Below are 113,458 nucleotides of genomic sequence, written 5' to 3'. Positions count from 1 at the left end.
TCTCATTTCTGTCGGCTGTAGAGTAAAAGCTTCGCGTATATGGTAACTGTTTCTGAATGCTTATGTCCTCTGGGAAATAGCTGCTAAAGCCGCGGCGCGAATAAGAGTATTCTTATACATTCTATGAATGTATTTTATTAATGCTGATTTAATTAATTTAATTTAATAATTTTATTTATTTTTTAAAATGTGAAGATGATATGCAAATAAACTAAAATAGTGCAAACATAAAAAAAAGTTAATAAATACAATGTACAACTAATGGTGTAAAAAGCTAGTTGTTGGTTTCCAATAAAAAATTTTTTTTTAATGATAATTGTATTTAATTTATATTTAGGCCTATTGATCTACATCTGTAAGACAAATGGAACCTTTAAAAAGAAATATATATTTGTTATCACCGGGTGGTTTAGAATTTGTTTTGTACGTGCGTGTGGTGTTTAGGCCTATAGGCCCCTATAGAATTATTATTATAATAATTTTCATAATAATATCACCCGGGAAGTTCAGAACTTGTTTGCTGGTGTTTATTTGTTTGTTTGTTTGTTTTATTAGTTTCTCCACACATTTTAAAATAAAAGATAAAAATTACAAATTGCAAAAAGAAAATTACAATAAACAAGAAAAACATAAAAAATGTGCGGATGGAGGTCAAAATAAGTTGCGGACAACTTTAAGTCGTGACCACCAGTTAAAAAAAATAAATAATGAAGGTCTATTATATAGACTACTGTATGCAAAAGCAAAATAAAAGAAATAAGAACTGATTGATTGCAAATATTTATTTATTCAAAATGAGTATGTAAGAAAAATATGAAATAAAGGTAAGTGAAACCTGAGACAACAATCAAAACTTAAGCCTACAGTGGAGAGAGAGAAGGGACTCGGACAAATCCCGTTACGCTATGGCCAAACGTCATACACAATTATCTCACGTTTAGAAAAGATTGGAAATTGCTGAGATGTAGGCATATATGCCTAAACAGTTACTTTGTTTTTGTTATTGTATTTTAAATATTTTAATAATTACATGTTAAAATTGTTATATATAAAGTTAACACTTCTCTTGAAATAATATCATGTGCACAGTACGGATTTAAATTACAATTTTAAAAGAGTAACTCCATGTTAATTATTGAATTATAGGCCTAATTAGCCAACATGAGTTAGAAGATCCAGGCCTGAAAAATTTAAATGTTTTAAAAGGAAAAAATGCTAATTTATAAAGATAATGATATTATTCATGTTTCAAAAGGTAACCTGTTATCATTGGAATGTGTATAAAAAACAAGGGAAAAACAATTTTTATACGCCCTCTTTTCCGTTGCATCATGGGATAGTACTGTACTCCATCTTGCTGCTTCCTCAATTTCTCCCTCTACGCAGTGTATGAGAGTGTAGGCCTGTGGAATTTAAATTGATTATTGCAACATTCTAACACAGATATGTATTTTGACACTTAAATATTAGTTATTCTGGCGTTGTCCAACTATTAAATCGTTTCAATAGAGTTCAATGGTGATCTCATTTATCTATCTCGCTGCTGCTGCGAAGAACCTGGCAAACGCCACTCACTGGCATCATCTCTCTCGTATCCTGGTGGTGGTGTAATAGTGGGTGTACATAGAGGAAGGTCCGAGTTTTTGGGCCTAGCCTAGGCCTAACTAATGTCTGCACTATAATGTAATTCTGGAGATAACCTTTATTTAAAGTTGTACTTGATGTGTCAAGAAAAGTTGCATATTTAACTGAAAGTGCATTTATTTGACACTTTTTAATCATTGATTGTTGTATTGTTAATGTTAAGTCATTGTCAATATTTTTGATTGTCATAAAATAAAAAGGAATACAAACATTGCACCATCATGTAAATGATTCCAAGGAGGTGTCATTTTTGCCATTTCTACTAGGCCTACTAAATGCAGCGTCATTGTTTTGGCTGAATTGTACAAACTGTATGGAACCTAATCCAATTATTCCAGGGTTGAGGAACTTAAGAGCTAAAGTCTGGAGATTACGATAATGATTGTGTAAAAGAATATTTTGCTATTTTGAGCATTGCCTTGTTCGTGGATATTATAACGAAATGTCATAATGGCAACCGCAATCGAGCCAGAGAGTGAAAATCTTGTACAGGCTCCAAGTAAATGGAAAGGACAATTTGTAGATGGCCTAAAGAAGGTATGTAATTTTGTATTTAAGATAAGAATTATAAACATTAAAATTAATGACAAATAAATGTATTAATACTGCTGTACCTTAACCACAGTTTATTTTCAGATACATACCGTACAGGAGCACATCTTAATTTTTCACAGATCACAGCCAATCACATGAAACATGTATAACGTGATTGATGATCTGATTCCAGGTTGATTAGGAATAATAAAGATTGTTGCACCCTATTGTAATAATCACTATCATGCATTGCGAATGAATGTAACATTATTTGATATTTTGATCAGCATATTTTTCCCATTTCTATTTAATCGGGGCTATACTGTACCTTCCTTTGAAGGCCTTTTTTAACTAAGCAAATTTATTCGCACAAATCCCAATGTTTCGCAGAGAACAAAATTTGCACTACTAAAAACTGTACTGTACAACAACACTACTTTACTGTACAAGTGCGATAGCTGCGAATTTAATTTATAACGCGCATGTGGCAAGTTTTTTTATTTACATTAGTGCTCATGAACGTCATTACTTATTTCCTGGGCTCTGATTGCTTGCGTAATTTTTCGCAAAATGTAGAAACTACCAATTTCGTGGAAGCGAAAAACTTAAATAACTAGAGAATTTATTGCAGAAAAGGATTAGGAAGATGGAAAGATATTTATGCATGTGTATAAGCTAATGCTTTCGATTTGCGCAACCTACTGTAATGGAATACAGACTTTAAGTCTGGTTGGCTACTGACAACAGTATGTGGATGCTGTATAGCTACTGTACCTACTCACATGAATAAAAATCTATACTTTTAAAACTAAATTGAGAAGGGAGCTTGGCTCTACAGTAGGTGTATGCAAATAATTTGATGACTAATCACATGTAGATCATACATGTTTGTGCTACAGTACGTCCCTCATACAATAGTTGGGCACCAAGCTTAACAACTTATTAAATGGAGGCATGTATTGCAGATAGCCTATTGTACCTGTACAGTACACCATGGAGGTACTTCCATGAGTACACACACACAAGTTGTGTTTCAGTAAACGCTGCTACAGTACCGTATGTTAAAATCATTCTACCCTTTCTACTGTATGTATGGTCTTTGTTTTCATGCCGAAATTGAATAATAAAATAAAATAAAATCGTCATGACATGTTGCATTAAATCAAACTATAACTCAAGTACTCTAGTATTCTAATGGTATAAAACATAGTGTCTGTTGCATACAGGAAGGTAAAATATGATGTGGAGTTTTGAGTCTTATTACTGCACGTACCTAGATCATCTGAAATAGGCAACATAGTTTTGTTCCAAATTGGTATTCAGAAGGTTTAAAATTGTACTGTTTCTCTACAGTATTAAAACTACAGTATGTTTGCAGTGCACTGTAGGAAAGGGTACTTGTAGGAATAATACATTACTAATAGAATGTGTGGGAAGTTTGAATGTAATCATTATTATTGGTAATTGTGCAATTGTTTTATAGCTGAAGAAAAAATATTAGCTCTTTGTGCATTGAGGTAAACATATTAGTGTATAAGAATAGACGCTTTGAATTTGTATTATTGTAGTACTGTATACAGTACATTTTACTTCAAAATAGCATGCTTGCTTACTGTACATACTGTACTGTAGCTTACCAACACTACTGTATGTGTAATAAATATTGGTATTATGATCACAGAATTAGGTAAAAATGTAGGTTTAAATTATATTTGTTGTGCATAAATTGTTATTATATAATAGTTAATACTACTTTGTTTAATAATCGGTACAATCTCAATCTAGGTACTACTATCGATACCGTGTAACTAATAGTCCCTGGATTCTTGAGAAGGAAATTCTGCAAATGATAATTCAATTGTATTGAACACTATGAATGCATTGTCAATTTAAGCTGACCTTGATTTATTAACCATTTTCAAAAGCCTATTGTAGTTTCTAGACCTAATTTAAACATATCAAAAAGAGCTATTTAATAATCAAAATGATTTAATTTTACATAATTTGGTATTGTGATATGATATTTCTGGCCTAATTTGTTAGTCAATTTGTTATTACTTCAACCAGTAGTCCCATAGCAGACATAAACTGAATAGCTGTGTTTTACACAAAACATTACATTTTCTTCCATAATGGTATTGAATGAATTTATGAAATTAACAATTTGTTGAGGTTTCTTGAAGTTTAGTGACGCAGTTGCAGATTTTTTAAAGGGGCAGCCCAGAGAAATTGTAATTTTAAGTGAGCTGAATTGAATGTAATGCTCTACTGTAACTTTTGCATTGTATTTGCCAGAACTGCAAGATGTTGGTTCTTTTGGTTTATAGTGGTGTTTAGATCTGCAAGACAATTACAGTTTAGTTTTTTGGAACCAAATAAAATCATTAATAACACATATGCATGCGCATAATTTTATTCATAATGTTTCAGTTTCATTATGTAAATTCTTATGAGTCGTAAAAATTCAATAACAACTAGTGACCAATAAGAAGACGTTACATGTGTCAGATTGTGCATTCAGCATTAGTGACTTATGTTTTTACGACACGGGTACGCGAATATGGAGTAAAAATATTGGCGCATACACTACAATAGTCACATGGAATAATAGAGAAAGCAAAATATATGCAAATTTATTTGCTGGAACGGAGCAGGTGTGAAAGGCGCTAAATTACAGATTCCCATAACATTAACAGTCTTCTGATAATTGAAGACATCCAAAGTTGTTGGAAGGTCGATGGTAAATATTTGAATAGCTATTTGGATTGAATCTTCTTTTTCCTTTAATTTCTACTTCAATGTATGAGTATGTCATTGTCACATTCCCAATAAAAACAAATTTGAAATTTACATTATTAATAAAATACAGGGTTCGTACGCGTCCTTAAATTCCTTGAAAGTCATGGAAAAATAAATCTCTTTTTTCAAGTACTGGAAAGTCCTTGAAATTGGCATTTGTCCTTGAATGTCCTGAAAATTGTTAAAATACAATAAAGTTATATGAATTCTTTTTAATAAAGTTTTGAAAACACTGAACAATAAAAGTATTAAGTATGAAAGTACATGGAAGATAACAACGTTTGTACGTGCCGACTTTTCCGCCGCCGATAAATGCTCGTACATGAAATAGGCTTTCTTATCAGGTTGGTTGTTGACTGCAGAACGCCACTGGCCAGTGATGTTCAGATGACAATCACCTTGAAAAAACTTTGCCCAACTATTCTTTTGTTCCCCCACAGTACATTATTGCATAATAGCTATTACTATTGAAATAAATACTTGGCCCTTTTTGTGTTCCGATTTTGTTTAAAAATTAATTTAACGAATGTAATATTGTAAACATGCATAGCATTTTAGCATTACACTTTAATTAGTGACTATACTCGCATTCTATTTATAGCCTCTGATAAGCTATAAATAGAATGCGAGTATAGTGACCTCTCTCAGCGAGGCTCTCTCACACCGCAAGCGCGTATATTAGCGGTCTCTATATGGCTGCCGATGAGTTTTTTATCGTGCGTTTCTCGTCAGTGGAAATCTATCCAACATGCCGCGTACATGCTTTTTTCAAGAGTCCTGGCTTTTTGATAGCAAATTTTCCCCGTGGATTAACCGTGCGTCAATAAAAACGGAGGCAAAGTGTAAACTATGTAGAAAAACATTAGATATCTCCAACATGGGACGGTCGGCGTTAATATCTCATCAAAACGGAAAAAAGCATAAACAACAAATGGAGTTGAGGTTTAACAATACGACGCAAGAAGTTAATCAATTTTTTAGTAAGTCCAACCCAACAACATCCACCAGTAAATCTAATAGTACCATCACCAGTATTATTGAACAACAAGACATACCAGGAACTAGTGTTGATAATAGTATACCGAAACGTACGAACCCAAGTGGCCCGGCGACGATGCAGTATTTCAGTAGTAGTGAGGAGATTCGTAAAGCAGAAATATTGTGGGCCTTATTCATGACTAACCGGCACTATTCGAACAAGTCGATGGATGAAATAAATGAAGTATTCCAGGCGATGTTTCCAGATAGTGGAATAGCTGCAAAATTTAGTTGTGGTGAAAAAAAGTCTGCTTATGTTGTTAATTATTTAGCGCCATATTTTAGGTAAGTTTTGTTTGATATCGATTGATATAGGCCTACAATTTAGATTAAATAAATAATTGTAATAGGCATTTCTGTATTGAGTAATAGCCTGGTGAGTATGAAAAACAAATGTTTTTAGTCTAAGTTTTGTTCATTTTAGGTCATTACTTCTGAAACGTGTTACGGATGAGTCAGATTACGTTCTACTATTTGATGAAAGTCTAAACAAAGGTACACAACTAAAGCAAATGGATATCCATGTCCGATTTTGGGCTAACAACCACGTGGAAACTAGATTCTTTGATAGTACATTCATGGGTCATGCTACTGCTGAGAAAGTCGTCACCGATTTTAAGATATGTGCAGACAAACTAAATCTCGCAAAATTACTTCAAATCGGTATGGATGGTCCAAACGTCAATTGGAAGTTTTATAAACTTCTCTCTGCCGATATAAAGACGAATTACAATACATCAGTTCTCAACATTGGGTCGTGTGGCCTTCATGTAATGCACAATGGGTTTCAAAGTGGTGTGCAGTCAATTGATTGGAAGGTCTACGACATACTGTCTAGTTTACAAATACTGTTCAAAGACACCCCTGCTCGTCGGGAAGATTTTGAGAACGCTACTGGCACACATGTGTTTGGCCTTAAGTTTTGTAAACACAGATGGGTGGAGAATGCTGCAGTTGCGAAGCGGTTTCTCAGTGTTTTTCCGCACCTTAAAACGTACATCAAGCAGGTGACCGAAAAGAAAATAAATGACCCAAAAACAAAGTCGTATGACACTCTGAAGGCTGCTTCAGTAGACTTATTTACGGTGCCCAGAATGCACTTTTTTGTGATGGTGGCCACACAAATGGAAACGTTTCTTAAAAAATATCAAACAGATCAACCAATGATACCGTTTCTTGAGAAAGATCTAGTGGCATGTTTGAGAGGGCTATTGAGATTGGTCATTAAACCAGACGTCCTTTCCGGGCTCGTGAATGGCCAAAGTTTCACTAACTTTAATATAGATGAAACGAAAAACCATTTACTTGCTAACAAAGTAGACTGTGGAATATTAGCTTCAGAGCATATAAAGGAGTTGATCAAGAAAAAGAAGGTGTCCGAGTTACAAGAACTCAGGTTTAAAAATGAGTGCAAGTGTTAAGAAAGTGCTATCTAAATGCCCACTTGGTTTCAGAATCGTTCAAAAAGCGAAATTTCTCGATCCAAGAAATTTTTGTTTAAGTGGTAATGCGCGATCTCTTAATGTTGGTAGACTAAAGGCTGTATTAAAAATATTAGCAGACAACCAAAAAATCAACCATGACATGTGTGATGAAATTGTTAATCAGGCAAACGAATTCTATGATTTTGTTGTGTTAAATAATTTATCAGATTTCACTGAATACGATCCTAAATGTAGAATTGACGAATTTTACTATGACCGCCTTAGCAAAACCACTAAGTATCACGCATTCTGGGGGGTAGTAAAATTGATTCTAATGCTTTCCCATGGCCAGGCGACTGTTGAGAGAGGTTTTAGTGTAAACAAGGAGGTAGCGGCTGTCAATATGTCAGAGAGTACATATGTTTCGAAGCGCGTTGTATGCGGTCACATAGCTTCAGTTGGTGGTGTTTTGTCTGTAAAGATAACGCCCCAATTAATTACTTCTGTGAGTGGGGCTAGGCAATGCTATAATCTCCATCTTGATAATGAAAAACGTAAAGCGGCAGAATCTTCAAAGGCTATTAAGAGAAAATCGACGATCGATGAGTTAGATAACTTAAAGAAAGCCAAAAAAAGATGTATTGCTGATATTATGGGTTTAGAAAAATCGTCTGCAAAGTTTTCCGATCAAGCTGAAAGTAAAGGTAGTCTTACCCTCATTGCCAAAGCTAATAGCTTGCGTAGAACCGCTTCTGAAAAAAAAGAGCAATTAGCTCAACTAGAGGAAGACATTAGACATAAATTAGAGGAAATCAAAAATAGCTAGGCTATTGTGTAGATTAAATTAGCAGAAATTGCTAAGTTGTAAAAAATAAACAATGTAAAAATCGTAAAGATCGTTTTGAATAAAGTTCAGAGTGAATTAGAATATGGTTTGATTTCTTTTATTTATACCTTCTAAAAAAAACATACGATATACAGAAACGGCATTTAAACTCCGAATTCCGAACGAATTGTAGAACGTCATCCTATAGTAGTATCAAATTACCAAATATCGTCGACAGTGCAGTGACTATGGAAACATCAGCCTTTGTTCAATACACGCCGTGACTACCCTCGATAGGCGCGGAAGTCTGGCGCGGTTCCACAAAGGCTTTACCAGGGAGTTGTTACAACTCTTTACGCTTTACTACCGTTACGTGTCATTTTACTCGATTTCCCACGCCTATGTTTTCAGTACTGTATGTTTTTTTAGTGGCTACAGTTAGTACTTGAATTTCTGAAAAACATCGTAACTACGAATTCATTTTTTTTTTATTAATCTGTTGAACTTAATATTTAGGTATAATAATGTCCTTGAAATTTTAAAATGTTGACATTGAATGTCCTTGAAATGTCCTGGAATTTTACTAGCTCACAGGTGTACGAACCCTGAAAATAGCATTACCATATTTTAAGTTCTGTCATCAAAGATATATTATAAATACTGCCATATTATACAATATTACATAGCCTATGTAAATACGCTAACGTGATTGGTTGAAACTGCATCACATGACTACCGCTGCGAGGATCGTAAATCATATATATTCTCGAGAACGATGATATTGACTGTGTAATTTTCGCGTAATTATCGTGTCTCCTGTCATTAAACATATAGATTCTCGAGTACGATGATATTGACTGTGTAATTTTCGTGTGCCAACACTCGCGTTGCCGATAAATAAACAAAAGTCATCAACTCGATCTTGAACTCGGGTGGAATTGTCACTCCATCGCAAGACAACGCTTCAACCGTTGCGCCACGGAAGTTGCTTGAAGAAATTAATCTTCTAAACTATTTAAACTATGCATACATAGCGCCCTCATTTGTTATAAGTTCACCCTAAATGTGATGAAACACCGTTTGTGATTGGTCAATACTCACGGTAGTAACCTAGTAACTAGTACGCGCTGAACATCCGGTGATTCAGCTCCTCGAAGATCGAGAAGAAGACGAATTGTTTATTCGGCCTACCTGATTATAATATTATTATTTTTAATAGGCTTATTGATGGAAATTCTTCTGTTAGTTTAAACGACCTAGGCCTAAGTGAATATTTTGTTGCCAAGGAATCATTAATTAGTAATTATCTGTATATTATTCTTCGCAAGGTACAGTAAGGTGTCTAGGCAGGCTTGTTTAAATACAATACAAATACTATAGGAGGCCTAGCCTAGCTTCACCCAACCCAGCAGACTTGTTCTTGGCTATATAATATAACAGATATTGCCTTTTATATCGGTTAAATATAAGATTTGACATCCCCTCGGGAATGATATTAAGTTCGAGGGGAATATATATTTCCCTCAGCTGGCGCTTCGGGAAATATATATTCCCTCGAACTTAATATCATTCCCTCGGGGATGTCAAATCTTATATTTAACCTCTAAGCAGTCAATATCTGTATAGTATTATATGTCCATACTGCGTTGAAACACCGGTTCTCATCAGATCACTGAAGTTAAGCAATGTTGGGCCTGGTTACGTTCTGGATGGGAGACCGTCTAGAAATAGCGGCTACTGATACAGTACACCAGAGAGTGATGGTGTAATGATAATATTGGACTTTGATAGGCGTGGGCTCGAGGTTATCTGTACCATACCTGTACTAATTGCATCCTAAAGGCAAGATGCTTTACTCTTATTGCCTCATCCTTCGGATGGGATGTAAAGCCGTTGGTCCCGTGTACTTAACTGCACGTTAAAGAACTTGGTACACTATTTGAAAAGAGTAGGAAATCGTCTCCCGTTGTACTGATCTGGTAGGCGCTGGCTGCCGTGGGTCCGTGGAGGGCCTAATCTGAATTTCCTCAGTTTCCAGTTAAGCTTGAGGACCATACATTAACATTTAACATTTACTGAGAAGGTACCTTGTACAGAAGGAAATGCCCAAACTTTAGTGTGTGCATGAAGACCATTGGCATTAGAAAACAAAAATAACCACTCACTACTTAATACTACTGTAGCCTGGCTTTCGTGTACCTCTAGAACACTGAGCTTGTGCTGATGGCTGGGGTTGGATTATAGCTTAAGTAAGCGGGTATACCAACAAGTTACACTACAGTAATAATAATAATAATAATGTATTTAGCTAACTATGGAGTAGCTTTTGTGTGTCAGGGAGTTGAGAAATTGTGTTTATACTTAAATAATATAAAGTAGAAAATTATGTTAGAGTACTGTACTGTAGGACAAACAACTGACCAACATGTATGCATAACACAAGTTCCCAATCTTGTCGATTCTGAACTGAACGGTCTTCACAAGCAAAAAATGCAGTAGATCAGTAGTATTGTATTGTACAGTCGACTCCGCCTAAGTCGAATTTGTGTAAGTCAAAAAATTGCGGAAGTCCCAATTCTTTCCTATACATTACTGTGTAATTTTGATTTGTAAGTCAAATTTTTCTAAGTCTAAATTCATCTAAGTCGACGTCTTTTTGCGGTCCGAATACACACATTCTTTAGTGATTTATATCGTATAAGTCGAAGTTACAAATCACGCGGCAACAACGCGCTAAAAAAGCGATGAAACGTACAGTACGTAATTTGATAAACAAACGACAGAGGTGATAATGTGGGACCATATCGGTTCTCTCAAGCAGGTTGTATAGTATAGGTGGCGTCCTACAACTCGCGCTAGTATAATTATACTGTATGAGTGTTTTTAGAGTTGAGAACTTGAGCGGCGTTTTGTGGGTACCAATTTTGTGCTAGACAGATGGCAATAAACAATGGATACCGATTTCGAATAAGAACCGAAATGTATTTATTATACGTTTTCATACGGCTTAAAGTGGAGCTACACTCAGACTTTCTCAGCTTATATTATGTTTAAGTATGTTTAATTGAAAGTGATTACATAAAAAAAACAAGGAAAATACAGAAGTAGTTTCCAAAAACTCATTTCTAAAAAATCGGTCAGAAAATAGTGTTTTTTAATACATTACACTTTTTCAGTAACTTAGGGGTTATTAGTTTACAATACGTCGCGAAACGCGTTACACTTAGCAACTGACGCGTTTTAGTCGCCGGTGAACGCATGGGTGAAATGTCTCCCCTTTGGTAAATTATGTGTCGAAAAATGGGGAATACATTTTATACGATTTGTTTAGGCCTAAGTAATATTTCCGATAAAAATGTCAGTATAATCAGGGAGCAACTCCCTGGTATAATTTACATGTATTGTAACCTCATGATTTGCACTGTACAACAACAGCATAATAATTAAGCTAGGCCTAGCTAAGCCATCTGCTCAGCCTAGCTAGCCTTGAATTTTTTGTCTAGGCCTATATGCATTCATGGGTTTGAAAATTCTTGGTCGTTTCGCCCCATTTATCATTCCTGGGTTTTCTCGCACATTAGAATTGTGAAACACAAAATCCTATACAGAACAAGAGTAGTAAAGCGATGTGGAAGCTTAGGCCTGACTGAAAAGCAACTATTCAGGCACCCTATCATGGCCCATATGATGGGTAGGCCGAGGTTGGGTGACAGCAGAACAAACTTCACTGCTGAGTGTCAGCCTAGCAGCTGGAGCCCAAGCAGCATCGGTACATACCTACACTCTAGTAGGCCTAGGCCTAGCTTTATTGAATATATAGCCACATCTTTCTCAAATCTCGTTAGATTTGACATTTTAGTAATAAGTCTCATAATCACATTATTACACTGTGAAACATGATAGGGTCACATTCAGAATGTTTTAATATACTTTTTGCCCGTCAAAAATAACATCGCGACAAAATAACAGATCGCCAGCTGCAGTAGTGTGATTGTGAAAAATGTCACGTGATCATACTCCCTAGCAAAATAAAAAACCCAATTGGACCCGAACGGGGGAAAGTGTCTATTTACGCAAAATTGCGCAATGTATACGCGATAACTATACCAGAAATGGAAAGATCTGGAAAAATTACATAAAACTACATTTAAAATTTTTTTTTTTGTGAAGAAATTAATTTTTTAGGATTATTCAAATATACCCCCTTTTTGCATGTAAAAGAATAGGAAATTACAAGGTATCCCCCCAAAACGCAAAAAGGCGTGATTTTCAAGAAACTCGTACTCATTGAAAAAAAATTCAAAAAAATATGAAGTATGGGGGATGATATTTTTAAATAATAGTTGAAATGTATGAAAAATAGTAATTTTCTGGGTGGAGCTCCACTTTAAACCATAAAGAAAATACAGTTTATCATTGCCGATAAAAGAGGCTTAGCATTTATTATGCCTAGCTAGCTAAGCAAACTCAATTCAAGAAGGCTCATTGTGTGGGCCGCGATCGCGCGTAGTGTAGTGTAGGCCTAGGCCTAGCATTTTTTTTACAAATCTGTAAGTCGAAGTTTGCATAACTCGTATTTTTATACCGGTCCCGACTTAGGCGGAGTCGACTGTAGTTTTATTTTTAAAAGCTTTTTGAATTCATTTTAATTTTTAATTGTTAGCTACATAGAACCGCCCTGTCTAGATTCGGCTTATTCATACACATTTATTTAAAATTGATGGTACGAACGTAATTTACATACAGACTATAATCAAATGCAAGGAAGTAGATGTGGAAGAAAACCTATTTAAAGCTTGGTTCACACACAGACACAATGCAGCAATGTACAGTAACGCAACACAATTGGGTTGACCAATCACAAGCGACAGTTTAAATGATCCATTTCATTTATTAACAGTGGGCTTGCATTGCGTCCAAGTGGGAACCAAGCTTACAGTAAAGGGTGTACTGTTACAATATACCATGAGTTGAAGCCTATGCTCGCGCTAACCGCTCGCCAATTCGCCAATGGCGACTGGAGTCTCCATTTGGCGAAAATAATTATTGCCTCGTTCGCCAAATTGGCGAAAATACATTTCCAAGCCTAGGCCTAGCCTGGTCGGCGTGACTTCTATGGGAGCGAGAATTCGCCACACTTCAGTACTTTCTGACTCGGGTACACTTTTTACCACCACAGCATTTTATATGACGACGTCACGATCGCCGTGTTCATTTTTTTAGTTCTGTTTAAACATGCGCAGAGCGTGCCTCGATGACGTTTTAATGACACACAGTTAATGTGATTGGTTCGTGGCCGGTCGTCGTCGACGTGATGATGGGCGAATAAAAGGGGAAGTCCCTATTCTTCGACGTAGAAAATGAACTTCAAGAAGAAAATGTAAACAGAAACATGTGGACGAATACTTCCGTAAACGAGGCTGTTCTGTTATTTAAAAAGGGGAATTTTAAATTTAACAAAGTATTTACCTCAATAGTATAATGTTAACATGTTTAATTTTATTTCCCTTTCGATTATTCTAACCGAAAGTTGCGCTTTAAATTGAATAGCTAAGAAACAACGTACTATACTACACAACGGCAACCCTGGCCAAAGCGCGTTTGCGTTTCGGCCCATAGAATGGGTTATGGCCGCTGCATAGCAAATTCAAAGCTTCTTAAATTTCTGCGGTACATTTCTTTCTAACGTACTTGTTTTATATAATAGATTGATAAATATTCCACTTATTAAATAATTTAATAAATCGGTAAAGTTGACATTTCGAAGCAAATATTCCATGATGAGAGGCGACATTTTTCGACATGCCTCGTGTGCGGCGAAGACTAGTTCAGAAAATGGAACAGTCCACTGCGGGGGTTATCCAATCATTAATTAACGCGCTAATACATGCATACCATGCACATTGCCTGGGCGACGGTAATTTAGTAATAAGCGGAGAACTGAATCCCCCGTAAGGAAAATGGTAAACACTGATATTTATGGTAGGGATTATTTTTTTCAGTGGTTGGTCTTGTTGGTTTCTTCGCACCAGGTCCACGCAAAGTCAAATAAAACGATGTGGTTTATCAAACAGAAATATAAATTAGCTTTAATTCAATACTAAATTAGCCAGATTTTGATAATGAGAAAGACTCAAAAATTGAATTTTTATCGTTAAAATTGACATATGAGGCGGATGTACATAATAATAATAACCGATTTACATATCAAAATAAAGAGTATTTAAAGCCTGATAACATGCAACAAAAATTACTCCACCACCTATTAAGGACCTCGTGCGATCGGGTGCGAAAATGGGTAGGTGTTTTCCAAAGTTATTTTTAGCGCGCAGATTTCGGCTCGCCGGCTTTTGTACCTCATTTTTAACTCGCGTTTTCTATTAAAATATTTAATAAACATAGATTAAAAATATATAAAAATAATCCCTTAAACAAGATCTTTCCAGGCATATAATTTTTATTCTCATGGGTACATAAGACATAGTATATTTTTAACTTCAAAGACACGTCACTTTTTGAAATTTCACGAACGTGATAAAATCGCGGTAACGAAAATCAGCTTCATTGGGATACCTAATAATAATATAAATGTAAAAGAAGTAAAATAACAAACAAATACATGCATTATTTATTTAATAAACATTTTTGCGAATTTTTATGGTTTTTTAAAGTTGGCTAAAGGATTTTCAATTTGGCTAATGTTTTTCAAAACTTTTTGCCATTTTGGCGAACGAAAATTTGACCTTAGCGCGAGCGTAGGAAGCCATACATTTTTGATATGTTAAATTGTTACAGTACATACTTTTTACTGGGTAAACATAACAGATCAATTGTGGTCCACCTCTCATATAACCAATTACATTATGAATCAACTTGTAAGAATAGAAATGACATCATTCAGTAAGAATAGACTACTATAAAAGGAAAACTTTCCACTGACATTGACAATGACCACTTTTGATTTAATTGTGAACCAATTTTTTTTTGTACAAAATGTTCAGTAATTGATAAATAAATTATAAAATGATTGATTGTTGCATAAATTGCATAGATCCCCATGTTTGGCACCAGGTGTACAGTAACTTTGAATTGGTTTCTGTTTAAGGTACACCCTTTTAATACATGATCACTGACAGTATAGTTACAGTACAGTACAAGTCACCAAATCTTACTGTACTGTTAGTAATCACATGGACTTCCTTTACTTGGTGAGTTGCCATAGTCGAAAGAGAAATGCAGAAAGCATTCTCATTCATGTGGCTCAGTAAGTTTATACCGAGTGATAGCATTTGCACTGGTTTGAGGTTAAACTGTCTAGTAAGTTTCAGTGGTGGGCAAGAAGAATTAACGATGTGGTTCAGAAAGTCCTCTAATCAGAAGTTATGGTAAAACGAACAGTACTACTTGGTCAAAAAGTACAGATGCGATTACGGATACAGTAGGTACAGAAAGTACAGTACCAAACAGTGTGTAGACTAAATCCCTTCGAATTAAATTTAAACTAAAAGGACCTTGGTCTATACTGTATCTCTGTCTCTCTACAGTATGTATAACATTAACACCCAATGCAAGTTATATATATTCATGGTATAAAGTAGATGTTTGTCAATCAATTTCTATCATTTTTGGTTCATTGTGTTTTAACTTTCCAAAATGTACAACAATACACAAATTAAGAATTACGTAAATTTGTTGGTGGTGTCATTTGAACATATCATGGGCTAATGACTCACTGCTGAGTCAAAACCTTTCCAACAAGGATCCAATCATTTGGAATTGTGCCAAAAAATTTCCAAAATTTTACTGTGATGTACAATGAGTAAGACTAAGCCAAGATTTAATCTGAAATATTATACAATGAATCACTCCTAAATTTTAAGATAGAGAAATGTCAAAATGTAATGAGATCAAATTTGAAAGATATATTGAATATGTTTTGTTGTACAGTAGATGTAATGAAGAGAAAATTAAGTTTTTGTTGTATGTCAATAGATGAGCAACAAAATACAATTGTTTCGCTATACTGTAGTACTAATCACAGAATCAAGGGCCCAGGTTGCTAAGCAACCCTCATTAATATTCACCTTTTTGAATGGATTAGATGTACTACTGTAGTTCGTAGTACTACGAGTGGAATAAAAACATTTAACAACAATTTAGAGTCACATACTATTATCTCTACAAATTATTGCTATTTATAATTTTACAAATAACCTGAATATATTATTTTGTTAGAAGATAAATTGTGCTCTGTAATAGTAATAGACTTAAAGCCTCATTCGCACTAGGAGAATGGTAAATTTAACCAACGTAAACCTTACCCAAGGTAAATTTGACCATTTCACGCAGCAAGTTTTAATATGGTTTTACCAAAATATCTGTGATGTTAAAGAATATGAACTTGCATGGTGAATGCTATGTGATAACCTGAGTTGAGACATAGATTTTACTTTTACCTGGCGTGGTTACTTTTTCCGAGATCATGGTCATTTCTACTGGGCAGGCAGTGGTCAGTAAAAATAACCATTGGACTTTGTTAATTTACTATACTAGGGAATTGTACTGTAGTCAGTGTTGGATTGGATTTTTTCTGGTCAATTTAACCGGCGACTTGGTTAATTTTACCAAATTAAAGTCCAGTGCAATCGAGGCATTTGTCTGTTTAGTGTTAAATGGAGTAACAGAAAATACCAAGACTGTATTATTATTATTATTCATTGGGATGATAATTGATATAAATTGTAAAACTAGATTTGAACTCGTCACTATGGACGAGTTAGGTTATCCGCACGACAGATGCCACGTGCACGTCATACGTTAGAATATTTCACACAGAAAAACTATTATGCCATTGTGACCATTGTGTGTGATGATAATTGATATATAAATTGAAAAACTAGATTTGAACTCGTCGCTATGGACGAGTTAGGTTATCCGCACGACAGATGCCACGTGCACGTCATACGTTAGAATATTACGCACAGAAAAACTATTATGCCATTGTAAACCTGAAGAAAAGAAAATGTTTTTCAAAATAATACTGTAAGTATCTATCTAAAAAGGTGAATATTATATGTAACTTTATGTGTTATTTAATTTCTGAACAAAGATTTTTAAAAAAGGGTTATACTGTAGCCTAATTATTAATTAATTAATTCTGTAACTTTTTTTTATTTTATAGAAAACAAAATAATTTGTAATTGACCCTTCCTTCTATAGTATTATATGGTATGGTGAAAAGGTTACTTGAAAAGTGTTGATCCTATACTATTAGACGACTGATAATTAAAAGTTAATGAATTGTTTTAGGAAATCAGATAGCAAACATATTAATTAGTATGCAAAGATAATTAAACAAGATAAAGTTCTTTTCAGCTGAATATTAATCACCGACAGTTCAATTTTAAATAACCAAACATTTTATAAACCAGTCTACATTATCTTATACTGTGTTTTAGAAGTGCACCCTCTATAATGTTTACAATTGTTTTTAGTAAGTAACTGTCAATCCTTTATGATTCAACAAGTGTTCATCTCCAGATATTAGTTAAATATACTTTTTTTAATATATAGACTTTCAGTCTGTCTTGTTCCTAATGTCCTGCGCCAACATTGTCCTTGCCAGACAACTTTTGACATTGATTTTTTTTAAATAAAGGGAATGTTGTGCCAGTGGAACCAGACCTACATTTAGTAGTACAGCAAAAAATGCAACGAAGACTTGTTGAATATAAAGCATGGCTTAATTCAAGGTATTGAGAATTGAGGTATACCTCAATACTAAAACTGCAAGATCTTTACTTGAATTTCAGGACAGAAGTTGTGGGCTATGTTTACACTTAAGCCACAAATGGTTTAGCATTATTTACAAATATTTACAAAACATCTGCGGCTAATATTGATGAGGCCCTCAACATTTAAAAAGGAGAATGATAGAAACATGAAAACGAGTCCCTGGATATAATATACAGCCCAGATGTGGATGCGTAAAGCGCAGTGAGCTGGTCCATGAATGTTAAACGATTCAAAGTGACACCGCAGTCATGCATGCATAAAATGTATAGCGCTCCAATCCAACGTATGTAAATAATGGAACTCTGCGGTTACCTACAGTATTATACAGTATGTGTGGCTTGACTGAAGTTTAGCAATAGCATACCGTTTACTGTAGTTTACATAGCCTCTGATTATTTTTTTCTAGGCTGTCTGCCGATTCCTTTCAATTTCAACTTCAAGTTTCAGTCAGAAATCATGTAAACATTTCATTTGTTCATCAATGACTTCATCGTGTCATAACCCATTCCCAAAATCGATGATTTATAAACTGAATGTTTGTAAAATATATGTTTTACTGTACTGTACAAACATGACCAAATGTTAGTTTTCAAGTTAAAGAATCTGATCCTGCCTGCTATGCCTATTTATGAATTTGAGCTTGAGTATTCATAAATAGATCATAGAGTGACAGTGAAAGACATCCCCTTCGCATATTACTATTTATGATCTGTCAGCCACAGAAAGTATTATAATAGAATTTTATTGGAAATTGTTATTAAATACACTGCAAGTTATTATTTAATCAAATGAACTTCAGTCCAGGGTTTATGTATCAGCAACCCTGGTACAATGAATATTCATATTGTTACTGGCCCCTGGGAATCAATTTGACCTGGTGAACTTTGTATCAAGGTCTAAAATGTATTGGGTTTTACAAAATTATATATACTCAATTGGTGACAATAACTACTTTTCAACGTTTATTTTATGGATTGTATACACAGATTAGTCTGCTTTTCTTGGAAATTCTCAACTTCAGATAAAGATTTGCTCAATGCATTTCTACTATTGAGACCTCTTCAATGTTTTGACCAAAAATTGGATCTGAAAAAAATAAGAATATTTACCTGAAAAAACTATAATATAAAGTAAAATGAGTCAAATTGGCTGGCAGTGCAGTGTCAGTCAATAAGGTTTTGGTTAATAATTTAACCATTTATTTTGTCTTTGTACATGGAAGTGATTAACTTTTAATACTAAAATTACAAAATGATAATAATACTGATTTTATTAATCTAATAATTGTTCATGTTTTTGGGGGACAATACATCTTTTAACTATTCAAGTAGCCAAGTCAATCAAACAAAATGATTGAGCTTGCCTTGCTAAGATAGGAACTTCAGTCCTTTGATCTTATGATTGGCTGTGACAAATTCAGGCAACAGTTCGCTGTTACGCACAGCCGTTATTTTTCATGAAATTGTAAAGTTATAACTCATTGATTAATTTACAATTACATTTTTTGAATAAATAAGTAAGTACCAATACACGGTTTAACAAAAATTGAGGAAGCCAATTGGCAAACCGAAAATTAGTAAAACATTTAGGAGGCATGGAACTAATCGTGTCGCAACCACAGAAGAAACTTTGATCTAACAAATTCTTGTTACTACTAATACTACTACAGTACATTCTGCAAAATCTATTCTCGCATTTGTATGTGTCGGCTTATATACGCATATTGGTATTCATATTTCTATCTTCCAAATCTGGGAAGAATTCCTTGAGTTTTTTGTTCAGCGGAATTAGTAGTTGTTTGTAGAAATTGTGCGACCAATCAGAGCTCAGGAAATGAGGTATGATATTTTCATGAGCACTCAGCTAAGCTGGGGAAAAATTGTTAAAAGTATAGCACGCTTTTTTTCTCTTTTTGATGTTGGATTTGTCCAGTGGAAAACAGACTTTAAAGGTAGAAGTCACTTGAAGTGCATCATTGTAATTACTGTATTAGATGCTGATGCCAGAGATCTTTAAATAGCGCCCTCTATGTTTGTGTATCATAAAAAATGAAAGCGCCCTATATGATTTAACCACATTTTATAAAGTCTCCAGATACTTAATTTTTCCAATTTGGAATCTGCATTTGTAAACTCTACCAGGAGAGGATCCAGGATTTTGATGTAGAGGAGCCCACAGACTAAGTATTTGAGCCACAATCCATTTATTTAAGGCAAGCCAAATGATCACTGTAATTTCCATTATATTGGATAATAAAAGGAATCTGTATGTGTTATATAAAGCACATAAACATAAACACAACATAAAAGGCACAATATAAACTACTGTACTAATCTCTGAGGCACTTAACTTGTCCACAATTGTTGGGAAGGCATGCATAGCACCACTAATTAATGGAAGTAATTGTGCTGAACTGGGACACCCACCTAAAATCAAAATCTTCATGCAGTTGGAAGAGAACACCAACCTAAAATGTCTTCCACCCCAAGTCTAAAGCTTAGGCTAATAAACACAGCACCCACCCCAAGACAACTATTTTTGCCCACCTACCCGTAGCTTTTTGACAATCGTCCCTTAAACTAACAACATCCATGCAGCATATTAAAAACCAAATCCAAAGTTTTAAATATTTTTCATTTTTTTATGCCAATTTAAACTTAAAAGGATAACTTTCAGTGTATACTATGCTGGATTGCGCACATGTGTATGAACCCATACAACTTCCATCTCTCTGTAGAGTCTATTCGTGTTGTGCCATTGAAAAAACATTGCTCATTCTTCACCAGGGACAGTGGATGCAATTAGTCTACTCTCTCAAAAGATGTATGGGTTTGGATGTCCGTTGACTCCTTGTCCAGGAACACTTGTTTTATCACCAAAAAGAACCAGAAACCTACACCAGGATGTTGTATTCAATTATATATTTTAATTTTAAGTCGTTAGTAAATTAATCACTATCAGATATGTGATAATCCCTATGACACAGGGGCTTTTTGTGAACCAGTTCACCAGGGTACCCTTACTCCTCTTGAAAGATGAACTAGGTTCTATAAATTGCACACAGGCAAACTGCGTACTGGACTTACGGTTTATAGTCCTTATACCAAAAGAGTTGTTCCACCACTAGTGGAATCGGCCTCAAACCATGTTGATATTGTTGAGTCTTTAGGTACGGTAAACGGCGCCCCTGCCTTAAATGTTTGACCATTTTACCTGCGCAGTTCCCCCGACTTAACTGCTTTGCCACCCAGCTCGCAGATAATTTGAAATCGGTAAATAGAAAAAGATATATTTTTTTATCAGCCACATAAATTTCATGCCAAAAGCTATACAGATTATCGTAATGGCATAAAAATATTCATTTAAATAATTTTAATTATTAAAATAATTGTTAATATAATGTTTAATTTACAAAATAAATACCATTGGTATGTACTCTATGGACTGCAAAATATTAATAAAATCCTATTATGGATAAGTTCTAAATTTAATATAAAAACGGTGGTCTTCCGTACAAAAACCATTGCATTACTGTATGCATTTTTATGTTCCAATTTCAACTGCCACGCAACAACTTCAGACATGTTAATTCACCATTCCTTTGTTCTGCTTTTGCTTTTTTGCTTTAAATGTTATCCTTTAGATAGAAATTGCAAACAGTTTAGATAATATTCATTTTCTCCTTTTGCTCGAGAAAATAGAGTAAAAAAAAGATTTGCTAGTAAGGTTAATTCTTAAGTATGATAATTACATGTATAGTCAGACAGTTGATTGTGCACAATGAAACCTGCTTCATATTCCATAGCGCAATCAGCCATCTTAAACGCAGCCTTGAAATTATGCAAATTAGCAGCTGGATATTCATGAGATTGTTCCAGGACAGCCAGCCAGCCAGCTATCTCTTCAGTCTTCCCGGGGCAGTGTTGTTAATGCTCTCTCGGAGCTTACTGATGAGCTAGGCAAAAATTAGCAGTGGAGGAGGAGATTCTTTGTTCATTGTGACCTATGACCCTTTATGATGTTTTCAGGCATTGTTTTGTGGGTATAGGCTAACACAAAAGACACTTGATCAATTACTCAGCTGTAAGCATAGCAAAGTACTCTACAGTCGCATTCATTCCAGCTGGCCTGGGTATCGCCATTGCTAATTATTCATCTCGGTAAGCATCCACTTATATCGTAACTACTATAGAGAAAGTACAATAATTTCTAATGAGATGTTATTTATTTTCATTATTACATTAACCGTTGACCTGTTTGTAGTTGATAAATAATGTTTCGGATTGCAGCTGGAGCTGCTTCGCATACATTTTAATGTTAGGTTTATGACCTTGTACGATAGTCGCCATTATACACTAGACGACAGCGAATCGTGCATCGCATTGCAAGAAATTAATTCATAATCTAATGTGAATATTTTTGCAAGGTTAGTAGCATTCCTTATCTAGTAGTATTATATACTGTACATGAATACGGCGAGTTGGTGAAATCAAGATGGAAATTCCCGACGCATTTAAAATAAAATCTAAAGAAAATTATGTTTATTGCTTGGCAGCCATGTTGAATATTTTTCTTTGCAATGTAAAATATTGTTATTAAAGAAAATGGCTTTTTTGTTACTGAATCCCATGCTGTACTTTCATTTCTTTGTTTATCTCAACTTGCCTATTGATTATTGTTGGTTTTTGATCTTTTGTTCTCATCATCTCATCTGACCTCTAAATTAACGTTTCTCCTATTCAAAATGTCGAGTCCTGATTTAGAGGTCTTTTGTCAGACCACAATTAAATGTTAATTACGTTTACATTTTTATGATAATGCTATAGTAGCAAGTGATCGCATAAACTATTTTGTTTGACACTATAGGTCATACATTATTCTGCATTCGTAATTTTGGTATTCATTAACGATGATAAATAAATATAAATACAATGCCATCCTTAAATCTTTGCATTGCTAACCAAATCATCTGAATCATAATGATGCAAATATAATCTACAGTTGGTTGTTTTATAAAAAATTATAAAAGTATTGTACGAAAATTATACTTGCAGAAATTTAATAGTTTGACATTGCATACAATTATGGTTGTTTTATTGTATTGTATTATTGTGTTAAATGTGTAATAATAATACTAACATATACCAGCGCTGCATATACAATAATATACTAACAAGATTTCAAAATTATTTATACTTAAAAATCTTAATAAAAAAAGGGTTATTTTTTGTTCTCCAATCATTATATACTATTATAGAATAAACTGTTTTTCTCAAGAATTATGTGGATTTTTTTTAATCATTTGTAACTCTACTGTATGTATATAGTGGCTATTCTGTGCATTACAATTTGATAGCCTCTAGAGTAATATATGTACATTGCAGGACATACAATTACTTGTGGTGATTCCTTGCATAATTTATTATAATATGTGCATTTGATCAAACTTTGATCTTGATTGTACGTCCTACATTCAATGTTGCAGTTAGAATGAATGAAATAAGCATGATGCTAATTATAGCCACACACGATATGAAAATGGTGAAATTCAGTATTTTAATTGTGGTGTAATTCGTCTAAACCTTGTCTTTACAGTCTTTATTACTGTACATACTTTACTCTTAGAAGCTCTGGTACTGTACATTGGTATTTTCACCACATTTGCATTTATTAAACTGTCTAAATAAGCACTTCCAAACTTTTATTTAAATTTTAATATAATAGTGTACTGTAGTGCCTGATTTTTGTTTGTTTGTATCATCAGTCATCAGTGGTGCGTAGTCTTCTGGGATAAGTTTTACCAAGCACCATCACGCATACACTACAGTGTTCTGGTATATACTCAATAACATACAAAACACCATTGTGCATACAGGTGTTTCTGCGCTCAAATTTGTATGAAGCACCACTGTGCATAGTCTTCTGGGATAGGTTGTACCAAACACCATCACGCATCCAGTGTTCTGGTGTACGCAATAGATTGTACCAAACACCATTACGCATACCTAAACACCATTGCGCATACAGTGGTATACTCGATCGCTTAAGTAGCGAACACCATTTCGCATACCTAAATACTAGAACGCATACTGTACAGTGTTCAGTATACTCAATAGATTGTACCAAACACCAGTTACGCATACAGTACCTACAGTACAGTAAGCACCATCACGCATGTACAGTGTTCTGGTGTACTCAATAGATTGTACCAAGCACCAGTTACGCATACAGTACCTACAGTGAGCACCATCACGCATGTACAGTGTTCTGGTGTACTCAATAGATTGTACCAAGCACCATTACAACATATTAAGATGTTTAGTTATAACTAGCCTCTTTGGTTTCCCTTTTTTAATATATTTTTCTATTTTAATTGTAGGTCCAAAAACAAGTGCATATATCTTTGGATATAACAAATGATGCATTGGTTTATGTTGAGTCCTTAGTCATCAAGTTATTGACTATACTTCTGGCTAATGAACCACACAATGTACTGGAAGTAAATGAACACATTCAGAAGACTTTTCCAAACCCAATTGATAAATGGGCAATAGAAGAGGCAAATATAGCAATTGAAAAGGGAAAGAAAAAATCTACAGTTTTAGCACCACTTGACAGGACACATACACAACTTAAGGTAGTGTGGTTTTCTTTAATGTTATTTCTGTAGAACCAGTGGTGTACAACACAAAGGCCTGAGGCCCTGGTTTAAGCAAAAACAATGTAATCCATCACAAACTGAACAAATACTGTACTTTGCAAAATGCAGAGAGCAAGGACATATTAAATCAAATTGTATAATATGAATATTGAAAATAATGATTCAAATTTGAACAAGCTTTTGTGACATCATAAAAAAAATGGACGATATTTATAAAATTGTAAACTTTATTATACTATATAATAATAATATTTCACTTATATTTTTCAAATTAAATAATTAAATAAAATTATAAAATGCATTTCAAAATTATGAAACTTGAGTAGAGTACTCAGTGGCTAAACCCAGGAGCCACAGAGCTTAAGGGCTCCCCAGAGTATGAGCAGCCCAGATGCAACTATACTATGCTAAACCAGCTCCCTGTGTTATGCCACTGAATGACACAACTATGATTTCCCAAGTAAAAATGCGATTTTTAAACAATGAGTATTCAATATTGCTTGGTTCGATCAACATTGCTTTCCAATTCATTTACTTCTTCATAAACAAAATCTGTTAACAGATTATGTCAGATATTGATTTTGTGGCAGATGAACACGATAATGCTCATAAGTAAAATCAAATCAAAGAAGCGATTTAGTTGGTCATAATGTGGTTTTATGTAGGATATTTTCCATATAGTATGGTACATAATAATCAGTGAAGACGCCTACAGGACATTGGCAGAACATGATGTAGGTGGCTGTTCTTAGAACTGTACAATTTTTAGCCCATTAAAAAGGTTTTTGACTTCTTACAAAATTTAGAAATTTTTTTGCCAATACAGTAGAATTTAAAAAAACAAAAGAAAAAAAAAACAGTGTATTGTACCAAAGAAGGGGGATAATTCAAAAAACATTTTTACTACATTAGGATTTAATACAAATTCCTATTTCATTTACTGTAGTTGCTGACCAATGTACAGTAAACATTTCAAAAGTCAATATTTTGCTAAAATTATGTTATTTTTTTTGTTCGTAGTTGTTGATGGAAAAATGTTCATGGAAAAATGTTCATAATACCCAAAATATATAAATAACTAATATAGGCCTATATGCTCAGACAAATAATTAGATAACTCAAGGTCAACGGTGGTCAGTCAATTAACCGTTATTTTGCATTGCAGTTAAATGTTGCTCAGCGATAACTGGGTAAATAGAATTCTCAAGGGGGAATTTGTAACCATTATTTTGAGAATGTCATTTAAGCATAAACCAGATCGATTTTATTTTGAAAAAAAAAAATCAGACATTTTAAGCTTTCAGACATAAAATGAAATTTTATTTTATTTTAGGAAACGCTTGGATATAAAATAGACCAGCAAGTGACTTTGTACATAATTGCAATTTTAGAATACATAGCAGCTGATATCTTGAAGGTAATGTAATTAATAATCAATTAATAATCAATACTTATCAATAATATATCAATTGATATTAATACACTTTCAGTATTCTTCATTTCACCATTAAAGAAAGAACAGGCTTTTTAATAACTTACGGTACAGTATGGTAAGCAGAATTCAATTTTGGTTCCCTTCTGTGCATTTACTGTACAAGAAAAAATACTAAATTAGACCAAAGAAGCCTATTAGTATTATTCAAGTCAAGTTAATTTTTTTTTCAAACAAATTTGAAGGGAGATCTTTCTAATTTTATTTCAAGATTAAATAAAAATTGAAAAGGTCATATGTGTTTTTTTTTCAAGATGGAAAGGAACAAACAATTTAGCATCGGAGCAGTACCATCATCAATTATTATTTATCATTAAAAAAAAAAATGAAAAAAAAAAAACAAGATCTTCAGTATGTTTTGGAACCCATCCTTTCTTAATTGTCCAAGATGAAATTAAAAATTAAAACAAAGTACCAATACCCAGTTATCAATATCAGTTATAGGAACTTAACAATATGTATCATTGAAAATAATAGCTCCTCCTATTCTAATTAAAATTGCTGCGGAAATTGATTGTTTCATTAATTAATTCCAGCAATTTATTTCATATTATGGGAAATTATGAATAAAAAAGAATTATTAAATTAGTATTATTTAATTTGAAATCAGACTTTTTTATTCTACAGTACATTTAACTTTAAATCAAGTGTATGGGATTTTCTTTGTTTATCTTTTATGCCTGAATTGGTGTCTAACAAAGAGAGCATTGGGTTGCTGCCATGTGGCTTTGACAACTTTTATTTGACCTTTTGTTGCATAAGATTCAATTATGTCATGCAGGCATAGGCCATTCACTATTCCTTTTTGTTCCCATTCTTCTTTCCAATAAACTGTCAAATAGTGAAATGCTTTGTTCAATGTGTCTGTGCCTCATTCTAGGTTTGTTGAATGAACAATGTTAAAATAGTTCTTTGTAGAAAAAAAAATAATGCCCCTGGATCTATTGAAATATTACCATGCAAGATAAATTATTTACAGATTAAAGATGTCCCCAACTATTACAAAAAAATTTTTTTTTTTTGGAACTATATGAATATTTGTTTAAATCAACCTAATGTTTATGATATTTATATACGCTTTTTTTACAAAATTTGACAAAATTTTATAGTTAGACATAAAATTGCATTAAGAAAAATACGCATCGGGAGGTAGCGTAGCCTACTATACTGATCAACAAAGTGTAAAAAAAAATGATTGTTAATTGACTATTTCATATTATTTGCTTACAGCTTACTGGGAATTATGTAAAAAACATTAGGCGTCTGGATATCACAGACCAAGATGTTAAAGTGGCCATGTACGCAGATAAGGTAAGTTATAGTCATTGTGCCTAGCGTGTTTTTTGGGCCTAAAACAGTGTACATTGACACATCTTACAGCCTGGCCTACAGGATCCTTTTTGGGAGTAAGAATGGAATGGAAAATTCAATCAAATCAGACAAAAAGATAGCCCTACAGTACTGTCTAAATGTAAATTTTCCCAAAATAATATGTTTTCTAATTTAAAATGTGTGAACTAAAAGTAGATTTCAAAGGTACGTATAAGAAGTAAAAATGTAATCTCCGTCTATCTTTATTTAGAGATTAATACAAAAATTATTTTTAAAAACCTTCAATATACAGTAATTCATACGATGAGACTAAATACTTTATTTTACTAGGAGGAAAAAATACCCTTCAATTTTATGTGGAGATATATTACTACTGTATTATGCTTGACCTGTTAAAGAATTTAGCCACAGCAATAAAACTGTTACTAACTTTTTATCCTATTTTCTAAATGGATTTTTCTTATGTTATAATCCCTTTTTTCTATATTCAGATAGCCAATTTAATATTAGTCATTTACTATTGTAGTTCTATGAACTTTTAAGATTATCGTTTTATTAGATTTTTTTCGGTAATTCAATAATAAGACAACATTTAGCTAGGGAACCTAATTAATTTGTTAATTTTATATTCGAGGTAAATAGTGTTTCTATACCTAGGTTTCATAACAAAATAATACAATCATACAAATTTTGATTCAACTTTATTTAACCATGGAGGCCCAGATCAAGACTGATTATTGCTCATTGCTTGCATCTGATCACTTTGCCCTCTTCCACCAAATAAATCATTTCCACGGCCCTAAATTTAGTATCATCAATTATGTTAAATGTATAAATTGAGGCGAGACTCCTTATCGACTACAATTTTGTTTTAAATACAAGTTATTGTTTTGTCCAGGCTTTCAACTATTACGCTGACTAAATTTAAAAAACCTCGGTCATCTTTCTACAGTACAACAAATACAAACAAGCGTACGGTACTTAAAAAGTGCAGTATTAAACAAGTAAAACAACTTGTTACATGTTGTTTGTGTTTGCGCGCGAGTGATGGGAACTAACAGCTTGGTTGGTTTTTGAAAATTGATCCAAATAAACATGATGACAGACTAGGGACTTTGATACAAATTTAGAAAGCGAAAAGGAACTTGACAATTAACTGTGGCAGGAAATGACTTCAGGAGTTACATACAATATTGCAGCGTCAAGTTTTCTCCGTTATTGCCAAGTTAGTCGGGGCTAAGCTTAGCATCGGGACAGACTGAATAGGAATGGAAAGTGTGCAAGAAACCTGTGTTAGCCTAAATTGTCCATATACTTATAGCGAGGACATTGGGCCAAATGGCTACTACCAGCCAGTTATTACGTTTGATGTGGAGGTTACCTTAAGATGGGTCAATGGAGGATGGGTTGCTTTCTCAGACACGCAGGTTGGTTTGCATAATGTGCAATCTTGGGTTGCATGTTGAAAATATTTTTCTGTGATCTTATTTTCTTATTAAATGGAATCGTAGATCACACGATTACGATAGTTTTTTAAATGATGTATTCTCTATTAATCTGAATTTTCAGTAAATATTATAAATTCTAAAATTTAATTTAATTTTTTTTTTTTTAATAAATCAAGTGAAGTTTTTAATATACAGTATGTGGATACAACAATGCAATGAATCAGTTTGCAGTTTGTTGTTGACAGTGTGACTTTACAAACGAAATAGCAATAGAATATATTATTAGTAGTTAGAAGAAAAGTGTTGACTAACTTTTAAAATTCCATAAATATGTATTTAACTTCTTTCTAGTTATAGTTTTAAACAATAGGGAGTTTTCGCAACCTTATGAATATGATAATGAAAACGGATATGTCACACATTTGTGAATGTTTTGAGCTGATCCCCATTTCATATTTGTAAAGCGTATTCGTGTTGACGAATATCACCAGTCATATTTGTGACCACAAAACGAGTATAGTTTTATATCTATTTTGCATGTTTTGCATTTGAATAAAAAATGATTCATGATTATAATGTAATTATACTTTTATTGAAAGTAATTTACTATTAAAGTAATTTACTAAAATGTCAGGTCAATTTTGATAAATAGCAGTTTTTAAAGTCCTCACTCGCTTTGATGTTACGCTAGGCTTAGGCAGCCAAGCAACACGTACCTGCGCTTCGCTCAAATTTACCGCAATCATATTTTGGACGGCGCCCTTAATATTTCACAAAACAGATTTTTACTGGCTTACCAAAAACGAAAACGTGTGCGTGACGTATCCGTTTTCGTAGGATTGGGAAAACTACCTATTGATTTTAAATAAAAACTGTTGATTTTCTACTATGACTGTATTATTATCTTTAACATACCGTACTTAAATACAGTATTTCAGGCCTCGAATTTGGGGATTTTAGGGGCAAGGCCATTTGGCCTCCGGTTTTCATTGATTTTAGGGGCACCAAGGCCAAATGGGAGGGCACCAAGGCCATTTGTTTTAAATCAAAGGGGCACCAAGGCCAAAATTAAAAAATATTTTAATAACTAGGCCAAAATTTAAAAATAGCTTGTTTCCGGTTGAGGGTGGAATTTTTTTCAAAAAAAAAAATTCTACCCGCAAAATGTTTTGGGATTTCCCCCTATTCATCAGATCGCGGAGTAGTAGTAGGACTGTCTTCTACAATACATCTGTTTGTATTTCATATAAATATTACGTGTATTTACGATCCATATAAATAATAAATAGGTACGATGTTCAGCGTTTATAGTTTACCGTCCTGTGTTGAATGTTTCGTTTAGTTTCAAATAATGCGATAAAAAGGCATGTGAAGCCAACCAATTAAGGCCCGGAACAGGTATAAAAACCCTTACAACAGCAAGCTACTCAGCCTTACTTAGCTAGCAGCCGACGGAGAAAACATGATACAAAAACAATTTGTTTGTAGGCCTTACCTACAACTATTCATACAGAGTGTTAACCACGGTAAAAATCAAGTCAATTACATTATGTAGTAGAATATAAATTATAGTTATTTTCCGAGTTTCGATTTCTGAAGCTTTTTTGTTAGTACAGTATAACCCATATTTATAAGAATTCAAAACACGGACGGACACCGACCCCTTTCTCTCTCTGTTTAGCCTTCGGCACGTGTATTCTGGACTATACCATTTCCTTGAATTCGGTAAAAACGCGTTTGGTAATTTAGTGTACGACGTTGTTAAACAAGATTTTTCGATGATCTGTCTGCTGGATTATTGAGATGGGTGCGATAAAATATAAATATGATATACTTCCAACGATCTTCGGGTTGAGGTGCAGGTTTAACTTTGGTGCTAAAGGTAAACAAACACCCCTAATTTTACACGTATAATGGACTACACCATGCAGGAACGCACATGGTATTTTCTTCTCAGAGGGTGCGTGTACGTCAAAAGGAATTGTTTTTCCAACGATCCGCTGATCCTCCGCGCGTACTCGCTCTCACACGACGTTATTGTGTGTGAAATTTCTTATCAGAGGGTGCGTGTGCGTCAAATAGAATTGTTTTCCCAATGCATTGAATTGCGTGTGTTCGACCGGATCGGCGGCGGGAGGATAGGCTAGGCTAGCTAGGAGTCGAGTGCGTGTAATATTTTTTTCATCGAAGGCGGCTAGCTCGATTATTGTGCGACTTTAATACTTTCAGTAACCTCCGATCGAGGAACGTTTTTAGCTTGATTATTAACAGTTTACACCCCTGTATTTTAATGTACTATCTATACCATGATTTACCACGCACGGCGGCCGGGATGATATTGTTTTAGTTACCCTATTACAATGTTCGATGTTTTGTTTACTGTTTGCGGGACTGTTTGTGTATTAATAAATGCGTTTAGGGAAATCCCCTTGCAACGAAGAGAGGCGATAGTTTTGCGTCTCGTCCGAGTCGTGTAAACAAATCTTCTTGACATTATTTTCTATCTAATTCAGTGGTTTTTATTGTGGTAAAACTCGGGAAGGGCGCTCGCGGCCAACGCAAAAAAAAGGGCAGGCCAGTAGTGGCCGTGGGTGTTATTCATTTTCGAGGGCATTGAGGCCAACTGGGAGGGCACCGACGGCACTGGCCGCGGTGGCCGCGGTAAAATTTGAGGCCTGGTATTTGAGAAACATTTTAAGATAATTGCCTATTGTTTTTTAACTTTAAATACCTTGTGAACAATGTGAGTGAAGGTTTCCATACTGACATGGATTGTGGGATACCATGTCTAAATGGTGTGGACAGTGCTGCCATTGGATTGTTTAACACTATGCCTCATTTATATGTTTTGTGGAGTACAGTACCACTACCAGTATTGACATTGATGCCATGTGGATTGTGGAATACCATGCCTCTTGCAGTATACAGTATGGCATTGATGCTATACAGTAGATTGAGGGATGCCATGACTCTACCAATATTAACATTGATGCCAAGTGGATTGTGTAATACCATGCCTCTTGCAGTATACAGTATGGCATTGATGCTATCGATTGTGGGATGCCATGACTCTACCGATATTGACATTGATGCCATGTGGATTGTGGAACACCATGCCTCTTGCAGTATACAGTATGGCATTGATGCTATACAGTAGACTGAGGGATGCCATGACTCTACCAATATTAACATTGATGCCAAGTGGATTGTGTAATACCATGCCTGTTGCAGTATACAGTATGGCATTGATGCTATACAGTAGACTGAGGGATGCCATGACTCTACCAATATTAACATTGATGCCAAGTGGATTGTGGAATACCATGCCTCTTGCAGTATACAGTATGGCATTGATGCTATAGATTGTGGGATGTCATGTCTCTACCAGTATCGACATTGATGCCATGTGGATTGTGGAATACCATGCCTCTTGCAGTATACAGTATGGCATTGATGCTATGTATTTTGGGATGCCATGTCTCTAGCGGTATTGGCATTGATGTCACATGGATTGTTAGATGCCATGACTACGGTATTGGCATTGATGCTATAATGGATTGTTAGATGCCATGACTCTAGCGGTATTGGCATTGATGCTATAATGGATTGTTAGATACCATGACTCCAGTAGTATTGGCATTGATTTTACATGGATTGTGAAATACCATGTCTAGCGGTATTGGCATTGATACCATGTGGATTGTGGAATACTCTGTTGCTTACAGTATTGAAATTGATGCCGTAGGTTGCGATATATGTCATGCCTCTTTCTGTATTATTAACCATTATCTTAAGTTATAGTTTATTTTTATTTGTTTGTATTAGGGCCAAAGGCCAATATACTTTGAACCAATAAATTCCCTGAAAAGGGAAAGAAGAAGAGTATTAAAGTCACATGTATTGTGGAATATCATGCCTTTTACAGGATTGATGTCACATGGATTATCACGTAGTATCATTGTATTGATGCCACATTTTAATGTATTTCAACTGACATGGATTAGGATAACAACAACCTTTTTCTACAATTAATTATTTTAGTAAAACATTTTTATTGGAAAATAGTAGTTGCACAAACTGACATATTTTAAACAATACAATGATAGAAGAAACTGGACAAGTTAAATGGTGGTGTAAAATGCTACAGTATGTTCAGTTAAAGACCCCTTCCCTGCAATTTTGGACGTTTTTTGGAAAATAATACATATATATCACTTTAAAAACATTAAACCATGTCATTCCTTGTCTTAAATGTACGTTTTATGGTAAATTATGATAAAAAGTGAGAAACAATGCACTACCTAAGTAGCTCGCGGCGATCGACCTCTCGTGGACGGTCTCAGGCCTAGCCTAGCTAGGCTTAGTTTTGTAGGCCTAGCTGGTAAACATCGGTAACGTACGAACATCGTACGCTAGCTATATACCTAGCCTGACGTTGTATAGTTGCTGCATTAATTGTCTTTCTATTTTTGCCAGACTCCGTTGATACAAATTGGGGAAAACCCGGTATTTTCGCTGAAAAGTTAGGAGTCTTCCATTTGTTTTGGCTTCACGATCGATCGAAAAGTGGGCGAATTACAGGTGAAAAACAAAAATATCAATCCGCGCGCAATGCATTTTGGGATTTATAGCGGGCCGCTATAATTATTAAAATCGATTTATTTTTCACATTTTTAACCGTTTAAAGACAAAAAAAGTTATCACAATAGGACCATATAGTATTATTTTTACATTAAATATAGTTTGTGATCTTAAATTAGATCTAAAAAACGTAGGGAATGGCGCTTTAATAAATGAATGAGTATTTGGTATACATACAACAATAATCATGTGTACTGTACGTATCAATGCTGTATTTCTAAATGTTTCGTGTTAAACGCTGATTATTGAAGTACAGGAAGTGAGACATAACACCGCAACTGCAAAATAAACCCACCGGAAAAAACATCTAAAAATGACAATTCCAATAACGAAATCGCCAAAGATGCAAGCTGTCGTTATTTGGTTATATTTGATGTTTTATTTTTGTTCACATCGTCCTATTTCAGCCATCACATCCCGTTAAGTTTACCCTGCCCTAAAAAAACAGGTATTACTCCATAGAGACATTGAACAAGTAAACATCCAAATAATAAATAATAAAATAAAATTACAATAAAAACACATTTTCAGTTGGAAATTTTTAACAGTTGTGCTTTGCCTCTAAAAATATATGAAAAATGTCTTAATAGGCTATGATTACATGATCATCACATCAGCTGAAGAAACTGCTAGTAATGTATGCATTCTTTACAGTACACGGACAGCTAAATGTCCCATCCAAGGGTAAAGTCAATGACGATCCTTAGGACATAAATAAGCAAGCATATTCCAGGCATTTATTGTTTTATTATTTTGGCATCAAAGATAGTAAACAAGTTTTTTTTTTTAAATATTTTAGGTTTTGATGGATATGTTTCATCATGATGAAGAAGAACTCTCGGTATCTACATTGGAGGATGAAACACCAGTGCGCTGTGATTCGTCTACCTATGATGAAATTGTAAAAGACTTGGTGCTTGAAGAAACGCAATATATCCGAGACCTCAATCTTATAATAAAGGTTTTTCGGGGTTTTATAAGCAAGGAATCAAAGGTGGCTAAAGAGGTTTGTATAATTTCAAATTAATAATAATAATAATAATTTCAAATTCCATTATTAAACTGATTGTTTTCTTGCATTACCCATTGATGACCTCTCCTCGATTGAACATTTCTTGATCCATGTGAAAACCTGCTTATGAATGATGACAATCCAAACAATCGCATTGGATGGTCAGGTTTCATTATTTATTTCCTAATATGTTAAGGCAAAAATAGGTTACCTATACCCTGAATATAACTTATAGTTTATACACCTAACCCAAAGTTATCACTCTCATTAAAAAGAAAAAAATTAGCATGATGGGTTTTGAACCCTCTTTTTTCAAAGGGAAAGCAAACACTACCCATTCTTTTAGAATATGCCACCTTTATGGTCTCTTATCCTTAATCCTTAGTCAAATTATATATTATAATTATTATTAATTACTTTTTTTTATGACTAAAACATGTTAATCTATTTAATCTTTGTAGGAGGTTGAAGCAATTTTTGCCAACATACTTGATGTTCATGAATGTTCAATGACATTATTAGGATACTTAGAAGATGCATTGGAAATGGTTGATGAAAACAACCCTAACCCATCCATCGGCGACTGCTTTGAAGAATTAGCAGAGGTAGTGTAACCTGTCCATTAACTACCGTGCCTAACTATTTTTATGATTGAGTGCCCTAGCGGTGGTGACAGTGGAACATAGGGTTGATGTTTAATCACTCCATGGTTCTGGTGGTAGAACAAATCTTCTATAAACCGTATGTCAAGTGTACTGTTAGAACCCTGTAAATCTTTCGAGACAAGTAGGTGGTTACCTCGGTGTACTACACACAGCCACTGTCACACATACTTCTTAACCATCTTAGTTCCAAATTCCCGAGAGAGAGCCATTTCCCCTCAACTGAATTCTTTTCAGAACAGCATTTTTATAGTACTCCAGGGAGTTGACATTTTTAAAACAGTAATTTCATCATTTTATCATAAATGTATGAAAATATGTTTCTAAAAACAAATATTCCTTATTAAATTTCCTGTAAAATTATGTATAAAGTATATGTGTATGATTTAAAGTGTATGATTTATTTTTATTTATGAAATGTATCTATTAAAAAAAAAAAAAATTTTAAATAAAATTTCTAAGAAATTGCTTAAAAAAAATCGTATAAAAACGATAATAAAATGATATTTAGAAAACCCCAAGAAACAAATATTTATAATACATACCTATAAATATACATTTACTTGGAACAAAAGTAATAATAGGAGAGTTAGATACGAGTTATTTTATTCAAATAAACCGCCATCGTACAATTTTAGCCTAGGCCCAATCAAACCATCCTATCACCATCGTAATAGTCTGAGCATGCCCACTACAAGCAAGTTGCTCAGGCGAGTAAATTCTGACAACGTGCTGCTTGGGCCTACAAACAATCCTTCTCGCGTTGCACATTTTTCAACAAAGGAGTCAGTGTTTCCGGTTGTCTGACTAGATACGGGAAACGTGTAGTCCACAAACAACATGATTTTGATTAATTAATCAGTTTTTAATTAATGTTTCCAAAAGATTTTCCTATAGCGAAAATTTTTTCGTTGACATTTTTCGAAAGAAAATTTTACGCTTGATCGAATAAAAGCTATCCCAGAATCCTCAGACAAGTAGAAGTTAGTGATTATCGCCCTCAAACACAGAAGGTACGTTTGGTGTGTGACGCCGACTATGGGTTTTCAACGCATGTCCCATGGAGTGTCTAACGCCGCCCGTGGGACTAAGAGGGTTAAAGTAGGCCTCCTAGTTCTGTAATTTATTGTGGGACTTGCGAAAATGAAGATGAAGAAGATCTCGCAGCACAAACTCCGATGATGGATCTCCATTTCTTCCTATCTTAGGGCCTGTTTCTGCTGCAACTGCTCAAAATACGGTATAAAAATACGGTATAAAATACGGTATTTTTTATACCGTATTTTTTAGTACCCCGTTTCTGCTAACAATACTTCTTGGGTGGTCGTGTTAAATTTCATCTTTTTACCCAAATTGCCATTCATTTATTTGATCGATAATTAAAAGTCGCAATAAAGGAAGTTTTACGTCTCACTTTCAACAGCCTAGCCCTAGTGATAGAGATGTTGTGAGAGCACAGAAAACATCGTAATGGGGACAATTAATTCGTTCCCTCCCCGAGTTATTGTATTTTGCAATGTTGTACTGCTTTCGCAGGCTCTTCAGCTTTGAGTTTACTTGCTTTGGAGACAAGTCTATTCCATACTCCTGCTTTATTTTTTTAGAAATGTCTTTATAAATGTGGTTGTCCCTTTTATTACCTTTTAGTTGGCCAGACATTTTAGCTTCCCCACACAATTTTATTTAGTAAAACTGTGACGTCTTCGCTCCACATTTTCGCCGAATATATATATACACGTGTGTAAAACAGCTGACAGCGACAGAAAAAAAAATTTCGAATGTCGACCTTTTGTCATGTAAAAAAAAAATACGGTATTTTTTATTGGCAGCAGAAACGGGTACAAAAAATACGGTATAAATTTGTAAATACCGTATTTTATCCACAAATTTTGTGGGGAGAATACGGTATACAATATACGGTATATTTTTTATGAGCGCAGTTTCTGCTGCCAAAAATATACCGTATATATACGGTATTAAAAAAATACCGTATAATATACGGTATTTAGTTGGCAGCAGAAACAGGGCCTTACATACATTTCCGTATTTAAAGTGTTAGCCTGTATCCTTTTGCAGCTAATTCATGTTAACAGTTGTTTTGCAGTTGACCTTTTGTCCAGACACTACTTAGCAGCAAACTGTAGTTTTCTCTGTGTTAGTTCCCATGCACTCTGCAAAGGCTTTTCATTATAAATAAACTTTCTTATTTTAACAAGTATGTTTAGGTATTCAAAACTTCCCTTCGTGGGCGCTGGAATTAGGCTTGATGGAAGTCCTTGGAATTAGTTTTATGGTGGGTGGAAGAATTTGAATGTGGGTGTCCCTGCCCACCTCCGCCAAGCACAATTATGCTTGGTGACTGTTTCAATTCTTTGAACTTCATACATATTTACTTATTTTTCTTTTACAGGCTGCTGAGTTTGAGGTTTACTCATCTTATGCTAGGGATATTATGAGCAAAGAGTGTAGAGAAACATTAAGCCGGTTGCTGGCAAAACCACACATGCTAATGTACTTTGAAGTAAGTATTATACGTTCAGGTCGTTTACCTCAATGATATTATTTAACAAATAACAATAGCAATATTGATTGATTGGTGAATAAAGAAAATAATATGAATATGAGTAAAATATTATCATCTGTCCTTAGTAATTTGAAGGACGCATTTGCAATCTAACAAATCTTAAACTGGAAGGAACAATGTCAGAGGTCCCAACTTGGGAAAGTCCATTCGCAGGAGATTTTGTCGTGAACCACATTCAATTCGTCGAAAGTCAACGCGCGGGGAATCGAAAATCAACACGCGTGTCGTTTACGTCTCTTAATTAATTAACTAAATATGTTACATATACAGTATATACAATATTTACACATAAGTTGGCTTAATTTTTACATAGGTTCAGTGGCGGATCTAGCGGGGGGCGTGTGGGGCGTACGCTTAAATTAAATAGATTATAAAAACACGTATCATTTTCATAGTGAAAATAGTACGTCGGAGCACATCGTCAGCTTGATCGCATTTCACCAAGCATGTACGTCGACATCCTTTGTGTACTATCAATCTCTAGCGTAGTTACCAACGATCATTCACAGTTATGTGTAAAACTAAAAGGAGCAAGTTGATAAAAGCCACGTGGTGAGCTTGGTCGCGTTTTACTAAGCAGGTCGGCATCCTTTGTGATCGTCACTCCCGTATTGTAGAGTAGCGGTACGTACCTCCGACGATCAATAGAGTTTATGAAGTCACATGGTCAGTGCTACACTACGCGCCCATTTATTAAATACAATAAAAACAAAGGCTAGGACTGTAGTGCCTATGAAAATTATCCCGTTATGCCTATATTTTATTAAAACATACTATTAAAATATTAACAATGCTGCATGCAGAATTTCATGACCCTTGTAGTGTTTTATTTGCTTTTCCGTCGATGATTCTCATAAACAAATCGCGATGACAAAAGGGGTGTTTTGTTTTTTTCAAATCACTAAATATAATGTATAATGATGATCGAGCCGGACCGCTAATTTTTAAACGATCGTTTAAACCAGGTCGTTGAATATGCCGTGATTTTAATTGTCAAAAACATGATCGTCAGTCGATGGCTCGGAGTTTCGATAAATCTCGCGTCGCATGTGTTGCGTGGTGGTGGAAAACACTCTCAGCAAGTTTGCTTCATTAATATGCATGAGACTCTGTGACGACCCGCTTTAACGTGACGTCATTTTACTTTAGCTGCATGGATGATGGATGCGAAGAAGTAGTCACCGCGATCGACCCGGCGCGCGTGTAAGAAAATAATACCGGCCTAGGCTAGGACAAGTTTATGCTTATATAAAAGCTGAAAAACATCGTCGCGTTGTAAAAATTTAGATGTAAAGTACAGGCAAGTTGTTATCTTGCTTTGGTACCCTAGGTAAGTATCAGCTGCATGTTCCACATGTCGTAATTTGCGAGCTTTAGAGTGTTTGGTAAATGACATTATGAATTGTTTGTAAATCGTTTTAAACGACTTACAATGCGCTAGAACGCCAAAATTTCCAGGGGCCTTCAGCCCCTAGACCCCGACCGGGGGCCCTTGGCGGCCCCCTGGCCCCCAGCCAATGTTTGCTCGCTTCGCTCGCAAAGCTACGCCCCCCCTATTTCTAAATCCTGGATCCGCCCCTGTAGGTTTATCCATCAGTATTTTTACATTCTTATTTTTTTTATGGACACATCCTCAGTACAAAGAATTTAAAAAATATATACTGTATTTTAACTAAAATTCAGTATATAAAATAATTTAACTTAATTACATAGGCACAGGCCTAGCCTAGGGCTTCTACTAGGCCCTAGCTAGCTACCATTTTAAACGCCCCCCCCCCCAAAAAAAAAATAATAATAATAAGAAATAACTATTCCGAATCCGTCTTATGCTACATTACGCGAGTTATCATATTATTTCAGATGAAAAACATTGAGTTTTATATTGTTTTATCCATACGTAATTACACTGTCATTAAAGATATAACATTAAAATGTAGGCCGTTTATGAGCTATTTCGCTGATTTCTTATCGCTGGGAAATTCCCCACCATCGACATCGATCGAGGAGTAGACCTAGGCTAGAATAGAGGCCTAGCGTGCATGCCGGAACGGGTGGATTATTTCTATATAAATAACAAGTTTGAACAAAAGAGCTTACAACAATCTTAGGTAATTTTTTATTAAACGTAGGCCTACTTGCTTGGCGAATCCATATGCTTGTATTATCGGATCGTACAGTAAAACCAAATAAAACACCGCCTCAACAACCTCGTGCGATGTGCGATCTGTTGTTCTTTGCAGCGGATCAACATTGGTAGAGTCCATTAATTATGAGGGTGTTTAAAAATGTAATAACTATTAAAAACGTGTCTCAACCACTGTGTAATCAAAGCGTTTATTAGTTAAAACTTGGATCCTCCCAAAATTGATAATCGCGTATTCCGGTGACCACGTGATTGATTCACGGTTGGTTGCACGCTTCTTTTTTTTCTACGTCCGGCGTGTAGTACCCGTGCATGTTTATATTATTGTTACGGTTTAACAAAGGCATTGCATACAAATAAAAATACAATAATAGACCACGGAGACTGCATGAATAGACATTGTTTCAACATCCTGCCTCACTTTTGTCTAGTTATTTATTGATTATTGTTGACCTGGGCTGAGCCTGGGTGTAACCGTAAATCAATTTGGCCAAAAATATGGGGAAATTTGAAAATGCGGTAAAAAAAATCAAAATGCGGTAGAAAACGTCGAGATAACGGTAGCGCGGTAGATGGGTACTAAAAGCGGTAGACTACCGCGAGTAGCGGTAGACTTGGGACCCCTGCAATGTATAAAGTGCATTAAACTGTGCTTTGCTAGTAAATAAAAAATGTAAAAAAACGGGTCCTGCAGAAGATTCAGGAAAACAATAGAACAGTTTATTCCCAGTCTATTGTTATTGTTAAACCCTTTAAAAAAACTTCACTAGATAATCCAATTGACTGATCATCTGAACAGTAGCTTAGTGCAGACACCCTTTAATTTTAATGGGCACCAAGCTTAAAAAAATGATTGCACAATGAGCAGAAGATCTAGAAATTTTTCCTTGTAATTGCTACTATCGCCGAAATGCATCGATAGTGATTATATCAGAACAAGGCTGGAATTTTTGTCTGCAAAGCTGACGGATCATCTGAACTACCACTTTCATGGGTCAAATTACATATTGTGCACATACTGTACCCTTGTGTCCTAGTGTGAATCAAGCTTAAAGAAATAATTGCACTTCAGGGACATAGTTATGTTTTTTGGGAAAATTTGAAAGAGTACCTACTGTATGTATAGTAGTACAGTATATAAATCTAAAATGACAATGCTGTGGGTATCAGTGGCTGAATGTCAATGGAGATATAAAATAAGCTAAAAGCTAAATCAAAACCATAAAGTATTAAACTGCCAGAAATAAATTTCTCAGTGAAATTGGAATAAAAGAAAGTATACAAAGGAGGAAACACTTTTTTAATAGAAGGTAGACATTCAAATTAAATTCACTTAAATACACATACAGTAGGCTAGCCCTACCACACAGTGCATCATAACTGAAGAAATGTGGGCATTTCCATTTTCATGGAACGTTCACTTGAACTAGAGACTGATTACAATGTAATAAAGGACAAACAAAATCATATCATCTTGATTCTAATAAATGGGTCTGAAATATCATTGTTTTATTATTAAAGTGGAGCTGTGGCTTGGTGGTTATGATGCTTGGCTACAAATCTAAGGGTCCTGGGTTCAAGTCCTGTCATATGTCAGGGTTTTTTTCTCATGACAATTTACAACTCCACTCCCAAAGACTTAATAATAAGTCTTTGTTTATGTAGAGCATCTTGTGTATATGTTTGTCTTGTGAAATTATTAAATAGTTTATCCTGTAATTGGCGGGTTACTCGCTGTTGGATGAGTATGAAATAAATAAATAAATAAATAAAATACCATTGTTTTGGTTGTAAAATGTTTAAATTTCGGCCTAGAAATAAATACGTCTTATACATTGATTACATAAAAAATACTAATATTTCAGTCTCTGTTATGGCTGCGTCTTATACACAGGTAGGTGCGACTTGTACACCAAAATATATGGTAGAATAAAGTTTCCTAATTTATCAACAATATCAAAGAATTAATAGAAATTGTCTGTGTTTTTCAAACGATCCTTATTGTGGCCTCTGAATCATGATTATAATTGTATCAAACTTGACACCCACCTTTATTTGACTCATCAACAGAAATCATATTGGTGTGAAATACAACACTTCAATAGTCATCTTTGAACTAGATTTGCTATCATGTTCAATTTATAACAAAAACCTTTGACACTTATAAACTTTTTATACTACCTAGATATACTATAAGTACTAGATCATCAACTCCATTTATCACAGTTCAAAAAGTCATTCTTCATTGAGAGGGGACCACACAATATGGCGGCTGCAATTGATCACACTAGTTACACATTCACACACTACACTGGAGTTTGCAAGCATATTCTAAAGGATCATCATAGGCAAAAATGTTCTAGATAATTTACTAAGACATTATTTCATTGCAATTAGAACAATATAGTTATTTATATAAACAAATCACTGTCCTTTAATAACAAAGATATGTTTTCTGATTATATGTGTTCTTGTATATCATCAATTTTTTTTCTTTTTTTAAAAAAATTGTATCAGTTGTGTCTCTTTTTGTTTTTTTTGTATAGTTTTTTTAATCATGTACTGTAAATGATAACTTGTGTAAATAGTTTTATAGTAAGTAACGGTCAAAAACTATTGTTATTATAGAGTTAAGTGTAAATGGCTGCCCTGCGTTAACCGCTCAGCCATTTTACTTGATCATCTTGGTCTATTGGCAAACTTCTGGTAAGCTGATACCTTCCTGGGAATGGACACCTTTTTTTTGTATACAGGAGATACATAAGCATGAATGGTTGCATTGCATACCTCTAATAACCTATCCAAGAGGAAAACCCCTTTTTTAAACTCAAGGGCAGTTTCTACTGTACTTGTAAAGTATCTCATGGTTGTTGACAATCTATTAATCAAGTGTATGAGTCACATTCATTTATGAATATTTTATTGATTATGAGTACAGTAGGTTGTAGTATTCTGTTTACAATGTGGGCTGATAATTAGTCTATCATAAAGACATGTGTCGCAATGTGGGCATTATTATTTTAAAAACAATGATTTTCTCAAATTGTTTCAATAATGAGTAAATTCATAGCATTAGTTTACTCAACCATACGTGAAAATATTATTAGTATAATCAAGAGTTGATATGTTTGTATCACGGTACGATGTTTTTTTCAATATAATTCTGTGTGTAGCAGTTAGTTGACAATCACAAGTGATGGATTATGGAAATGGTCAAACTGTTATTGGTCAACTCGCTTGTGTTGAGCTTACTTCCTTGTGAAGTATCTTACAGTATTTTTTCCAGTTTTTAAAAATGAACTGATTTCCAATTATTTGTTCAATGCAAAAAATAGTATCGTCAGTGTATAAGAGTTACAGAAAACATTTAGCTGTAAAATATTTCGGACGTTCCAACCATTTCCGAGATATTTTGTGATGAATTTTAAATCTGTTAAAACACATTTGTAAACCTTACGAAATTGTGAGTTGGAATGTCTGATATTTTGTCAATATTAATTATCTAAATTTATGTTTTTCCAGACAATCAACCATGGTTTCAAAGATGCTGTAGCATATGTGTTACCTAAGCTGCTACTGGAACCAATTTATCACTGTTATCATTACTTTGATACATTAAAGGTATGCCTCTAAATAATTCTATATGCATGATTCTACTTTTATTGTGATTTTTTTAAAGAGTAAATTTTGTTTGTTACTTTTTTAAATTTGTAAGTGTGTAGATTATTCTTTTGATGTCCGTATGTTATTGTTGGTCTGGTTAAATGCAAATTTTTACTATGATACTGATGCTTATTATATACATATTTTGAATCAAGATTTTTTTTTTTTTGTAAATATGACACCTGGTTTTAATAGACAAAGATGAATGCAGTTGTCTGGAGTTAATAAAATACTACAATATAGTGAACTAATTACCAATACACTGATAATTTTCAATTTCCAAATGAATCTATTATTTGTCATTGTATCGTGTCATCTCTAATGGTATACTTTCTCATCCAGTTTTGAGAAAAACATTCAAAGGGTATAGAGAGCTTTTGATATGGACTGACCAACGACCAAATGGTAATTCATTGTGCAAGAATAATGGGATGTGTGTACTCTCTCCTCACCTCGACATAGCTTTGATGGTTCTAGGTCCCTCATTGATTGACCTGACCTACGTTGTTCGCTGGTCCCCAGTCGTAGCAAATCGAAAGCTCCCTAATGTCATGTATATTTTATAATTATTTTGACCGAAATGGTCCGTTTGAAAAGTAACTTTCAACATTTGAATCATTGCATTTACATTCGAGTGGCCTATCAGATAAGGCACCACAGCATATAGCCATAAAATTGATGGTGGTCAGAGAACATTTTCTTGGATAAGCACTTAAAACTGGAGGTCCGATGTATAAATTGTTCATGAAGAGTTGGGGTTTCCCCGATGTTCTGATCCATCTGGACCTCTGTCGTTGTGTGACTGACTACTCAACACAAAGGACTCTTAGGAAAGATGAAAGTTGTTGTATGTGGCCAAGTTACGCTGCAAGACACTGGCTATTCTTCTCCTCATTCACATTTATATTTAACCATTTTTCTGACCTCAACTTAAACTTAGCTAAAGTGGTTTAGGTGTATAAGGCTAGCCCTTCAAGTGACTACATTTACCACTCAACATTAGCACCACAAGGTAGACAATTCAAAGCAGCAACGGAACTCAGTATGTTGTGGACATGATAAAAGACTGCAAGAACAGAAGAGTACTGTAGTTAATGTAGATTACTAAATGTCTTTTTAAACTTGTACTGTAATGTAACAAATTTAAATAAAATGTTGTTAACTTCAATGTCTAATTAGGAATGTTAAGTGAAACCTATTTTAATCATAACACGGAATATTGAATTACTGGAATTTAAAAAATATTAAATTCATACATTCTACCAACTTTGAAGTACTGTATATTAGGATGTTTCTTTTTTCTTTTTGTTTATTTTTCTTTTTTTTGTGTCTTTTTTCTTCATATGGTTTATTGTATTTGCATTATTTTTCATTGGTCTGTAGAACTAGTGTGTATTTTAGTAGTACTAATTGTATTGTTTTGTCTGTGTACTTTGTTATGTATTGCTATTTATGTTTTTGGGCGTTTTCTGGGTGAATAGTTCAAAATCCCTTTGACACTACCACTGTCAATTTACTATGCCTCAATTATTTCCCTAAATAATACAGTAGGCTATGTATATGTCTCGCACTCATCAAGAAACCTCATTGGTAGCCAATCGATTTTGAGATGTTAAACGAAATAGACGAAGAGTTAACAGACAGTGAAGGGTGTTGAATGTACTTACCTTAAATATTTCAATTTTTTGACAAAGCGAATACACCTAACCTAGCCCTAGGCTACTACACAGTAGACGCGAGATCAATGCAGGCACATCTTAATGTATCAATCATTTTATTGGCTTTGAAGTCAACTGGCAAAGACTTTTTAAGTTTTTAGTGTTTAAAATACCCTTTATCCAAGTCTTTGTAAGACTTAAACAAGCTTTCTATCATATACTGTAAGAATTTTTTTTATGGAAAACCAGATTAGAAATATCATGAAAAAATTTCTCAGTATCATCAATATCAAGCCTATAGTGATAATTCCTAAATTTGATTTATTAAATCCATTTTATTAGAGTTTTCTACATAAAAAAAAAAAGGGATTTTGTTTCCAGCAAATTTATTTTAATACCTATTTAGTATTATTTTAAATTTATTGTTTTCTTTATATTAATTTAGTACTATCTGTTTATAAAAGTGACTCTATTTATACTATACTAAAATTCATACTTGAAAGAGAACAGAATGTAGTGAATACATTTTTTAAATGCAATGCTATTTGTGTTTAAAATTGGATTTTCAGTATGTCTGCTTGAGAAAAAGTAGATATATTAAAGATATTAAAATTGTTCTTATTTTAATATATTTGAATAATTTTTTATTTACTGTATGAATTTTAATAACAAGTATCATGTTTAGCTTCCTGCAATAAAAATGTGATGTCATTTTAACAATTGATTCATATTTTTTTATTATTGCGTACAACAGCAAATTTACCTTATTTATACCAGATTAATAAAGTTGTCTGAAAAATAATTTAGAAGTTGTCACAATATGCATGAAAATGTACTTTGCTGCCATGACCTTTAACCCCTTTTTAACGTATGTGTCCATTATTTTACACCACCCGAGTATTCGTCTGTGCCATATTATTTGTAGTCCTGTGCTTTAAGTTGGACTGTATACCGTATTTATTTGAATAAATTCTTTTTCTTGATTTAAGCATTCTACTGGATTAACCTGTCGCTTAAAAGAATTTCTTTCTTCAAAATGCCCGGGCATTTATTTCATCTTATATCTAGCAACTAAAATCACAGTGCTATCTTGAAATTATGTAATAAGTGTACGAAAATTTTATGTAACTGCAGACAATTTGAAAGTATTCACCAACTGATTATCGATCTTCCTCGAATAAACCACCTTCCAAAACACCCCATGGGTATTGATTCAAATTTATACGGTAGATCCCTGTATGTGTGGTAGTAGTATTTTTTACCATTTCTTTCGTCTCTTTCAGTTGTTGCTGAAAACTTCTCCCAACGAGGAAGACAAAGAAAGCCTTAAACAGGTACCAAATGCAGACAACCCTTAACTTACTTAGGCCCACCTAAAACTGCACTCAAATATCTGAGGGTGATCCCTTCCAGTCGGGGTGCAATCAATTGTGGATAAATTTATACGTTTGACATTGCGCAATTTTAGTCGCCCTCGGATTCAGCACGTCCTCTGATTGTGGCCACCCTCTTATTGAGTGTAGTACTCAACCTATGTGCACTAATTCATTCCATTGTCTGACACACCTGAAATGTGACAAATCTGAAGGAAACTAACAAAAATCAATTATTAATAATCATGTTTAATAGCTAACTCATATCACTTCACTCTTGTTTTCACAAATGGACTGCCTCATTTTCCTGCGGACTTTTTAAATAAACTGGGAGAAAAAAAATTAAACTAAAAGCATTTCCTAAGACTACAGGGTCTGTCATCAAAAAAATAATCTCTCTCCGTGTTTTGAGGCTTTTCGTGTCCCCTCTTTTTTATCTTGGTGTTTTTTTTTTTTGTTTTTTTTTTTAAATATATTATTTTTTATTCTGTATTTATTTGTTTAAGTATGCATTTTTAGCATGTTGGTATGTGCTTGCTGTTTTCTATTTTTTCTTTATGTTAGAATGCTGTGGTTTGTATCACCTATTATTTTTAATATGCTTTTTGTTTACCTCATTTTCAACTGTCATTATCATTTATTATATGCTTGGTGTTTGAACACGAATTGGCCAATTTTGTCATAGTCAGTACTTGTGCTAATAAAAGGGCTATTATTAACCAGGTACTATGGCTTTAGAATTTAACATAATATTTCTTTATAACAAATAACTAATTTGTCATTATCAAGTAATTATCTAATAGAGGTCCTAATATGTATATTGTTGATAGCTACACCTAAATATATGCACTAATGTATTATTACTAATAATAGTTTATGGACTTAGACCTAAACAAAAGTGTCTGTTTGCTGTCCAAAAATCCTACAAGTCCAAAAGGTATCCTCCTTTTACGGTTCTACTCTATTAATGTTTTTTCATTTTCAAAACTTTGTTATAATTTCACTATAGCTTCAATTTCTATGTCTTAGAAGTTTTAAGAACGTGGGGAAAGAAAATTGTCCCTCCTTTTAAAAATGTACTTTGTGTACTTTACTTAACATAACAGCAAACAAACCTTTTTTTTAAGTCAGTAATGAATATTGTTTATTATATAACACCTAAATAAATTCCTGTCATTTGATTGGACGATTGTGGGTCACATGGCGTGCAATAGTACGCACTATTAAACATTCATTATTTGTATATTATGACTTCTAATAGTAGTCCATAGGAATAAATGCCTAAATGCTTGGTATTAGACTATTTGGGTTTGAACAGATTCTGATTCTAAACATGCCTAAAGTTAATTGCTAGCCATACCTGATAATTCTATAATAAACCTGCTTAGAATAAAACTGTATGCTACTAACAGTAGCCAAAAATACATCGCATGTTTGATCTTAAGAGATGGAAACAAACTTGGTATATATAGCATGGTCAATTTACGCAACATTTTAAATCTTCATTGTATAAATATTAGTCGGGAGTTATTGCCTACCGGTAGGTATAACTACCCCTTTGCAACAATGTTTTATTTAATGCTGATTTTGTTCTTGCATGATTTTTGTTGACAAATTTGTATCTTTTCAGTTAATCAACTGCCATATAATAACACTATGCACCAAGATTTCTAAGCCAAAATGTAATTTATGCTATAAGGCGCTAGCTAAATATTAGACGCGGTATAATTATCACATGCTATATAGACATTAACATAGAAAAATGATTAGGATGCACTAATGCTAAATATAACCTATTAAGGGTATATTTATGTAATTAGGTAGGTTTTGATGAACAATGCAACAAAACCACACTGGTAAAAGCTTATGCAACTAAAACCTATAAATGCTGTCAATAAGAAAAATTGAATCATACAAATATTATAGAATGAGAATTTGAGCAATGCAAAACTTACATAATCAACAATTTTCAATTGTTTTTGTTTAGCACTTTAATCATATTATTGTTTCACCTTGCTAACCTCTGATTTTAACTTCTGCTAAGACAACAGATTTTTATTTGAGTCAAAGAGGTTACATAATTAATTAGAGAGTCATCTAGCCAACAGTGTATGATGCGAACAAGCAGTGAGTTCTTCAAACTGGTGCATCTGATTGGGTAATGTCGTATGGCCCTTTCAATGATGATGGTTTTTTTTAGCTGACTCTCTAGTTAATTATTATTACGTCTTTGAGTTAACTAAATTAATATTGTGATAGCTTCTGTGGCTACCCCAATTGTAGAGTTTGGGGTTAGTCACCGAAGCTTATTAGTTTACTATCTACCGCATAAAGTTTATACGGTAGGAAGGATTTTTTTATACAAAATGAATTTCTTTGATTGAGTAAATTAAAACCTAAACAAATTAAATGGTCCTAAATTCTTTCCAAAAAACACTTTTTCAAAGAATATTTGTAAAAACCGAACATTAAAGGGAAAGGGTGTCCATGGTTGGCTTGTTAAATGTACTTGTTGTTTGTCAAAACTTGATAACAGAATGTTAACTTGTTTGATGGCAACTTGATTGATTCTGATGTTTTAAATTTAATGTTGATGTTGTGTTTTCAGGCATCTGGGGCACTAATGGCGGTTCAAACTGAACTTGAGAGGATATGTGTTGGCGGTTTACCAAAGAGGCGATCAGGGTATGTCAGTGTCATTTCTTTCGAAAATATGAAATACTTATTAAACGACATTCTTTTAAAATCAGATTGAAAATGAAGTTACTACTTAATTTACATCAATTCTTCAGTTTTGGTACCACACACTTAATAATGCATATGGGGAGGAGGAGGGTGTTAGGTGTTTCTTTTTCATTACCAAAATGCTCTGTTACCCAAAATCTCCCAGCTTAGGTCTGTTGCAGAAGCAATAAGAGGAAGTTCTTTCTTTTTGTTTGCAAACTTTTGATATTTGTGAAAACTTGAATAAAACTTAACTTAGTTGTATTGAAGTTGTGTTCCACATCATGTCTCTGTAAATAATAATTTACTTGGAAGCTACAATTTTGAAAAAGTCTAAAAGTAGTTAAAATAAAAATAAAAGAAAAGTTATTTTAACTCTATATTGTGATTGATCTTTCAAGCTCTTTAACACTAACTTGGGTAATACAGTATATTTAGTAGATTTATTTTGCTACTAAAACAAACTTGTGTGTTTATGTGTGTATGAAAACTCTTGCTGACAAATTGTTGCTATGAGTCTGTATATGATCCATTTTGTGTTTGTCTGATTCAGATTTTGTACAATTAGAATCCATGAATTTTGCTTCTTGCGTTCTTCTAATAACAATGTCTTTTTTTTGACAACAGGGGTTCGTTTATGAGACTACAGAGGAGAAGTGCAGCTAAGCAAGAAAGTGTAAAAAGGATGAACAATATTCAAAAGAGCATTGAGGGGTTTGAAGGCAAAGACATATGTAGTGTGTGTAATGAATTTATTATGGAGGGGAATCTAGGGAGGGTAGGCAAAAGGGTAAGTAATTATTTATATATACCATAATAACTTTTTCTTGCACTATTTAAGTTAATATGTAGATCCATAAAAATATATTTTGCTAAATAATATACCCCTACCCATTTGGATATCCATTTGGAGTTGGTTCATCATTTACATCTTCCTGTGACATAAAGCATGCACTTATTATTCTTGGCATTGGCGAATAAACACTAGTAACTTCAGGTTTGTGATATACCATGTGATTCCTTAAAAGAAAATACATTGGACATTGCTATTAATTATCACACATTCCTGTGAAACAAACGAGGGGAAGTATCTTTTAATACTATGGCCAACCCTTTTAGGGTGGAAGCTGTTGTGTCCTGAAGCTGTCCGTTTAATAGGAGTCGTACTGTAAAGTAAAGTTTTAGTAAAGATTCTCAACTTTGTATTCTTGATCTATTTCTTTCAACTTCAAGATGACGGAAAGACATGTTTATCTATTTGATGCGATGATGGTTTGTGTGAAATTAAATACAAGAAGGTCTGTGACGAGTACACCGGCAGAGTATCGTTTTAAAGAATGCTATGTCATTAGGAAAATTAATGTTGTCGATAAAGAGGACACTGAAGGTATGTGTAGTTTCCATTCTGCTGAAGCAGATTGTAAAATAGCAGTTATTTAAAAAGTGGCATTACAGAACGTTTTTTCTTAATGTTTAAATGTATAATACATTTAGGCATTTTTATATCATATAAAAAAAGGTGCTAATTCCATAACATTACACTCATTTTATTACATATTTTTAACTAGTTTTAATGAATTCTAGTCATCGGAAATTAATAACATTCTTACCAAAGTTGGTTATTGAGGTACTCCCAATATGGCTTTAGCAATCAGCCAATTGTATATGAGTCAAAATATGCTAAGGTGTTACATAAAATGCCATTTTAATTTGTATTTATAAAAAATATTATATACTATACACTAATATGTGTAGGGAATTAATAGATAGTTTAACATGCAACGGTATAACTTACACAGTTTCATTTCACTCCACCCACTATTTTTTTTTTAAATTTCAAATTTGTTGTGATAATGGCCTATTCTCACACCATGAATTTGTAACATTTTGAGTGTCACTTCATAATCCAATTTATATTTGATAATTGTGAAGTATAATAAAAAATATTGATTGGGATATTGGAAGTACATGTATAAACAATAAATAAAATCAATATATTGACACCACAATATTTTATTTTTGTATAATAAATTAATATCTTTGCTTGTGCTGACGTGCGTTACTGTGTCCGTCAACAATCAAGTTTGACTAGGCCTAGGCTGGGTTAGGCCTAGAACAACGGCAATACGAAAACCAAAATGTTAAACAATTCAAGGATATGTTTACTCTATATAATGCATCAGATTTTAAATGTTATGTAATTTAATTGTATATAAATCCCGATTTAAAAAAAATGTCACCATTGTCTGTCAAAAACTAACGCACGCAATGTTTTCCTGTCATTACCGCCGAGAATGAGCAAACAGACGATACTACATGGCAGCCTACAAATATAGCTCCCGCGATGGCTTCCCGCTGCAAAAATTCTTCACAGAATGTAAACTTGCGTCGCTAAACAACGAAAACTAGTTTCTGTCAAAAATATAACGCACGCAAGATATAACGCACGTAAGTACTTAACATTATTAGAAATCATAAATAAATACATTTAGAACATAAATACATAGTTTAGGCTTTATATATTTAATTCTAATGGTATTTTAGGCCTAATAATTACCTCGGTACGGCTATTAGGGCGAACTGTCTCAAGCGACAGCGATAGGCACACGCCTAGGCTAATTTGCTCAGTGTTTTGACTGACCTTTCTAAATCGTGCGTTATATTTGACAGATATTTCTTCCGTGCGTTAGGCCTTGACATATTTATTGGTTAGATTTTAGTTAATTTTAATATCATGGAATGTTCTTTTCAAGTTTTAATACATGTAATTCCTAGGTTTTATAACTAGGCCTAAGCCTATACTTCAAACAAGTAGCAATCGCTGGTATTCCGTCTCCGGAGGAGCGCTGGCGAACACGTGCGTTATATTTGACGGACGGCGGCCGTGTATATAAGGATTTGGCAGATCGTGTATTTCATTTCAATTACAAATAGCGTATTTTAATAGCTTTTATACTTCATAAAAAAAAAAATTTAATGGAATTAAACAATTTAGTTTCATTTTGTGTGTTGATGATTAGCATGGTAAAATAATTTTGAAGTATAAAATTTATTCCAATATAATTATAAATAAATAGATACTATAAATATTAATACCTATAATAAAAATATAGTTAAGTAACTAACAGGCTATTTAATTAGTATTAACTCAATAATAATTAAGTATACTAAATTAAAACAAATAGAAATAAAACAAATTAAAATATAAAAGAATAAATCAAATGTAGGCCTACTAACATAAATAAAAATATTTAAAGAAATATTAAATAAATAAAACATATAGATTTACTAATATAATAAATAAAAATATTAATAAAATAAATACAAAATTAATATTTTTTTCTGTACTTGCTGTATTTTCAGAATGGTTTTAAAAATAAAAGTAAAAATAGAAGAGATAAATAAGGGCTCACCAACCCCGAAAACTAATTCAAGAGGTGCCGTCCATTCAAAATTGTATAGAGAAAGATGTTCTATTTATGCATCATGCACGTTTTCATGTTGACTGTATAATAATTAGGCAATTAAGATAATTGTTTCAGATTAATTTTCAATTTAAATATTTCAAACCATTTTGATGACATTAGTTGTGTTTTTATACATGCAAGTATTGTATACCGGTAGTTGAATTTGCCAAGTGAAAATTACTGTATGTCGGAGATTACATAACGGTATTTGGATTTTATTAAAATATTGGTAATTTTTAATAAATAGCCAACCTTCACACCTAAAGTGTACTCTTATCATTTTTTTTCTCAAACTACATGCCCAATAGTGTTTTCCAGACAACACACACACCCACACCCACAGCTTCGTCTGTCAAACTAACACACGCAAGCGTAGTGTCTGTCAAACTAACACACGCAAGTACACCTCAAATAATGTCATTATTTTCAAAGATATGCCATTTGATATTATTTTTCCTCATAAAACATTTTGCCATTATGACTTTCTGCCATTCTATCAAGAATAGTTAATAACCAAAGGATTTACAGTGATTAAAGTACAATTAAAACGGCATAATAAATTTTCACCAATTGCATGCTAATTTTTTAAAGACAAAAACACTTTTATGTGATTATTGAGAAATTTTTTTTCCGCATTTATACTTTGAAATGTAGTATATTAAACATAATTAAATAAATTATAAGACATAGTTATGATAATTTTATTATTTGTTCAAGAAAAACAACAACATTTTGTCCGTCAAAACTAACACACGCAATTGCTACACCAATTAAATTAAAATACATTTTTTGAAGTTCATGTTCAGTGACTTATCTTTTTTTTAGTATTGCCTGAAAGATATGTTTTTACTCAACAATTTCAGGTTATAAAAAAAAAAAAAGGTTAAAGATGAAAAATTGACCTCTGTGTTACAGTTTTATAACACTTTAGCATATTTTGAGTCATATGCCAGTTTGTAACGTGTCATTTATTTCTATCTCTTAGATGTGAAAAACTGCTTTCAAATTGTTTCACGAGATCAGTCACCTCCTGTCATGTTCTTTGCAAAGACAGCTGAAGAAAAGAGCAATTGGATGGAGGCATTAACAACATTATCTTACAGAGGGACTCTTGATAGGATGTTGGATGCAATATTGGCTGAAGAAGAGAAGAACCAACCTTTACGGTTGCCTTCAGTTGACCAATACAGGTAGAATAATTTATGAATTTAGTAGCCCTTCGTGAACACTATTGAAAATGACCTCAAAGTTAACATAATTTCCCGAGTTGACAATACTGCTGTACATATTTCATTATATTCAAAAAGATTCTGGATTGGATTTTTGATTCAGCTGACCTTTTCTAATTTTCATAGATTTTATAATCTTCCTCATTGTTAATAAAAATTGTACCATGAAAACTCCCACAGATCTAATAGTAGGATGTCAGTTTCTCTATACCAATAAATTGATATATTATTTATACTAATACAGTGCTTACTTTGCATACAAAACTATGTTTTACATGCAATTTTCTGTTTTAAATATAAACACCTTAAAACTTCAAACTTATGTTCATTTTATATCGATAGTTATAATAGAGAGCATTTGTATGTATGTTCTTATCCAATATTTTTCTATTGCCTGCATCAATACACGTGGTGTATCAAAATTGCCACAATTGTCGTGGGAGGGAAAATACATTTGAAAATGTTTCACCTTCTTGGATCCAATTGTGGCCTAAATACGTCTTCCATCCAGTCCCGCATTTTATTGGTTAAATTTTAACACTAAATATCTAAATGTATGTTTGTTCATAGGTTTGCTCATAAGGATACAAAATTCAACATAGTGTTTGAGGAAGGACAGAAATCGCAATCAGGTGTGCCTGTTATCAAGGGTGGTACATTATTAAAACTGATTGAACGATTGACCTATCATACGTACGCTGACCCATCTTTTGTACGCACCTTCCTGACGACGTATCGATCATTCTGTCAACCTCATATATTAATGGATCTACTCATTGAGAGATATCCTTTTGCAGTTTTAGGATTAAAAAAAGTGCAACATTTATTTATTATTTGCATTTGAAAAAGTGTAAATTTGAAAAAAATATTAATTTAAATTATTTATTGCCTTAACATAAAATTCACGTTTAAAATTCAAGATCCTGTAAGTCCAGACCAAGACAAAGGGAGTACAGACAGGGAGAAGAATCATATGCGTGAAGATCTGAAACGGTTCAGGAAAGAATATGCACAACCTATACAACTCAGGTAACAAGTTGAATTCAAATATTATTATATAAATTATATACACTATAAATTATACATAAGGTTTAAAATGTTTTCAGGTTTTTGGCCAATCAACTAGATAATCGTGATTGCTATGTAAGCCCCTGTTTCACAGTTTTACTGTGCCGGTATAGTTTTTCAATCTGAAAGGACCATGCAGGCAAATAATGTTATCAGCAAGATCATCTGATTGCTTAGTAATATTACTTGGAATATTTACCGTCAGCACATGTGTGTGTGAATGACTGTAGTTATATTTTACCACCTTGTGTTTGTTTAATGTGATGTTTAAGTGTAACACTGTACAGTCAAATCTATTGAGCAAACGGTATCCGTGAAGGATTTTTCTGTTGTTTTTGTTATGTAGTATAAACTGTCTCTCTTTCCCAATATTGGACACGTTTGGGCTAATATGTCTGGTTTCCTAGAAAGTTTAGTATTCGAAATGTGTTAAACTGCAAAAATGAATTTGGGACCTTTAGGTTTTGTGAGAGTTTCCAGTTTTTGGAGAGTTCGGTATTGAAAGTGTCTGTATTCCAATAGTATGTGAATAGATCTTTGGTGATCTGACTGTTACTTCATTCTGGTATGAATTTCCAGTGAGAAAAGGGCTGTAGAAAAAGTTTAAAAAATGAAAGTAATAATGCCATTTACTTTGATTGTGATTATATTTTTACTTAATAAAGCTTTATTTTTGTATTTGTGGAAATAAACTTTATATTTTTTCTCCTCAAACCCAGAGTGCTGAATGTATTCCGTCACTGGGTAGATCATCATTACTATGACTTTGAACGAGATCCTTCACTTCAAGAGAGGCATGCAGAGTTTATAAAGGATATAAAGGAGAAGGCAATGCGCAAGTGGGTTGAATCAATAAAGAAGATTGTGGAACGTAGAATGGAGGTATTCATGTTTAATAAATAAAAAATAGCCCATCATCCTACGAATAACAAAATTATATTTATTTATTATCTATTACAACACACCAATAAAGTATATCTTTGCCATTTCATTGATTTATTCTGTATCACATGGCATTGGTTTTTTCATTAAAGGTAAAGTTCTATTCAATGGTCAGCTCATCAAAATGATGTTATACAATAGGCTTGTGAATAATGCGTGACCAGAAACCAACCTATAGAGAGTGCGCCGTCTATGCTCTGCCAAGCTTTACCATTTGATTCAAAATGGAAGCAGCAAATTTAAAACTAAACAAAATGATTGGATGAGTGGTTTTTATACTTTGAATGTAGCGAATATTTCGGAGTGTAATTTTTTTTATTGAAATGTTGAATTAGTTTTTTTTTCTCCTGTAGCCAAATGACTTGCCTCGTGAGATTACATTTGATAGGGAACCTCCTCCAATTGAATGGCATCTTACTCGCAATTCTGATGAATTTGGACTCATGCAGGTAAATACTAACTTTTAGCTTTTGAATATTCAACATAAAATAATGCCATTCATTCTTAGTATCTATAGCTCACAAAAACCAGCCCCAATATTTTATATTTGTGTGTGCTCTTAAGTTGTACTAAGTCTAGTCTAAATATGTATGTATTTTGAATTAAGTGTCAAATTAAGTATGTCAGGTAAGGTTAAATTTCTCCAGAGATGCTATATTATTATGTCACAGCAACAACACCTTTCTACTGTGTTTTGAAATATTTAAGTATTTTCTATTTTTATTTGCTTGATTGTTTCTATACACTATGTACTTATCTTACAGTTGCACCCCATTGAGATAGCTCGGCAGTTAACGCTGCTTGAGTCTGACCTCTATCGAGCTGTCAGACCATCAGAACTTGTAGGTACTGTTTGGATGAAGAAAGATAAAGAAGTTACATCTCCCAACCTCTTGAAGATGATTAGGCACTCTAACATGGTAAGTTATTTACCAAGCCTCGTCTTTCACTTGGTGTCCATTTCTTTGTTTTGTAGTTATGTGTCCATTTTTGTCATCTTATCTACAATGATGCAAAGCTCTTTTTTCTAGTCTGGTGGATACAGACCTAAAGTCATCTGGGGATAATTTGTATTCTCTAGATCATTAATAATTCTATGGAATGTATTTTGTATCAACTTGTATTGGAAGATTGCCACAATCTCATGGTGTAATTCCACTAAAATATTTTATTCATTAACAAAGAGTAAAATAAAGGATCTGCCTAGTGAATGTAAATTACCAAAAATGACTTCTTATTATAGAGCTTTTTCATCATCACATGTCCAAATATTTTTCAAATCCACTCCCAAAACCAAAGACTTTGTTTATGTAGATCATCTTATGTATATGTTTGTCATGTAACTGGGATTTTTACCTTTAAGAAGGATAGTGAATAAATTTGCTTATATAGTTCAGTAATTCTTTATACATACGATATGATACAATACGATACGATAAAACTTTGTCATAACGGCAAAAATATATAGTTATGAGATATGGGTCCTTAACTACACTCGAGTTAGTGTAATTGTACATAGTGTAATTGTACAGTATACTATATTTCAAATAATTCATATCTTAATTATAACATTGTTTTTTTTCTATGTTAGTTTATCTATTGGATAGAACACTGTATCGTGGAAGCAGAAAATTTTGAAGAAAGAGTTGCTGTAGTGAGCAGAATTATTGAAATTCTTCAGGTAAGAAATCTAGTCTAAAGGATAAGGGATCATGTCAAAATGATTCTATCGTAACCATAAATTATGACATATGATATGGAGTTCATGGCAGCAATATTAATTAATAATATTCTGGACAGCAATTTTACCTCGTGTGATGCTTTATTGCTTGTCAGATCCGTAAGATTATACAAAAATATGTACACAGCCGAGTGGTAACGTTAAAGGGAAGCAGAAAACGAAAATATAGAATCTATGTTATTTCTTATGACCATTTACACAAAATGAGTGGTTGGGATGGATACACTGTTTTATTCCTACCATTACCGCTCGTCTGTATTAATTGGTATTTAGACAATCTTGGCTAAGTTGACGGCTCTCTCGGGTAAAATCAATTATTGGTGGCGACAATTGTATGCTGCATAGTCCGTGGGGAGGTCTTTAGTTATCCAATGAGAAGCATTCTATATTTAATTCACAGATTGCAATCTTCTATTAGTAACCCACACTCTAATAGTAACCCACCTATGTTGTGTTTTGAGTTCATAAAATAAAGTTAGAGTTCAACCAAATTTGTTTATTCATACTGTTTTATTTATTTGTTGCTGACCGGAAAAGTTTGGGGGGGGGGGGGGTTATTATTTTCAGGTGTCTAATTTAAGAATAGTAACCCACTACTCTAATAATAGTAAACCCCTTCTAATAGTAACCCACCCTAAAAAACAATCAAAGAATAGAAACCCAGGGTTACAATTAGAAGATTTATGGTATGCATATCGTGGGCATTTATTTGAGGAAAACATTTTTAAAATTTTTATTTTAAAGGTCTTGCAAGAGTTGAATAATTTCAATGGAGTTATGGAAATAGCCAGTGCAATGTCATCAGCACCTATCCATCGTTTGGAGCATACAATCAGGGTAAGAGACACTTTTATTTTTATTTAAAAAGAAAAGGACATAAAACAAAAATATTCCAATTAGGAAGCTTAGCTGTATAAATGTGACCATGCCCATGTACGACTATACTCAAATGAGATTTATGCTGAATATAGGAAGTTGATCAACGATGATGAAGCTTCAAATAGATTTTTAGTGTTGAAAGTTTCAGTTTTAGATTTATTTCACACAAAATATAATACAATACTGTACATACATTTAAAAAAAAAATATAAATGTTTAAAAAAAATGTATGTGTCGTAATTTATTTAAAAATGTCCACTGTCAATTATGTACTACATACTCATTACTTAAAAAGTAAGCTGCTTTTAAACCATTTATATGAACACCAATGATCTTGTGTTTATAAGATTCCATTTATAATCTTAATTTGGCTTTCATAATATAAGGTCATAAATTAAAAAAAAAACACACAATAAGATAAAGAAAAGTTTGTTTTATCATTTTCCTATGACACTCTAACCTGGCTAAAGGTCATGGAATGTCATGGAGATTAACTCTGTACATTAACTGTGGTAGAGAAAATGTTTTCAGTGGATTTAACAATTGGTTAAATTTGACTATAATATTTCAAACCATCTTTTAATAAAAAGGAGTTAACACCAAAGAAAAAGCAAATATTGGAGGAGGCACAAGAGCTGACTACAAACCATTACAAGAAATACACAGAAAGACTGCGTTCAATAAATCCGCCATGTGTGCCTTTCTTTGGTAATTATTAGATTATATATAGAGTTTTCTTTATTTTAAGTCAGTCTCCTGTTAAGCCACCATCTCACCTGACTGTTTTGAATATCAAAAAATGCATGTCAAAACTGTATAAATTTATATATGAAATGCTGAAAAAATTCATTTTATGCCTTTACCACCATGCGTAGAAAACGCCTGGCATGACCAGACCGATGCCTGAAATTTTTTTCCAATAACGAAGTCTATTTACCAAGTTATTTTAATGTACAAGTATGAATTCTTGTATAGCTCTATTCCAACAACTAAATCATTGCTCACAGAGGTTAGACTTTCCAACTACACTTCTCTCATAAAGGTAACATCATGTCAGTGCAGCCAATAATGTATTCTTTCCACGACGGGAATATGCAATTTAAAAACAAAAAACTTAAGCTCTGTCTACACTATCAAACTTTATTTTATGTGCCCATATAGGGACACAATGATGTTAAATTTGGGCCCATCCCACTTTCTTTTTTTCAAACTAGTTTGATAGTGTACATTTTTTTTTTGTGCTTATAGGAATGTATTTAACGAACATTCTAAAGACAGAGGAGGGTAACCCAGACTTTCTGCCAGACTCTTTTGATCTAATCAACTTTAGTAAGAGACGGCGAGTTGCTGAGATCACAGCTGAGATTCAGCAGTACCAGAACCAACCGTACTGTCTCATAGCTGAGAAAAAAATCAGGGTAATGCTTTAATTGTTTTTATATAGATTCGCTAGAGCTAAATAAAGTTAAAATTTGAGAGATTTTTTATAACCTTTAAAATGAGGGCTTGTTTAATTTTTATACCTGTATCCTTTCAAGTGTTATTATTGAAATTATACAAATCACATTCTAGCTTCATTTTGAGAAAATCAATTGTATCCTGCCGACCAACATTACAAGACTTGCCATTTTCTATTCTGGGCTTTTGTTGAGGTGCCATGTGTCAAGTGGTAAACATGTTTATATTAAATGTATATATTATATTGTTTTGCAGCAATTTTTTGAGAATTTAAATCCACTAAGGAATAAGACAGAGGCAGAATTTGAACAATATATATATGAGAAATCACTAGAAATTGAACCCAGGAATACAAATAATAGGCTTCCAAAACATGTAAGTAAAATTAAGGTAATAATAGTAATATCTATCTTAATTAATAAGATTTGTTAAGCGCACATATCCACTTTAGCATAACAAATGTTAAATGTAAATACATTCTGACAATTTCAGCCAAGAAAGACAACATATCCTCTGAAATCACCTGGCATAAAGCCCAGTAGAGTGCATATAGATGGTCAAAAGACAACACCAACAACGGGGAAAAACCAGTCCATGCAAGTAAGTGTTCAACCTCCTAACATTGTTATCACTGGGCCAGGAGTAATAAAGATTGTATTCTTAATCACAAGGGTGATATCAATTACTTATCAGTTAGCTTATAAACATGATTTTGCATTGCCGTTGGATGCAAACAGATCACAATACCATGCACGTCTATATAATGCAACATTTATATAGCGCTAATGTCATGAAGATCAGACTTAGATGTTACACCTTTTCAACAACATTCTTCTCCCCTAAGGGTCACATCGTGTCATCGGCAGCCAACTATGTCTGTCCACGACAGTGTGTGTGAACTAGTACACCGGGGTAACCCCTACTCGTCTCGAAAGATGTACTAGGTTTTTTAATGTGCACACGAGCAATATGCATACACTGGACCTACAGTTTATAGTCCCTTATCCGCGAAGACTTGTTCTACCACCAGAATCATGGAGCGAGTGAGCCTCGAACCCTTGCCAATGTTATGGCTATGGATTACGATTCCACTGTCTTAACCGCTCGGCCACTCACACAACTTCTCAATAGGGTATAACTGTATAAGTTTTTTTACAAAAGCCTACCTCTTCTGCTTTCTTCATTGTCACCTTTGTGGTAATGTATTCGCCAAAGTAAAGCCTGGTAAAAGTACTGGCCCTGATGGAATTGGAAATCGTGTTATTAAATACTGCAACCAAGAGTTGGCACCGATATATACCAAACTTTTTAATGAGAGTTTAGCAAGTGGTACAGTGCCCAATCAATGGAAAACGGCCTGTATCTCACCTATTCCTAAATAAAAAATAGCCAATAGCCAATAGCTATCACATCCAATGTTGGTAAGTGCCTAGAAAAGATTGTACTTAGGCAGTTGCTTGATCAGACCAAATTGTTTCTCGATCCTCTCCAATTTGCCTATCAGAGTAATAGAAGTGTTGAAGATGCTGTGCTCTTCCACTTACATAATATTTACCAACATTTAGATGTGCCTAAATCATATGTAAGATGTTTGTATATAGATTTTTCTAGTGCTTTTAATACCGTTGAACCTGGTTCATTAGTACGCAAACTTAAAGAAATGAACGTAAACGACACATTGACTTCATGGATATATAATTTCTTAACAAAAAGGTTCCAGTATGTTAAACTAAACGGTATTTTATCTGATAAAAGAACTGTTAGCATTGGCACGCCACAAGGGTCTGTTATCTCCCCAATGTTGTTTTCACTGTTCACCAGCAGTTTCAGAGCCAATTCAAATGAATGTTGTATAGTAAAATATGCAGATGACACAGTCATCACTGGATACATTACTGGCAATGATGAAACAAGCTATAGACAACTAGGATGTGATTTTTATCACTGGTGCTGCAATAACAACCTGAAACTAAACATAAAGAAAACAAAAGAAATGCAAATTGATTTTAGGAAAATTAAAGAACCCTTAGAACCTCTGATTATAAATGAAAATGAGATTAAAGTAGTAAATGAGTACAAATATCTGGGTTGTATAATTGACAATAAGCTAAATTGGATAAATAATGTAAATAAAGCCACATGCAAAGCCAACCAAAGGATGTTTATTTTAAGAAAAATGAAGTACCTACAAATTGACAAAACTATACTTAAATTGTTTTATAACTCTGTAATTCTCAGTGTAATACTTTTTTGTAATGTTTGTTTTTATGGTAATACAATGCAAAAAGATAAAATTAAACTTAATCGAATAGGAAATAGAGCAATTAGACTAGTAGGAGAGCACTTACCTGATGTTGAATCCTTGTATAAAGAAAATGTGTTAAAAAAAGTAAAAAGTATCATTGATGATGAAACACATCCTCTTCACAAACAATTTGCTCTCATGAATTCTGGCATAAGACTACGTGCACTTAATACCAAAACAAAACGGTTTAGGTGCTCGTTTGTACCTAATGCTATACACTTATATAACTCCAGAGTACAAAGGTAAAATGTAACCGATAATTTTTATCTAATTTTAACAATTTTTAGCCTCTTAACTTTTTGTGTGTTTTTTTGTAAATTGTATTTTATATTTTTGTATTTTGCCAGTTTTCAAATCACATTTCTGTTTTTTAAATGGACAATAAAGTATATATGACTATGACTTGCTATGACTTGTATTTATAATAACTTGTTTTCATTGTTTTATTACAGAGAATATATAATGAAACAACTAATTTATCATGTCCAAGAGGACAGCGAGATACACCGTCATCACCTCACACACCAACATCTCCAACGTCTGTGGCTTTTGATCCTTCAAGCGTACATGCTTTTGTTGACATTCCAGGTCAGTTGATTTTAATGTGTTGCATGTACAATAGATAGATTAAATATTGATGACATTTAAATTTCTTATAAATTGATTCATGTCTGTCACAACAACGGCTTTTTCAGATATGTAAATTATTTGAACCAACAGTGATTTGTACAACTCTCAATAATATGTAAAAGTAAATTTAATAATAACGTTTGGCAAAACAATTCGTTTCTTCCTATTTCCCCCCCCCCCCCTCCAAAAAAAAGAACCCAATCCAATTCTCAATCAATATTCAATCCCTAACAGTATCCCTATTCCGAACACAATTTCTATAACTCCCCAAACTTCCCAGTCCTTCCAGAAAAAATGTCAACAATTAGTAGTACATTTACAGGAATACCCCAGAATGAATAATTAAACAAGTAATCAAAGTCCACAATATCGTAACTTCTTGTCCTCTTCCTACGTCTCCGATGCTGTAAATAAATTATAAAAGATAAAAGTAAAAATGTTTCTGCAACTATTGAACAACTCCCATGTCTCTGCTCCCATTCTGCTGTTATCACCAACCAACCTGCAACTAAGTTACTGCAATTAATGTTGCTGGCAAATAAATAGTGAGATAAAAGTTAAAATGTTTCCTGATACCAATCTGCTCCTCCTACCAATTATTTCTTTCTCCTATTTCCTCATACAATTACTCTCCAATAATTTCAACAAAGGTCTCAATACTTCCAAGTATCATGCAACTACTGTGCTATTTTCACCAGTTATTCTTTTCTTCAATTTCCATATACAATTTATTACAATTAATCTCCAATAATCTCAACAGTTTTCTATCATTTCAAGTACAGTCTTATAGTATTACTTCCAACTCACTATTTCTTTTACCTTGTGTATATCACTTTATTTCCTTTATGCTTCAACTGTACATCATCGTACACATTCAATCACTTAGATATTTGATAAAATGCGATTGATTATTACTATATATACGGCTTTACCACGTTAAAACACCGGTTCTCGTTAAATCACCAAAGTTAAGCAACGTTGGGCCTGGTTAGAACTTGGATGGGAGACCATCTGGGAATATCGAGTGCTGTATATGGAGCTGGGGTCCCGTTAGGCATTTGAAATCAGCACTGCTGACTCTTATGGCAGCCCCTGCATCTAGTATCTACCTCAGACGTATTGGCTCATGCCTTTCCTCTGGTAAAGGTGGGCACTGGATGAGAGAAGCCCTTGATCGATGTTACGACCCAATCAAGGTGCTTTAAACAGTCCTGGCCTTGTTTGTATCAAACCTGTTAGCGGCGGTAATTATTGCTGTTGATTTCGATTTAATAAAATATAAACAAAATAAATTAAAAAATAAAATACATAAATTTATTTAATGAAACAAAGTAGATAATACACCTATTTTTTATTTATTTCACACAGCTTCAGTAAACAGTAGAAGCCAAGTTGGACACACGCTAAACACTGAACATATTCCACCGCCGATTCCACCAAGACCATCAAGGAATCAGCCATTGCCACCATTACCCCCAAAACCCACCTCCAACAGACAACCGCCAGCTGTGCCCCCGAAGACTTCAAACACAAATGGAATTCCACAATTGCCCCCAAAGACATATATACATTCAAGAGGGACAGTTAAAAAGCTGCCCCAACCTATTCAACCAGCCAATCAGAATTTCAGAAATCTTCCTTCATCTCCTGAAACAGAACAATCAAACATTCCAAACGAACCTTCCTCCGCCAACAGAGGCTGGCAAACGTCATTTTGCGCACAACCGGAAACGCACGAGAACTTTCCAATGAATTTATTGGCTGGCATGCCACAAATGTCGCACAGTCAATATCACGTGCATCATTCACCTTCAGCACACAGGTCACCCTCAGGGACACATATGTCCATACAAATGACTGGACATTATAACAATGAGGGTAGTGACAGAAGAGGATATTTCCACGGACCTCCAACAGATAATGATAGAACTCCTGGTCCAGGTGTTTGACCATACTACGCATACTGATAACCTACTTTAAATAAAGTTTGCAGACGTTCCTATAAGAATGTGTAATTTACTATTATATTTAACGACGTAGCAACTTCAAGCTTGGACCCAGCTACATTGTCGTTTCTTGTGTTATATGCAAATAAATTTTCACGCTATCAACACAATTTTGTGACGCAAGCTGTTTTGGTACAGTAGCGAACTGCAGCACTGTTATCTTGCAACCTTTATTCAATCTACTGAGCTACCAGCAAACGAGCGAGGAATGGAAACGATTGTGTTGAATGATCCTGAATATTATTGCTGCTATTAGACAGAATGAGGATACTAACTAATTGGTTGTGAAATTGCGAAAGATTCTTATATAACAGTTTAATTTAATTTTTTTTTTTTTGCTCTTGTGCAATAATGTAACACAAATTACCCAATCATTACCTAGAATAGAGAAAGAACAAAAAGATAGACCATGGAAATCACTCGCATTTTTTATATAAATAATAATAAAATAGTTCATATTTATTCACTACTTTAATAATTATTATATTTGTAAAATTAATTTAAACATGATATGCGAGGCAGTTCTTGGTTGTAACATAATAGACACAACGATCTCTGGAAAACCTATGTTCCTAATCGATTCTTAGTAAAAAAAAATTTAAATATATTGTTGATTGATCTGTGTTCTTAAGATAAAACATTACATTCCCAACATTTCTTTTAACAATTCTTACTTAATTCCTTCCAGTAGGGACTGTTCTATACAAATATGTGACTATTTTTTTATTAGATGTATGATATATATGCAGATTTGTAATCGCTGCATGTTATGGTATATTGATACGATTCAATTGCAGAGTCGATTGGTATTTCAAGATCATGCAAAGTAATAATAAGCAAATAATGCTGAAAATTGTTTTAATGTTTATATTGAGAATTATACTGAACTCTCTTTTTGTAAACTCACAGGTGAACTAGGTCAAAACTGAAATCATGAGGTTAACTTTAATTTTTCTTGTTTTCAATTTACACGGTACTACAAATATATCCAGTGATTATTTTTGGTAGAATAGCTTACGCTTTTTGTGCATGGCTGGTAATATTTGACTTTGATATTTTCAAAGCTACTGTAAAACACTTGAATCTTAAAACCATAAACACTGAAAAAGAAGAATGTAATAAATATAATGAAACCAAATGAATTATAGTCATTAAAGTATGAACTAAACAAAATATGGTGGTGAATATTGTGGTGCCTAATTTTGACACTTTTTCTGGAGTTCAGTTTAAATGTAATGTAGATATGTTGGTATTCATGCTTTGCTTTCAATTCCAAGTCTTTGGTCAAAATCCTATTCCTCTTCCAAGTGTTGTAATATGAGAATTTCTATTTAACCGTATAATACATCTATTCAATTCAATCTAGGGGTTGTTACAAGTATTAAACAAAATAACTAAAATATATTAAACAAGATAACATATCTGCATTTGAGACAGTCTATTGAATGCCAAATGTGTATTTGGACAACCATTTTGTCTTCACTTGACAGTCAAAGCCTATGGAATGCCAAACATGCATTTGAAGGCCTATTTTCACTTCACATCATGTGTACGTATAATGTTGGTTTTTTCCACTGTTAATCAACAAGAAATCTGAAACTATTTATTGGAGTTGTGTTAGTCAGTATGACTGACTGTGGATGGTTAGAAGAGTAAAGTTTACTGATATGCAGTAGGAAACTATATGACACCTGTTTTAAAAGAACATAAGCCAAACAAATTTGTTATATTGCCAAAGCACAAAGTGAAAAGAAAATAGCTTAACTCATAATACAGCCCTAGTCTATTACGAACCTATACCTGGATAAACAAACAATAAACTCTCTCTCTAAAGAGAAGAAAATACAATTATGAAAAAACTTTTATATAACACCCACTATTGGATAATGAATTAGTCCATCAAATAGCTCTTATTCTGCTAACACCGCCTATAGCCTTCTCTTTAAGCTTCCCCCTTAGAAAGGCAGTTTTCTTTGAAATTGCATGTCTGATTGATTTTTATATATTTTGTCCCAGTAGTAGGTTTTTTTTTTTTTTTCATTAACACAAAATTGGCAAAACTATAAGAAGAAAAAAATTATCCTACTGAGCCTAATCTGAATCTGTATTGATTCTGTGCTTGGACAACATAACAATTGCTAATCATGCCGAAATATTTTATTAGAAATTAATATTTAGCCATACAGTGTGCTTGTTAATGTGAGGTATGGACATTGAAGCATTACAGAGCAGTAATTATTTTACTTTAGGTGAATTTTTCTTAATACTATCAATACATTTGGTTTTCATTTTATAGTAAACTCCTATTACAGTATTATTAATTTGTTATTATCCCTACAATATAGCTATTGTATTAAACTGTCTTGTGAAGACAAATGCATTTATATTTCACTCTTAAGTTATTGTTATTTTTAACGGTGTTGGTCTTTAAATTGATCACGGAACAGTATTTATTGTTGCAAAGATTTAATTATATTCTATATCAAAATTACAGTATGCACCGTTGCAGGTGTAAAAGCAAACAAGGAGCAAAATATGTAACACTGTGATCAACGCTATTTAGGGCACACCCTTTTTAAGGCACTTTCACACCTGCTCTGCACCCGGCAAATAACATTGGGTCTCAATGTTTCATGACGCATCTTGCGCCAATCTTTTTACTTGATTTGCATGTGGCGCGTCTTGAAAACAAAAATTTGTTAATTCTGTACATGCAATCCGACTGGAGCCGCAGCCGGATGGGAGCAGGTGTAAAGGTTTCTTAATGGGGAAATGTTGAGTTCCAAAGGTGAAGAGGGTTCTGTAATCAAATAAATTTCAAAAGACAACAATTCCTGTGAAACGCAAGTTTTTTTTAAGAGTACACTAGGACGATAACGATAAATAGATACATACATTTTTCTTACATAAAAAAAAAGAAATTAGAAATGTTTTTATACTAGAACCAAAGGATAACATTTATGTTGTCTTTGATGAAAATAATATTTTAAAATCCAATCAAATGACATCATGATCAATAAGAATAAAAAATATTATTGCTTATACTAATCATGACATTCTTTGATTGAATGCAGCATAAATGGTATGGTTAATATCCTATATTAGTTTTAGGGTGAAAACTGTTTTGTTTTATGTAAGAAAAATATATATATATTTATATCTAATTATCGTCAAGTTATTTTTCTAGTGTAATGTTATGCTAACGTCCAAAGGAACAGGGTACTGTTTCCCAACATACTGCCAACTTCACCACAAAAACTTCAGACATTGTTAGTTTTTTTTTAATTAGCATGTTACCTGTTTGTAGTATTCTATGCAATCTGTGAAATACATTACTTCAGCAATTTCCATATAAATACTGCAGTAATTTTAGCACTTAACTTTATGTATTGTTTCAATGTTTGTCCTCAAATTAACATTTTTTTTAAGCCTGTTATTGTGCTGTAACCTCATGTCCATAGCCATAATGTTTAACTTACCCTTTTTTAATGGTAACCTCTATTGCAAGTCCACAACATTTTTTACTGATGCTCAAACTTATGTAGCCACTAAATCTTTACGTACAAACCACTTTTTTTATTTTTAGTATCCCATTTATTGGATTACGATTTTTTGACCTGAAAACAGTTTATTGTTATTTTATATTTTGATCTTTATTACCAAATTACTGCAGACATTTTGTCATAGAAACTTAGTTTTTACCTCAAATAATCATGATTAAGAGTTCTCTTATGTATTATTATTTTAATTATTGTTTATAATATATATCTTGAAGGTAATCAACTATTACTGCATTATATGTTGTATCCTATAGATTGCTTTGCATTGTGGGTTTCTAAATCCAAATTATACTTTTAGTTTCCATTAATACGATTTTGGACCTGTCACTCGCTCCTTTATAAATCACATCAAGGGAATTTCTCTTTCATTAAAACCTAGGGCTAATGCAGTCTACCATTTGAATTCTGGTATTGCACCATGGAATAAGATTGATATGTTGTAAAGGCCGAATCAGTAGTGTGAACCTAACCTTAAGATTGTCAAAAGACATCAAATAAATATGATCAAGAGGGTGTAATTATAGAAAAACTGTACCTCATTCACACTGAATTTTATTCGGTAAAACTAATCTAGTGACCTGTCAGGCAATGCTTTTTATAACTTCCTTTCTGTCAACTTACCTCAATTATACCTTGCTCAGAAAGAATGACTGAGCTAGTCTAATCCATATACTGAAGTCACTAGAAGTAGTATTGTCACCATACCACATTGTGCCCTCAATTGTTGATCAATCAAACAGACAATTCCATATTACTAGAAGCTGTTGCCACCGGTTTAAACTGGTTTCAACTTGTTCAATCTAATAAATAGCCACTTGACTTCTCTCCAACCATGGACCTATAATTTATATTACATCTAATGTATAGGTCCATGCTCTAACCAAGGCTATGTTGTTTGATAATCTTGCTCCAACAAGGGCTTGCTTCCCTCTCTGCGCCATTATGTCAGTGGCTACGGCCTAGGTAAGTTTTACCGAAAAATGTACAGTGTGAAGAAGGCACCTAATTTTTGGAAGATGGTATTTTTTGAGTGATTAAAACATTGGTAAAGATCAACGTTTCAACTAAAGCAATAATTCAAAATGTTTGTAATAATACAATGCAGTGCTCATAGTTTAAATGTTAAGTTCTGTATAGAAAATTAAATTTGTGGTAATAAGTTGACTATAAATCAATCACAAAGGAAGAATACAACAATATAGAAATATTTTTAATGAATTTGTACAGTTAGTTCCCTGCTTGCATACTGTAGCAGTTTTATCCTCTAATTTGTGATATAGATTATTTGTACACATTAAATCACTGATGAACTAAGTATTAACACCTAAAACATGTAAGGTGTATTTTCGAATATTATTGACTTTTCTTTGTTATTGTCTTGACCTTGCTTTGTTTTATACTTTGTTATACTGTACATTTAAAATTTGTTATATTTAGTTCGTTTTCAGTTTCAGTTAAAAAAATCAGTATTATCGGATTTCTATTTTGAAATTGAATTACCATTTTATTAAATGTGTTAGGCCTTGTCTAATGAAAACAAATTCAAATACTATTATTATTACTACTACTACCACTACGACTGGCTCAAATTTTTAACAATATTATACTGTGCATTAATCAATTTTAATCTGTACACTATCATTCCTACGATAGAATGCTCTTTACACAACTATACATCACCAGGCAATTACTGTATTTGAACATGTTGGTGTGCATAGTATGTGTACTGTTGGTCGCCATGGCCAGTACACATACTATGCCTAGGCCTTGTATACTGTATGTAATGGTGTACTCTATGCTCAGTACACATTGTAGACTAGAGTGAACTGTATGCTGTCATGACCAGCACATGTACTGTATGCTGCTATGCCCAGTACATGTACTGTACAGTATGCTGCTATGCCCAGTACATGTACTGTATGCTGTACTGTTGGTCGCCATGGCCAGTACACATACTATGCCTAAGGCCTTGTATACTGTATGTAATGGTGTACTCTATGCTCAGTACACATTGTAGAGTGAACTGTATGCTGTCATGACCAGCACATGTACTGTATGCTGTCATGACCAGTACATGTACTGTACGCTGTACTGTTGGTCACCATGGCCAGTACACATACTATGCCTAAGGCCTTGTATACTGTATGTAATGATGTACTGTATGTAATGGTGTACTGTATGCTGTTATGACTACTACATGTGTACTGCCATACCCAGTATGTGTATGCTGTTATGACTACTACATGTGTACTGCCATGCCCAGTATGTGTACTGTATGCTGTTATGACTACTACATGTGTACTGCCATCCCCAGTATGTGTACTGTATGCTGTTATGACTACTACATGTGTACTGCCATGCCCAGTATGTGTACTGTAAGCTGTTATGACTACTACATGTGTACTGCCATGCCCAGTATGTGTACTATATGCTGTTATGACTACTACATGTGTACTGCCATGCCCAGTATGTGTACTGTAAGCTGTTATGACTACTACATGTGTACTGCCATGCCCAGTATGTGTACTGTATGCTGTTATGACTACTACATGTGTACTGCCATGTATGCCATGCTACTCCACTGTATGCCATCATGTAGCTTATTCTATGTCCATTTAATGTAATGTATGCAACCATGCCCATTTCATGTACTGTACTATATGCAACCATGCCCATTCCATGTACTGTATGCCTCATTTCACATACTCTACACAACCATACCCATTTATCTACTGTACTGCACTGTACTGTGTGCAACCATGTCCATTTAATGTAATGTATGCATCCATGCCCATTTCATGTACTGTATGCCTCATTTCACATACTCTACACAACCATACCCATTTATCTACTGTACTGCACTGTACTGTGTGCAACCATGTCCATTTAATGTAATGTATGCATCCATGCCCATTTCATGTACTGCTTGCAACCATGCCCATTTCATGTACTGTATGCAACTATATCCATTTCATTCACTGTATGCAACCATGCCTATTTAATGTTCTGGTACTGTTATGCACATTGTATGTACTGTAGGCAACCTGTCCAATTCCATGTACTGTATGCAACCTTGTTCATTTCATATACTGTATGCAATCCTGTTCATTTCATGTACTGAATGCCACAGTTCCCAATTTCACCAGACTCATTTCATGTACTGCATGCAACTGTTACAGTACTGTACAAGTACTTATGCCAACCATGTCCACTTCATGTAATGTACAATGCAAAATGTGTAAAGACATGCCCAGTATATGGACAATCTAATACCAATCCAGTACATGGCTGTTTACAGTACATGTACTGTTTACTTTAAGTACAGTATAGAAATCTGTATAATGCACAGTATGGATGTTTAACAGTTTGAACTAATTACTGTAATATGTCAAACAGTGTAAGTGCAGCATGTCTGTACACGTTGTAGTACAGTATTATGTTTGCCTGCTGGGGATCCTATGCTAATCGAATACTGTATAGTAGTAGTAATATCACATGTCTTTATAAAACTACATTATATGTGTCTTTTGGTTAATAATTTCTTTTGGGTATCTACAGCTTTAACATTTAGCTTTTTTGTCACATGCTATGCAGTTCTTAGGTTTAGATTTCAATGTGTACCACTATTTTGATTTGAAAGAAAATAAGAAACGAAATTTAACCATGAGTTATCAGCGGTGCTTAGGAAGTCTGCTTTATGTATCTATTTCCTACAACTTGCTTAGTTTGGTATCAATATAAACATTCCCTTATATATAAATACTGTAGCATACACAACCCTTACACAGTACCTTTTCACATGGCCTTAGATTCATAAGAACGTTGTATTCTCCATTACTTAACAATAACAATATTTTTATTATATATGTATTTACGACCAGACAAAATAATATTATTTTTGATAGTTTTACTATAGAATGCGAAGTTGGTTACATGCTGAACCACGGGTGCCCAAGTATAATAATTATTATTGTATTATTATTATTGTATTGCAAACCACAGTATATTCTCAAACAATCCATTTGTGCAGTGTACATTTTCAAGTGCTTAAAATTATGATTATACATTTAAAACGGGAAAAAATGATGTGAGTTAGAAAACGTTTATAAATCACATGCATGGGACGATGTCTAAAATGATGACAATATCATAGTGACATGTTAATCTGTGACACCAGAATAATTGCCACAGTTTGACAGAATAGGTTTTATCCTATGTGTTGTAATTTCAGTATCAACGTACAGTATAGTATGTGATATGTCTAGCTACTAGTTTATTGAACTGGGATAATTACTATTTGTAATGAGATAGGGTCATTCGTGTTTATTAATTAAAAATATTAACACAATTTATTTATAGAATGTTATTTTTTGTACTTGTCTTACGGCTGCTGCTCACTTGGATTACATTCATTTTAGAATTATAAGATAACCATTATTATGCTGTCTTGTGATAAAATATGTTTTTTTTAAATCCAATTAAATGACGTCATGAACAATAAAATCGTTTATCGTCACGATAGTATTGGTCTTACTAATCATGACGTCATTTGATTGGACGTGTGAAATTATTCTTTTCATCAAAGGCAGCATAAATTGTTATCCGTAGTTATAGAATGAAACGTTTCTAACTTCGTTTGTAAGAAAAATGCATATTTATCAACTGTCAAATTATCAAAGCGTTGATTGGTTGTTCCCATTGCATTACAAAGATCTTCATTTATGTACAGGTGCTATAGACCAATTTGTGTATCTGGTATTCAATATTTTCCTAATGTATGCTAATGACAGACTATTACGTCAGAATGACCAATGAACACATGTCGTTTCGACAGTTAATTCTAATATTGGCATCAATGGAAGATAATGAATAAACATGCTTGGTATTCTACAAAAGACCAATTACAGGCTGTTTCTGATTTATCCTAACTTCAGAAAATAAATTAATATTTCTTCCATCCCTAATAATCAGATTCTATGATTTATTATTATTTACACGTATTTTTTTTCAGCTCGTGATATATATAGGATTTCTCTTTTCGCCATCTGGATTGATGGTAAGATGATGAAAACAATTATGAAGCACGCAGGCGGTTACTGAAGCATCATTGAAGCTGTGACATTCGAAAGGCCCGCCTAGAGGTTACTGAAGCATCATTGAAGCTGTGACATTTGAAAAGCCCGCCTGGAGGTTACTGAAGCATCATTATAGCTGTGACATTCGACAGGCCCGCCTAGAGGTTACTGAAGCATCATTGAAGCTGTGACATTCGAAAGGCTCGCCTAGAGGTTACTGAAGCATCATTGAAGCTGTGACATTCGAAAAGGCCCTCCTAGAGGTTCAATTATCAAGTACCATTTTGTACAACAAACGGTGTGCAGTAGAGTCGGTGTGCAGTACTGGTCTTAAGGATCTTTCACACCTGTTCCGGCACGGTTTAGTCCGGCGCCGGTTCCAATCAAGTTCGCATCCGGCGTCAGGTTCATCTAGGTCGTGCCCACAGATGGTTCTCGAATGCACAGTAATTCCAGCGAGAAAAAACTGGAGATTTCAAATGTACGTACCGCAGGACTATAATACATTGCATTCACAGAAACGAATAAATAGACACAATGATTTATGTAGTCAACTAAAATTAGAACCCTTGAATCCTTGCGATTCAAATGGCGATCAAAAGTGGTTAATACCTATTTACAGTATTGTACAGCATTGCAATACTTTTTATGTTTATTCTCCAATGGTCCATAAATTTACCTACTTGTGTTAAACCATGAAGGTAAGCCTACAGTATACCTCTATGGTTAAACCAAATAATTTGGAATGTTCCATTCATCACAAATCAATACATTTGTATAAACGTATATTAAATCTATCGAAATAGTATTTTTTTAAGAAAATCAGTCTGTCTTCAACATTATGATGCTGTACCTCGAGCTGTTCAACCGGTTTTCAGCTATTAACAAAAAGTATCGTAGAAGGAGATAGGAAAATGCGAGGCATCCTTGTATTATTGTGAACGGGTATCTTTGAAGATAGACATCCATTCGTTTTAATTTTCAATAACTAATTATCTAACTCAATTTAATTAGTAAACAGGGTTACATCAGGTGGTTAAAATCAGTACGGAAAGTACGAACCAACTTCGAGTAAAGATTCTAAAAGTAACGCGCGATTTACCGAATTTTGACCTTACGTAAATTTATATATATAGATACCACACCTTAGAATTGGGCCTCATAAGCCCTTTTATGAAGAAGAATCACATAAAAGTAAAATCTTTTAAATTGATGCTTTTACAGACATGTTTCTCGCATACCGTTCACGAATTTAGCATACTCGAAGTTCAATATATTGAGCTCCAAAAGAGCAACTATAATAGAGGGTTAAAAACTCAGTGGAATGCGTCCTCTTTTAATGCATCTATTATTGAAATGCACGTTTAATTTAAATATATTTTGTCAATTAAAATGCTGGAACATGTTACTGCTAATAATGTGCTGTTTTCAATTATCAACCGACCCAAATCTCACTACCTAGGCTAAGACTAAGAGGAATATTATTTAGATCATTGAGGTATAAACCTACAGTACATGTAATATGACGATGAATTTGTCGATTTGTATTTTTAAAAGTTACCGAAATGTACAGTATCAACAGTAACATTTTTGTTGTTTTGACATTGACAAATATATTAAAATTGAACGTAATTTTCACCAATAAATGCATTAAATATACGCATTATACTGAGTTTCTTTTGACGCTCCAAAGAAACAACATTGAACATGGAGTATGCGACTCCACTTCGCCTTCCTTTCTTTCTTTATATTCGTTCGAAGTGAATCCCTCATACGATTGAATTTAGCCTTAACCTGATCACCTATTATATTAATATATAAATATACAATGCACAAATAAAACAAACTAGGTCTAGGGCAGGCTCCTTTCTACTCTGCTCACTCTATCTAGGTCTAACTAGCTAGTAGGGTGCATATTATTTATTTTATTTTTAATTCCTAGATTGATTATTATTATTTATTGACAAGAGAAGGCCTCTCTAGGCCTATTTATTATCATTGGCATCCATTACTAGCAGGCCATTCGGCCTAGCCTATATAACCGTTTGATTGTAGGTACATGGAATTGTGTGGATAGATAACAGTCTACAAATAATCGAAAATGTAGATACGGAGAGCATGAAATTGGTCCTAAAAGAGATCGCTGAGAACACAATTTATAATAAGTTTAAACAGGACCTTATGAGTAGAGTTAAATGTTACATACTTAAATAATATTTTCCGACATACCTTTGTTCCGCCATGTTAGTACACGGATACATTGATAAACGCCAAATAGTTAGCAGCCTTCAACAGAAACACGTGTTCGTGCTGTAGAACATTTCATATTTGTAAATACAGTATAAAACAATTAGCTTTTGACCTATTACGATTTGTGCTGTAAATGCGAGATAAATAGCAGTTTTAAAATTATCATCCGCTCTGTAATTAGTTCAAATTTGTCGCCGTCAAACATTGTTTTGCCATGCAAAACAGATTTTCACTGGCTTACAGAAACGCACAAAGTTGTAACGCCTATTTGTTTCCGTTATCCTATAGTCGTAATGGTGAAAAACCTCTTTATTGCTAAGTTAGCGCGTATGAGTTACTGTATTATCAATTCAGTTTCAGACAGGCAGTCCACATACAATACTTACGATTGTTTTATTTTATTTTACTAACGCCTTTTTACATTAGTGAACATTCATGATTTCTGATTGGTTTGACACTTTTTTAGGTTAAAATGCCAATTCGAATCCGAATCGTTGAGTTTATCCAAGGTGACCTATCTCAAGGTGGAAGCCTAGTTGAATCTTATCAACATCAGTTATAGTGTCACTCTCACTGTAGATAGGTTTCATTTCACAACTAATTCATTCAACATTTTGTTTGAAGTTCTTTGTATATTGTCTAATCGAACGAGGTTGTTTGAAATTGTATCACTGAAGTATTGCGACAGCTTATTTTCTCTAGTAACATTGTACACGTATTCTCTATTATTTGGAGTCCTGTTTAGACATTTTAAAATTATATTCGAAATCGCTAGAGAGTTTCTATACAGGTTTTTTGTTATAGGTTGTTAAGTGAATTGACTTTGTAGTTTTGGATGATTGTGTGCAAAATACGATTTGATGACAACTCCATCAGTAACCCACGACGTCTGGATGAATGAAGCATGCGAAATTCTCAATACGGAACGTTTCTTTAACTACGAATTACCAATTCTCTACGGATTTTGTGTAATCGCTTTCTTTGGGAACATCTTCGTTTTAATTCTGATGATCATCTCTTAAAAGGTTCCGAAAGAACAAAACGTTTTTGTAAGTTTACTTGCATTAACGGAAGCAATTAATCCTATGTTAAAGGTAGAGAATTAAAGAGAAAGAGGAAGCATTGAAACTAAAAGAAAGTTTAAAGATTTCAAGGTAAGGACGAGGGATAAGAAAATCTCCTTTAGTAATTTACCTAATGATGGTGTTATGAAAATCAGACTAGCATATATTGATAGGCATGAGCTGGAGCTTTGTCTGTGCCATATTTATTGATCAACAGGATTCTTTAATCTCATTGCCTTGTCCTTCGGATGTGATGTAAAGCCGTTGGTCCCGTGTACATACAGTGCATACATGCGAAATTTGTACACCTTTTAAAAACTAGATGGTACGCTCGCTTCGCTCGCGTACCATCTAGGTCGTGCCCACAGATGGTTCTCGAATATAGGCCTACAGTAATTTCAGCGTAACAAAACTGGCGATTTCAAATGTACGTACCGCAGGACTATAATACATTGTCGTTTACAGAAACGAATAAATAGACACGATGATTTATGTAGTCAACTAAAATTAGCACCCTGGGAATTACTTCCGAAGGTGAAACTTTTCACATTTGGACTCATTTAAAGAAACCCAATTTGTGTTTTGTATGTAACATTAGGGTTGAGGGATGGGAAAGCGGATAGGTACAAAGAGGAACAATTTTTAAATATATTCTTTATCCACTCAGTAACGAAATATTTTGTTATATTTTATAAGCCTATACATAATATACCTCTAAATACAGTAAAACATTTGCGATTTAATACTTTGTTAAAACTGTCACTGTCATAATCGATTGAAATATTAAAGTACATGTCACGATACACCACTACGACGTTTATATTTTTGGTAATTATTAATTAATACAAACGTTGAGAAGGAACTGTCAGTATAAAGTGTATTTGTATATAATAATGTGTTTATATATCTAACAGTTTATTATTATCTAACAGGACGAACATTCACAGTAAGAAATTTTCGATTCAAATGAGTTCCAAAAATAGTTATTTACAGTATTGTCAAAGTATTGCAAGTTTATTCTCAAAGGGCCCATATATTTACCTACCGTATGTGTTAAACCAAGGGCTCATAAATTTACCTACAGTACTTGTGTTAAACCAAACTCTGGCAGACTGAGAGATTGGGATGTTCCATTCATCGCAAATCAATACATTTGTATAATCGTATATTAAATCTATCAAAATAGTATTTTTTAAAGAAAATCGGCCTGTCTTCAACATTATGATGGTGTACTCTAGCTGTTCAACCGGTTTTCAGCTATTAAAAACAATTATCGTAGGAGGAGATAGGAAAATGCGAAGCCTCCTCGCATTTTTGTGGCGGGTATTTTTCAAGATGGACATCCATTAGACAGTGTATACCACGATCGGAAAACACCCCTATTTGGGGCAAATCGTTGAACCTAAATTCGTTTTAATCGTCAATAACTAATTATCTAACTTAATTTAATTAGTAAACAGGGTTACATCAGGTGGTTAAAATCAGTACCGAAAGTACGAACCAACTTTACATACCATCGAGTGAAAATTCTAGAAGTAAGGCGCGATTTACCGAATTTTGCCCTTACGTAAATTTATATATAGAAGTAGGGGATCGTCTCCCTGTGCTTATCCGGGAAAGCACTACACTGCGGCTGGCTGCCATGGGTCCGAAGGGCATAGTCCGAATTCTCTCAGTTTCCAGCTGTTAAGCCTAGATGTTTAATACCTTTACCTTTTAACATTAATATAGACCAGAATTGCGTTCATAACAACGGCAATACTAACCTCAACATGTACACCGACTTTCTTTGATCTTTGCTGTTCACTTACTTCGTTGATAGATAGGTTTGGCCGTCATGTAAATCTTTTTCGAATTTATTTTAGATAAGTACCATTCCAACAAAAATAGTTATAAAACTGAATGTCAATCTTTTTAATATCAGGATTTCTGCTTTTAATGGAAAGTTTATTTAATCTGTAATAGTTCTTAAATATTCTTTGTGTAATGTATATACTAATTAGAAAAATCTAAATTGTCACTGCTCGTTGGTTCGACTTTTTGCACTGCGCGTGTGTGCGCATGCGTGTGGTGAGTCCAAACTAATAGTAAAACTTAACAGGTAAACATTGTCAGCAACTTAAGTTGAACTAATATTTGTGAATGTTTACAAACGTGAAAACCTGATGACAGCCGGTTACGTTTTCAAACCGTTATACATCAACTACGATAATTATTTCAATATTTTTTAAGTCCTTTGTATATTTGGTTAATCGAATGAGATTGTTTGCAATTGTATCATCACTCCAATATTGTGACAGTATCGAAAAGCTAATAAGAGAACTGAGATCTAGCGAAAAAAAGAAGAAAAAAATAATGCTCCTGCACATTCTAAGGATAAAACATAGCTTGGAAGTTGGTGAGCGGTTAAGGCAGGAGCGAGGTATACAATCGTCACAGGATCAAGGTACTCCTCGACCATTGTTCTGGTTGTTCTTCTCGGATAAGGTCTTAAAACTCATGTCATCTTTCGGAAAAGTAGGGGGTTACACCACGGCAAAAATGTTGGTACTACACCGTGGTAACTCGTTTGTACCTTCTACCAACGAGAATTGGCACATTACGGAATCCGGATCCAGAATTCGTTAAATGACTAGTAATTCTGTAGAAAACTCTTAAATTGTAAAATCTCGTTCTTGATAAGCTATTGGCAAAAAATTATAATTATTGAAGATCCAAGGTTACCGAAACTTTGTCTCGGACATGGGCTGAGGACGAGATAAGCTGCTGGGCACCTTTTGTATTAAAAATATTCTCGTAATCTATGGTTTTATTATATCTGGAATTTAGATGTAACATATACAAAGGGTTTATAAGATACGACACAGCTTTGCAAAAGGGACGAGAAAATATCTTACAAAATCTCCGCTTGCGTTTTTATGATATTGTTATGAATTATTTTGATACAGATAAACTCACACTGTCTATGGTCTGAATATTAGAATTAATTCTACTTAATGTAAAGCGATTTTCTGTTGTATTTAGATAGGTGAATTCCTTGCAGTTTTGGATGTGTACAAAATACAATGTGATGGTAAAATGACAACTATACCACCAATATACGTTTGGATGGATGAAACATCTGCGATTCTCAGAACGGAACGTTTCTATATTTACGCATTACCAATTATCTACGTATTTTGTATAATCGCTTTCCTTGCGAACATCTTTGTTTTAATTCTGATTATTTCTTCTAAAAAGCTTCGAAAAAAGCAAAACGTTTTTGTAAGTTTACTTGCATTAACGGACGCAATTAATCCTATGTTAACAATAGTAGCATACATTTTATTGTTGAACAAACATGATGGTTATTTCTATCTATTCAAAGTATTTAATGGAACATATTTTGTATCAATATGTTCGATTTCTTGTATCGCTATTGATCGCTACATCGCACTCGTTTGGGCACCGATGAAATACCATCTTATTGTCACCAAGAAAACCTGCACAATTGCCGTTTTAATGGTCATAACAATTCAGGTATTTCTCACAATATACGTAACCAATATAATTGTATCCATAGTGTTGTTGGTGTATATGTTTATAAACACAATTTTATACATAGCGATTTACTTAAGTATTCGTAGGAACAGCAAGCGCAATCAGTTGCCAAGACTAACTTCTACAAAAATGTTGACGACTTTTTGTATCATTGTAGGCGTGTTTATTTTAACATGTGCACCTTTATGTGTAAACAACTTAATTGTCGTTTTAAAGGGCAGTATTAATAATGATTTCAGGAAAGCTGTATTTACAATATATATATATTATTGTTTGTTAATGATAAATTCTATTGCAAATCCTTTCATTTACTGGTTTCGACTTACTAATTTTAGAAAAGCGTTAGGGGATATTTGGTGCTTTAATAAGTGCTTTAACTACACCTACCAAACTTACGAATATCCTTAACGTTTGCGATGAGACAATGGCGAAAGTAAAGTATTTCCGCATCACATTACCTAAAATTGTGAACATTGTGACACGTGGTTGAAATAATCTACGTTAATATGTTTATTAGTTAATCCACCAATCACTATCGCTTATTCTTGTTGCAGTAGTTTGTATATTTGTTAGAGCAGGCAGGTTTTAACAATATTGCAGTATACTGTGACTTGGAAGAAACTCTGGCTAAAAATCTTTCCAAAAAAGCTTAAACCAAAAGTAAAAATAAAAATGAGCCAGCAATATACAAGATCAAGCATAGGCCTAATGAGCTGTTTAAAACCGATCTGTTCTTCATTTACGCATTACCAATCCTCTAGGCCTATACATTATGTCCTGACCTTTATTATAATTTCTATATAAGTCTACTGGCTTTTGCTGATGCTACGGGATCTCTTCTGGTTCTGTTCTCTTACGTATTTGTATTACTAAAACATCATGGTTATTGGATTCTATGAACTTATATGAATGCTTTAATGTTGATATCAATATTATGTTCAATCTCTTGTATTGCTATTGATCGCTACATCGCACTTGTTTGGGCTCCGATGAAATACCATGTTATTGTCAATAAGAAGACATACTCATTAGCCGTTATAGTTATAATAGTAAGCCAGATGTTAGTAGTATTTGTTTTGGGTTATGTCCTATATTCCTGACTATTGTTACATATGTGTACTTGATAGTAAACGCAGTTATTTATATTCTAATTTACAAATCCATTCGAAAACACAAGAGAAATATTCCAGTTTCAACGCAAAGTGTAGACGCATCTCGGAAGATGTTAGCAACGTTTTGTATAATACCGTAGTCGGTGTGCTAACTCTAACATGTGGACCAATTTGTTTACACAATATCATCAAGATTTTGCATGGGGTTTTTAGTGAACCGAATAAGGAAAATATTCTTATTCTTTATATATATATCATTGTTTGTTAGTGATTAACTCTCTCGCGAACCCGATTATTTACTGGTTTCGCCTTTCTGAGTTTAGAAGAGCCGTGAAAGAAATAACTCACGTTTGCAGAGACAATTTGACAAGAAGTTGACTTAAAATAAGGATTCAATCTCTACTTATTTTTAATGATATACCTTACATTAGACAAATCATACCAATAACTGTTTTGTTTTCATTTCATAATACTTTGCACTTGCGTGTGCTAGTGTCACGCTTTCTGTTGTGTCATTATTATACTTCGTTATTATTGAGATGTATTTGATAGAATGACAGATAGGCCTACCTTGAAAATTAACTTAGATGTTATTAAAAACAGTGTGTTGATTATACATTGTAAATAATAATTAGCCGACAGCGGCATGGTTGTCAATAATTAATGATTACATTAATTTGATGAGATTGCGTGGTACAAAAACAATGAATTTTAATCAAAATTGACATTATGACGTGATAATGAATTAAATGTACTTCTTGTTGTTGGATATAATAAATTAAATTTTGCAATGTTTTTTAGGTGTAATCTAACTTTCCAGATTGTATATAAGGAAGTCTATGGTCAAGATACGTTTGTGTCTAACCTCAAGTCGTAAGATGGTGTGTTCTTGTTTTAAAGGTGTAGGATGTACCGTAGTTAATGCGAAATGCAATAATCTTTTAACATTCTAGTATTGTTTTTAAGACAATATAAAATAAAAAAGCATACATTTACACCACATGTTGTTCAAAGACGAACAAGATTTTCTTCATTTCTTCTATAAAGAAATGACTAGAAGACCAAACCTAGTAACCGTTGAGATATTACGATCATTGGGGAAATTGCCTCATAGACCAAATTATTAGGTTTGTGAACAAAATAAAGACATGTACTTGTCTATGTATTTTTGATTTTATGCATTTTTTGTTTAGTATTTTATTATATTCATAAAGTACTAGAAAATGAGCTACAATTATAAACCGATGTTTAAATTGTTATATTTTAATTTATTACAGAATAAATATTTTCAGAAAAGTAATGTATAATTTAATAGTATGTATTACTTATACACTTAAACAAGTTATTAAATTAGCCTTCCATATTGTTATTGTCAAAGTACAATTAGTCCTAATAAAAAGTCAACAAGTCAATAATTATGATTTTGTTATTTGATGTTATTAAAATATCAACGCTAAACAAGAAATGTCATTAACCAACTGTTTACACGAACAAAAATATTACACCGTTTTTAACCGCCTTTTAAAAGATCCGTGGCATTCGCAACCAGTAAACGTTTCTTAGATTAATTTTAAACCGGTCCGTTTCTTCAATCGATTTTAAAATAACGTTTTCTATAAAATTCAGTTAGCCAAAACTGATAAATGTTCCTTTCAACTAATATTAAAACAAAACGTTTCTTAAACAAACTTTTTAAATTCTGTAACCAGCAATCGTTTCTTCAACCTTATCTAAAAAAACGTTTCTTAAACCAACGTTACAAATTTAGTAAGCCAAAACCAGTAAAGTTTTTTCAACCAATCAATATTTAAACTTCTTCTTTAGAGTTTTTTTTTAAATTTAGTAAGCCGAAACCACAGGTTAAGGTTTCTTTCCAACCTATCTAACACAATTCGTTTCTATGTTTCTTTGAAATAATTTCTTTCTCAGGTTTTTTCTAAAATAATTAACACCATTACAGTAATGTTCATTACACAAGCAAGCGCACAAAACTTGCGTGTGATATCACATCATCTGTAAATCGAAGAATGTATTTCGTCTTCTGTCGTTTCAGTTGTAATATTTACCATAATTGTTTCTACACCGACAATTTACAATTGTTGAAAATATGTATAATAATATCAGCAATTTTTACTTATATTTGTACCTATTTCTGATTAATAATTAACTTCAATAGCAATATTATATTCCCATATAACAAGTTTTTCATCCAAGGTTTCTTAAACTTTCGGAATAAGGAAACGTTGATCACAAGACTGTAGGCCTATATTTTAATGAATGACGAAAAGCAGTTTGATGTAAATTACAATTAGATATTGCCAAAATAATTATTGACATCAATAAATTTGACATAGTATAATTGAACTTAATTAATCGGTCGGTCGGAAATGTTTAAATATAAAAGATATTGACCCCAAAAACATGAAAATGAAATCACTTCAAAAAAAGTTATTCACTTTATAGAAAAGCGAACAAAATTAAATAACATTTGAATTTTACAAGTGAGTAACTATCAATTTTGAAAAAACTTCATATTCAACAACAATGAAAATATATTTTCCAGGAGGACAATAGGCCTATATCTTTAATAGTAACAGCTAAAATAAATATCAAAACAGTGATTAGTTATTAAAATATACATTCTTGCTAAAAAAATATACTACTATACCTTTTAGCGTTTAAAATGATAAATTCGCCAGGAATGATAAGCTTAACTCATAAACATTGAGGAAAACTGTTATGATTTTACATACTAATACACTCGATCACTTGTTCGCAATTTCCCTTTTTTATTATAGAATGTGCTATGGAGCCTTATCTACGCAACGAATCTTATGGAAAATTAACTAATTCTAAAACATTTTTTTTTCATAACCAGAACGGAAATAAACATTTTTAATTGGTCGCTGTTTGGGGCCGGCTATCCTGGTCAAAATTTTTACGTCCATTGTCTAACAGTTCTTTTAAAAACCTGTACTTGAAAGATAATCTTAGATATCATGCTTTCTGCTATAATGGAAGGTTTATATCACATTTATTTTTATAATTTTAATAATTAAATATAAATGTATTTACATATATAATAATTTTATTAAAAAATTACTATTTTTTACATTAGGCCTAGAGTCGAATTTATCATTTTAAACGCTAAAAGGTAGTATATTTTTAGCAAGAATGTATATTTCTAATCACTGTTTTCATATTTATTTTAGCTGTTACTATTAAGGATATAGGCCTATTGTCCTCCTGTAAAATATTTTGATTGTTTTTGAATATTATTTTTTTGGAAATATTATATTTCTTTTTCCACAGATACAACAACAATGTTAGGTACAATATTGTTTATAATAGTATGTAAACTGCATACATTGAGCGTTAATTAACAATATGTTTTTTTATCTAAGAAATCTAAGTTATGAACAAAAAGTTTAACAAAAATTACAGTGATGCACAATTTGATTAAATAAAGTAACTGTACATATGTAAGAGTATAAAATGTAAAATGTAACTAATTTGATTAAATAAACTAACTATACAAAATAAAAAAAATGATAGTAACAAGTGTAATTTAGTTATTTCGTTTACATTCCTTCTTTCGATTACAGCAATATATTCTACTACTATCAAAGAACTTATAACACAAGAATCTCCTGTTCTTCAATTTGCATTCAAAACACAGTATCGGAAGTACAGGATTAAAAGGTCAAACTGGGCTACGCCATTTCACAGCTTGGAGCAGCGCCCCCTCCAAACTAGGAAGTCAATTACTCTATATCCCCAAGAGTATTAGCAGATCCCCTCTATGGTTTTGACTTTCTAATTTGATGCGGGCGCCCTACTCCTCAGTCAATTACTCTACCCCCCCTAGAGTATTAGCAGATCCCCTCTATGATTTTGACTTTCTAATAATTTGATGCGGGCGCCCTACTCCATGGCTCACAATGTCGCCACCCATTAGCTCTATTCTATCCCACAATGCCTTTCGAAATTGTTACGCGCTTTGGACGAACAGGGGATTCTTGTGTTATAAGTTCTTTGCTACTATATATTACTATACTATTATTATATTACTACAATATATATATTATATATAACTACTTGTTATTTTGTATATATACTGTAGTTACTGACAGTTTATATGCAGTTGTGCCATGTTGAAAGTTATATTGCAAACAAACGATTACTGAAGTATTTAGTGTCTTTTAATGAGAACAAACAATTTCAACAAAACGTTTAGGTTTTATCTGTCAGTATTTCCAGGTCTCATTTCCCGAAGCTGTATAACAGCCACCTGTCGTGTTCGATTAGTATTGGCAACGTTTGGTTTCTTATCTTTGCTTAAAAAAGTAAGGCAACAGTTGATAATTGTGTATAGATAGGGATTAACCGAGGAGTTAATTGGTATGATGAATGTCGCTGACAAAACATATATTTTCACAGGCGGTACCCACCAATCCAGTTCAGCACCAATTGCCATCAATACAATAGGAAACCAGCAACAAAAATCTGTGAAAATGAGAAACCCTATTTTCACTGCTAGTTTGATATCTTCTTTTCGTCTTCGTTTCCTGTTAGCACCAGCTGATGTGCGCTTGATAGACACGAAAATGATTACATAACTCACAGCGATGATGATAAAACCTACACTGTTGAATCCTATGTAGATAGCAAAAGCATATTCCCAGCCTGGCCAATGGCTTTTTGATAACGGCAGTGCAAGGCATACGCTTTTCACTCCATAATAAATATACCCGTAATCAACCTGCCCGAAATAATACCCGTCAAAGAGGTTAGCTACCCGGTTAGCTATTAGTGGAAGAAAACTAAGCACAATCCAACATAGCCATGCAATTCCGATAATAATTCTACAATTTCTGCAACTAAGACGTTTGGCACTAAATGGATAAGCGATGTTTATAGCACGGTCGATGCTTAAAAGCATTAATGTAAAAACCGAAGACTGACCAGAGAGAGTGGCAATGGCACCAGCAAAACTGCAAAGATAACTATTCTTCCAACTCCATTCAAATGTTGCATATTGCCCTCTGTAATGCATATCTACACTTAAAATGATACTCAAATAGACTACCATTAACAGGTCAGACACGGCAAGGTTGGTGATGAGTGTGGTTTGCACTTTATTAATATCGTTATCATTACTTGTGTTGTTATCCTTTTTACACTGTCGTGATATGATAACTACTAAATTACCACTAAAAGCTGAAATTACAATAATCCACATCAATGCCCGTATGTATTCACTTTCTAGTAAGTCTTAACATGAAGCAAATGGATCTACGCCGCGATGGCAATAATCAATATCACCCACAATGGAACATAAACATGAAGAATCCGCCCACCTATATGAGTAAAGGTAAACATAATAATAAATGTTTCATCTTTTAGTGGAAACATACACTGCAAACTGGACTGGAACTTTTTGTAATAATACGATTTTTGTATCATTACTTCTCAAATAATAGAAAAACAAAACAACCTAAAACGTCGGACGGGACATTTATGAATTTTAAATGCATTTATGAAATTAATAAACAACATTTTTATTATTATGTATAATTGAGACATAACGTAACTATATTAATTTAAAAAAAGAGAATGCCCCTATGAATGTTTTGCTAATGAAGGTCTGACCAGGATATAGTATGATGCATGTTTTTTTAAAAATAAACAGGATTTTTAAATGTCCCGTCCGTAACGTCAAATATGTTATTTTCATATTTAATATTCAATAATTTAAAGATCAGAAAAATTATCAGTAAATGAACATTTTCAACTCACGAACCAAATACTGTGGAATGCCCCTATAAATGTTTTGCTAATGAAGTTCTACAAACGATTTCGAGAAATGGGCTTATCACAGTGCTCGTCTATAACAATGGATAGACAACAGCATCAAATTATAATCGAAGAATTGGAGAGGTGTTCAAGCTATGATCATCTTGAGTGTAAAACCAATTTTAATACATGTAACTTTAAGTTAAGTCAAAATCTATCTCTAAATAGTTCATACATTTTTTTTCTAATAAATCAGGTTTAACAACTACACATCTTTCTCAAACCTTTCCTTTTGAGAAAATGGCGGCCATTTTGAAATACATTTACCACTTTATTTATTTTTTTTGCTGACCAAATAGGCCTACTTACAATTCTGTTAAGTTTGTCAATTCCTCAAGTGCTCGAATTGTAATCCTGTAAGTTGTTACCTTCTAACCGTCTACAAAATAATAGTTTTAAATAAGTAAATCAAGCATAGGCATAAACATGATTAGTAAAATGTGTAAAACAACAAACGACACCCTAACTCCCCAACACCTCAACAAAAAAAGTGAGTGGCCCCAATCTTATTTCGAATGTTAGGATAAAAAATCCAATGAGGAAAAGGTTGACAGAAAAAACATGGCAGTTCTTTTAACCAGTCTGTTTGCCGATTATACTCTGTGTGTTTATTTTAACAGAATCAAGAATCCTGTTAAATTTGTATTGAAATTACAACAGTGTTTAACTTACAATACTGTCAGTGATGAAGCAAAAGAAGTAAATACATTTCGATCTATGGTAGTCATATCGTTGTTTTGTAAATACCTTTAAAAGATAAATCAATTAGACATACAATTATAATATGCATAAAGGTATGCCTATTACATTATTAAAGTGTACACCATATATGGAAAATAATCAGATGTATTTAAGAGAAATTATAAATACTTTAAACACTGGATTGATTCCGGTTTTATAAAATTAGAGACGTTATAACAAATACAAACGTAGAAATACATCATTATTAATGTGATATATATTTACTACAAAATAAAAATTACTACAACAATTTACTTAATTACATTTCTGCTGAACGACACGAAATCAAAGAAAAATATATTTCATGAAGTTTTATCTAGTGTACCTATGATATTATATAATGTCATAACTGTTTCGGTATTTTTATGCCTTAATTACCTACAATGTCATGTTATTTTTATTTTTTAGTTTTGAAACATTGTCGGCATTCAAATTCTAAAGTAAGGTGATCCAGGGAAGAGTTAAATTACAATTGTAATTTAACTCTTCCCTGGATGATCTCCAAATCGTGCTATGTTAAAGGAAAGAGTTAAATTACAATTTAAATTGTAATTTAACTCTTCCCTGGTTAAAGTAGACATGTTCGTAACATTTTATTATCCTGAAAACAAAAACGTCTATAACTTTTAACCTGGTACACCAATCAGGCTTCCTAATGACCTAATGTTAAAGGATAGGGGACAATTTGTGGCTGGTCAAATCCCTTTAAAGAAAGAATACAAACGTAGAATACAATTATACATTATATTAATGTGATAAATATTTACTACAAAATACAAATTACTACAAAAAATGACTTATTTCATTATAATTTCCGCTGAACGACATGAAATCACAGAACAACAGTGTTTTTTTAATGTATCTCTGTGTTATTATTTGAAAGATTTTTATGACTGTTTTGGTATTGTTATGCCTAATTAATTACCTACAAAATGGCATGTTATTTTTGTTTTGTTTTTTGAAACAGTAAAGTCACGTGGTACGTCCCTGCATGGTTAATTAAGCACCACCACCAAATAACTTAATATACTAATAGTTCTTCCATTGCTGTCAAATCAGCAAATGCATTTGCTTGCTGTACCTATTTGGTTATACAGTAGTACAAACACCTTTAAAAAAAGAAACGTAGAAAACAATTATACATGATATTTATACACAAAACCACATAAGCACAGTAATATAATAGTTAACATTTATTATGTATTTGATATCACTGTCGTGGTTGCCTCACCCTCAATAATGAAATTCCTTAAATATTATTATACGGCTCTACTCAGCGTCCAAATGCCTTTTCAGTGGTCTAGCTACCTGGCCTAGCATTCTCCAATGATATACGATAATTAAATTGAAAAAAGTAGGTGTGTTATAAAACAAATAATGAATGTTTTGTATTAGTTTTTTATTCGATGAAAAATATCCTACTCTATATTCAACTCGGCTCCAGTTCTGGTGTTGGTGGAACAAGTTTTCTCGGATAATGACTATATAAACTGTAGCTTCAGTGTACACAGTTTGTCCGTGTGCACCTTAACAAACCCAGTTTATTATTCGAGACGAGGGGTAACACGGTAAACTGAATCAAATAATACATTATAGTTACAGTATGTCTAGTCATATTATTTAATGTTTACGTTTGAACTGCAAATTTTATTTAAACAACTATTTATATACATCAAAATGCAACAGATTGAGGCTTCTCCTCTTTATTCCACCTCATCATTCACCTTCGCAAAAAATAGCGAAAATCGATGCATTCAGTGCTTCGTGGTCTTCATAAATTTTGACCGTTCTCTTATTACTTCGAACTCTTCTGTAACTGGAGAGATCTTCCACGATTGAGATCATAGACGGCGTCCAACAAACACGCAGCGTTTCACCCTGAGAACCGTAACGCTTTCTTATTGGTGGGTCAGCATTTTTGGCCAATCAAAAATGCAATAAAAATGAAATGCGGAATTGCATTCTCCATATTTCGGAAAAAGTCACCTTTCACTGTTTCAAAAATGATTTTATACTGTATTTTATTGGCTGGAACGTGGCCTTAAACATTACGCAATTATATTTTCAACTCCAATAAGCTTTTTAAATGCAAATTAGGGCATCGTTTTGGTAATTTTCAGATTTTCGATGTTTATACCAGAGAGTCGCAGATTAATAATAATAATAATAACTTAACTTAACCAATGGATTCAAACCCACCATATGGTATCGTTATGTCGATGACATTCTTGCCAGCATTCCCTTGCATGCAGCTACTGATATAAACACTCACTTAAACAACATTGACACTACTCACAACATCAAATTCACCACCGAATGCATGTCCAACAACACCATACCTTTTTTGGACATTCTCATAACACTACAAAGCAACAGATCATTATCAACATCAGTCTACAGAAAACCGACACACACAGACCAGTATTTAAATTTCAAGTCAAATCACCCATTACAACACAAACTCAGTGTTATTAATACGCTTGTGAACAGATGTGAAAACATAGTTTTAACACCTGAAGGACAGAAAAATGGACCACATCAGAAAGGTTTTGAAGAAATGCGACTACGCAGATTAGACGTTCAAGAAGGTAGAGAAACAACGACTCCAAAAACAGCAACGACAGCTTGATCAAAATTGCAGCAAAGGTACAACATCTACTAAATAAAAGTCACGTTGTAACATCGGGATCTCATACACAAAAGGTCTGAACGCATAAAATCAGTTTTCAACCAACATCAAATTGACACCTTTTTCATCCCATCCAATAAGATCAGGCAAAACCTCGTTCATCCAAAAGACTGCATCGAAAAAGATCAAGTATGCGGTTGCATCTACAAACTACAATGTCTGAACTGTCCACAAGCTTACAACGGGGAAACAAGGAGGGCTTTAAAAACACGCATAAAAGAACATCGCACAGACACAGAAAACAACACGGGAGGGCTCAAAGATCGTCTACATCATCAATCATACATAAATCTGCAATAACAGATCATGCACTACAACACAATCACCTCATTGATTGGAACGCTGCTATCCTTGAGAAAGAATGCAACACTCAAAAAAGGCAAGTGAAAGAGTCGATCAACATCAGAAAGCATGCACAGCAAAATTCTGATTCTTGTTTTAAGAAAAAAAAAACTTGTTTCAAGCAAAATATTTCTTGAAACAAGTAAATTTTGACTTGTCCGTATTTCAATACTTTTTGGCTTACCAAGAATCGTAAAATTCTTAACAAGAATCACACAAATTCTTATCAAGAAAATTATTCTTACCAAGAAATAATACTTTAAGAACAATATTCTTACCAAGAATTTAATTGCTTTTTTCATTCTTGTTTTAAGCAGTATCTGCCTTAAAATAAGTAACAATTTATCGATTTTTTAAAATAGAATTCTTGTTTCAAGCAATATTTTTCTTAAAATAAGTAAGAATATTCCGATTTGTATTTTTTTGAATTCTTGTTTCAAGCAATATATTTCTTAAAATAAGTAAGAATATTCCGATTTGTATTTTATAGAATTCTTGTTTCAAGCAATATATTTCTTAAAATAAGTAAGAATATTCCGATTTGTATTTTTTTGAATTCTTGTTTCAAGCAAGATATTTCTTAAAATAAGTAAGAATATTCCGATTTTTATTTTTTGAATTCTTGTTTCAAGCAATATTTTTCTTAAAATAAGTAAGAATATTCCGATTTGTATTTTTTTGAATTCTTGTTTCAAGCAATATTTTTCTTAAAATAAGTAAGAATATTCCGATTTTTATTTTTTGAATTCTTGTTTCAAGCAATATTTTTCTTAAAATAAGTAAGAATATTCCAATTTGTATTTTTTGAATTCTTGTTTCAAGCAATATTTTTCTTAAAATAAGTAAGAATATTCCGATTTGTATTTTTTGAATTCTTGTTTCAAGCAATTTTTTTCTTAAAATAAGTAAGAATATTCCGATTTGTATTTTTTGAATTCTTGTTTCAAGCAAAATATTTCTTAAAATAAGTAAGAATATTCCGATTTTTATTTGTAGAATTCTTGTTTCAAGCAATATTTTTCTTAAAATAAGTAAGAATATTCCGATTTGTATTTTTTAGAATTCTTGTTTTAAGCAATATTTTTCTTAAAATAAGTAAGAATATTCCGATTTTTAATTTTAATATTCTTGTTTCAAGCAATATATTTCTTAAAATAAGTAAGAATATTCCGATTTGTATTTTTTGAATTCTTGTTTCAAGCAATATTTTTCTTAAAATAAGTAAGAATATTCCGATTTGTATTTTTTGAATTCTTGTTTCAAGCAATATATTTCTTAAAATAAGTAAGAATATTCCGATTTTTATTTGTAGAATTCTTGTTTCAAGCAATATTTTTCTTAAAATAAGTAAGAATATTCCGGTTTGTATTTTTTAGAATTCTTGTTTTAAGCAATATTTTTCTTAAAATAAGTAAGAATATTCCGATTTATATTTTTAGTTTTCTTGTTTCAAGCAATATATTTCTTAAAATAAGTAAGAATATTCCGATTTTTATTTGTAGAATTCTTGTTTCAAGCAAAACTTTTTTTAAAATAAGTAAACAAGAAGTCTATCAAATAAAAACCAGTAAATGTTTACTTATTTTAAGAAAAGTATTGCTTGAAACAAGAATTCTATCAAATTAAAATTCGTAAATTCTTACTTATATTGGGAAAAAAATTGCTTGAAACAAGAATTCTATAAAATATAAATCACTAAAAATTTATTTTAAGAACGATAAATGAATACTCATTTTAAGTAATATTTTACTTAAACAAATAAATTCAAGAATGTTATAAAACATAATATTAACAATACTGTTATTTTCATTAAGAACTACAATTTACATGACATTAGGTACAATAATATATACAACTTCTTTAAAACAAACTTGTTTTTATTAATAATAAATGCCATCAAAAGAAAACTTAAAAACATTAAAATGGTAAATAAAATACAAATTTCGTAAAATTCTTCTCCCGCACCTGGGCTTTAAACTATTAGGTGTCTTTAAATTTATTAATGTATACTAATGATGATTCAACAGCCTTTGTCAAGTGTACAGGTGTGTTTTCATCACAAATCACTAACTGTTAAAGGATAGTGAGGCCTACTTCTTTTCATTTTGGATAATCGAAATCCAGAAGGTAAAAAGTGGAGAGGAGAGTAACTAGAGCCTCATCTAATTTTGCTTTCTTTGTAGTTAGAATTGTTTGCTAAACTTTAATGTAGGCCATTTTTGTGTCCAAAAGCAATACCGGCATATTACCTGATCGGCGTGAAGACCAGGATTCTGGATCTTTATTCATGTTCCTAAAAATGAAAAGAGATTAATATAGTTTTAGTTATTACTGTATTTAAAATATGTGTAACATCATCAACTAATTGGGTACGGTGTGGTTTTAGAGTCCTATATCTGGGGCGGTAAACACAAAAACATGACGCAATATTAGAACGGTGGTAAGAATAATTTTACATTATAAGACATAAGGGTGGGTGGAATATGCATTTGAACTTTTTAATCACAAACTTTGCCCTGTTTATACCGATCCCAAAGACAGGCCTGGCTGTATCTATTATTTTTAGTTAAATTATTAGGGTCTAAATTTATTTTTAATATTACTATTTAGGAAGACAATACGCAATCCTGATTGATGTTTTTATTCTGTATCAATGTTTATAATAACAATCATACAATTAAATGTAAATTTTGTTTAATTGTTTGATTTTAATAAATTATTGTAAACATAGTATATACCTCGAATTTTAAGCTAAGATAAATTTGATTTTAAAAAAACACTTTAAGATATTTTTTTTTAATGTACATAATGTTACTTGTATTTTAAATTTTAAAAAACACTAAATACCTTCAAGGTCGGCAGACTTTTTTTGATGAGTTTTTCCCAACAAATATGTTTGACAGATTTGACAACATATGGGTTATCTTTGAACCTAACCAAAAATAACAAATTGAAAACATTTAAATTATATAAATTTATTTAAATGAGTGGAATAATGTATGGACATAAACTTGATATACTGTAGCTCAAATTTGTAATAATGTAGCCTACAGTTTTGTAGGTGGTCAATGTAAAAGGAAGGGGAAAGGGTGGGCTGGCCAGGAGAGCATTAATATGTCAAAAATTAATATTCATAAGTCATTTATTTAATTTTAGTTGTCAAAGGGAGGAGTGCATGACACTAGCTTGAGTCGAACCAAGTTGTTAAAAATACGTACACAATATGTACACGTATTTTCCTCACTACCATTGGTCCATTATAAAAATATTTATGAATAGATAAAAGTACAAAAACATACACTGTACTTACCAGATGGAGGACTGGTGTTTCTCTTTAAAATACCAAAATAAACTATATTATTCTCTTCTTTGGAAAAATTTGCTAAGCACTTCTTTAAAAAGCTTTTTTTTGTATTTCATTCCTCTTTGCCTAGTAATAATTAGTATCCTTCGAACTTCTTCAATTACCTAACAAATAATTTAAGATAAAAAAAGAAATTTAATATAACAATTTTAGTTATGCAGTACGTATGTTTTTTGTTTGTTTTTTTAGTAAGTTTTTTTAAAAATTTAGAGTTAAAAACATTAAGTTTCAATATCGATGTGATCACTTCGGAGATTACTTAGTGTGTACAATTAATTAAATATAAAGAAGTGTTTTTAAATGTCATTATATTTCTCATTGGAATATGTGTATATAATATAATCCTTCGTAGATATTTCATGGCTACATTGCAAAATAACTGTTACATTATAATTGTATTATCTATTATTAGGCCTTCCTAATACCTAGCTGAATTAGGTCCGACAATATTTGTCCCCTCTGTCAATGTCTGAACTAAAATGCTAAGCTAAACCTATACACCTGTCCGTCAGTACAGGCATACAGGGAAAGATTTCATTTTTAAATTTTGTTTAGCAATATTGCTAATCAAACTGATTTTTGAGTTGAGAAACATAGTTTTGTATTGTATTTTTTGCTACACAATTTTAAAAATCTGTAGCAAAAAGGTTGTTTTGTATAGCTTTTTGCTATGCTACACTGGCGAAATTATTCCCTGGCATAGTAGGCTAGCCTAGACCTACTAGTTCCAGGCCTACAGTATTACTAACTAGGAAGGAGCCTAGGCTAGGCCTAGACTGCTGGCAGATTAAAATATAATTATTAGGCCTACGAACCTGTTAAAATGTTGGCCACTTCTTCATCTATTTCTCGGATCTTCAACAAAGCGTCTTCCTTCGACATTATATTAGACTAATCTTACTAGGCCTATTGAAGCATTTAATATATAAATTGCGATGAAAGGTGTCTTACAAACTCTAGATTTTGAATGATTACTTTAAAAAACCGTTGGCCATGATCCCGCCGGGAGCTAGGTCATCGACCACACACAGTGTTGTTTTTCAACTATAACCAAAAATTTATCGCTGGCCTTTTACCCAGAATGTATAAGGTCATTATACTGCTCAACGTTAAAGCATGGAGGTATAAACCTCCATGGTGGTTAAAGCAAATCTATAAAACGTCTGGACCAACAGTAATACGACAGACAATAATAATTACACATGTTTGTTGCAGTCCGAAAAAAAGCGATAAGTTGGTGCCAGTAAACTGAAGTAGGTACAGTATTTGCTACCCTATTTGCTAAGGCATTATAATTCAATTCATGGAAATACTCCGAATTTTCGAGTAACATGTGGAATTGGTGGTTCGCTGCCCGGCAAGCTTTGGAATTTACAATTCGTTTTACAAGCATGTCATAAGACGCCATTTTAAGGACGAGTATAACAATCGGCAACCTCCTGCAGTTGACGATGGAAACATCAGTATATAAGTATGCCTGGAGAAAACGAGGATGCCAATTGAGGATGAAGTTGAACTAGGCCTAGACTAGGAGACTGACGAAGTTAATGAAGAAAAAAACTATTATAACGGGGATGATTTATCAACTGACGATAGTAGTAGTGATAATTCTAGTAATAGTATTGTTATACTGTTAATGATTGTTTAATATTAATTATCTTGTTGATGCTCAGCAAGAAGGCCTACTAACTAGAGGATGAACAAGCAGATAATAGTATAAAAAATGCTGATTTCTTTCTACTAAAATTAAAGGAGAGAAACAATTAGATTCCACAGGTAAGCCATTTTGCTTTAAAATTACAACAATTATGCATTTTAAACTATTTTTTATTAGAGAAATACGTCTATTTCCTAGGCCTTGCTGGTACTGTTATTATACAGGACTATTAGCTATAGTAACTATAGGACTTGGGTACTAGGCCTAGGCCTAGGCATTATACACTCTAAGTTTATGTTGCATTTTTTTGTGACCAATTTCATTGTTACAAATAACATTTTTTTTGTTAGGCTGCATAGCTCCCCAACTAAAGCACAACTTAGTTTTTAAACATATTAAAACTTGAATATAAAAAATATTAAATCAATATTATTTTCTTTAGGTTGCAGTGCAATCGATTATTCAAAGCACAAACAGTTTGATTACCCAGATTCTTTCATCAGTTGAAACTGAAGTGCTAACTGCTCTACCGTTGTGTGAATATAAGGATGACAATCTATTTTAAGTAAAACATTTCTCAAAATAAGTATTTTTCAGAATATTAAAATAGAATTGACTTCAATTCAAGCAAAAATAGTCTTGATAGGATATAGTATGATATTGACTTCTTATCTTAAGTAAAACATTTCTCAAAATAAGTATTTTTTAAAATATTGCGAATCTCAATTTAAGCAAAAATAGTCTTGATAAGATAGTATGATATTGACTTCTTATTTTAAGTAAAACATTTCTCAAAATAAGTATTTTAAAGAATATTGCGAATCTTGATTCAAGTAAAAATAGTCTTGATAAGATAGTATGATATTGACTTCTTATTTTAAGTAAAACATTTCTCAAAATCAGAATATTGCGAATCTGAATTCAAGCAAAAATAGTCTTGATAGGATAGTATGATATTGACTTCTTATTTTAAGTAAAACATTTTTCAAAATAAGTATTTTTTAAAATATTGCGAATCTCAATTTAAGCAAAAATAGTCTTGATAAGATAGTATGATATTGACTTCTTATTTTAAGTAAAACATTTCTCGAAATAAGTATTTTTAAGAATATTGCGAATCTTGATTCAAGTAAAAATAGTCTTGATAAGATAGTATGATATTGACTTCTTATTTTAGGTAAAACATTTCTCAAAATAAGTATTTTTAAAAATATTGCGAATCTCAATTTAAGCAAAAATAGTCTTGATAAGATAGTATGATATTGACTTCTTATTTTAAGTAAAACATTTCTCAAAATAAGTATTTTTAAGAATATTGCGAAACCTAATTTAAGAAACTTTGTCTTACCTAGAAAAATATTTATTGTTTTAAGTAATTTTTAGAATTCATCAATCTTGATTTAAGAAAAATTATTCTTGATAGGGATAAATATAATATTGATTTCTTATTTTAAGTAAAATACTTTTCAAATTAAGTATTTTCAAATCTTGTTTTAAGCAAAACTATTCTTAATAAGAAGAGAATGATATTGACTTCTTATTTTAAGTAAAATATTTCTTGTAATAAGCATTTTCAAGAATATTGCGAATCTTGATTCAAGTAAAAATAATCTTGATAAGGGTAGTGTGAAATTGACTTCTTATTTTAAGTAAAATATTTCTCAAAACAAGTATTTTCAAGACTATTGCGAAACCTAATTTAAGAAACTTTGTCTTACCTAGAAAAATATTGATTGTTTTAAGTAATTTTTATAATTCATCAATCTTGATTTAAGAAAAATTATTCTTGATAGGGATAAAAATAATATAGATTTCTTATTTTAAGTAAAATACTTTTCAAATTAAGTATTTTCAAATCTTGTTTTAAGCAAAACTATTCTTAATAAGAAGAGAATGATATTGACTTCTTATTTTAAGTAAAATATTTCTTGTAATAAGCATTTTCAAGAATATTGCAAAACTTAATTTAAGAAAATGTGTCTTTTCTAGAAAATTATTTCTTGTTTTAAGTAATTTTAAATCTTGACAAGAAAAAAAATACTTATTTTAAGAAATTTTTCTTAAAACAAGATTTTTTTTTCTTGCTTAGAATTTCAAATTTTGCTGTGTGGACAAATCATAAACAGAAATGAAGGAGCCCACGAATTGTCACACATATATGATCAACTATTGAAGAAGGAGAAGGGGGGGGGGGAGGTGGGGGCACGTCCTTTTGGACCTATTGGTGGCGCTATACCAACTCATCGTCGTCATAGGATTAACAACGCTAGACGATAAAACGCCAGTTGAGAATGAAACATGATAGCTTTCGAAACGTACTGTAAGTTCGCTTATATTATTTTTTGGTTGTTCTAAAAGAAATTGTATTTAATACATATTCCACAACCAGATGAAATTCTTTCAACAATAACTTTATTGTTTCTCTTTTATAACAGAGGCACAATTCTCAAGAGATGTGCAACAAAATAAAATAAATATGGACACAATCAAATACAAACATTTATAAAATATTATTACATTAAAAAGTATATAAACATTAGGGTATAAAAATACATTCAATACATTTGAGCGAAAAGTAAAAGATTGTGTAATGGAAGGATATTATAAATTTCGTTGCGTTCTTTCCATGCAGTTGTTACAAATAATTTACAATATTTGTCAAAGATGTTACTTGCTAATACATAGTTAACATTGGTTATAAATTGGATTTGATATTCTTCATGAATTTCTAGGTCGTCAAAAAAAAGGTGATATTTAAGTTCAGGTGAGCTTGATGTGAATAAGTCCCATATTTCTTTTTTTATCTTATGTGGGTTCATCCCATTTTTATTTCCATACTTTACTAAACACATTTTCATTTCAATATTATTATATTAACAGTGTTTGTTTTCATCATCTGTTTACATACATTTTTGTTAATTTGTTTACATCTTATCACATTTTCTCTTTTTATACATACATTACATTATCTATTAGTATCCCTAACTAAAGGTTTATCTGTGAAAAAATTTAAAAGAAGCAAATTTCAACTGATTTTGGTAGGTATGGGTATGGACAACTACTTCTATTTTAAGTGTTATTCCTTTTTTAATTCTGCACATTTTGACACCAATTTTACTTAGATACCATATTCTGGTGACGAAATATGATTCATACAAGAATTATAGCTATTAGGCAACGGTCAATGAACTTTGACCTCCGATAAAAAATTGTTCCCAGCCCCTATCTTCCCTTCTTTTTTTGGTAGTTGTCCATACCCATACCTACCCAAATCAGTTGAAATTTGCTTCTTTTTTTTTCTTTTTTTTCACAGATTTGGTCAATATATGGCTAATTTAGGGATACTATATAGCACATTTTTTTAACAAACTTATTTTTTTCTTACATAGTCGTTTTTGTTTTTTTTTCATCTACAATCATATTTATTTCTTCATACAATTATAATACAATTTATGTTTACTAAACCCATCTATGCTAAATTTGTATATCTATTGTTTTTTTAAATCAATCTTAGCATTTTGTTTTTCTTTTTTTTTTGTTCTAGATTTACACTCATGGTCTAACTACATAGAATTGCATTTGTTTTAGTCAAGCATATTTTCGTTTAACAATGCATATTCTCTCTTACTTTTGTTTATACATATATTATCATTTAACCAAATTTATGTTTATTACTCTATTTATAAAAATAGACATTTAAAAAAAAATAATTTTATCATTTTCAATTTTTCAATTTCACATGCAATGAAGAATAAGTATTACATATATATATACTTAAATTCTTTGATAAAAACACAATTCACTACTTATACTTAAACATCTTACATAAAAAAACACACACATATAAAATGCAAGTTTGTCTGGATGTTTTACTTCATCATTTTGCAATTATCCTCAATTAGTACTTTGATACTCACAGCATCGGCTTTTTCTACATTTGGATTTATACACAACTCTACAAAACACAACAGACACAGAAACCTCAAATTTGGAATGTATGGACCTATATATTAGAGTCCATGGTATTTATAGTCACATACTTTCTTAACATTTTGTTTTATATAAATAATGTAGCTACTGTAATATAATTTTCCTTTATCAAATGCTTTTTGTGATAATAGTTAATAAAAACTGCCAATTTTCTTATCCTTCATAATTGTTTTTTTATCATCAATCTATGAAAAAAAAAACTTCTTGCTTTTTTTGTCTTTTCTTTTTTTTTCCTTCAAATCATCTAGTAATAAAACATATTTACACAAACCATACAAGATAGTAGCACAAACAAAAATTGTATCTCATTAACATAGTTTCTTCACTTACATGTAATCTGATAGAGCATATATACCTGCAGATTTACATATTTCTTATCTTTTTAGTCCCATATTTTATGCAAATCATTGTCGAATAGATCTTCTTTAAGTTGTGTAAATATTGAGTTTCTAATATTAATTAATCTAGTACAATTGAATACAAAGTGATAAATTGTTTCTTTTTCATCACAATTACAAACATGATCCTAAATTTTGTGGTGACCAAGCTTCCTTTCTTACTATCCTTCGAGTGGTAATGAGTTAGAACGAGCTTTGAATTTTAGACTTGATGCATGGTATTTTTCCATTTTAGGTTCATTTTGATATATTATGTAATTTGTTAAGGATGATTTAGTTTGAGCCTTGTTAGTAGAGTATAAAACTATAATGCATATATACAATCCATACTCAATATGGTCAGTTTGTCAATTCAGGTCAGTTGGCCTAACTAGATGTTTCTCTTTACTCTGATTTCTCTGCATTACGCAAGTAAATATTTCACCCTTTACTAAAGATTTCCGTGTATAGAAGCTAACTTGTTTTGTAAAAGGGTAGGCCTAATTATATTATTAGTTGCGTGGACGCGACTCTATAGTTCACTATGTCGGTCTGTCGGTCTGTCTGTCTGTCGGTCGGTCGGTCTGTCTGTCGGTCTGTCTGTCGGTCTGTCTGTCGGTCTGTCTGTCGGTCTGTCTGTCGGTCTGTCTGTCGGTCCGGTATCACTATGCGTTTTATCGCTTTCTGACCTTATCTTGATATCAGTTTAATCTAGCTAAGTCAATTTTTCACAGTATATTCCTTATGGCCAGGAATCGATGTGGTTATGTTTTCACGGTGCGCAATAAAAAATTACGCGGTCTACGCACGACTTAACGAAATCACGTTTGTAATCATATCTTCACAACCATGAATCACAATTAAATAAAATTTGGTACTCATAAATTTCAGGGCATAAATCATCATATGGCAATACAATTACGGGCGTAGCGCATGTAACGCATGCGTACGCGCGCTTAAAATTTTCAAAATTTATTTTCGATGAAATAAGAGTACGTTTTAGGCATTTTTAAGCGTTTACAAAATTGCTATGAGTGCGCAGATTTTTGCGCGCGCACTGCGCGTTAAATGTTGTTACGCACTCTTTTTGCCCGATTTCTGTTTTCTTGACTTACTTTTCAACTCGAAATTACGTTATACGAGCACGTCAAAAATGACAGGCTACGCACGTGTAAATTAAAAAAATATAAATGTTTTTAAACATTTCAACATTTTTAAACATGTTAAGTAATTTCGGTCAGTTGGTAGGTTGGTCGGTCGGTCTGTCTGTCTGTCGGTCTGTCGGTCTGTCTGTCTGTCGGTCTGTCGGTCCGGTATCACTATGCATTGTAGCACGCGACTTAATGGCTATTGGCCTTGTTAAAAGTAGAATAACTTCCCTTTTAAGTAAGTAACAATGAAATGAGGCGATTTAGCTATAAGAATAATACCACACGTTGAGAAACTTCACATTGAATACAATTTGGTGAAGGTGGAATTGTCAGTGGAGACACATTCGCGAAATAAATACTATCTTCCAGATTGTTTTTGAAACTGGTACGTCGATATATTATAATCAATTAGCGCTTAAATAGATATACTGCACTTTGTTGTGGGATTTTCGTTGACCGAATTGCATGAATAATGTAGGCCTACTGTATTATGCTTTATACATATTTAGCCCATTGCAATTTTTTATTACATGTACATGTTTATTAAATATATCGATCGGAAATGAGAAATGGGCAACGACAAGAATAACGAGAGAAGAATGAATGAATGAATGTAAAAAAAATCGGAAAATTTAACTTGTACCAAGAACTACCGTATCTATATAGATCAATTGTAGTGTTAGTTTTTGAACTACACGTCTGATGAAGTATAGGCGTTAAGAAGGCAAAACAGTCAAACTGTATACCACCATTGTTTATGTTATAGACAAGTGGTGATCATCTTTGTTGAGCTGTAAAGCTATGTAACCACCTTCGCACTATCGAACCATCTCGCTCGCTGTAACCTACATTTGATAGTGATCCGGTTTACTCGCATCATTGTCAGTAAAGTAAGCCTATAACAAACTCAAATAATACAAACAACATCACACAATTTTAACTAATTCTAATTTATTTTAATAGTTAAATTGCGCATTATGACACAGTAGTTATAATTAAAATCATAATTAATACGAACCAATTCTATAACATTTTAAAACGAAGAACTACGATATCTTAATTATCTTTTAAAATGAAGGTTACTTAAAAGTATAAAACAAATCAATATACTTAGCAATTGCTTTTTCAGCAATTTGTATAATATAAACTAAGAACCGATAGTAAGTTTTATCATATGACCAAAAAAAACACGAACAATGTAGGCCTGATGCATTGGCAAACACATTGATGTAGGCCTATAAAGTACACTTTATCTATCCTTTTCTATTAAATAAGTTATTTATAATCTACACATTCTTCATATAAATAACATTAATTATAATAATAATAATTTATAATAATATTTAAAAAGTTAGATAATAGTAACTGTTCTTTTGAAGAACTTGTTTTTGGGTCTGAATGCAACATAAAAAATAAGTTATGCTCACTTGCTCTATATTCTATATATAAAATAAAAATATTGTCAGAATTAAATAAGTCAGTCTGTAAAAACTCATGGATAATGTTTAGAAAAATATACTTACACAAGAGTATACCATGAATGTATTTTATTAATTTTTTATTTTGAAGGTTACTGTAAATAAAGTAATTTGTACAAAAATGTAAATAGTGCAAATAAAACAGAAAAAAAAGGGAAAAAAAAGGGAAAAACAATAAAAAGAAGAGTAAAAAAAAAGAGCATGGAAAATGCTATACTCTACAAGCAACTGGTTATTGAGTTGCTTTTGATTTTCCATATTTATTGATACTGTTTTCAGTTTATATGTAATGTAAATGTATAAATGATACCTTGCAGAGTTTTTTTAAGATGTAAGGGGAAACTTTATGTCTATGAATGAAAATAGTATATATTTAAAAAGATAATATACAAACATAATAAAATTGTTTATTTATGTTTTGAAATGAAATAAAGGTGAGTGAACCTCACAAAAGAGAGAGAAAAACAATTATAATAATAATTTTATACACGAATGCGCATGTAGATAAAAAAAAACAAAAAACAACTATGTGAATAAAAAAAAGTGTTAATTGAAATGTGTTAAAGAGATTAGGCCTATATGTATAAAAAGAGAAAAGCAGTACTAGTAGAAATTATATATAAAAAGATAAAAACAAAAAAAAATGGAAAATGTGATAATATGTAATGAAATGAATACAACTTTAAAAAAAAATTAAATGTAAGCAGATGATAAAAACAAACATTGTTAATAGAATAATATGCAAAGTGTACTGAAATGAAAATGTTTTTAGAGAAAACTATATGTAACCAGATATGGAACAAATGTATGGAAAGATAAAAAAAAATATTAATTATAATAATGTACATTTTTAAATATTTTTTATAATGATTTAGTGGTCAAACTGTCTAATTATAAAGTTTAAACTGTAGTTCTAAAAACATTGACGGTTTATTTTAATCTACAGAATGTTTAATAATCAAGAAACCATGAAACTACTGTACCTTAAAGCAGAATGTGCAATTTAAATATACTTAATTTCAATTTTAATAAAATTATAGAACTCCCTAAACTTATATAATTACAAACAAAAAAACAAATTACGAAATAGTTTTTCATACTTCAAATCATTAGCATGATAATAATATATAGTAATATAAAAAATAATATACAAAAGAATGTTTATTATTTGCTTTATAAAACACACACTGTTTTAAACTAAACTTTTATTTAATGAATCCATATTTAATCAATAGGGAGTTTTTTTTTATTTCCGACGACCGATGACCAACCTAGGTCAGGTCAATCGATGTGTCGTCGGTCGTGGAACTACTGTAAAGTTGTGGTTTGGTGGTTATGATGCTCAGCTACCAATCCTAGTGTCCTGGGTTTAAGTCCTGTCATGTCAGTGTTTTTCTAATGACAATAAACAATTCCACTCCCAAAAACTTGTAATAAGACTTTGTTTATGTAGAGGATCTCGTGTATATGCTTGTCTTGTAATAAGACTTTGGTGATGTAGACAATATCGTGTATATGCTTGTCTTGTAATAAGACTTTGGTTATGTAGAGGATCTCGTGTCTTGTCTTTCCGCTTCAACGTTGAATTGAATAGCCATGTAATAGTTCCATGTAATATTACGTATAGCAAAAAAAAACAACAACCACAAAACAATCAGAATGTTCCTATAATAGTGATAGTAGTAGTATACACATTTAAAATGATTTCACTCAAGTGACAGTTTGTTGTAAAAGTCAACAATAATTAACATGAACGTTTAACTTTCTTCAAATTTGACAAAAATATACATAAACAATATATATTGTAGTCTAACTAAGTTAATTAAAGAAATTACAAAGAAACAAAATGATATTTTAAAAAAAGTAGGTAAAACAAGAATATACGTCATTGTAAAGTAATTCTCTCTTTTTCTATGAAATGCATTATTCGATAGGACGACATAAAGCGATTACAATGAATTCTACTTTTTTCCTAAACAAATATTAGACAGAAATGCCGTGTTAAAATATTGCAAACTAATGCTTACTAAAGGATTTACGCGCCTTTTTATAAGAAAAAAATGGCAAAAGCTTTACATGTTTAAGTTTTATCTGTCAGTATTTCTAGGTCTCATTTCCTGAAGCTGCATAACAGCCACCTGTCGTGTTCGATTAGTATTGGCAACGTTTGGTTTCTTATCTTTGCTTAAACAAGTAAAGCAACAGTCGATAATTGTGTATAGATAGGGATTGACCGAGGAGTTAATTGGTATGATGAACATCGCTGACAAAACATATATTTCCAGAGAAGGTACCCACCAATCCAGTTCAGCACCAATTGCCATCAATACAATAGGAAACCAGCAACAAAAATCTGTGAAAATGAGAAAGCCTACTTTCACTGCTAGTTTGATATCTTTTTTTCTTCTTCGTTTTCTGTTAGCAGCTGCTGATGAACGCTTGATAGACACAAAAATGATTACATAACTCACAGCGATTATGATAAAACCTAAACTGTTGAATCCGATGTAGATAGCAAAAGCATACTCCCAGCCTCGCCAATGACTTTTTGATAACGGCAGTGCAAGGCACACACTCTTTACTCCATAATAATTAGCCCCGAAATAATACAACGCCTCGTCGTAGTAATAAAAGTTGTGTTTTATGACGTTTGCTACTAGTGGGAGAAAACTGAGCACAATCCAACACACCCATGCAATTCCGATAATAATTCTACAATTTTTGCAACTAAGATGTTTGGTACTAAATGGATAAGCGATGTTTATAGCACGGTCGATGCTTAAAAGCATTAATGTAAAAACTGAAGACTGACCAGAGAGAGTGGCAATTGCACCAGCAAAACCGCAAAGAGGACTATTCTTCCAATTCAATTCAAATTTTGCATATCGCCCTCTGTAATGCATATCTACACTTAAAATGATAATCAAATAGACTGCCATTAACAGGTCAGACACGGCAAGGTTGGTGATGAGTGTGGTTTGCACTTTATTAATTTCGTTATCATTACTTGTGTTGTTATCCTTTTTACACTGCCGTGATATGATAGCGACTAAATTGCCACCAACAGCTGAAATTCCAATTATCCACATTAATACCCGTATGTAGTCACTGCCTAATAAGTCTTCACATGTAGCAAAGGGATCTACGCCGGGAATGCAATAATCAAGGTCGACTACAATGGCACATAAGCATGTAAAATCCGAGTCCCTATGAGAATAGATAAAATGTAAATATAATTTAATAATGATCATGACTATACAAAATAAACTACAAGGTGATTCAACAGTATTTGTTATTGAAAGCACGGATAGAAAAAGAGACGACTGGAATTTACTATCAAGCAAGTTAGTACAAGGAAAGTCAATGAACTCATTATAGCATGGAATCTGGAAATTTAGTCTATGGGTTTTCAGTTACGATGGTTATGATGCTTTGCTACTACTCCTGGGTTCAAGCCCTGTCACATGTCAGGATTTTTTCTAAGGACAAAATTACTCCACTCCTAAAGACTTGTAATAAGACTTTTTTATGTAGAGCATCTTGTGTATATGTTTGTCTTGTGAATCCTAATGATCAGCAATTGCTGGATGGATCACCCTCATTAAATATGGTGTAAAAAAAAAAAAAAAAAAATAATGATCTTCCAGGTTACCTACTTAGCCTAAATTGATCATTTACAAATTTTAAATTAATCATGTAGGCCTAATAACAACATATAACTCGCGGTGAATGACCTGACTACGTACATAGACCGCGGTACGATTCTATAGTATATGTTTGTTCACCCTACTTACATTTCTGTTAAGTTTGTCAGTTCTTCAAAAGTTTTTTTATTGTATACTTGTAAGTTGTTTTCTATCAACCATCTACAAAATAATAATGTAGTTTTAAATTGAGTTAACGTTATCGTTAACAAAATAATGAAATTAATAAATTAGGTAATGGGGGATTGAGTGAGTTTGGTGGATTGGGAGGGGAGTTGGTTGTGCTTGGCGCCAGCGAACAAACGACTGAATGCTTACAAAGCATTTTCTTAAAAAATTGTTTTATATACACCACTCGAACATTAAAATGTCTGAAAATACTGCAACGGGAGATTATCTAATGTATGTAATAATTGGTATGGCGTTTGGGATAAAAAAGATTGAGCAGTTCGATATGTGTAATGGTATCTGACTGATGCAAGATTACAAAATTCTACTCATCCCATGCATAATGTATTAGAGGTGTTACGTGGTAGACATTACCGGTCCATCATCTCTCGTACAAATAGGTTTCGTAACATCTTTTATCCAGCTGCACATTCGGGCACTGAATACGGATACCGCACGAGAATTATGTGACACTTTGTAATTGTTTTTTTTTTCTGTTTTTGTATATATCAGAGCAAACATATAATAAATAATGTATATTTTATATGCTATGACATAGTATGACATGACAAGTATAATTTTCCACTGATGAATGAAGGGTATCGGACTAACGAATACGGGAGAAAAATTGTATTCTAGAATAACAAGGTCATATGTCATATACATGGCTGCAGTCGCGTGCTCAATTGTTTACCGACCGACCAACCGATATAGTGAGCTGTAGAATCGCGTTGCACGCGACTAAAAAGGTGGAAAGGAATTCAAATCCTTAATATTTCATGGTAAAAAAAATACAAATATTTTATTTAAATTGAATTACAAAGTTTTTAACTTACAAAGCTGACAATGATGAAGCAAAGGAAGAAAATGCGTTTTGTTCTATGGTAGTTATATCATTGTATCTTAAATTCCTGTAAAATAAATGCGTTAAACACTCATTAAAAAGTATTTTTTGCTTTTTTTCTTTCTTTCAAATTTTTTAACGAAATAATTTGTAAAAAAAGAATACACATACAGTAACTTCAATGCTGTCAGACCAGCAAACGCATTTGCTGATAATATGCTTATTCGGTTATTGTTCAAATACCTTAGAAAATAGAAGAAACAATTTGTAAATAAACAATACACATTATATTAACTTCAATGCTGGTAAAACAGCAAACGTGGCACATTTAAGGAAAATCGAATCAGACATAAGTTGGAATTTTCAAAATTGAGATTTTAACAAATACTAAAACTACATAGGCCTAATCTAAGATATAAAATACAGAAAAAAATATCTTGATGCCATGTTTACTTCCAGAGATATCATAGTCTAACGTTTTGGCTGTTACAATCAGTGTTTTGAGAAAAATTCTTTTAAAGTTAAATAACAGGAAATGACAAATACAAAAAAAATACAAAAAAACAGGGCGTTTAAGTTTAGCCTTAGAAAATGGGTATTCTAATTGTTTTATTTCAATGGAACTTCGCACTTTCGTTCATTAACAATATTTCTATTATTATGTAAAATTTGTTATTAAAAACAACCTATTGGAACACTTTCAATTTAAGCATAAAAGATAGATAAACACTTCCTTCAATCCAAAAGTTGTAAAAAAAATCAAAACATAGCTTTAATTTCAATCAATGCAACATAATCCATTACGTACTTCAGACGAATTTCCCTTTATTCTTTTTTATGTGCCTAATAGAGGCTTTCGGGTTGATTCTTTACATCATCATTAACTATCCAATAAATATAGACAGTTTCCATTTTATCATAAAAAAACGGCCTAGAAAACGAGTTCGGGTAGAAGCTGTGGAACCATTACTAAAATGGTTATTCAGTTGATGCACAAGCTACTGGCCTCATCACTGATTGTAAGTATGTAAGAATTTAGGAACAATTTTGTCACAAGCCTATTAGGCAAAATTACTTTAATATTCTGTACTAACTTAATGAAATATGTTATTTTTGTTTAAATTAGTGCTCTTATGATATAATACGCTATTGCGCTTTTAGTTATGAATATTTAGCTATGAAATTAATGTGATATTTTGAAATTTTGCATTTTCTTGTATTATTCTGACTGAATAAAAATGAATGAATATTAAGCTGCTAATTAATGTTGTTTTAGCCCACAATGCACTATGTGTAATTAAAAATTTACATTTGTAAGAATAATAATAATAAGCAATACACTTACAGTCGTTCCAATGCTGTCAAACCAATGAAAGCATTTGATGGCAACATACTTATTTGGTTAAAACCCAAATCCCTTCAAGTAAAGAATGCATACCGTACAAGTAAGTAATTACAATGTTCCATTATAAATAATGTGATAATTATCAATTTTAGCTTATTTATTAAAATATTATAACAATCAAACAATATTTAATGAAATGATTATTTTAACAATAAAAAGGGACCATCAAATCATATCATTTTATACACATATTAAAATACACTTACAGGACTTCCAACGCCGTCAATCCAGTAAATGTATTTTCTGACAACGTACTCAAACCGTTACTAGAGAGGTCCCTTTGAAGTAAAAAGATTTCACAATATATGGAAATACGTCTAATATCTAAGCTGTTTACTATCAATGATGATTCTAAATGAATTTTAGTGTTTGAAATGATCTACTTTACAAAAATACAAATAATTAAAAAGTATTTTTTGCTTTCTTTCTTTCTTTCAAATTTTTTAACGAAATAATTTGTAAAAAAAGAATACACATACAGTAACTTCAATGCTGTCAGACCAGCAAACGCATTTGCTGATAATATGTTTATTCGGTTATTGTTCAAATACCTTAGAAAATAGAAGAAACAATTTGTAAATAAACAATACACATTATATTAACTTCAATGCTGGTAAAACAGCAAACGTGGCACATTTAAGGAAAATCGAATCAGACATAAGTTGGAATTTTCAAAATTGAGATTTTAACAAATACTAAAACTACATAGGCCTAATCTAAGATATAAAATACAGAAAAAAATATCTTGATGCCATGTTTACTTCCAGAGATATCATAGTCTAACGTTTTGGCTGTTACAATCAGTGTTTTGAGAAAAATTCTTTTAAAGTTAAATAACAGGAAATGACAAATACAAAAAAAATACAAAAAAACAGGGCGTTTAAGTTTAGCCTTAGAAAATGGGTATTCTAATTGTTTTATTTCAATGGAACTTCGCACCATTCGTTCATTAACAATATTTCTATTATTATGTAAAATTTGTTATTAAAAACAACCTATTGGAACACTTTCAATTTAAGCATAAAAGATAGATAAACACTTCCTTCAATCCAAAAGTTGTAAAAAAAATCAAAACATAGCTTTAATTTCAATCAATGCAACATAATCCATTACGTACTTCAGACGAATTTACCTTTATTCTTTTTTATGTGCCTAATAGAGGCTTTCGGGTTGATTCCTTACATCATCATTAACTATCCAATAAATATAGACAGTTTCCATTTTATCATAAAAAAACGGCCTAGAAAACGAGTTCGGGTAGAAGCTGTGGAACCATTACTAAAATGGTTATTCAGTTGATGCACAAGCTACTGGCCTCATCACTGATTGTAAGTATGTAAGAATTTAGGAACAATTTTGTCACAGGCCTATTAGGCAAAATTACTTTAATATTCTGTACTAACTTAATGAAATATGTTATTTTTGTTTAAATTAGTGCTCTTATGATATAATACGCTATTGCGCTTTTAGTTATGAATATTTAGCTATGAAATTAATGTGATATTTTGAAATTTTGCATTTTCTTGTATTATTCTGACTGAATAAAAATGAATGAATATTAAGCTGCTAATTAATGTTGTTTTAGCCCACAATGCACTATGTGTAATTAAAAATTTACATTTGTAAGAATAATAATAATAAGCAATACACTTACAGTCGTTCCAATGCTGTCAAACCAATGAAAGCATTTGATGGCAACATACTTATTTGGTTAAAACCCAAATCCCTTCAAGTAAAGAATGCATACCGTACAAGTAAGTAATTACAATGTTCCATTATAAATAATGTGATAATTATCAATTTTACCTTAGGCCTATTTATTAAAATATTATAACAATCAAACAATATTTAATGAAATGATTATTTTAACAATAAAAAGGGACCATCAAATCATATCATTTTATACACATATTAAAATACACTTACAGGACTTCCAACGCCGTCAATCCAGTAAATGTATTTTCTGACAACGTACTCAAACCGTTACTAGAGAGGTCCCTTTGAAGTAAAAAGATTTCACAGTATATGGAAATACGTCTAATATCTAAGCTGTTTACTATCAATGATGATTCTAAATGAATTTTAGTGTTTGAAATGATCTACTTTACAAAAATACAAATAATTATGTAATATTAGAAACAGTAACGTATGTGTAGGCCTAGTTGATAAATCCGTTCTTCAATGATAGAAATGAATGTACACGTGTGCAGTATTAATAAAGGTCTCTGATGAAGAAATAATCAACAAGCTTAATTTTATGGGATGTACAGATAAAAGTTGCTAGACATAAGTTAAGAGTTGATAGCCAACTCACCAGTTGCTTAAATGGAGATACACCACTTCCTCGTGCAACCAAAATAAATGGTTTCAACACACGCATTATTCATGATGGACAACCAATAAAATACAACAGAAAACTATAGTAATGACCCATTCTGCTTTAAATATCGTAATACAGGACAGAAAGATATAAGCCAACACCAAATAAACTCAGCGATTCTAGAATCTCATAATAATAATAAATAAAAACCATCCAGACAATCCAAAGAATCTGAAAAAATAGGTGTATTAGAAGACCTTTTAAACAAACCCAGCAATCCCGAGCAACGGTCCACCATCTCCTCACTTAGATGACAGAGTCTCAAGAACTCTACAGAAATACTTGATAAGGCAAAAACAAAAGCTGCTCTGACAGTGAACATAATGGAAGAATTAATATACATTAGGATGCGAAGAGTAACTCGAAAACAAACAAAGTGACAAAAAAGAAACAGGAAAGAGTAAGAAAAAAGATAAGAAGAAAACCAAGAAACAAGTACAACATGTGAATCCCAAAAAGGCTTGAGGTCTATTACTGACTTTACAACTCCTGGTGGTGTTAGATCAGCATTAAAGTCAAGAGAACAAGACAAGTAGCAGGACCAAGCATACCAAGACAAAATACTTGATTATTGGTTAATTTAAATCAATTATACAAAGTAATATTAGAAATGGTATTCTCACACGACCAACAAGCAATATATATTAAAATCTGTGAAAGGCAATTCAAAAGAGGACCAGGTATGTGGAGATGTAATGCCTGAAAAATAATGATTTTGACTATGTGTCAAAGTGGGAAATTATAAAAGTAAAAGTTAAAGAGTATTTAATTAAGTATTGGTAAAGAAATAATTAATTAAATTAATCAAATGAAAAAAAAAACCCAAAGAATACCTAAACAAGGAAATTATTTTAGTCTATAGATCACATTATGGATAATTGTACCAATTTTCACTTAGACGATAGATAGTCTTAACTATCAGAAAGACTTTAAACTATGTATAAAACAGAAGCAAAAAGTGCCCAAATTAGATCACGTGCTAAATGGGCTGAAGAGGTGTAGACAAAAATAAAGTAAAAAAAGAGACAGGTTAAATCAATTTAAAAGAATTGAAAACTCTTTTGCAAAATGCCATCATAAGTCAGTTAATATTTCAAGTATTGATGATTATTTAAGCAAAATTAATATAAGTTGTTTGTCAAATAACAATCTCACTAGATGATTGTAAAAATGCTAATTTTAACATGAAAAAGGTGGATCAGATGATTTAACAGCCGAATTTGATATGCAATTCTGGCCTGAGAATAATAGATGGCTTTTTAATTCATTAAATGAATCGTTCATGACACAAACAATGAAATGTCAATACCTCAAAGAAAATATGTTATAAATCTTTATTTGTAGAGGAAAATATATACATAAACAATACACTTACATTTGTGTCATCTCTGTCAAACCGGTAAATGCATTGGCTGTCAATGTACTTAATGTCACTGTCCAACTAAAGTCCATTCAATTAAAACAAATAATACACAGTTCAGAATGATTATGATTTTAAATTTAAATAATTATTTCATCATGGCGATTACCAAG

At 32.5% G+C, this 113,458-nt stretch overlaps 2 protein-coding genes, 1 long non-coding RNA gene and 1 pseudogene across 4 annotated transcripts; 2 read left to right on the top strand and 2 right to left on the bottom strand.

Annotated features, from left to right (window-relative positions):
* The first annotated feature begins 1,326 nt into the window (after positions 1-1,326).
* LOC140059993 (son of sevenless homolog 1-like) lies at positions 1,327-73,090 on the top strand. Of its 2 annotated transcripts, XM_072106012.1 has the most exons (26): positions 1,327-2,181; positions 24,440-24,697; positions 26,055-26,138; positions 27,444-27,524; positions 34,434-34,640; positions 35,108-35,251; positions 37,719-37,829; positions 43,558-43,656; positions 46,640-46,690; positions 49,338-49,414; positions 50,081-50,243; positions 50,687-50,840; positions 53,906-54,110; positions 54,720-54,932; positions 55,056-55,178; positions 55,937-56,099; positions 56,513-56,608; positions 56,924-57,079; positions 57,751-57,840; positions 58,645-58,737; positions 59,370-59,487; positions 60,028-60,197; positions 60,493-60,612; positions 60,730-60,837; positions 62,995-63,130; positions 64,541-73,090. In XM_072106012.1, the coding sequence occupies exons 1-26, from the start codon at positions 2,095-2,097 to the stop codon at positions 65,119-65,121; spliced, it is 3,888 nt and encodes a 1,295-aa protein (XP_071962113.1). In that variant the 5' UTR covers positions 1,327-2,094; the 3' UTR covers positions 65,122-73,090. The 2 variants fall into 2 exon arrangements, with proteins under 2 accessions (XP_071962113.1, XP_071962114.1); XM_072106013.1 differs by lacking the exon at positions 46,640-46,690.
* On the top strand, positions 64,091-64,208 carry LOC140061395 (5S ribosomal RNA; annotated as a pseudogene).
* Positions 73,091-93,333: 20,243 nt separating the features above from the next.
* LOC140060225 (uncharacterized) lies at positions 93,334-95,951 on the bottom strand. The gene is made up of 4 exons (XR_011847299.1): positions 95,587-95,951; positions 94,718-94,875; positions 94,255-94,339; positions 93,334-93,700 (listed from the first exon to the last, which is right to left on the bottom strand). It is a non-coding gene; the product is annotated as an uncharacterized lncRNA (long non-coding RNA).
* Positions 95,952-105,297: 9,346 nt separating this feature from the next.
* On the bottom strand, positions 105,298-111,925 carry LOC140061252 (G-protein coupled receptor GRL101-like). Its single transcript, XM_072107760.1, has 10 exons — positions 111,860-111,925; positions 111,472-111,644; positions 111,200-111,271; positions 110,025-110,096; positions 109,752-109,823; positions 109,486-109,557; positions 108,312-108,383; positions 108,133-108,207; positions 107,219-107,290; positions 105,298-106,631 (listed from the first exon to the last, which is right to left on the bottom strand). The coding sequence occupies exons 1-10, from the start codon at positions 111,923-111,925 to the stop codon at positions 105,512-105,514; spliced, it is 1,866 nt and encodes a 621-aa protein (XP_071963861.1). The 3' UTR covers positions 105,298-105,511.
* Between the last annotated feature and the right edge of the window lie 1,533 nt (positions 111,926-113,458).

The sequence above is a fragment of the Antedon mediterranea genome, chromosome 10 (assembly GCF_964355755.1).
Source record: "Antedon mediterranea chromosome 10, ecAntMedi1.1, whole genome shotgun sequence".
NCBI lineage: Eukaryota > Metazoa > Echinodermata > Crinoidea > Comatulida > Antedonidae > Antedon > Antedon mediterranea.
The sequence above is the reverse complement of the archived record's forward strand: the minus strand, read 5'-3'. Positions and strand labels throughout refer to the sequence as shown.

Excerpts from the sequence above, each read along its gene's own strand:
- LOC140059993 (XM_072106012.1), top strand. The coding sequence starts at position 2,095 with ATGGCAACCGCAATCGAGCCAGAGAGTGAAAATCTTGTACAGGCTCCA. Across the intron at positions 50,244-50,686 it reads TAGGGAGGGTAGGCAAAAGG|ATGACGGAAAGACATGTTTA; the intron begins GTAAGTAATTAT and ends TTCAACTTCAAG. Across the intron at positions 60,198-60,492 it reads TAGCTGAGAAAAAAATCAGG|CAATTTTTTGAGAATTTAAA; the intron begins GTAATGCTTTAA and ends ATTGTTTTGCAG.
- LOC140061252 (XM_072107760.1), bottom strand. The coding sequence starts at position 111,925 with ATGCGTGTGTTGAAACCATTTATTTTGGTTGCACGAGGAAGTGGTGTA. Across the intron at positions 111,645-111,859 it reads TATCTCCATTTAAGCAACTG|ATCATTTCAAACACTAAAAT; the intron begins GTGAGTTGGCTA and ends TTTGTAAAGTAG. Across the intron at positions 108,384-109,485 it reads TTGACAGCATTGGAACGACT|GTATTTGAACAATAACCGAA; the intron begins GTAAGTGTATTG and ends CTATTTTCTAAG.